A 132,193-nucleotide genomic window follows, 5' to 3' on the forward strand; every position below is an offset into this window, starting at 1 on the left:
TAGAGTTTTTCCCTTATCGGATAATGTTTCTATATCACAATTTAATGCTTCGAGGCAATAATAACTGGTATTCGACACTCACACCTAAATTCGAGTAAAAGTACAATATCAAATTGATACTATTTAAAATTACATGTTGATATTGTACGAGAGCAATCTCGAGGCAATAATATTGTACTTTTACTCGGATTTAGGTGTGAATGTCGAAGTAATATATATTGATAAAGGGTAAACATGTAAAATTTAGGCCAAATTGATAATATTTTGGTAAGATCAATGTATCCTTTATTTTTATTTTATTATTTTATTTAGAAAGATTAATTTTTTATGGTCCGTGATTACTTCTCCTAACAATATCATTTCCAGAGTTCGAATGTAAGTTCTTTCTTCAAAAGTACAATGTGTTTTCTCATCGCATTAAATAATCCTTGATTCTTTATTGGATGTTTCATACAACATCCTTGGAAGCTATCTTTTTCATACATGCATTGAAATATTCATGTGGGTGGAATTGAAATCACAAGAAGCATTCATCAATGGAGGCCACTAGCATATTTAGATTGCTAACTTGGGTGAATGTTGGGTGAAAGTTTTGGGTTTGGGTTGGTTGGAGTTTCATTTTCTAATGAAAATTATATTTCATAATGAAAAGATTCTAGGCATTTTATATGTGGAAATTGATGCAATGCTAAAGGTATGGTGATAATGCCATTTGAGCTGCTTTTTATGGCAAGCCATGGTCCTCAACCACCATTATGATTAGAGAGGAATATGTATATATAATATGTATATATCATTTGTCCACACTCTCTCATCTACCAAACATACAAAGTGAGGTATAATGAAAATATTTTATTTATCCAAAGGAAATTGATGTAGGTGGGGGAAGCTCTTAAAGATGAGGTTATTGGCCATTGGAAAGCTCAATTTATAATTAACCAAAATAATGGAAGTATGGGTTTAAAGTATAATCATGGTGGCTAAGGTTTGGCATGAAATTAGACAAAAATATCCAATAAAAACTGGGTATTATAGAGGCATTCATAAGGTTGGTGATTGAGTCAGATATGAGTTTTATATCTTTTAACTTTGAGCTAGTTTGATCTGTCTTGCTTTCCTGTGTAGAAATAATAAAAATATAAAAAAAAAATAGGTGGAATGATAAATTTAGCCCTTAATCTGATCATTAACCTTCTAATAAAAAGTAATATGATTTTTAAATGAAAATGTTAACTAAAATATTAATTTTTAATGCCACGTGTATTTTATGATAACATGTCATTATTTGTATTATATGTCGGTCAATAAATAATTTAAAATTATAAATATTCAAAAAATAAAAGTTCATAAACATTTAAAAAAATCATGAAATACACGTGGATTGCCATGTATCTTGCCATGTTTAAAAAATCAATGTTTAACTTGGTATTTTCATAAAAATAATAATTTAATTCTTTTTGAAAGCTTGATGGTCGAATTTGACTCTTTTAAACATATTTAGGGCCAAATTTAGCTAAAAAAAAATAAGGCCCAAATGAACAAAAAATATAAACTTTGAGGGTTAAATTTTTCACCAAAGTAATTTTACAGTAATATTTATTTATTTTTATAATTAAATTTAAATACATATTTTATTTTTTGAATAGTGAAACGAACCATTTGGTCAGGCCTAGATGAGTTGGAGTCGAGCTTAAATTTTTTTTTGAAATCGAATATAGATCTAGGCAATGAAAAAAAATAAACCATTGCTCGTGGCTCTTGGTTTTGTTGCACATTTATTGATTTTCATTTTTTTTTTAAATACACTATTGAATTTTTTAAGGGTAAATTACATTATAAGTCATTTAATTATGGATTATTTTTTATCATTCAATTATGAATTTTTTTAAAATTGATCATCTAATTAATCAAGATTCCTTTGTCTATTTTCGTTGTGACGTGACAATTAAAAAATTAGTATAATAATAAATATAGCCTTTAATTTTAACATATTATATCGATTTAGTCATAAATTTAAAAAGAAGAAGAGAGGGAATTATAAATCCATGTGTGGAAGACTAGAAGTAAGCCATAGGAAGATTTGGGCATGGCATAAAGATAGTTGATCCATTGGGCTTTTGAATGGTTTAAGATGGTAATAAATACACCATTGCATGTTTTTAAGGGTAAATTACACTATAGGTCATTCAATTATGAACTTTTTAAAATTGATCATCCAATCCCATGGTGTACCGTTTATTGAAATTGGGTAACTTCTTCGCATTCACTTGCATTTTTCCATCTTTTACGTTTTAGTCCTTTTAATTAATTAACTATCTAAACAATGAAATTTCTTAACCAAATTTTAATACGATACTTATGACACGGTAAATATTAAATAATTAATATTTACGGATTGATATATCTGAATTGTGGTCCGAAAACCACTGAAAAACGGGTTGTGACAAGAATTTTCTCTAATACGAGCAAAAGCATCTCTTGATTCATTCCTCATTCCCTGCGTTGAGAGATTTGAAAAAATAGGATGTGAGTGAAAAAAAATAAATTTAGGGGTATTTATATATTTAATGTTGCTTCATAAATTTTCTTTTTGAAAATAAATCTACATTCCATATTGTTAAAGAAAATTAGGTCAAGTTGTACTGATCTGGTATTCAACTCGAGGTGTATGTGCTTGGTTTTATTCTCGAGTTTTATCTATCTACAATTGAAAGCAGCTCTCCTAGAATCACCTGTACTGATTGAGTTACATTACTGGTCAAAGTTAGAGCCTATCTACAATTGAGAGTCCTAAGAGATTTAAATTTTATGCAATATTATCCATTTAGAATTTACACTATTTACCCTGGTACGTAACTAGAGTATTTTATTAGGCCATCAAGACTTCAAGTAGATTGGTTTCTCCACGAGTTCTATTCTTTTAATTTTTGCACTAATAATGATGCCAATTGAATTACGAGTCAATCGAAATTAATAATATGGGATTAAATTAGTAATAGCAGCATTTTAAGTTGCTTACTCTTCGAACAATCATCACTTCAACTTCATTCTCTTATTAATTAATTTGCTTCTACATTCAGCCAAAGATATTGAAACCCATTCACAAATATTCTAGTGTTATATATAGTTTGATGTCAGCATCTCAACAATTACCAGTCTTCTAAGTGTAGGTTTAACTTCAGATTTTTGTTGAAAATGAATTTACATATTAATATCTGAGCAAATTATGGAGTGTGTCTCGCATTTTATTAAAATATATATGATGCGGTCGTTGAAAGCACCAAAAATATCGTATCCCTAATAAATAATGAAAAGAATAGTAAAAGAGAAGTAGGGTCAAATCCTCAGGGACTGGACTTGCAAAATATCTTGTTTCGTGATATCCCAGGCAGAGTCTTGCCCAAGACAACCTGCGTTCCTAAAAAAAATAAAAACAATAGAAGAATTAAATTGTTGGATCTAGAAACGAAAAATAAAATAAAAACAGAATTAAGAATATTGAATTGAAAATTAGAAAAAAATAAAAAAAAGAGTTGAGAGAAAGAAAATTCTTATGGGAGATTCCAGCCTCCAGTTGTCTCGTTCCGCCTTGGGTTAAATCCTCGGCTTTTAGATGATCCTTCCCAAACCGAATAAGCCAGTTATAGTGGAAGAGGACGCCTACGACCACCAGCTCCAATGATTTAGACTTACAATTTGGTGGAACCTGACTCTAGCCAACAATCGCTTCTGTGGGATCGTCTTATGCTAGATCAACGCTTCTCAATGGCGAATCCCACGCCATTTTGTCTCTTGGGCTCGCCAACCTCTGACGCAGTAAGCTAACGAACCGACTGTGCAACCTTCCCAAAACATACAAAGCGGCCGCCTTTGCATACGTTGAAAAGCTTACTTCTTAAGGGACATGGACGGAAGCGTCAGCCCCGTAGTACGGAGAAACGATGAATTGTAACACCCCTTACCCGAGACCGTTTCTGGAGTCGAGCACGAGGCATTACTTAGCTTATCTTACCAATTCGGAGCATAAAAACTAGGTTTGAAAATTTATTTTCACTATTTACAGCAAAGCTGTCCAATTGCGCAGCGGTCACTAAATTAATTATAACTTGAGCTACGGAACTCAAAATTTAACTCCGTAAATTTTCCTTGAAACTAGACTCATATATCTTCCTACCATAAAATTTTTAGAATTTTTGGTTCAGCCAATTAGTACAGTTTATTAGTTAAAGTCTCCCCTGTTTCACCATTCGACTATTCTGCCCTCTTGTTACTAAAAATAACTTTTCTCATTATAGGATTTTCATATGCTATTCCCACTTGTTCCTACAGAAAATGGACTCATTAAGGAATCTAAGCATGTAAATTTCAACTCATAACCATTTTTTTACAATTTGTAATTATTTTCTAAACTCAGAACAGGGGACTCCAAAAACAGTTCTGACCCTATCTTACTAAAATTCACATATCTTAAAATATAAATTTCCTTTTGCTACACTGTTATTTTTCCATAAAAATAAACTCAACAAGATTTAATTCCATATATCATTCACCCTCTAATTCATTTTATATCATCCTAGGTGATTTTTCAAATTCACGTCACTGTGCTGCCTGAATTCTGTTTCTTTGCCAAATTTTATCCTTTCATGATTTCCATGCATAATTTATCACCTAATCTTTCATAACAACAAACACCTTCATCCTTAACCATTTTAATGACCATACATCATCAAATACTTACACATCACTCATTAGCAAAATCATCATTACAAACATACAAAATAACTAAATCCCTATACATGCCATAACTCAAACGTGTTTTGACATAAAATACCGAGCAGTTGTGGTTGATAGTGTGGACGATCTCCGACTTCTTTAGGATCCTTGAAGTAGCTTTGCAATACTATAAGAGAAAGAGAAATAAAAGAAGTAAGCATAAAGCTTAGTAAGTTTACTAGCAAATAAATAACAACATTACACACAAATAATTAAACTCAAGTGACTATATCTCTAGTTTACTCTTTAGTTAATCTCATACTAGTTCTCTTACTTGTTTACTTAGAATACTTGTGTGCATAACTTACTCAACTCTTGCTGCATCGTTGAACATCAATTGATAGTATAATAAGTTCTTAAGTCTTACAACTTACCTGAGCTTGCCATTTATGCTTTAAACTGAACTTTCATGAACATAATTCGTTTACAAGCCCGTTGAGCTACATTGGAATAATAAGGATACTCGGGTCTCTTCTGATAATAACATGCCAAAGCCATGTCCCAGACATGGTCTTACATGGATGTTCTCATATCGGTGCCCATGCCATGTCCCGACATGGTCTTACTGGGACCTCTCATCTCGGTATAACGCCATGTCCTGACATGGTCTTACATGGGACCTCTCGTCTCGGTGCCCATGCCATGTCCCAGACATGGTCTTACAGGGGACCTCTTATGATCTTAAGGATGCCAATGCCATGTCCCAGACATGGTCTTACATGGGATCTCTTTACCCAAATGTCATGACATTCGTATCCAGTACCATCCTTATGTATCAACGGGACTTTTAAATTTTAATTCTCTATCATTTCATGCTTGGATCATCATCAAATAAATTCATAAAATAAATTCATAATTGTTGGAAATTAACAGCATTAATAATAAATATTGAAATATTGCATTTATTTACGTAAACTTACCTCGGTACCAATTATAGCCAAATTCACCAACTTAGTCTTCAACTTTATTCTTCCCTTTGTCTAACCTCGAGTTTCGTACTTCTTGATCTAAAATAGTAACTTTAACTTATTTAATAATCACATTCATCAAAACATCCTCGACTCTAACTTTTCAAAATTACAATTTTGCCCTAAACTTTACATAATTACATTTTTGCCCCAAGGCTCGGAAATTAAACTTCATCTCTTATTCTTATGTTTTATAACATTCTGAACATTTTCCTTCTATGGAAACATCAAATTCCCACTCTAACATGTACTTATGAACATTAGGTATTTTTACCGATTATGTCGTTTTACTCGTTTGCACTTAAAATCGCTTAGCAAAAGTTGTTTAACATAATTTATAGCTTCATATTCTATCATAAAACATCAAAATAAACACTTTTCACCTATGGGTATTTTTCCAAATATAAACCCTAGGCTAAATTATTGCTAGAATAAGCTAAATTAAGCTACTAGGGATCTCAAAACGTAAAGAATATTAAAAACGGGGCTTGGGATCACTTACTATGGAGCTTGGAAGCTTGAAAACCCTAACTATGGCTTCCCCCCTTGCTGATTTCGTTCATATGAAGAAGATGAGCATAATTTGTCATCTTTTTCCCTTTTAATTCATTTTAATTACTAGATTACCAAATTGCCCTAACTTAAAAATTTTCTATTTCACTTATCTCATGTCCATTTTGTCTACCAAGTTACCAATGGTATAATTACCATATAAGGACCTCTAATTTAAAGTTTCATAACAATTGGACACCTCTAACATGTAGAACTCAACTTTTGCACTTTTTACAATTTAGTCCTTTTGGCTAAATTGAGTGCCCAAACGTCGAAATTTTCAAACGAAATTTTCACGAAATCATTTTGTGAAATTGTAGACCATAAAATATAAAAAATAAAATTTTTCTCATCGGATTTGTGGTCCCGAAACCACTGTTCCGATAACCTCAAATTTGGGCCATTACAACTCTTCCCCCCTTTTTAGGATTTTCGTCCTCGAAAATCTTACCAAGAAAGAGATTCGGTATTGCTTCCTCATTGTCTCTTCCGGTTCCCATGTTGCTTCCTCAATCCGTGCTTTTGCCATAGCACTTTCACCAAATTTACCTTTTGTTTCTAAGCTCCTTTGTTTCTCGTGCTAATACTTTAACCGGTTCTTCATTATAAGTCATATCCGGATGAATTTCTACTTCTGTTGGAGTAATAACATGCGAAGGATCTGATCGATACCGTCGTAGCATAGATACATGAAATACATTATGAATTTTGTCGAGTTCCGGTGGTAAAGCCAATCGGTAAGCAACTGGTCCAATTTTTTCTATAATCTCACATGGTCCGATAAATCTTGGACTCAATTTACCCTTTCGACCGAACCGGAGAACTTTCTTCCAAGGAGACACTTTTAAGAATACTTTATCACCCACCTGAAATTCTCCCTTCGTTTAAGATCGGCGTATGACTTCTGACGATCGGAAGCTGCTTTTAGACTATCTCGAATCAGCCTTACTTTTTCTTTTGTTTCCCGGATCAAATCAACCCCGTGTATCTTCTTTTCACTAAGCTCTATCCAATATAATGGTGTTCTACATTTTCTACCATACAAAGCTTCATACGGAGCCATTTTAATACTGGACTGATAACTGCTATTATAAGCAAATTCAATCAAAGGTAGATACATTTCCCAATTACCTTGAAACTCTAATACACAACATCGATTTCTGAATTGATATGAAAAGTGCAAAAGTTTCTTTTGGACTCAACTTTTGCACTTTCTGAGCCTCACATATTTGTTGACGAAACATCGATTTAGCCTTCATTTCAGCTATGATTGAACCATCATCAGTCAGTGACAATCGTATTCATAGCTCGTAAAGCAAACAGAGATTTCCGGCTCAAAGCATCAGCTACCACATTAGCCTTACCCTGATGGTAATCAATAACCAAATCATAATCCTTTATCAGTTCAAGCCACCTGCGTTGTCTTAGATTCAAATCTTTCTGTGTCATCAAATATTTCAAGCTTTTGTGATCAGTATAAATATGACACTTTTCACCATACAAATAATGCCGCCATATTTTCAATGCAAATACAATAGCAGCTAACTCGAGATCATGTACCGGGTAGTTTATTTCATGTGGCTTAAGTTGTCTTGAAGCATAAGCTATTACTTTATCTTCTTGCATCAAGACACAACCCAAACCATTTAATGATGCATCACTATAAATAATAAATTCCTTACCCGATTCAGGCTGTACCAACACAGGTGCTTTCGTCAACAACTCCTTCAATCGGTCGAAACTTTGCTGGCATTTTTCTGTCCATTCAAATTTAACATCTTTCTGTAATAAACGGGTCATTGGAGAAGCTATCATAGAAAACCCTTGTACAAATCTCCGATAATAACCAGCTAAACCCAAGAAACTTCTAACTTCAGATACATTCTTCGGTGGACTCCAATTGACAATAGCTGAAATTTTACTCGGATCTACCCTGATGCCTTCTGCGGATACAATATGTCCGAGAAAACCTACCTCTCGAAGCCAAAATTCACATTTACTGAATTTAGCATAAAGTTTCTTTTCACGCAGAATTTGCAACACTATTTTCAAATGTTCTGCATGCTCAGTTTCATCCCGAGAATAAACTAAAATGTCATCAATAAAAACTACTACAAACCTATCTAGATACGGTCTGAATATCCGGTTCATCAAATCCATGAATACTGCAGGTGCATTAGTCAACCCAAACGGCATAACCAGAAACTCATAATGCCCATACCTGGTTCTGAAAGCTGTCTTTGGCACATCTGGCTCTTTTACCCGTAACTGATAATAACCCGATCGGAGATCAATCTTTGAAAATATTGTGGCACCTTTCAGTTGATCAAATAAGTCATCAATTCGAGGCAACGGGTACTTATTCTTTATAGTTACCTTATTAAGCTGCCGATAGTCAATACACAATCTCAAAGACCCGTCTTTCTTTTTCACAAACAGAACTGGAGCACCCCAATGTGAATGGCTCGGACGAACAAAACCTCTATCAACAAGTTCCTGTAACTGTGCCTTTAACTCTTTTAATTCTGTAGGAGCCATACGATACGGAGCTATGGAAATTGGGGCAGTTCCCGGAATCAAATCTATAGAAAATTCCACTTCTCTTTCTGGTGGCAACCCTGGTAATTCCTCTGGAAACACATCAGAAAATTCACATACAACTGGCACTGCCTGTATCTTTGACTCAGATACTTTAGTATCCAACACATACGCCAAATAAACATCATACCCTTTTCTAACACACCTCTGAGCTGACATCACTAAAATTACATCAGATAATTCATCTGTCTGATCAGATTTAACCCGAAGTAATTCTCCATTCTGGCACTTCAGTACAACATATTTCTGTCTACAGTTTACTACTGCGTCATGCTGAGTTAACCAATCCATGCCCAATATCACATCAAACTCATCAAAAGGCAATAACATCAAGTCAACCGGGAAACAAATACCTTTTATCATCAGTGGACAATTTTTACAAACTTTATCCACCATCACAAACTGGCCCAGGGGGTTAGAGACTTTAACCATAAATTCAGTAGGTTCAACAGACAAATTTTTAACAAATGCTAATTTCGTGCATATATATGAATGTGCAGAGCCAGGATCAATTAATGCAATAACATTAGTATCATAAAGAGAAAATGTACCCGTAATTATATCAGGAGAGGACGCCTCTTCACGAGCACGAATAGCATATGTTCTCGCGGGTGCTCTAACATCTGATCTCGCTGCTGAATCTCTGGATGCACTCCTATTACTCGCCCCCACTCCTGGGTTTCTCTGCGGTCTACCTCTGGTAGGAGCATTACCTGATCTCGCACTCGTTATTTCTTCTCTTTTAGTTGTTTCAGGACAATCCCGAATAAAGTGATCGGATGCTCCACATCTAAAACAAACATTTTCACCTGCTCTACACTCTCCGGGGTGGCGTCTCCCACATTGAGAACATTCAGGCCTAGGAGGTCGAGTACTGCCTGTACTTGCACTAACTGTAGTGGTTTGAGCTCTAAAACCCTCGAATCTTCTACTTACCTTGGCGAGAATATATCATGGAAAATGTGATCCGCTAGAGAGCTCCCTAGGCCTCTTAGATGTAGACTGAAATGATTTACTCATTTGCCTCTTCTTTGTATCCTGCGCTCCAGCTTCAGCTTTGCTCTTCTCTTTTTCTTTTAACAAGTCTTCTACTTTACAAGCTCTTTATACCAGAACAACAAACTCTCTGATTTCCAATACACCCACTGATAGTCGGATGTCATCATTAAGCCCATCTTCAAATCTCTTGCACATGTTGGCTTCGGTGGATACAAATTCCCGAGCATACTTACTAAGTCTGACAAATTCGCGTTCATATTCAGTCACAGACATTTTACCTTGTTTTAGTTTAAGAAACTCCTTCCTTTTCGATCTATAAATCTCGGTGATGTACTTCTTTGAACTCCTCTGAAAGAAATCCCATGTAACCCTCTCACTTGGTACTCCGACACGAGGGTCTTCCACCAATGGTAAGTGAATCTCAAGAAGTGAAACAACACACTTCATACATTCTTCGGTGTACAAGATAATTCTTCAAAACCCCGATTGTATTCTCAAGCCGAATTCGCTTTTCGCATCATCATCTTTGGTAGCGAAATTCTTCACCCTTGCTTCCTAATCTTATCAACAGGTGGTCTCTCACGATAACTATACTGCAGTTGGGGAAGCTACATGGGGAACCTGTGATTCTTGTGGGGTGGAGGTCTTATAGCCGGATTCGCATTTAACGAACTCGGCAAACCAATCATTCATGGCTTGGAAGAAGGCTTCTCTAGCTCCTCCTCCCTGTCTAACTGATGCAGGCCTTTCACTAACATTAACATCAAGTGGCGCCGTCCCTTCTGCGGAAGCAGGCGCATTACTTTCTACTTCATCTGTACTAGCTCGTTCAGGATCCATAACTATAAAAGAAAACATTTTAAAATCGTCAGGAGTCGTCACACTATCAAAATATATAAGTATGGCATGTATAGGTAGACTCTTATTCATATCTGCATATTTCCGAGAATCGACTAAACCTGCTCTGATACCAACAAAATGTAACACCCCTTACCCGAGACCGTTTCCGGAGTCGAGCACGAGGCATTACTTAGCTTATCTTACCAATTCGGAGCATAAAAACTAGGTTTGAAAATTTATTTTCACTATTTACAGCAAAGCTGTCCAATTGCGCAGCGGTCACTAAATTAATTATAACTTGAGCTACGGAACTCAAAATTTAACTCCGTAAATTTTCCTTGAAACTAGACTCATATATCTTCCTACCATAAAATTTTTAGAATTTTTGGTTCAGCCAATTAGTACAGTTTATTAGTTAAAGTCTCCCCTGTTTCACCATTCGACTATTCTGCCCTCTTGTTACTAAAAATAACTTTTCTCATTATAGGATTTTCATATGCTATTCCCACTTGTTCCTACAGAAAATGGACTCATTAAGGAATCTAAGCATGTAAATTTCAACTCATAACCATTTTTTACAATTTGTAATTATTTTCTAAACTCAGAACAGGGACTCCAAAACAGTTCTGACCCTATCTTACTAAAATTCACATATCTTAAAATATAAATTTCCTTTTGCTACACTGTTATTTTTCCATAAAAATAAACTCAACAAGATTTAATTCCATATATCATTCACCCTCTAATTCATTTTATATCATCCTAGGTGATTTTTCAAATTCACGTCACTGTGCTGCCTGAATTCTGTTTCTTTGCCAAATTTTATCCTTTCATGATTTCCATGCATAATTTATCACCTAATCTTTCATAACAACAAACACCTTCATCCTTAACCATTTTAATGACCATACATCATCAAATACTTACACATCACTCATTAGCAAAATCATCATTACAAACATACAAAATAACTAAATCCCTATACATGCCATAACTCAAACGTGTTTTGACATAAAATACCGAAAGCAGTTGTGGTTGATAGTGTGGACGATCTCCGACTTCTTTAGGATCCTTGAAGTAGCTTTGCAATACTATAAGAGAAAGAGAAATAAAAGAAGTAAGCATAAAGCTTAGTAAGTTTACTAGCAAATAAATAACAACATTACACACAAATAATTAAACTCAAGTGACTATATCTCTAGTTTACTCTTTAGTTAATCTCATACTAGTTCTCTTACTTGTTTACTTAGAATACTTGTGTGCATAACTTACTCAACTCTTGCTGCATCGTTGAACATCAATTGATAGTATAATAAGTTCTTAAGTCTTACAACTTACGAGCTTGCCATTTATGCTTTAAACCGAACTTTCATGAACATAATTCGTTTACAAGCCCGTTGAGCTACATTGGAATAATAAGGATACTCGGGTCTCTTCCGATAATAACATGCCAAAGCCATGTCCCAGACATGGTCTTACATGGGATGTTCTCATATCGGTGCCCATGCCATGTCCTGACATGGTCTTACTGGGACCTCTCATCTCGGTGCCAACGCCATGTCCTGACATGGTCTTACATGGGACCTCTCGTCTCGGTGCCCATGCCATGTCCCAGACATGGTCTTACAGGGGACCTCTTATGATCTTAAGGATGCCAATGCCATGTCCCAGACATGGTCTTACATGGGATCTCTTTACCCAAATGTCATGACATTCGTATCAATTACCATCCTTATGTATCAACGGGACTTTTAAATTTTAATTCTCTATCATTTCATGCTTGGATCATCATCAAATAAATTCATAAAATAAATTCATAATTGCTGGAAATTAACAGCATTAATAATAAATATTGAAATATTGCATTTATTTACCGTAAACTTACCTCGGTACCAATTATAGCCAAATTCACCAACTTAGTCTTCAACTTTATTCTTCCCTTTGTCTAACCTCGAGTTTCAGTACTTCTTGATCTAAAATAGTAAATTTAACTTATTTAATAATCACATTCATCAAAACATCCTCGACTCTAACTTTTCAAAATTACAATTTTGCCCCTAAACTTTTACATAATTACATTTTTGCCCCAAGGCTCGGAAATTAAACTTCATCTCTTATTCTTATGTTTTATAACATTCTGAACATTTTTCCCTTCTATGGAAACATCAAATTCCCACTCTAACATGTACTTATGAACATTAGGTATTTTTACCGATTATGTCGTTTTACTCGTTTGCACTTAAAATCGCTTAGCAAAAGTTGTTTAACATAATTTATAGCTTCATATTCTATCATAAAACATCAAAATAAACACTTTTCACCTATGGGTATTTTTCCAAATATAAACCCTAGGCTAAATTATTGCTAGAATAAGCTAAATTAAGCTACCGGGATCTCAAAAACGTAAAGAACATTAAAAACGGGGCTTGGGATCACTTACTATGGAGCTTGGAAGTTTGAAAACCCTAACTATGGCTTCCCTCCTTGCTGATTTCGTTCATATGAAGAAGATGAGCATAATTTGTCATCTTTTTCCCTTTTAATTCATTTTAATTACTAGATTACCAAATTGCCCCTAACTTAAAAATTTCCTATTTCACTTATCTCATGTCCATTTTTGTCTACCAAGTTACCAATGGTATAATTACCATATAAGGACCTCTAATTTAAAGTTTCATAACAATTGGACACCTCTAACATGTAGAACTCAACTTTTGCACTTTTTACAATTTAGTCCTTTTGGCTAAATTGAGTGCCCAAACGTCGAAATTTTCGAACGAAATTTTCACGAAATCATTTTGTGAAATTGTAGACCATAAAAATATAATAAAAATAAAATTTTTCTCATCAGATTTGTGGTCCCGAAACTACTGTTCCGATAACCTCAAATTTGGGCCATTACATGAATACTCGTTGAGAAGGCTAAGTACGGATTCTAAGCCTCAATAATAGGGGTGAGCAAAATTCGATTCGACTCGAAAAAATCAAAAAAAAATTTGAATTTCGAGTTAAACGAATCGAGTTATTCGAGTTAATCGAGTTATTCGAATCAACTCGAATTTTTTTTTCGAATTTCGAGTTCGAATCGAGTTGAGTTTTCGAATTCGAATAACTCGAATAATTCGAATAATTCGAATATCAAACTATAATATTTTACAGTTTTACCCTAAACTCCCAAACTTTTTTACTTTTCCCTCAAAACTTTTACTCCTTCCCACTTTTCCCCCAAAACTTTTACTCCCCTCCCCTCCCAACCCCCCAATCTACCCAAAATCCATTTCCCACCAAAATTTTACTCTTCCATTCATTTTTTTCAAAATTTTACTCTCAAAAACCCTCAAAACTTTTTATTTTCCCCCAAAATTTTTACTCCCTCCCACTTTTCCCCTCAAAACTTTTATATTATTAAATTAAATTTCACATTTTATATTATTTATATTATTGAATTGTTTAGTCATATTGAATAGTTATAATAAAATTGAATTCTTAATTATGCCATAAAATATTCGTGTTAAAATTTTATATTGGTATCAATTTCAAATTTTATTTTTAAAATAAATTTTATTAAAAAATCATATTTTTATATTTAATATATTTTTAATTCCAAAATACATAGTGACAAGAATCCGAAGATAATTGAAACAACTAAGCAAACAAATAAGCTAACCAGTATATAAAAAATTAATAAATAAATTATAAGGTGATGAAAGTTAATAAAAAATTTGATTAAGGTGGACAAATTTTATTACGATGGGTGACAATGGTTACAAGGACCCAAAATTATTTTTTAAAATTTAACTCGAACAAATATATTCGATTCGATTCGATTCGAATTCCATCTCACTCGACTCGATTCGAGAAAACTTCAAATAAAGTTAAGATGATAAAATGAGATTCGAAAACTCGATTAACTCGAAAATTTTCGATTCGATTCGATTCGATTCGATCGAATGCTCACCCCTACTCAATAACCCTTTTGGGGATTTTTGACAACCTTCCGCTAGATGGGTTTAGTGGCTCATGGTTGTGGTAGAAAAGAAAATAAATAAAATAAAAATAAAGATTTTATTGAAAAGAAATATGAAAAGAACAAAAGCCTAGACTTTTGGGGAGAGAGTGTTTACAGAAAAAGAAAAGATGGGCTCCCCTTTTGAGTCACTTCACCCCCTATTTATAGTGCTAGGGGAGATATTCTAATTCTACTTAAATTCCTAAAAGATAAATACATTTAATTGAAGATAAATAAAGATAAAATAAAATCCTAAAAATAATCCTTAATAATTATCTCAATATTAATTATCCTAATATAATTAAAATAGAGTTTAATAAAATAAAATCTCTTCTTTTTGCATTTCAACCCTTGTGTCCTCCATGCTTGCACTTTTGGCACCAACTTTTCCTTGTGTTGCACATTGGCCCATTTTATCTCTAAATTCACGCTTTTGGCCCTTAATTTTGCTTTTGCTTCAAATTTAGTCCCTATGAGATAAAAGATCATAAATAGCTCAAATTAGCAGGATCATACTCAGAATAAATACATAATTAATACATAAAAATACGTTATTCTAGAGTGTTATCAAATCCCCCCTACTTAGCCCATGCTTGCCCTCAAGTATGGTTCCTATCTACTGTGAAAGTTAGATTCTGCCATAAAAGAAATACAACTCCAAAGTTTTATAAAAATCAGTCAAAATGCATATGAAAAATAAAGAGAACCCTAGGCTTGCTTTAAGTAAAATAGAAAAAGTTTTCTAATTAATACACACAAAAATTAGAATCAACTTGAATTATTTAATGAAAATTAGATAAATTACCAAACCTACCAAGACACTCTATTTGTTTCCTCCTTTAGTCCCAAAATTTTTTCTTTTTCTTTTTGTTTTTTTCTCTCTTTTTTTTTATGCTTTAGGAATATACTGAACCTTTTGACGCGAAGAGAGATGACAGCCAAGCACCCCACCCCGGTTACTCAGCCCAACAAACTCCTAATTTATTATAATTTTTCTTAAGAACACATCAAACCTTTTGACGCGAAGAGAGATGACAGCCAAGCACCCCACCCCGGTTACTCAGCCCAACATGTTCTTAAAAATTAATTCCGGTTAGCGGAGTTTTATCTAACACGTCACACAACCTTTTGACGCGAAATAGGATGACAACCCAAGCACCCTACCCCGGTTACTCAGTCAGTCACGTTTTTAAGCTGCACTCATAACCACGGAACATTAAATGATATTAATAATAACTTTTTTTTATGAGGACTTTAGAGAAAAAATAATAATAATCAAGTGTCAAAAATAAGTTTCAGTAATTACCTTAATAGTCATCAATATATTTTAGCATGCAATCATATTAAGTGTCCACTTTGTATTTAAACTTGATGAATTTTACGAAAAGCAAGACAGAGTTAACTTTATGAGTCACAATTATTTTTACTCTAATAAAAATAAAACAGTGGAGATGGCATCAATTATGAAAAATTCGTAATTTTCTCAGAAAACAAGAATCATGCTTGTAGGACAAACAGTAGGCAATTCTTGGTAAAAATATTGGGCATGAAAATAATAACGAAGAGTACCTCCCCCTTACTGAAAGCACATTGTCCTCAATGTGGACGAAAAGAAATAAATAGATAGAAAAAGTTTAGAAAAACTCCCCGTGTGATCACAAATGATGGCAATGAGCTTGGTCAGTTGCTGGCCAAAGGTTTCAAGTCAGGCCTCAATGCGCTTTAAGTGTTGCTTAACGGTTTGCTTCATTTTTTTTCTAAGCAAAAGAAGAAAAATTGATTAATATCCAAATAAGTAATAAATAATAAAATAAAGTAATAAATAAAGTAAAGAAAAATAATAAATAAAAATAAAATTTGGGTTGCCTCCCAACAAGCGCTTGTTTAACGTCGTTAGCTCGACGCCGTTATTGGTTCTATGGTGGTTCCAAATGGATTTCCTCAACCGTGTGGGCTTGAAAATTCTCATAAAATGGCTTCAACCGCTGGCCATTGACTACGGAACGGCTTTCAGATTCTTCACTCTATTTCAACCGCTCCATGTGTGAACACTTTAGTAACAACGAAAGGTCCTTGCCATCGTGATCGAAGCTTACCTGGGAATAACTTTAACACAGAGTTATAAAGTAAAACTTTTTGTCCTACTGAAAAATGCTTCTGAGCTATTCTCTTATCGTGAAACAACTTTGTCTTGTCTTTATAAATGTGAGCATTTTCGTAGGCATCATTACGAATTTCTTCTAACTCTTGGATGTCTAATTTCCTTGCCTTTTCTGCAGGTTCTAACTCCAAGTTACACTGTCGAATGGCCCAATAGGCTTTATGTTCCAATTCAACTGGAAGGTGGCAGGCTTTACCAAAAACAAGTCGATACGGGGTCATACCAATCGGTCCCTTATACGCAGTCCTATAGGCCCAAAGTGCATCATTTAGCCGAAGGCTCCAATCCTTTCGATTAGGACGAACTGTTTTCTCCAAAATAGTCTTGATTTCCCTGTTTGAGACCTCGGCTTGACCGTTCGTTTAGGGATGGTAAGCCGTAGCTATAAGGTGGTGGACTCCATATTTTGCCAACAGTGCCTCCATGACCTTATTACAAAAGTGGGTGCCACGATCACTGATTAGGGCTCGAGGTGTGCCAAACCTGGAAAAGATAGTTTGTTTTAAAAACTCCATAGCAGTTTTGGCATTATCATTATGAGTAGGCTTTGCTTCTATCCACTTAGAAACATAGTCTACTGCAAGAATTATGTATACATTGCTAAATGAAGAAATAAATGGGCCCATGAAATCGATATCCCATACATCAAAGATTTTGCATACATGAATCGGGGAAAGGGGCATTTGATTTCGTTTAGTGATGTTACCTGTATGTTGGCACCTATCACAAGACTTACAGAAGTTATATGCATCTCGAAAAATTGTGGGCCAATATAGCCCACATTCTAACACCTTATGAGCGGTCCGCTTAGGGCCAAAGTGACCTCCACAAGCTTCAGCATGACAAAAATTAAGGATAGAAGTTACTTCAGTTTCTGGAACACATCTTCGTATTATCTGGTCTGAACAGTGTTTCCATAAGTATGGGTCATCCCAAATGTAATATCGAGCGTTGCGTCTAAGCTTGTCCCTCACGGAACGTGCTACCTTAGTGGGTAATAATCCTGTGGCTAGAAAGTTTACTAAATCTGCATACCATGGGAGACGTACCTCGGTCGAGAATAGGCTCTCATCAGGGAATTCTTCTTTAATAGGGATGTCGTCAAAATGTACTTTTATTCTGCTTAAGTGGTCAGCCACTAAATTCTCGCATCCTCTTTTGTCTCGAATCTCAATGTCAAATTCTTGGAGCAGTAAAATCCACCTAATGAGCTTCGGTTTTGCTTCTTTCTTCGCGATCAAATACCTGAGAGCTGCATGATCAGAAAAAATAATCACTTTAGTTCCCAATAAATAAGGTCGAAATTTATCTAAAGTAAATACAACGGCTAAGAGTTCTTTTTCCGTAGTGGTGTAGTTGCTCTGCGCAGCATCTAGGGTTTTCGAGGCATAACATATGACATGTGGTTCTTTGTCTATCCTTTGCCCCAACACGGCTCCTACACTCAAGCCGCTAGCGCCGCACATAATTTCAAATGGGTATTTTCAATCGGTGGTTGTACTATAGGAGCGGAGACTAACTTTTTCTTAAGTGTATCAAATGCCTCCTTACATTTTGGGCCAAACTCAAATTTCTTATCCTTCGCAACAACTCACACAAGTGGTTCAACTACCTTGAGAAGTTTTTATGAAGCGCTACCAGAAACCCTGCATGGCCAAGAAAAGAACAAATTTCCCTCACAGTGGAGGGATAAGGCAAAGAATTTATAATATCAATTTTGGCCTTATCGACCTCAATTCCTTTAGATGAAACAACATGACCTAGAATTAAACCCTTGTCTACCATAAAATGACACTTTTCATAATTCAAGACAAGATTAAATTCTATGCACCTACTTAAAATTATCGTTAGATTTTTAAGGCATTCATCAAAACAATTCCCATATACAGTAAAATCATCCATAAAAACTTCGATAATTTTTTCCACATATTCAGAAAATATACTCATCATACATCTTTGGAAGGTGGCCGGCGCATTGCAAAGACCGAATGGCATCCTTCTATATGCAAATGTACCGAATGGGCATGTAAAAGTGGTCTTTTCCCGGTCCTCCGGTGCATGACCGAATTTGAAAGAAACACGAGTATCCATCAAGACAACAAAATGAGTTTTTCCGCTAATCTTTCAAGCATTTGATCTATAAAAGGAAGAGGAAATGATCTTTTCTAGTGTATGAATTCAACTTCCTGTAATCAATGCAAACGCGCCACCCATTTTGTACTCGGGTAGGTACCAAGTCACCTTCAGCATCTTTTTTTACTGTCACGCCCGTTTTCTTGGGCACGACCTGAACCGGACTTACCCACCTACTGTCAGAAATAGGGTAAATTACGTCAGCATCTAAAAGCTTGATTATTTCATTTTTTACTACCTCCATCATATTCGGATTTAGCCGTCTTTGCGCCTCTCGCCTCGGCTTCGTGTCTTCCTCCAAGTAGATCCTGTGTGTGCACGTCAAAGGGCTTATCCCTTTTAAGTCTGCAATGGTCCCGCTAATCGCCTCCTTATGACTTTTTAGTATATGAACCAAACTTTCCTCTTCATGTGTGGAGAGTCTATTGGAGATTATGACTGGTAGGGTATTACCCTTCCCCAAAAATGCATATTTCAGATGCTCAGGAAGTGGTTTCAACTCCAACTCTGGCACCTGTATAACAGAAGGTAATAGTTTAGTATTTGGAGATAATAAATCATTAACAAATTCAATTTCATCAAGTTCAGAATTATCTCCATAAATTGACTCGAAATTCTCTTCCACCAAAGAATCAATTATGTCGATACGATTTACGCTCAATATTTCACTTGGATGGCTAATGGCGTCGTAGACATTAAACTTTACGATCTCTCCATCAAACTCCATCGTGAGAGTTCCACTTCGAACATCAATTTTAGTACTAGCTGTATTAAGGAACGGTCGACCTAGCAGGAGATCTGAAGATCCAAGAGTGCTATCCTCCTCCATTTTGATCACATAAAAATCTGCAGGGAAAATAAGATCGTTAACTTTTACCAGAACATCCTCGAGTACTCCTTCTGGATGCACAACAGACCTGTCCGCCAATTGAATGATAACACCTGTTTTTGTCAAAAAACCCGCGTTAAGTGATTCATAAATAGAATACGGCATTACATTTATAGAAGCCCCTAGATCACACATAGCCTTTTTAATTCCCAAATGGCCTATTTTGCATGGTATTGCAAACATGCCCCTATCCTTACATTTTGCCGGCATTTTTCGCTGTAACACTGCGGATACATTCTCACCAACATTCACCCTTTCATTACCTGTTAATTTTCGTTTGTTGGTGCAAAGCTCTTTAAGAAATTTAACATACCGCGGTATTTGCTTGATGGCATCCAACAGCGGAATATTGATCTCGACATTCCTAAATGTTTCAAGAATTTCTTTATCCTCTTTACCTCTTCGACACTGGTTGAATCGTTCTGGAAATGGAGGTTGAATTTTAGGCAATGAAGGCTTCGATCGGACCTGTTCGTCTTTTTCGGGTTTTTTCTGGGTAATTTCTTGGGCAAGATTCCTGTCAGGAATTGGTTCCGATACCTTTCCAACCATAACGCCTTTGCATTTGCATTTTGTATAGGGTTTGGTTCATTTGTGACAAGAGCTTCCCTTGAGAAGTCAATTTTTCAATCGATGTGGTCAACTCTCTTATGGACGCCTCGGTTTTCTGTTGGAAATCTTTCATCTCTTTTTGGAAATTAAGAGTTTGCTGTTGGAAATCAAGAACATTAGCTGCTAACTTATTGACCATGGTTTCTAGAAAATTACCGGACCTTGTGGTACATTGAAATCGATTTTGGTATGGTGGTTATTTCGTGGATTGGTCCTATAGCTTAAGTTAGGATGGTCCCTCCACCCTGGGTTGTAGGTATTAGCGTAGGGGTCGTACTGCCTTTGTGGTGGCCCAGGGAAATTTCCCAGACACCCAGATGGGCCGTGGTATCATCATACAAACTGGGACATGCATCAGTTGCATGATCTGGTGTAGCACATATTCCACATAACCGAGCTGTCTTTGTTTTTTCTGCAATAAGAGAGTTCATCATATTAGTAAGTCTATCAACTTTATCCTCTAAGGTTGGATTACTTAGCTGATGAACCCTTCTAGGGGGTTCAGTATTGGTTCGGAACTGCTGAGAATTTGCAGCCATCGTGGAGATCAAGTCTCTCGCTTGTTGGGGAGTCATGTTGACCAATGCTCCTCCACTAGCAGCGTCTACCATATTCATCTCCATGGGCTTCAAACCTTCGTAAAAGTATTGGAGGAGAGATTGCTCTGTTATACCATGTTGTGGACAGCTTGCACACAACTTTTTAAATCGCTCCCAATAATCGTAAAGGGACTCAGCTTCTTTTTGTCTTATTCCAACGATCTCTCTTCTTAGCTCAGCTGCTCGAGATGCTGGAAAAAACCTGTTCAGAAACAAACGAGATAGATCAACCCAAGTTGTAATAGATCCAGGGGGTAAATAAAATAACCATTCCTTAGCGGAATCTGCTAGGGAGAAAGGGAAAGCACGCAATTTAATCTGATCCTCAGTTACCCCCTGAGGTTTCATGCTAAGACAAACCATATGAAATTCTTTCAGATGCTTGTGGGGATTTTCATTTTGTAACCCACGAAAAGTTGGCAATAACTGGATTAAACCTGACTTCAATTCAAAATTAGTATCCATAGTAGGATACGCGATGCATAATGGCGGTTATTACATTGGAGCTTGACGATTCTTCGAATCGTTTGAGCCATTGGATCGTGTGCTAAATTTGGGTTTTCGTTAACCCTAGCATTAAGCACTTCTTCTGGTGAGTCGACTTCTACTTTTTCACTTTCAATTGTTTGAGTAGGGTTTTCGTTAACCCTAGACTCACTTCGTCGTCGACTTCTATTTGTGGCGGTGGGTTACTTTGAGTTCCAACCACCGATTGCTTTTTCGTAACTTTGTCTCCTTGCGATTGGCTCTAGCAGATCTTCTCAATTTCGAATCGAACGCAAGAGTACCGGAGCGAGATCTTGTCATAAGAAACAAAAAAACAAGATTAATCGTTGCGTACCCCCAAGAACGGCGCCAAAATTTGATGCGGTCGTTGAAAGCACCAAAATATCCTATCCCTAATAAATAATGAAAAAATAGTAAAAGAGAAGTAGGGTCAAATCCTCGTGGAATTGGACTTGCAAAATATCTTGTTTCGTGATATCCCAAAGAGTCTTGCCCAAGACAACTGCGTTCCTAAAAAATAAAAACAATAGAAGAATTAAATTGTTGGATCTAGAAACGAAAAATAAAATAAAAAGCAAATTAAGAATATTGAATTGAAAATTAGAAAAAAATAAAAAAAAGAGTTGAGAGAAAGAAAATTCTTATGGGAGATTCCACCTCCAGTTGTCTCGTTCGCCTTGGGTTAAATCCTCGGCTTTTAGATGATCCTTCCCAAACCGAATAAGCCAGTTATAGTGGAAGAGGACGCTACGACCACCAGCTCAATGATTTAGACTTACAATTTGGTAGAACGACTCTAGCCAACAATCGCTTCGTGGGATCGTCTTATGCTAGATCAACGCTTCTCAATGGCGAATCCCCGCCATTTTGTCTCTTGGGCTCGCCAACCTCGACACGATAAGCTAACGAACGATTGTGCAACCTTCCCAAAACATACAAAGTGGCCGCCTTTGCATACGTTGAAAAGCTTACTTAAGGGACATGGACGGAAGCGTCGGCCAGTAAAAGTCGGAGAAACGATGAATACTCGTTGAGAAGGCTAAGTACGGATTCTAAGCCTCAATAACCCTTTTAGGATTTTTGACAACCTTCGCTAGATGGGTTTAGTGGCTCATGGTTGTGGTAGAAAAGAAAATAAATAAAATAAAAATAAAGATTTTATTGAAAAGAAATATGAAAAAACAAAAGCCTAGACTTTTGGGGAGAGAGTGTTCTGAGAAAAAGAAAAGATGGGCTCCCTTTGAGTCACTTCACCCCTATTTATAGTGCTAGGGAGATATTCTAATTCTACTTAAATTCCTAAAAGATAAATACATTTAATTGAAGATAAATAAAGATAAAATAAAATCCTAAAACAATCCTTAATAATTATCTCAATATTAATTATCCTAATATAATTAAAATAGAGTTTAATAAAATAAAATCTCTTCTTTTTGCATTTCAACCCTTGTGTCCTCCATGCTTGCACTTTTGGCACCAACTTTTCCTTGTGTCGCACATTGGCCCATTTTATCTCTAAATTCACGCTTTTGGCCCTTAATTTTGCTTTTGCTTCAAATTTAGTCCCTATGAGATAAAAGATCATAAATAGCTCAAATTAGCAGGATCATACTCAGAATAAATACATAATTAATACATAAAAATACGTTATTCTAGAGTGTTATCAATATATCTGTGCAAGAATTATTCAACTCAATGTGTATGTGCTCCGTTTTGTCTTCAGGTTTTACTTATCTTACCAATAAATGCTAGGGCATGGGTTTAAATCTGGCCAAGATTAAATTGTGAATTTCCTTGGTAGGTGAAGACGCTACCATTTGGTGAACCCCCTCCCCCTTCCTCGAAGTTCTAGATGAAGTTGAATAGACAAAACCCAAGAGTAAAACCAAGCACAAACACCCTGAGCTTAGTACCGGATCTGTTAAGGGGTTCGTCAGTTCTTAACGAATGACTTCCAAAACTTCTCCCTGAACATGCGTATAGAAAATATTTGATACACCCATCAATAAACAATGTTATATATATATATATATATATATATATATATATATATATGAATGTATGATATAATTATATTATAATTTAAAAGGATTAATATACTATTTGGCACATAAGGTTTGTTTTGTGCCAATTTAAAAAAGATTAATATTATAATTTTAATGCAAAAAATCAACCCGAATTGAGGTATTTAGACGGTTTATGGAATACAAGTTCAAAAATCGCGGTTATCCGAAACCGAACTAAATTTTATTTTTTATTTAATATATAATTAATTTTACTTTTTATGATATAAAATAAATTTTATATTTAAAATAGTGAAAATAATTTAAAAGTTCTTGAAAACTTATTGTTTTTTTGGAAATATTTAAGAAAAGATTTTGAAATTTTGTCAATTAATATTAAAAAGCCATACAACAGAGCTCATTTTATCAAAATAGGTCTAAAAAATAAAAAAAATAGAACATTAATATGGAAAAATCGAGAACTGAATCGAGTCGAACCAAATTAAGATGGATGGTTCAAAAAAATATAAAAAACCTGACCGAACTGAATTGATATCACCCCTACAATTCAGCACCTGAGTTTAGCTTCAATATTCCACTCAATTAAGCACCCGAGTTTGGCTTTAATGTTGATCAATTTGATACCTCAGTTTGGCTTCGATATTCAAATTAGTACATGAATTTTTTCAATTTGATACTTAATTGTTTTCTCCAATTAATCACTTGAGTTTGGCTTCAATATTCAATTTGGTGCTTAATTTTTGTTTATCCCAATTCGGTACCTTATTTCCACATAAATATTCAAATTGGTACCTGTTTTTTCTTTCTTTCCAATTTGATGCACTAGTTCTTTTGTTCCAATTAATCCCCCAAGTTTAGATTCAATGTTTGATTTGATACTTAATTTTTTTTTGTCCCAAGTAAAGTTTCTATGTTTTTTTTAGTAGAGCACGTGAAAAATATTCATTAAACCACATGACGCCTTTTGGTCAAGATACCAAATTGAAAATTGAAACCACACTTAGCTATCAAAATGAGAAAAAAAAAGAGCTCAAGTACCAAATTGAATATTAAAAAGAAATTTAAGTACAAAATTGTATATTAACCCTTTAAAATTATCAAATTTAACTAATCACATTTGCAGATTCGTACATAGATTTTTATGTTTACGTAAAACAGAGTTTGGAATTTATCAAAGTTAGGTCCACTTGTTCATTATTATTTTTAACATAATTTATAATTATTTATTTTTCGTTCCCATGTAAATATTAAAATATAAATTAGTATAAATATTAATATAAAAATTAGATATAATGATAAATTTGTCCATTAACGTCTATATCTTTTATTAAATTGGTCATTATTCTTTTTTTAATCTAAATTTATTTAAATTTTATAATTTTTTAGAAATTTAATTTTTTAGAAATTTGAGTTGTCCGTTAAACATAGTTAACCGTTAAACATAACAAAACAAAACTACTAACGATGTTTTGCAACGAAATCAACTATGCCACGTGGATGGCTACCATTTGTCTATAGCTCACTTATGCGAATACCAACAGTTTATTCAATATAAAAATAAATTAAAATTCTGGAAAATTCCACGTGTTCACCTGATAGAATAAGACAAAGATGCCCTTAACCGGTCCCCTTAAAAACACCAAGTAAATCTTTTCCCCTCCAGAAAAAAAAAAACGTTGAGTACTGAGTTTAAAAGTTTTAAACTCGGTTTTGTGAACTCAGTACTCAACAGTTTTTCAGGGTTCAGACAACAATGGCGGAGACCGGAGATCGTTCTAGCACTAGCAACGACTTGTCAGAGATTTCATCGGAGATGGCGTTGTTAGGGAAGTACGAGGTCGGGAAATTGTTGGGGTACGGCGCGTTCGCTAAGGTTTACCAAGCGCGTAACATGCAGACGGGGGAGACGGTGGCGATCAAGGCGGTGAGTAAAAAGAAAGTCCTCCGTGGTAAGATGATGGCGCAAGTTAAAAGAGAGATTGCTATCATGCGCCGGCTGAACCATCCCAACATCGTGAAACTCATCGAAGTTTTAGCAACGAAGAGCAAGGTTTACTTCGTAATGGAATACGCTAAAGGCGGCGAGTTTTTAACAAGGATAAATAAAGGCCGGTTCAGTGAAGAACTCTGCCGCCGGTATTTCCAACAATTAATCTCCGCCGTCGGATTTTGCCACTCTAGAGGCGTTTTCCACCGTGATTTGAAACCGGAGAACCTCTTATTCGACGAGAATTGGAATTTAAAAGTGACCGATTTCGGACTCAGCACCATGACGGAACAAGTCCGACAAGACGGTCTCCTCCATACGTTTTGCGGTACCCCAGCTTACGTAGCGCCGGAGATTTTATCTAAAAAAGGATACGACGGTGCTAAAGCTGATATTTGGTCATGCGGCATCGTTTTGTACGTTCTTCATGCTGGTTATCTTCCTTTTAATGATGCAAATATGACGGTAATGTATCGTAACATTTACAGAGGTGAATATAAATTCCCGAAATGGACATCACCGGAGCTCCGGCGTTTGATTTCCCGCCTTTTAGATACAAACCCAGAAACAAGAATCACCATTGATGAAATCATCAATGACCCATGGTTTAAAAACGGGTATAAAGAAGTTAAAGTTCAGCCGGTTGATTTTGATTTAAAAGAAGAAACTCAAAGCAATGTTCGATTCAATGCTTTTGATTTAATTTCTTTTTCGACCGGTTTTGATCTTTCCGGTTTATTTAATGATACTGAATTTTCCGTTCAACGGGAACGGTTTGTATCGGCGGAGAAGCCGTGGAGGATTATAGAGAGAATTAAAGAAGAGGTGGCGAAAATGGAGAATGTGGAGGTTATAAGTATGAGAGAAAGTGGGATACGGCTAGAACACCTGGGGAATAATTTGGTTATTGCTATTGATATTAACCAGTTGACGGAGGAGCTCGTGGTGGTTGAAGCCGGTCGCCGGGAACTCACCGCCGGGTCAAGTGATGAAATCTGGAATGAAAAATTGAAACCCAGACTTTCCGATTTGGTATATAATTCTGAAAGTGAACTTTGATGGACGGATTTGATGGGGTAATTCTGAAAGAACCCAACAGGAAATGAAGGGCTGTCAGCGCCGCCGTACCAGTCGCCGCGGGAAATGGGAGCAAAGCTAATTTTTTTAAAAACCGGGTTTTTATATTATTATTTCATTTTTGGCCAATATGTATTATGTAGGGTTCATAACTGGCCTTAGGAGATTCTTTTTATCAGATGAAGAAATGAAATATTTTTATTTCTTTAATTATTTTAAAATTTTATTTGAGAATTATATGAACATTTTCGCAAGAGGAATTTTGGGTTTAAATGAAATAAATAAAGTGATTTTTTTTAAAAAAAAAATTAACATTATTTTTGGATTGGAATAAGGGGAGGAAAATGAAAGTGAAATTTGAGAAAAAGGGAGAACCTTTTATTTATTTGCATAATTTTTGTTTAAGTAAAAAAAAAATGAAAGGAGATTTATTTTATCAACATTGAAAAGTTAGGGTAATTTACCAAAAAAATCTTTTTTTTCAAAATTTACCGAAATGGGCCAACTATTTAATTATTTACCGAAATGGTCCATTTTCCGCGAAATTGCGTCCACGTCAGCGCGATGTCAGGGTACGTGCCAGGAAATCACGTCCACATCAGCGCGACTTGCTGACGTGGACGGAAATCGCGCCCTAGAGGACGCGATTTGTTGACGTGGCATGAACAATTTATGTTTTTTAGCTTGAAAAACTTTGAAATGCCATAACTTTCGGCTCGGTTGTTCGATTGAGACGATTTTTTTTATTTCGAATAAATTTTCGAGATCTACGCGCTGAAAAACTTCTTAGAGATGAATAGGGACTAATTTGTAAAGTATAATTTGTTAGTTACGAGTATAGGGACTAAAGTGTAATTATTTCAAAATTAGCATGAAATTTTTGTATTTAAGAATATTTGAATGTTATGGAAGGATGAAATTGAATTGAAAAACAAAGCTTAGATTTGAAAATATGACTATTTAGGTTTTAGGGACTAAATTGAATAAAATGGAAAATTTTAGGGAAATTTTCAAAAGTGGAATGAGCTGACTTATACCTATAAAAGGATGATATAAGACAATTTTGTAAAAAAAGATCCGGTGTTTACTTCATATAAATAAGGAAAATAATGATTTGAATGTTTCAAAATTCAATTTTAAACCGAAAAAATCAAAATTTAGGGGAAAAAAGGGATCTTTTTCGATAAAAACTGTGGCAAACAACCTTCGGCGGTTTTTCAGTGCGTAGATCTCGAAAAGTTATTCGAAATCAAAAAAAATTGTCTCAATCGGACAACCGAGCGAAAAGTTATGGCCTTTCAAAGTTTTCCAAGCTTAAAAACATAAACTGTTCATCCACGTTAGCAAATCGCGTCCTCGTAGGCGCGATTTGTTTCCACGTAAGCAAATCGCGCTGACGTGGACGCGATGTCCTGACACATACCCTGATATCGAGCTGACGTGGATGCGATTTCGCGGAAAATGGCCCATTCCGGTAAATAATAAAAAAATCGGTCCATTTCGGTAAATTTTGAAAAAAAACGGCTTTTATTAGTAAATTACCCGAAAATTTAGTCCCTTTACTCTTTGTGAGAATTTGTATTTTTCTTTATTATAAATATTTTTTTAACATTAATCTCGTTATAAGTTCTTATCTTATCTGCTCTTTTTGATATAATGCTTAGAAATACCCATAGTTCCTCCAACCCTTGAATAGGAGGATAATGCGCTTCAGATCATTCAAACCCACATCCTCTTGCACTAACAACAATGTCAATATTAATCGAGCTAAGACTCAATCGACTGTTATAAATATTTTTAAAATAATTACTAAATCAAGAATCTAAAATTCTATTAGTGACCCCACTAAATATTATCTTTATCTAATCCACCTTGAAATAAACTGTGCAATAAACTGTGCAAAATGCCTTGATGCCATGAGGTTCTGATACACAAAATCATCCTTTACAATGTTAACAATCAAAGATGTCATAATATTTTTAATATAAAAGAATATTCAGTTAAAATTGTTACAAGTTTTTGTACTATTCGTACATTTGAAATTTAGTCGTTCTATTTATATTTTTTGGAATTTAGTCATTCTATTTTTGATTTAAAATAAAGTCCAATTGTTAATCTTGTCAAAATTCTTCTATTAATTTTAGTTCATTACATCATCAAATTTAATAGAATAATTTTAACAATTTTAACAATTGAATCTACATTCTTGAATATGAAAATAGAAGGACCAAATTCCTAGAAATATAAGTAATGAGAGGATTAAATTTAAAATGCACAAAAGTACAGAGACTTGAAGAATATTTGAACTTTTCCTTATTGCTATCTAGTCACATAGATAAAATCTAGTCAACCATATTAAATTAATAATAAATTTATATGTTAACATAATACTATTTTTTCATCATCACTTTAAAAAAACTTACGATTCAATATAGACAAATTAACACAACATAAATATATAAAAAGGTAAATTACACCCGAGGTCACTAAACTATTATATGTTTTGGTCATTCAACTGATCTAAAAAGTTACAAAATAGTTATTCAACTATTCGGAAGTTTTCATTTATATCACTGAATTATGCAAAAGTTTTTATTTAAGTCATTGGGCTATTAATTGTTTTTTTTTTAAGTCCAACTAGTAATCTCCAAGCAACGATTCGACGATTGGTACAAAAGATCAGTCAATACCTATAAATAAGTAAAGGGACATAGATCCAAGTGATCTATCAGTTAGAGTTAGAGATCAAAGAAGAAAACTGTTTGGATTTTGGTTCGCAGATCCATGACGTTCAAAGTTGTTTCATAAAAAAATTGAATTATAAAAGGGAAGGGGAAGAAGAGCTTTTGATTGGTGCAAGCTGTACGAACAGAGAATGCCAACAATTTAAAAAAAAAGATATGAAGTATACTTGGATTGTCTTACGGGTATTTCTATTAAAAAATAATTCGATTATTTTTAAAAAGTTAATACTCAAAGATGATTTTTTTTAAGAAAAAAGTTGAGCGTCAAATTTAACTAAAAAAAATAAGGGTCAAATTAATAAAAATATATTCTTTTCAAATAATTAATTAATTCAAACAAATATAAAATTATAAAAATATTATAATATTAATATACACAACAATTTGTGCATCTAATTCTTAAATTATAATAATATAAAAACATTTAAACATAATAAGACAGCCTTTGGCCCACCTTTTTATGCTATGATTCAAAGCTTCTGCCTCCATATCCTTGCCAATGCTATCCCTTTTTCTCATACCGCCGATTTGATTCTCCCTAAAATAGATTAAGTCGTAATTTGATTGACATAGTATTGTTATTAATGTAAGAGAATGTGGGTTCGAGTATGCTGAAATGCATTATTCTCCTATTTATGAATCGGGAAGGGGTATGGGTAGTTCTAAGACATTGTGTAAAAAAGAACAGACATTATCAGAACCTATAATGAAATTGTTCAAAAAATTTAACCATTTTAATAAGTTTTTATAACTTTTAAATATTATTTGATAAAATTTTAAATTTTTTATAAATCTTTATAAGAAATTAATTTCTCAAATAAATAGAAAATACTTAATAATTCTTATTTCTTTAAAATTTTTTTATATAAATATTTAAGTCATTGTAAAAATTAAACTAATTATAAACTAAACAAAAAAATAAAACGTGATTTAATTTAAGTAACCACGACTTGTCGCTTTGGTTCAGTTTGATTTTCGATTTTTCAGTTTTTTCTCAACCAATGGTAGAATGTGCCATTAAAAATTTTAAAATTTTCGAGGCACTAATTAAAATTTTCGAGGCGCTAATTAAAATTTTCAAATATTTGAGAGGCTTAATGAGATTTTTAAAAAATTCTAGTGGGTTTAATTAAAAACTTTTAAAATTTGAAGAGTTTATTAAAAAATTTCAAAGCTTTATGAAAACTTAATTAAAAATTTTAGAAAGAAATAAATATAATTTTTCAAATCATATTTAATTTGTATCTATCGAGCATATTTAAGATAATTTAAAATCTATATTTTAAATTTTTAATTTGAATTCTCATTTTGATCCAACCTAGGGTGGGTTTGGTTAGGCGATTAGGTACGGTGCGGTGCGTTTAGCTTACTTTTTGTCTCACGCTACAGTATCGCTATAGTATCTAATCTCACCGCCACCGCTGTTTTTATACTAACCGCAGGCAAACGCACCGCACATCCAAACCCACCCCTAATATGTTATCACCTCAATTAAGTTGATTAAAGCTAAAGTTATTTAAATCAAATCAGATGATCAGGTTTTGTTCGAAAAATAGGTATTGAGCCCATTGATTCGGAAATTAGTAGGAATCAATTAAATTAAAAACAATGGATTAAATCGATTCAACTGAGATAATCGAATTTACTGATCTCTTATTCAACCTGTTGATTAATTGACACCTTTCAATCGATTCCTAAACGAACCCAAAACCCCCCATAAATCTCTTCCTTGTCCGAAGCCAAATCCATAGCTCACGTTTTCTTACATTTTCCCATTCATTTCATCTTCACCAAATCACACTTACTTCAAGCTAAATCTTAACAAAAGATTTCGGATCCTGGGTTTCAATGGATGCTCCACCAGGATCCACAATCCATTCGATCCCAACCCGTTTAAATTCTTTCATAGCTAACACCAAAGTAGGCAAAAGATTCAAACTAACCGAAAGAAACACCAGTTTCACCACCGAGTTAAGAGCCGGCACCGCCACTTTCCTTACCATGGCATATATCTTAGCCGTAAACGCCAGCATATTAACGGATTCAGGCGGTTCATGCGGCGTCACCGACTGTCACAACCCGAGCGAAACCTGCAAGTTTCCACCACTTGACCCAGGCTATGCAGCTTGCCTCGAAAGGACCCGTAAGGACTTGATTGTAGCCACAGTAATATCGTCTTTTATTGGGTGTTTAATCATGGGTATATTCGCTAACCTTCCTTTAGCATTAGCTCCAGGGATGGGCACTAATGCTTATTTTGCTTATACAGTTGTGGGGTATCATGGTACTGGTAATTTACCTTACCAAAGTGCTTTAACAGCTATATTCATTGAAGGGTTACTTTTTTTCCTCGTTTCCGCCATTGGTTTACGAGCAAAGCTTGCTAAACTTGTTCCGAAACCGGTACGAATCTCTTCGTCGACCGGTATCGGACTGCTCCTCGCTTTCATCGGTTTACAAAGTAACCAAGGCATTGGTCTCGTTGGTTTTAGTCCTTCAACGTTGGTTACACTAGCTGCTTGTCCTAGATCTTCAAGGAAAGGTTTAGCTCCGGTTGTTACTGCGGCGAACAGTAGTTTAAGCTTTGTCGATGGCGGAACCGTGTCGAGTGACGTATTTTGTATGAACCACCGTATGGAAAGCCCAACGTTTTGGCTTGGCGTTGTTGGTTTTTGTATCATTGCCGTTTGTTTAGTGAAAAACATCAAAGGTGCAATGATATATGGTATCGTTTTTGTCACGGTTGTTTCATGGTTTCGGAACACTTCCGTCACGGCTTTCCCCAACACCGATGCCGGAAACTCCGCATATCGGTATTTCAGAAACATCGTCGACGTTCACGGCATAAAAACTACGGCGGGGGCATTGAATTTCAAGGGTATGAATAAAGGATACTTTTGGGAAGCATTGATAACGTTTCTATATGTGGACATATTAGATACCACGGCTACATTATACTCCATGGCTCGATTCGCCGGTTTCGTTGACGAAACCGGTGATTTCGAGGGCCAGTACTTTGCTTTCATGTCAGACGCGGCGTCCATCATGGTGGGATCGCTCCTCGGGACATCACCGGTGACCACATTCATCGAATCTTCAACAGGGATTCGAGAAGGGGGACGAACTGGCCTAACTGCCTTAACGGTTGCGGGGTATTTCCTTTTGGCATTCTTCTTTACACCGTTGTTGGCATCGATCCCGGCATGGGCCGTTGGGCCGCCGTTGATACTGGTTGGGGTGTTGATGATGAGATCGGCGGTGGAGGTGGAGTGGGAGGACATGAGGCAGGCCATCCCTGCATTTGTGACAATGATTTTGATGCCATTGACATATTCCATTGCATATGGTCTAATTGGAGGCATTGGGACTTATATTGTTTTGAATATTTGGGATTGGCCCAAAACAATTTGGTGAATCGAAGAACTAATGTAAATTTCAATAATTCTACTACTTCTCAAGGGGACGATGATGAGATACCTCAAGCTTAAGCTATTTGAAAGTTTTCATTTAAGTCATTGGGCAGTTAAAATCATTGTTGTATGGCTTTTTCTATTTGCATTACCTGCATCAATTAAAATCATGGAACAGTTTTAAATGTCACAAATCTATGAACTAAAATCCAAACAACTTTTTTTCTTCGATTTCCAACACTGATTATCAGATTGACTTAAATCTTTGATATATTTTCTACTCGGCAATGGGTACTAATCTATTGTATTGATCATCAAATCGTTACTTAAAACTAATAAAATGTAATAGGATTGAAGATAAATACAATGCATTGTATGTCAAACCAAAGCGTGCAATGATTGGAGTTCTAAAAGATACTTTTTAAAGATTATGATATTTGATAGACCATTTTTACTATGGCATGGGTCACATGAAATTGCAACATTTTTGTTAGGTTCTTCTACCCTTATTATTATTGTTAGGAATAATACTAAAATTAGTCCTAATGTTTACTTAGTTTTAGTTCTTTTTTATTTAGATGATTTTGACTCTCAATCTTTAAATTTTAGGCAATTGAGTCTTAGCTCGATTGATATGGTATTGTTACCAGTGCAGGACAGTGTGGGTTTGAGTGCGTTGAAGTGCATCATCTTCCTATTTAAGGTTTGAGAATGAGCTATAAGTAGTTCTAAGCATTGTATCAAAAAGAGCAGATATGATAAGAACCATATATAAATCAATTCGAAATTTATTAGACAAGCTGGAGTAAGATTTTTTTTAGTAAAATGTCCAAATTTTATAATCATTGATTGCATATTTGAAGTGAAAACTCCATTAATAAAAGTTGTTTGGAGTTTAGTATTGAAATGAAAAGAAAAAGAACAATGGCTTTGCACTGCTCATTTTCATGTTTTCTTCAGATATTCCTCTTATTTTTTTATTAAAAAAATCATAATTTAAAATCAAAATAAATTATAAATATAAATATTAAAACCCAAATTATAAATTTATGGAATAATTAAATTAATTAACTATTTTTAGAGTTTACCCAAAAATTTATGAAATATGCCTAAAAACTGCTTTAATTTTACAATATTCCATATATTTAAGATTATCAAAGCATCAAACTTAGGCTGGGTTTGGATGGGCGATTGGGTGCGATGCGGTGCGTTTAGCTTACTTTTTGTCTCACGCTACAGTATCTAACCTCACCGCCGCCGCTGTTTTTACACTAATCGCAGGTAAACGGACTGCCCATCCAAATTCACCCTTAGTGCATGAACTTAAAAGTTAAAAGATCTTAAGTTGTCAATGAGTCTTTAATGTTGTTGGCAACGATCGAGGTTTTGAGTCTTTTGATACTCAAGTTTAAGTCTCATCATGTGTAATTATTATATTTTAATCTCTAGCCTTGTCATGTGCTATTGTCATGCATAGATTTTAATTTGAATAATTTCGGGTTTTAACCTATATTTTATATTGATTTGGTTCTAAATATAATCGTGCTGTATTTATATTAGTATACCCTTAATATATTATAGATTAATATATTTTGGGATAAAGTAATGTTTAATGTTAAATTTTAATCTTTTGAAGACCCTATGTGCCCTCATTCCACAATACAAACATTTGACAATCCCATCCATTTTGGACTGCCATCACCATCGTTCAAAAAACTATGGCTTAGGACCCTATATGCACTAGCACACAATCATTCAGTTGCTCTTAGGGGGGGGGTGATGTTAAACCCCCATTTTTTGAGGTTAAGATCTTCACTTGTATATTTGTCTAAATATGTCCCTTGTTGATGTTGTTTGAGTCGGACAAAAGAAGGATAAAAAGGGATATGGGATATGGTGAGTGATGGAAGGTTTGCATCGAGAAATGTCAAGTTTAAGGGATCAAAAGTGAGTTCTCTTTTACTCTATATATACATATTTCTAGATAAGTGTCTTTTTTGTACTCGTGAGATGAATCATGTGGTCTTGATGACGTTTATACTAATATACATCTTTTAAGCCATACACCAATTCGTCAAGCCCTTATAATCTAGATGATGACAAGTTGACAAGCCTTACATAATGTCAGGGTTTTTGTCGTTGATAAGACGGTGGACCAAAAATAGTAATTTGAAGTTTTAGTCGTATGGGGTTTTGACAGTTTCGAGTAGTCAATTTTGACATACTAAAAATCTATATTTTGGTTTTCATTTGTTTTGAAATTTAGATGTTTTTCTTAGTATGAAGTTTTTACTTTCATTTGGTATTTCTATCTCTGTAATATGAGTCACGTGTTAAAAGATATGAGACCCCAAAGTAAGCTAGTCAAAACTGTTAACTGAAAAAATCTAAGCAGATTGTGATGATTTTTTATGTTTTGGTTTTCGAAACTTAATTTTTTGGTTACTGATTTTGACGAAACAAGTTTTTAAGTTTTAGTATTATATTTGTTCTTTAAATCGTGTTTTTTTGTTATTGAAATACCAAGTAAATTTTGAGTTTGAATGGCTTCAAGTAAGCCAAATGATCATGAAGTTTAGAATTTCAGAATTTCGATTTTTAATTTTTTTATAAATATTTTCAATCCAAATACATATTATTTGGTTGAAAACCATACTAAACTGATTTTTAGTGATTTATTAAGTTTTCTTATAAAATGTATGTATTTTATTAAATTTGATTTACTTATTTTGAGGTAAAATATAGTTTTATTAAAATGTATAATTATGTCTTAATTTGCTAGGGGCTTATCACATAACTGAAATGTTTTAAGATTATCACGAAAATACGTAACTTTGTAAGCTTCTAATTTATTGATCGAATTTTGATTTTCAAGTTCGGTTTCTAAAATTTTAGACAACTTGAAGATTTGCGAAAATCGTTATTCAAGTGTCGATTGAATAGATCAGGTAAATAACTCGACATTCCTTTAACGTTTAATTCCCCAAAATCAACCTTCAATGTTTTGTTATATATGTGATATACAATATTTTTGTGCATGTTTTATGAAAAATGAGTTGAGAATGCTAACATTGTATAATTTTGAAATATCTAAGTGCTATTCTTTTTTATACTTAAATTGGATTATTTGATTATTTTTTGAGAAATATGTTATTGAGTTATTTCCTTGTATGCTATGTTCCAACCTTGTAATGGGGGTTAAATATTGGTTATATCGACATGTATTTTGTGCTTAGAAATCAGTTTCAATTGTGCCACCGATTTAGAATAATGGCTTTTTATTCATTGGCATCGCGGTGAATTGTAATTTTTGTTCCAACCCACTACCACTACAATCAATTGTGATTTTTTTTTACCTTCGTTAAGGTTAAAGGTGACCATAACCATAAAAAGAGTTAATTTTTATTTAATGGTATTTTACTTATTTTTGAATTTTAAAAAAAAATTTATTAATTCGTCTTTATTATACGTTTTGATATGAAATATGCTTTGAATCATTTGTTATATATTATTCACAAATTTAATATTTTGTCATCCCTTGGCTGACAAATTTGTGTATTTTCATGTAATGATATTTGAACCGTGTCGAACCGGTTGGATCGGGGTATTAATTTGAAGAAAGTTATTAGACTGATTGACTTGAGAATCATTATGAATTGGTTGAACCGAGTAAAAAATTTAGTTGAGCTTTTTTTTCAAATATTTTTAATGATTTATTTAATCGAACTGGATGCATTGATTGGATTGACAAACCAGAGACCTAACCGATTTAACCAATAGTCCAATTTTGAAATCCTTATTTTTATGCCTTGGCATATTATTCCATGTTTAGGTTTAATTCGCTTGAAACTCTGTTCAAACTCGAACTAGTATCATATATATATATATATTGAATGTGTTGTGGTACTCATCGTAAAGACTGAACTCAAATGTGTAGTGTGCAACAATTAGTTCAAGCTCATCTATTTCAAGCTCCAAATGATTCGAACTCGAAATATTCTGAATTTAAAATTATCTTAATCTTTTGAAACTACTTAAACCCGAAATGATATTGACCTTATAAAGTCTCAACACAAGAAATCGAATATCAAATCCAAATAATCTAAACTCATAATGATTCGATCTCAAAATGAACTAAATCGGACACAGATTTAAAATTAACTCAATTCAAACTCAAACCAAAGATGTGATTTAATTTTAGTACTTGTACAAACCTAACAAGAACCAATCCAAACACAACTCACAAGTCTAGTTTTATTACACGAACAATGCATACATGCATATGTATATATAGGTTATAAGGAAGAAGATAGTTTAAAGTGACTTAACATGGTGATGATCATTATGAACTCTGAGTTGAAACTACATGAAATGGATGCGACTCGTGATGTTGCTCCTCCGTAGGTGGTGGTGGCGGCAGTTGTTGCGGCAGCGGCTCGCCTTGCCAAGCCCAAACGATGTCACTCAAAGCCGGTCTTATATCTTGTTGCATTACCTTTTGATACTCCAATGTATCCCCATTGCTCTTCTTTACCTCAACCAGATGGAAAAACGGTGTGATTTCGAATATTTCGGCATCGATCCCCAATACACCTTTCCGTCCTTCTTGACACCCTTCCATTTTCATCAACCCTCCTCCTTTCTTCTTTATTTTCAGCCGTAAACGCTTAGCAACATCTTCCAGTTTCGAAATGATGGTCGAAGCTGTTTTGTTGGACGTGAATCGGACCTCTTTCTTTTGTTCTTGTTCCCTGAATAAACCGGATAAATCGAAGCCTGCAGACAAAGAGATTATATCAAAAGCATTCAAGTTGCAAGGAGTTCCAGTTTGGAGTCCAATAGCCGGTTCTTTGACTTCAGGATCGACAAGTTCAGGTTTCGGGTCTAGCCCCTTACGGAACCATGGATTCTCCATTATTTTTTCCATGGAGATCCTTGTTTTTGGATTCGGATCCAAGATTTTCGATACCAACCTGCGTACATCGGGAGCAAACCAGTTCGGGAACTTGAACTCACCTTTCCCGATCTTACGATACATCTCCATCAGATTTGAATCCTGGAACGGTAGATAACCAGCCAGTAAGACATATAAGATTACCCCACAAGACCAGATATCAGCTTTGCACCCATCGTAGCCTCGTCTGTTGATCACTTCGGGTGCAACATAAGCAGGTGTCCCGCACGTCGTGTGGAGCAACCCATCTTGCTGTTTCGATTCAGCAAGAGCACTCAACCCGAAATCTGTAACCTTAAGGTTACAATTCTCGTCCAACAACAAGTTTTCCGGTTTAAGATCTCGATGACACACGCCTCGGCTATGACAAAAATCAACAGCACTGATTAACTGTTGAAAGTACTTTCTTGCAGCATCCTCTTTCAATTTCCCTTTCACTACCTTATTGAACAATTCACCACCTTTAGCATATTCCATAACGAAATAAATCTTCGTCTTAGTAGCCATCACCTCGTAAAGCTCGATGACATTCGGGTGTCTAACCAATCTCATAACCGAGATTTCTCGTTTAATCTGATCAATCATCCCAACTTTCAATACCTTCTCTTTGTCAACTATCTTAATAGCCACGTTCATACCAGTTTCGAGATTCCTAGCACGGTGAACCTTAGCAAAGGTTCCTTGCCCTAATAACCTTCCTATTTCATACCTTCCCATCAACACAACCCCTTTCGGTTCCATGCCGAATATAGTCCAAAACAACACCAGTCTATACCTTAACTAGTACTATATATCTCACCTAGGTTACCGACTAACCAAAAACCAACCTGAAAACCAGGAAAAGTTCAACCATCTTCACAAACATCATGCTTTGACATAACATGTTCCCTTAAATTTCTAGTCAAAATACCATTGAAACACAGTTGACTATACAAAGTTAAATGTTGACTTTCATTAGATATAGATAATAAGGGCAGTTCAAATGAAGCAATATCTTCATTAATCTCAAACAAATGGTGCTCAACTTTGAACCTCATCTTTCAGCATTCCCTGGTTTCCCTTGTGAACCACGAACCGGTTTAGACCAGACCGGACCAGACCCGGGTTTCGGATTTGGCCTAAAAAAGATGGGATTTTTCACCTGAAAAAAAAAAGAAAGGGTTTCAAACAAAATCTAAAAGATTGGTGCTTAATTAAAGATCAAATTGCATATGAAACACACAATTAAAGGTATAATCTTTGAAAAATCTAAAGGGAAAAAAATGAATCTTTATCTTTCTCATTGAATTGTAGCAAAGGGGAAATTTTTATTTAACATAAAATTGAACCCTTTGTTTTCAATATTATTAATTGAGTGGATCAAAGTTTATTTAATCCCTAAGTGGCATAACTAGTTAGCAACCATGAAACTACAACCTCTAGTTTCTAATCTTCACAAAGTCTCAATTTTCCATAAAAAATAAAAAAAAAAGGAACAAAATTTAAAGATCTGACACAAAATTATGATACCCCAAAGTAATGAAAAAACTATAAACTCAAGGCTGAAAATTGTACCTTTAAATGGGTTTAGAATGTTTTCTTTCTTCACTTTATTTTCCTAGGAAACAAACAGAGGCTTGAGAAAATGAAAATGTGAACAAATGAACTTTTTTTTAAAAGGTTTATGAGGTAATGTGATGGGTTTTTATAGTTAAAAAAAAGGGAAGTCTACCAAACATGAATATTTTATTATGGAAGATTTTTTATTCGTCAACTTCAATCTACCTAAACCCTTTCTCTAACCCTAATCAATATCTACTCAATTAAATTTGATTATATGTGAATTTTATTGGGATTTATTTTAATATATGTTGGGTATGTTTTAGTGTAATTACTTGAAAATCAGTAAATTATTAATATGTTATATTTTAATCACTGAACTAAATTAATTTTTTGGTAAATTACACCCAAGATCACTAAACTATTATTAACTTTACATTTTGGTCACTCAACTTTAAAAAATTACAAAATGATCATTAAATTATTTAAAAATTTTCGTTTAAGTCACTAAACTATTTGATAATTTTTTTTTAAAATCACTGAGTTGTTAAGTTTTTTTTATAAAAGTTTGGCTAATAAGCTCCAAGCCACAATTCAATTATCAGTATGGTGAATTAGTACCCATCGACGAGTAGAAGAATATATCTTAGATCCTAGTCGATTTGATGACTAGTTTTGAATATAGGACAAGAAAGTTATTTGGATTTTAGTTCGCAAATCGTGACATTTAAAGTTGTTTCAAAAAAATTAAACTACAGAAGAGAAGATGAAAGAGAACATTCGATTTTAGCACGAACAAAGAATGACATATAACGATTTTAGCAACCCACTAAAAATTTTTAAATAATTTAGTGATTATTTTATTATTTTTAAAGTTAGTAACTAAAAAATAATGTTACTCATGATTTAGCAGCCATGTGAAAATTCGGTGTGACAACTGTGGGAATCCACAACCACCAACCATTGAACGACGCGTTGCATTTCCCTGGGTACACAGAACTCAGGTGTTACCTTCCTCGGGAAACTCGTTTGCGAGTTACAACTAGACGAGCTGTCATTAATCATGTTTGGGAGAGATGCATCAACGGCCAGTGGTTATCGCGCACGTGTCACTAATTCATTAGGATCATGACACGCAACGGGGATTTGAGTACTGGTGGGTCCCACATTGAGTGTTGTTGGTTTTTTGGTATCTGGCAATCTGCCCGTCGTTCAATGTTCAAATATTGTCGTCCAAGGAATGTTTGGTGTTTGATTTTCTTATTTCATTACAAATTATTATATCTCTCCTTTTACATGTCAAGTCCCTTTTGTCTGATTGATGTACATATTTTAATTGGAATAGAATCGAATCGTATTTTGTCTTTTTTATTTAAAAACGAATAAATTAATCTCTATATATTGTGTTAGATAAAAAATTATATTGGTCCTTTCTGTTAAAATTTTATTCATTTCTACTGTTAATCTCTATATATTGTGTTAGATAAAAAATCATGTTGATGTACAGAGACCAGATTTTAACAATAAAAATTGATGGAATTTTTAATAAAAGAATTAATGTACTATTTGATCTAACGTATAGAGATTAATTTGACTCTTAGTACAAGGGCCTCCGTGGTACTTTTACATTTAACTGGTTTTGAGTCAAGTTAATTTAGGTTAGGTCGGTTTGAATTTTTTTTTTTTTTGGTTCAGAGTAATTTTTGGTTTGGACCAATTTTGAGTTGAAGTTCAAGTTTGAGATTTTTAAGTCAGGGTATCAGCTCTCCTAAATTGGTAAAATTTCATCTAGGCTCTTAAATTTTGTAAAGATTTAGCTATTAAAATACATAATTGTAAAATATATATAAGGTTCGATTGGCATGGACATTGTTGTCAGTATAGGAGGATGTAAGGTCAAGTTCTTTGAACTGCATTTATCCTCCTATTTAAAGGTTGAGAAGGGATTATAAGTATCTTTAGGCATTTGTATAAAAAATGTATCACTAAAATTTACAATTAAATTTCGATCCCAATATAAATATATTTGGTTTTGCTAATGTTTTGTGTTCACGACATCTTTTGGTTTCAGATGTTTTAAATACGGATCATTAGAGTTTGAGTCCTGAGTTTTTTTAGTTGGACCACTAGGGTTTCGGATCCAGGTTTTAAGTTCAGATTATTAACTTTTATAATTCTTTAATGTTTGTATAACCTATATACTTATACTATTATTTAAGTTTTTTACTGAGTTGGTGTCACGAGTCAATCAGACATCAATTCGATTAGAGAAATTATGAATATATTCACTAAGCTTTCATTAGCTCTCTTCTCCAATTCTTTGACCCTTTTTTTATGTTTATAATGTTATTACATAATCTAAATTAATTACACTGTTAACTATTCCGTCAAAGTGCTGACATAGATTTTTTACACAACAATACGCAATCTTGTGAGCCTGCCTTGTGCCTATATGACCTTATAGGTCAATGCCTTTGATTAAGAATGGTCATATTATGAGTTGAAACACTTGTGAGCTCGAGAACCCACATATGCAAATCATTGGGACCACACACCTAACACGGACAGGATGTCTGTCGTCCACATGTCACACATATTCATTCCCTACACATGATAGTCCACACCTACAATGATAAGACATCAATTAACCGACTAAATTTTAAGGAGTCTAAAACCAATATATAAACGACATATGACTTCTCAGGAACTGTTAGAAACAGTTACTTTAAAAGCTTATTGACACAAGGAAAAGGGACCAAGACATCCCTCCTACTCTCGTGCCCTTTCTATTGAATAAATTGTTACAATCCCTTCCTTGTATCAACAAATTCATGTTTTAATAGTGCAAAACTGAAAACACCAAAGACTAGACATCCAAAGAACACACATACACAATCGTTTTGCAACGATCTGATTTTCGTCGGTGTCAAAAAACTTGATTCAGGGTCGAATTTCTTAAATCGGACCTTTCGGGAAAATTTTAATTGAGGAGTATACGTGTATGAGATTGGATGTTGAACCTTTTTATTTTTATTTTTATAAATTTATTTATGCAATAAACGATTTGAGTTAGTTTAAATTATTTTGACAATGTATTATCACACATTCGAGTTCAGCGATCGGAATGAGTAAAATGTCGTAAGTTATTTTTAAAACGGTAAGCTTGAAAGTTGAAATATGAATATGTGAACCACCAAAAAAAAATGAGAAAACCCAAATAGTATATTTTGTTTGTAGTGTTGTGTGATCCATTCTTTGATTATGATTGTAATATGTAAATATATACATGAAATTATTAGCATTGTATTGTGTTTGCAAATTTGGATACCTTTTATAAACGACGTGTGGCATAACCAGACAAAGAGTGTACGATGAAAATGTTTGTAGAAAGACAACTTTAGGTATAGGGTCTTTGCCTATCAAGTGTTCGATAATTTGTCGGTTTCAGTTTGCTGTTGTTTTTGTGATTGATTATGCTAGGTTGGGTCTTCTACACCTTCCATCTGTAATCTTTTGCGTGGATGTTATAACTGAAAACTGAAGACCAAATTCTCAAAACATTCCAAAAAAAATATCTGACACGTTTTTGTATTATAAAGATTGGATTAAATTAGTTTTTTTATTATTAATTGAATAAATTTAGTCCTCATATTTGTTGAGGGACTAGATTAGCGTCTTTAAGGATGACACTTCAAAAAATTTTTTTAGAGGAGTCGATCTCTTTAACAATAAAAGGCTAAATTAAAAATAAAGTTAACATTTATTATTTTAAAAATATTATTTAGGGTTTAACGAAGTTAATATTTTTAAAGTTTTATGGTTTTATAAATGAAATATTTTGTTTGGAATTGAACTGCCGCGATTGAAACAAATAATTTTCAAGACATTTTTTATACAACAAATGTTAACTTTGTTACAATTTAGAACTATTTAATTCTTTTTAATCGTGTTGTTGAGGGGGAATCGACTCCTCCTGGAGTAGTCTTCGAAGTGTCGTTCCCAAGACGCCAACCTAGTTCCTCAACAATGAAAGGTATTGTCCCCCAAATGAGGGTTTCGATCACCTACGGAGAGCCGATGTGAGCATCTTACCCTTGGTGGGATTCGAACCGTTAACCCATACCATATATGTTAATTGTTGGGGTATATGATCCCCCGAGGGACAATATCTTCTGTTGTTGAGAGATCGGGTCGGCATTACCTAGGACAACATTTCAAAGACTTCTCCGGGAGGAGTCGATCCCCCTTCAACAACATGATTAAAAAGAATTAAATAAGTCTAAGTTGTAACAAAGTTAATTTTTATTGTATAAAAAATGTCTTGAAATTATCTGTTTTAATTGCAGTTCAATTCCAAACAAAATATTTTATTTATAGAACCATAAAAATTTTAAAAACATTAGCTTTGTTAAATGGTAACTCTATTTCAATTTAGCCTTAGTTGATTCTTTTTAATAATACAATAACTAAATTTATCCATTTAATAGTAGAGGGACTATTTTAATCGTCCCGTAATAGAGGAACCTTTCAAGTACATGCATCCATTTTGTTGTTTATTTTGTCTAAATAAGGCTAAAACATACGCATCACATCGTGTAAATCAAATTATTCTATTAACTGTCAACTAGAGAGATTAATATTGGATAATATGGATGTCATATATATAATAAGAATAATTGCATATTATTATTATTAACTATTATAAAAGGTTCGCTAAATTAAAAGCACTCTAATCGAATAAAGTTTATTGAATTTCAATTACCAAATAAAGTATGGGTCATATATATATATATATATATATAGATATATAGATATATATAGATATTTTAGAAACTAATCTATTATGAGCTAATAGAAATTAATGTTAATCTGCAAAATATTAGGGTTATGGTCTTTTTTTTTACATACTATCTTTAGAAAAAAGATAGTCGTGTTCTCTAAAATATTTGTGTATTAATTTGTAATATTAAAACCATAATATTTTAATATATCGATGGATTCAAGTACACTCTCGCATCTAGTCTTTTATATCAGACTTTTACAATTCTAACAAGTGGCATTCGAGTCATGCTATGTCAAATAACTGAGAATACATTAGTTTTCAATTATTTTAGATCCAAATTTACATATCCAACAACATAAATTGGCAGAAGAAATGATTTTTTAAAGTGAGGTTGAAGGACTTCTGCTAATATATAAGTAAAAATCCTATGAAGGCCATTGTATTAAGAGTCATATTACATTTTACTCCCTTTACTCGGAAAATAGGTAAATTAGTCCCCATACATTGGATCAAAGAACAAAATGGTCATTATGTTAAAAATTTCATCCATTTCTATTGTTAAAAACTGGTAATTGTAAGTTAGAATGGGCGTACATGACATTCCATGTGTAAGCAACATTATTCCGTCAGCCATATTAGTTTTTAACAGTAAAAATGGATGAACTTTTTAACAGAAAAGACTAGCTTACTCTTTGATCTACTATATAAGGTCTAGTTTACTTATTTTTTGAATAAAGAGGACAAATTACAATTTAATTTCTAATGATACATTTACCGAAGTAGATATAACTCAAACAAAGAGTAAGCATTAAATTCATATTCTAACCATGCAAAACATGAAAGAAACACACAAACAGGGGACGTCCTGTTTGAAAACTGAAGTTGAAATATTGAATGTCTAAAAACCACACAAAAACATGGGGAATCTCGTACATTTTATTTGTAGTGTCGTGTGATCCATGATGATGAAGCTAATATGTGTATATCTACATGAAATTTATTACAGAAAAGAAAACTGAGACACGTGTTGCAATGTATTGTGGTTGCTAAATTGGAGATCTTTTATTGCACACACAGACAAAGAGTGTAGGATGAAAATCTTTGTAGCAGGACAAAGTTGGATATGGAGGTTTTCGCTTGATCGAATTCAACTATTTTTAATTGAATTAATCGATTTTTTTAAATCTTTAACTGTTAATTGAATTGAATTTTTTTTCAAAAAAAATTGACCTAACCGAAATATTTCGGTTAATTCGATCGGTTAACCGAATTAACCGAAGTTTTTATGTTTTTTTTGTTAAACATAAAATTACCTATTTGCTTTGCTAAATATTTAGTAAAAAAAAACCTGGTGGAATATCGTGCCCTTGTACCCAAAAAATCGCATAGATTAGTGGTACATTCATCGAATCATCACCATCTTCCAATGAATCATCAAAAGATGATTATTAAAAGCCCATGGAGCCCAATGTAGTACCCGATCCATATCCATTTTGTGAAAAAATCGAAACAAAAATCTCTTCTTCTCCAGATCCGAGATTTGGACCTCTCTAACAGAATGCCATAAATTTGTCATCGTGCTCCTCATCGCTGGGAAGTGAATTACACTTGCCGTAAGAAAGCATCCTACTAGCTTTTATAAACTAAATTAGATTTCCTCTTACAATATCTCTCTACACACGTGTTTGTTGTTTTTTTCTTCAATACACAATGAAAGATGTTTTTTTATTATGTATTAAAAATTTGTTATAAAAATTAAAATTTTAATAATTATTTAGGGAGTGGCAGAGCCACGTTAAGGCCCAAGGGGGCCATGGCCCCCAAAGTTTAATTTTTTATCACAGCTTTATTGACAACGCAGATATTTAAAATTATAAATATGCAATGATGTATTTCAAAAAGAGGTAAACTACACCACAGGTCACCGAACTATGGACTATTTTCTTTTTTGATCATCCAGTTATGGATTTTTTTTATCCATTTTCGTTAATTGCATTAACGGGAGGGTGGCGTGGTAGTTGAAAAAGCGATATAATGATAAATTTAACTTTTAACTTCTACATATTATATTGATTTAGTCATAATTTTAAAACTTAACCCTCAATTTACAAATCGTCTCAACTTCCTGTAATGACTCCGGTCGCCTTCTCATTTTCTTAGTTGCTCTTGCAATGACTGTACTAGAACTATCACTAGGATCGTCCACCAATCATCCAATCAAATCCACTCACTTCTCCATTCCCCATTTTATTGGTGAATTTATATTGTGACCCAACAAGTACCTATTTATTTCACAAGGTTTTAATGTGGAAAAAGTCTATATACCACTACTTTAGTGCTCAACATGCATGTAAGACTAATAGATTCACCCCTCTGGATGCATCTTTTCATATTCAAATTATTTCTTCTTTTCTTTTTATTAATTTTGTTGAAAGCAAATACAACTTTTAGATAAAAACTATATTTATCTCTTAAATATATATATATATATAAAATTGATAATTCAAAGCTTTCACCCGAAACACTAAAAAACTAAAGTTGGTCTGAGTTATCAAAGTGATCGAAGAAGTTTGGGAATAGGGTAACATTAGATTACCCAAGTATTACTACTTTAAACGCACACTTTGGAAGAGCTCATAAGAAGTTAACAAGATTCACTATAAAACTCACCATCAGATCTGAGACTATAGCAGAAGCTTTATCTCGTTGCTTTTCAAAGGAAGAGGTAAAGAGCAAAGAAATGAAAAGAGTTTCTAGTTACACAAGGAAGGATCGTGCTATGGGATAAGGATTTGACTATTTTAAAGGACTGTCACCTACACCTGTCTATATGTCTCTAAAGCCCTAAGTGGACCGTAATATCCCAAGTTACAAGCAGGGGTGAAGCCAGAACAAATTTTTAGTGGGGCCGAATAAAATTTTAATTTTTTATAGTTTATATCTTTATAATTTTTAAAGGATTAAATTAAATTTTTATAATTTTAGGGAGGCCAAAGTGCAATTTTATCTTTAATAATTTAAAATTTTAAAAAAAAGTTCATGGGCCTAAATTGAAAATTTCCATTTTAGCAGCCTCTGGCAACAAGCCCAAATCCCCTTGAATATAGTCATTTCAAAAACTTGCCTATATAAACCCTAATTCTAGGGCTTTTATCATCCCCTTACTCTGAAATTCACAAGCAGCAGCCGCTACCGTGTCGTTGGCCTCGTACTTAGCCAAATTTAAGGTCCGTTTTATCTATTCCGGATCAGCTTTTTTGTAGTTTCCTTTAGTTGCATTTAAGGTCAGATCTATTGTTGTTTCGCTGTTTATAAATTTCTTTGGCATCTCTTTTTTTTTTTCTTTGTTTATGGAAGAAATAAGTTGTTTTTTTATTAAGATTAATCAGCAATAGATTATCTGTTGAGCCATGCTGCCAATATGTGATGAAAGTGTATGAATCTTAATGAACCGTTGCCGATTCTGCTGAAGCGTTTTTCTGTCAAATTCGGTGAAATGAGTTTTCTAATTCATGATCAATAATCTTTTTTTGAGGTCCCTTTTCAAGTGTTTCATTAAATAAATTCAGCAGTAGTACTGTTTAATTTGTTTTTAAGAGTAGATCACTTGATTATCTCATGAAGCATGCTGTTAATTTGCAAAGTAGAAAGTGTATTGATCTCAATGAACCATGCTGCTTTGCCGAAGCTTTTTTTTTATCAAATTTGGCATAACGGGGTTAAATTGAATCTGCAATGGTCGTGTTAAATCTGTTTTGAAGAGTAGATTACTTGGTTATCTGTTGAAGTCTGCTGTTAATTTGCAAAACTGTAAGTGGAAGGATCTTCATGAACTTATGCTGCTTTGCTGGTGCATTATCTATCCAATTTGGTGTAATGGGTTTTCAATTTTACAACAAATAATGTTGTTGTTAAGTATGACTCCTATTTTCAGTCAAATTTGAGAAATAATCTTCTAGTTAAACTCTGTTTATTTGTTTCAATCAAACACTGATTAGTTTAGATTATTTTATTATTATTTGACAATGCTGCATGGTTGTTTGCAGGATGGATTCACAAATTAAGTTTGCCGTGGTGGTGAAAATTATGGGAAGGACGGGATCGAGAGGTCAAGTGACTCAAGTGAGAGTCAAGTTTTTGGATGATCAGAACCGTTTTATTATGAGGAACGTGAAGGGACCGGTCAGGGAGGGAGATATTCTCACCTTGCTCGAGTCTGAGAGGGAAGCTAGGAGGCTTCGTTGATCACTTCCTCTTATCTCCGTTTTGTTACTTTATTAATGTTTATGTTGAGCAAGTAGCTAGCTGTTTATTATTTCTGAAAGGTATCCAAATTTTCAAATCTAGACTTGGATTTTGGGAGACTGATCTTAAATGGATGAGTTGTTTTTAAAGCATAATCATTATGTTTAAATGAACTAAGCTGGTTTTTGACATTATGATTTTCATGTCCCTTTAATTTAATGTTAATTCATTTCTAAAAGTTGCTTGAACGTGACCGGAACCTTTTTCATTTATTTTTTTAACAATTTCATTATATCAATTTTTTATACAATATCTAGAACTACTTATGGCTCTCAATCCATAAATAATACGTTTTAAAGTCTAATAATGATGTTCATACCAATTGATCCATTTTAATTAGTTCCATTACTTTCAATTAATTTCTTCAGTTTAATTTGGTTTAGTCATAATCATATTATAAAAATATATAATATATTACATTTTCTCATTTACAATTAACTCAGCTAGACACCCTAAACATTCAGAATATTATCCATCAACCTAGTTGGGGCAAATATCTGGGATCAGGTTGATCATTAGGATCGAAAATTTTTTCGAATAACAAATAATTTCAAGTCAAGCTCAAATTCGAGCAAATACATAACATTTTCAATATTTATAATTCGTTCAACACACAATTTGCAAACCTGGGATTAAAATGTTTTACGTTTATATATATACACTATATTACAACAAAATATCCTTTGTGGTTTTCATAAAATAAAATCAAGAATCTGCCACTGATTCTTGCTTTCCACCATCACAGGCATGAAGTATGGTGCAAACATCGGTAGTTTCCAAGAAGTGCTCGGCATTTGCGAGGATCAATGGCCCATACTCGAAAACCAACCGCTTACACTGAAAAAAAGAACACCACAACGGCAGGTTTAAGTGTTTAGCAGAACAAAACCAATAAAAAAGAAAAAAGCAAAAGCTCGATGAGTCGAAGTCTGAAACTGATTACACTCACCTTTTGCACATAGTTCTGCACTGAATTACATCCTTTCAAAAGAAGCTCGAGTATCTCCAACTGGCACCGATGAACAAAAGGAGACAACTCACATTAAAACAAGAACTTTTTCAATAAAAAGTGTGTATGAATTAGTCTCGAGCTAATCATACATTATACGGTTAAAGTATTATGAATTAGTCTCGAGCTAATTGTCAGATTGCATTTTGGCCTCTTTACTAAAAAATGGACAAATTAATCCCTGAACGTTAAATCAAACAGCAAATTGATCTTTTCTGCTGAAAATTTCATTTATTTTTACTAATAAAAAACTAGCATGACTCGTGTACCTCAAGAACCAGTTTTTAACAGTAAAAATAGATGAAATTTTCACAGAAAAGATCAATTTGCTCTTTGATTTAATATACAGAGACTAATTTGCCCATTTTTTAGTAAAAAGGCCACAATACAATTTGACTCTTAGTATAGAGACATTCATGGTACTTTTACCTACACTATACTAATTCAACCAAAAGGAAAAACTACTTGCATGTATGTTCATATCAAATACGTATTAAGATCACACCTTTGTATCGGGATCTTGCAACTTCATTAGTACTTCGGAAATAGCACGGTGGCACATGCTACAACTATCTTCGCGGAATTGTGAAGATATAAGTGCAACTTTTTGACAAAGGTTGAACTTTGTACAGAAATCTTGAGGTTGTACCGAAGATATTTCCAAGAAGAAGAGAGGTGCATAGTAGTCCACAAGTGTAATGCACTGTGCAGTATAAATCGGGTAGTGATTAATTTAGTATTTCTCGAATTTAGGAAGAGAATAGAAGAGAACGGAAGGAAGAACAAGAATACCATAATGTTTTATGCTTTTACCTGGGGCTCAACAGCTCGTAAACGGGAGCAACTTTTGTGAAGAATCTCAATTATCTCAGTCTGCGTTTTATTCTGTGAAAGGTAATCAACTGCCTCAGTAGTAAATTGCTCACACAAGGTGCACACGTTGTCGTTCCGAGCAACCGTTTCTATCACTTTTTCATCTTGCCTCCAGTTTACCTGGACAACTGAACCGAGAATTCCGGGTCATTAAACTATCAATTTTGTCCTCTAAACTATACCCCAATTCCTAGATTGGTCATTAAAGTTCTTTCTTTTCCCAAAGTGGTCCTAAACTATCAATTTTGTCCTGTTTTACCAAAATATGTACAACATCCAATAAGAATGTACCATGTGTCACATTCTTATTGGTTGATATTGCTTTTATGTAAACTGGGGCAAAATTAAACTTTATGGATCACTTCTCACGAATTGTGATATAGTTTAAGGGCTAATTTACTATTAAAGCCTCCCCCGCAGCATAAAAATCCACCCTCCCCTGCTACTAGGAAAAAGAAATTAAGAGAATTTACCTGATGGATCCGAGATTTCTATCTCAACAACTTCTAGTTGTCGGGCGTTACATGCCCAAGTAGCACCCAACATGAAGAGGAACAAAAGCCCAAATCTCGCATCCATAATGCCTGGAGTTTTTCATTAAATAGCATGAGTTTCCCATAATGCTAAAGAAAGGAAAAGTCGATGTCTTCTATACTAGCATAAAAGAAGCTAAGAGATTATATAATAACAACACTCGATATCCTTAAAACTAATACATAAAATCACTCGATAGTTGGGGCCAAAACAACCAAAACTCTAACAAGCTATGTACAACCGAGGCCAAACACCAAAATAAGATTGTTGGGCCTAACACCAAGAAAGCTCGAAAACCACCACGCTTCACCTAATCACTTTGCCTAAGAGATAGTCCTAGCACATCAGGATCACCCAACAACTACACCCGAAAGAAATCTCTTAGCCAAACACATGGAGATCAAACTACTAAAAGAAAGTCTAATCATATATGAACACACATGGGGACAGCAGACCTCCCAATCACTTCCAAGCACACATGTTAAGACCCTCCATCACTCAGCTATTAACTTCCCATTGGTCCAACACCTATATTATGATGGATTGATCCAGGATGATATACATATATATAGTTTGACTCAACCATCCAAAACCTAACAACGTCAATTAGGTTCTCGACACCAGCATGTGAACCTCCTCCCTCTTCCGTAACTAGAATTTTGTATCAACAAATATGAAACTAATCAAACCATCCAAAAACAGAACCTTACAAGCATAGCACACGGAACTTCACCAATCACATTTGAACCCACGTGGGGACAGAAACCTCCCAACCACTTCCAAGGTTAAGACCCTCCATGACTCTGCTAATAACTTCCCATCGGTTCAACACCTATACGGTCAAGGAAGATATAGCTTGACTCAACCACCCAAAACCTATCAACTCTACTTCGGTTCTCTACACCACCGTGTGAACCACCTTCCGCTTCCATAACTTGAATTTTATATCAACAATGATTAAACTAATCAAACTATTCAAAAACAGATAATATCCAACACCAATTCTTAATAATTAATCTTATAACAATAGCATATTCTGATTTGGTTCTTCAAATTGCACATGATGAACCCTAAACATAAGATGAAACAGAAACCAAAAGCTAATCAACAAAGAAAAAGAAGAAAAACCCGTGAAAGCATGAAATTAAACAAGCAATTAGAAAATAATTGTCAAAATAAAAGAAACCCAGATTAAGATAATAAAAGATCTACGGAAGTTGAACGGAAATAAAGGAAATAATTGAAGAAAAAAGTGATCTTTTACCCTCGGGAAAGAATGGTCAGCGGCAGAAAGATTGAATGGATACGAAAATTATTCCCTTTTTTGAGTGTTGAATTGGGCAAAGCCTCCAAATTGTCTTCGCCTATTCTTAAAGCTCATCCTTTCTCGAGGTTTTGATACCCTGCGGTCGATATCATCTTTAGTATTTGAATTTGATAATATCTCTAATCCCTAAAGTTTTTTTTGTTTGTATTGGTCCTAAAACTTGGTAATTTTTTCACTTTGATCCTTAGGCTTGGATTTCGTTAAGGTATGATGAAATGATACTCTAGCATTATGTCACGTCGTTAGCTGGAAATTTTAAAAAATTATATATAAAATCTAAAAAATTCCAAAAATTATTTAAATATATATATGATTAGTATTTAGTATATTGATAATGTACTTTTTTTTATTTCACAAGTAGCTTTAAAAAATTACCATGTGTTTATTTTTTTTAATATTTTACTTTATCCCTATAAAATATTTGTCAACCCCGTAGCCCTGCTTGTGGAGTTTAAAACGCCACTAGCGGTATAGTGTTAGAGTGTCATGTCATTGTACCTTAACGAAATCTAAGTTTGTGGATCAAATAAAAAAAAGTTGTCAAGCTCCGAGACTAATGTGAAAGAAAAGTTTAGGGATCAATGTGAAAAAATTTGTCAAGTTCAAGGACTAAATATTGATAATATTTAAACATACCGACATCTATGCAAACAAACTCAAACTTTTTTAAATAACGTAAATTTGAAATGACTCAAGATAAAGGGCCTGTCTGATTGGCTGAAAATAGCTTCGAAAAATGATTTTTGGAAAATGGAATAGTTTTTTGAAAAATGTTATATTTTTTGGTGTTTGATTGACTTCGTGTAAAATATTTTTCGTTATTGGACAAAATTTTCAAAACTTTTGACATTTCTCACTTTTGGTAAAATTGTAAGTTAGTCACTCTTATTTTGGTAAAATTTCAATTTGGTAAAATATATTCACTTTTGTTTCATTTCTCCTTTTGTAAAATTGTAATTTAATCCTCTTATTTTTTCACTTATGCAATTTAGTCTCTCATTCTCCAATTTATTTTACCCTTTAGTCCTTCCCTCCTTTTGGCTATTTTCTTTTTTGGTCCTTCAATTTTTTCATATTTATATTGACTCAATGAATTTTGAATATTTACACTAAGGCCTTTCACATTTTTACGATTTAGTCCCTACCTTAAATTAATATGTCATGTCATACTTCTTGATTCAACTTCTTTTGACATCCAACATTTGTAATGCTTAAAGAAATTTTATGGAAAAAAAATGATCCCCTTGTACTAGGAGTTAGATTGTTTTTACTCCATTTACTCAAAAATAATAAATTAATCTCCGCACATTAGATAAAAGAGTAAACTGATCATTTTTATTCAAAAATTCATCAATTTCTACAGTAGAAATATGGTGTAGCTGATAAAATAACTAAAGAGTACGTATACCCCATTCTAACATGAAATGACCAATTTTTAACAATATAAATAAATGAAATATTTAACAGGAAAATCAAATTACAGACAGAAACCTTCACGATATTTTACCGTTTACCCAATCAACCACTTTTAGTAAAAAAAAAAAAACCTTATCAACTAATTCAATGGGGTTATTGGATATCATGCAAGCAAGTGATGTTTGTTGCAAGAAGTCCAATAATGGAGAGCCATGGAAGATCCTTCAACGGCCATTTTCATTCCAGCTTTATAGCGACAAACCCACTGTCAGAAATATAGAAGGCTTTTCCAATTTTTAATGCTTGCATGGGGCTAACAAATATGATACGAGAAAATATTACTCGACATTTTTCGGTAAAAAATTTTCAAAATGTCATTCCTACCTAAATAGGTTGTAGAGTGAGAGCCACTCATGCACATGGATTATAACATGCAAGTCATTTACTAAGTGAACCCATAGCCTGCTCAAGTTCAAACAACACATTTTTAGAGTCAGGATTGCTTGTAACACTCGACACCACTATTCAACTGTCTCCATTAGATTTGTTCACGAGTCAAGTTATTTGTCTAAGTCTGAAGGATGGCTAGAATTTTAGGAAAGTTTGAGTAAAAATATTAAGCTCGAAAAATAAGTTTAGATAAAAGAATTAAGTTAATTTAAAATATGGTATGGGTTCAAGCTTGAATATTCAAGACCCATGCCCAACCCGATCTTTTTTATAAGTCTGTAATGTTTTATATTTATATAATTTATAATACAAAATTAAAGTTAAAAAAATGTTAAGAGGACTATATATAAAATAGGTAAACTATCAAACTAGTCACTTTTGTTTCCCTCAAGTTATGTTTTAGTCACTTATATTTGAAATATTGTGTTTTAGTCACTTATGTTATCATATTGTAACATTTTAGTAATTGAGTGTTAATTGTCATTAATGGTGTAATGGTAGTGATGTGGCACGTTAAATCATTATTTCAATGAAAATTTTAGGTTAAATTATGCAATTGATCCTATATTTTTTTTTGTTTTGAGCAATTTAATTTTTTTCTTTGAAGTTAAAAAGATGGAGAAAGAAGGGAAATAAAAGGAGAAGCAGAAGAGAATAAAGAAAAAAGAAGTTAAAAGAACATAAAAAATTGCTTAAAACGAAAAAAAATATGGGGACCACTTGTATAATTTAACCTAAATTTTTGTTTAAAATTATGATTTAACGTGCCATATCAGCTTACTGTTACACCGTTAATGGCAATTAATGGCTTAGTGACTAAAATGACTAAAATGTTACCCGAGGGAAATAAAAGTGACTATTGTGGTAGTTTACCCATATAAAATTTTAATAGTAAACTACACCTAATGTCACTAAACTATTTACATTTTGGTCACTTAACTTCAAAAGTTCCAAAATGACCACTGAACTATTCGAAAGTTTTTATTTAAGTCATAAGTTTGTTATTTAAAAAAAAAAAAAGAGGCTTGGCTATTGAGCTCCAAGCGACGATTCGACGATTAGTACCAGGGATTAGTATCCATCAACGAGTAGAAGAACAAAACTTAAATTTAAGTCAATCTGACGATCAGTGTCGGAGATTAAAGAAGAAAGCTGTTTGGATTTTGGCTTGCAAATTCATGATGTTCAAAGTTATTTTATGAAAAAAATGAACGGTAAACAAAGGGGAAGAACTTTCGAATAAAAACTTAAATAAAAAATTTCGAATAGTTCAGTGACCATTTTGTAACCTTTTGAAGTGAACAAAACTTAAATTTATTAATAAATTAGTGATCTTGGTTGTAGTTCATCCAAAATTTTAATAAATAAAAAATATTAAATTAAAAACAATATAAATATATTTTTATTTTTTAAAAAATAAAATGAGTCGAATTTAAAATAAATTTAAATTAACCATTTATAAGTATTAATTAACTTGAGCTTAATTTAAAATGTGTTAATATCATAATTAACCCGTATTAATGTCGTACCTAACCCCGACCCCGCCTATAAACTCCTCTACTCTTCACCAACAGTCCCGGGACCATTTTTCAACAACATACATATTTATTTATTTAGGGCCACTGTTGCTAGTCAGTGCTGCTGAGCAAAGCTTTTGTGTACTTATTCAGAAATTCGTACCTTATTTGTAGGTATTTGTATTTGTTTTCTTTATCCTAAATCCAAATAAACAAAAATGGGGTTGCTTTATTAAATGTTATTAGTTCAAGACGCCATAAATTTTTGGAGTGCTGGTTTTGCTTTGTACTTATCTATACGACAGCTTCCTTGGATTGATTTGATTCCCCATACCGACACGCACACACTCATATACATATGTATGTGTGTAGATTACATGTTTGTTATCACTTATGTTCATCATGATCAACATAATCATATCCTTGTTCATCATTCTGGTCATAGTTCATCTACTAAAACCCAAAAAACCTGTGAAAAAGTTACCTCCAGGGCCATGGAAGCTACCTTTGATAGGTAACATGCACCAACTGGTTGGTTCATTGCCTCACCAAACATTAGCAAACATGGCTAAAACATATGGTTCTTTGATCCATCTCAAAACCGGGTCCATTTCGTATATCGTAATATCGTCACCGGAATTAGCCGAAGAGGCTTTGAAAACCAACGATATCAGCTTTGCTTCAAGGCCTACCATATTAGCTTCTAAGATCATGTCTTACGATTCAACCAACATCGTTTTCTCGCCTTACGGTAGTTATTGGAGACACCTACGGAAAATCTGCGTTACTGAGCTTTTAAGCCCGAAACGTGTCGAATCATTCCGGAAAGTTCGAGAAGAGGAGGTGTCGAGTTTTATCAACTCGATCGCTTTATGGGGGAGTAGTTCAGGTATCAATCTTAGTAAAAAGATTTTCTCATTGACATATGGGGTAACATCAAGAGCGGCTTTCAGTGAGAAATGCAAAGATCAAGAAGCTTTCATATCGATCATCACTCGAGTTAGTAAGTTATCGGGAAGGTTCACTATTGCCGATATGTTCCCATCTCTTAAACTGCTAGAATTACTTAGCGGGAGAATCGAATTCGAGAAGCTGCATAAGGAAGCCGATAGGATACTCGAGGACATCATTGCCGAGCACCAAGAGAGAAGGAAAATATACGGTGGCGACAGTGAAGAAATGAAAGATTTGGTTGATATTCTTTTAGACCTTCAAGAAAACAGTGAGCTCGAGTTTCCTCTATCGGTTGACAACATCAAATCAATTATCTTGGTCAGTTTTCGAGTTTCTGTTTTTCATTTGTAGCATAGTATGCATAATTGCTTAGTAAGACTCCATTCTCCACTTTCAGGACATGTTCAGTGCCGGGAGCGAAACATCGTCGATAACTGTGGAATGGACAATGGCAGAACTGCTGAAAAACCCCGGGATTATGGAAAAGGCAAAGAACGAGGTAAGACGGGTATTTACCGGCAAAGGATATGTAGATGAAGGAAGCATTCATGAGCTGAAGTACGTGAAAGCAGTCATCAAAGAATCCATAAGGCTACATCCTGCTGTGCCTCTAGTACTAAGAGAATGCCGCGAGGATTGTTGGCTCGACGGTTACGATATACCCACCAAATTTAAAGTCCTCGTTAATGCAGGAGCGATTGGAAAAGATCCTAAGCATTGGGATAATGCCGAGACATTTTGTCCTGAAAGGTTCCTTGATAATTCAATTGATTTTAAAGGAACGGATTTCAAATACATACCGTTCGGTGCCGGAAGAAGGATATGTCCCGGTATTTCATTTGCTTTGAGCAACATTGAGTTGCCAATTGCAAACTTGTTGTATCACTTTGATTGGAAACTTCCAAATGGAATGAAGCCTGAAGATTTGGACATGACAGAGGCTCTTGGTTTGTCAATAAGAAGAAAACATGAACTGTTTGCAATCCCCATTGCTTATCATCCTCATGTAGAATAAGGTACGGTAAAAGTAGCATAAAAAATCCTTGTACTAAGAGTTGGATTGTACTAAAAAAATAAGTAAATTAGTATCAGTCCGTTAAATTAAAGAGCAAACTGGTCTTTCTGTTAAAAATTTCATCCATTTTTACGGTTAAAAACTAATCCATATACGTTACCATAAGGAACACGTGCATTAACCATGCTAGTTTTTAACAGTAGGAAATGATAAAATTTTTAATAGAAATGATAAATTTGCTCTTTGTTCTAACATAAAGAGAGCCAATTGCAATCAAATTCTTAGTGCAATGATCTCCATGGTATTTTTACCTTTGAAGTACTTGATGTTAATGAGCTTAATCCTTTTGCAGTCCATAAAGATTAATCCTTTTGAGGTTTGTGATTATTAACAATATCATCTCTAAAATTCTTAACAGTAGGAAATGATAAAATTTTTAATAGAAATGATAAATTTGCTCTTTGTTCTAACATAAAGAGAGCCAATTGCAATCAAATTCTTAGTGCAATGATCTCCATGGTATTTTTACCTTTGAAGTACTTGATGTTAATGAGCTTAATCCTTTTGCAGTCCATAAAGATTAATCCTTTTGAGGTTTGTGATTATTAACAATATCATCTCTAAAATTCCTAACCTGTATTCACTCTTCCAAGATCCAACACTAGTTGATATGCTTAATCGATTTACACGGTTATCATGACATCAAACATGTCTAAGATTCAAATCTCAACATTTACGAAACTATGGCAAAGTAAACAGATGCATAAAATGGCACAACATTCAAGTCATATTTCATTTAAGTTGGGCAAACATGATATTCAAACATGGCGGACATGGCCTAGAGAAGAACCTAAACAAACATAACATAAAAAGCATGAAGCTTTGAAGAGAAATGAGGTCAAACAATACAAGTAATTAATAGAGTTAGTGCTTCACTTATATAATATATATATATATATCTCACAGCATCTACCTCAAGTTGAGAGTTGGCTTCTTCTTTTTCTTATTTTGTTTAGCTAAAAGGAGGGAAAACCGAGCAAACCCGAACTTCTTCCTTTTTCCTGAGAACTGTTTGTGACCGGTTTCTCTCTCGGTTTTCTGAGAGTTGATTACGTAATCACCGTTTTGTTTGCCGAGCATTTGACCCAATGACACTTTTCTTTTCACAGTGCCTTTCTCTGCTAGCATCTCAGTTTCAAAGTCTTCAGGAAGAAGCAACTTTCGGCTAAGTATTTGACCTATGGATAGGGTTGGTTTCAAAACCGGGGTTGGACCGTCGTTAACCAGATTCAATCCATTCACGTCGAATAAACGAGAATCTTTTCGATTGTGAGATGGGTACGAATTCTTGAACTTGGTAGGGTTGTGTAAGGATCGTCGTTTCTGACCATGCTCAGATCTCCATTTGCGAAGAGCTTCCTCGACTTCCAGCTTGCCTTTGTTCGCAGCTTCTACCCGGTTTAATGCTTCTTCCAAGGCTTTCTTACTCGTTTTAATTTCCTCCGTGGCCTCTTCTACTTTCTTCAAGATTTCCATTTTCGAAACATTTGCTTCATCAACTTGGACCATAGCATCGACTACTTTCTTATTAGAAAGTTCCTCGGCGTTTTGTGCCTTGGACATCAAGGCAGAGTACTCCTCATATGAAATAGTCACCCCTTCGGCTTTTTGCACAGGATTTCCAGACAAGCTCTCCTTGCGCGAAAGGTTTTTTATCTCAGCAAGAGCCAAAGCTTCAGCGGCTCGGGCAGCTTCCTTCATTTTCTTAGCAGCAAGTATCCTCATCTCAGTCGTTTTTATTCTCGTTTTAGTCTGTTCAATCTCGGATACTGCTCTTGAAACCTCCGATTTCGCTGCTTGTCCTATTTTCTTGAATTGCTCAGCTTCAGAACTTAGTCTTTGAAGTTCCCTTGATATATCCAAAGGATTATCAACCCCGGTTTTGATTTCAGCCTCTTTTGCTACTTGCAGTTTCAGTCTTGTTTGAGTTAACTCTTCTTCGAGCGACGATATCTTTGAAGAATTCTGACTTAACCTCTCTCGAGTCCTTTCGAGAGAATTCCTTTCCTTCTCTAATTTCTTGTTTAGTGATTCCACCGAACCTCGAATATCAGCAAGATCATTAGTTGTCCTCGAAAGGTTCAGTTTCGCCTGTTTCAACTCCATCAAGATTAAACCTGGAGCTGCCGAAGGACAGGGGCTTAAACTTCCCACCAAGTTCGGATGGTCACCACAACGATTCTCTTTCTCAGCATCCGTGTTCTTCACATCCACTTCGGATGCTTCTTTCTTCAGCTTTAATTTTAGTTCTTCGACTGTTAATTTCGTTGTTTCGAGTTCTTTCAGCACATCCAATGTTTCTCTTTCTTTAACAATGAGATCTTTCTCCAGTTTCGCCGCTTGTTCCTCCAATTTCGCAATGTCAACTTCTTCCCCATCATGCTGCGAAACATTCAATGAACATGAAAAAAGTTTAAAATCGAAACATCAATCAATTGAAACTAGAGGGCCTTCGAGACAATTCATATTATAAAAGCTGTTGCATTAACAAGAAGACTACAGCAACAAGCTTCAAAGTTACAGTAATAAAGAAGCCATGAGGAAACCTAGTAAACAATGATACATATGTATGTTTGCATGCATGTATATATGTATATATATAGGTCTTTATAAGACAGCAAAATCCATATATATGTATCATTGCACTAACAAGAAGACTACAACAACAAACTTCGAAGTTACAGTAATAAGAAGTCATGATGAAACATGATACATACATATATATGTATGTACGAATGTATACATGTATATATACGTGTTTATAAGACAGCAAAATCCATCTATATGTATCATTGAACTAACAAGAAGACTACAACAACAACTTCAAAGTTATAGAATAAAGAAGCCATAATGAAACCTAGTAAACAATGATACATACATACATTCAAACATACATACATAATGTATTTATGTATAAGACAGCAAAATCCATACAAAACAACCCTAAAAGATTTAATTTAACAATGAAAAGCTTAATTTTTTAGCTGCATTAAGCAAAATACAGTGGACTATTCGTTTCTAAACACTTATTATTCTGATTTTCCACCATTTATTTTACCTCAAAGCAAGAATTTAAGCAAAAATATGAAAAAAAAAAACACAAATTTGACAGCCAGATAGTGCATTAAAATTTTCAAAGTTAAGAACTTTATGAACCCACATTGAAATTTTAAACAAAAAAAAAAACATGAAACCCAGTAACATTTTCCTTAAAAAGAACCAAAAATAAAAACCAAGATTTTATTTTTACCTCAGTTTCAGACATGAGCTTAGGTTGAGAGGGTTTCCAATAACCGATTCCACCAAATCGAGAAGCAGCCTCTTTAACCGATTCAAACGGTGCCGAAGTATCGATCTCAGCTCTTACACCACCGCACAAACCACCGGTTTTGGTGGCTGAAACACCACCACCACCAATTTCACAGCTTTCCACTTCCATTACAAAAAATAAACAAAACCCAGAATCCTAAATAAAAAAGAACACTAAAACACCTTAAAATCTGCGAAGAACTTAATAATGTTTGGTTTTTGTGGGGGGTTTCGTTTTTTGCTACTGTATGGAAAATACAAAGCGACAGTGCTATAAAAGAGGGAACGGTAATGAACTATGAGACTGAAGAAGAAAAAGGGGAGATTTTGAGTTTTTTCTTTTATTGACAGAAATGTCCTCGATGTTTGGAGAAAATTGCGATGGGTTAAGTGGAGTTGTGAGGTAAAAAAAGCGGGGATTTTGGTTTTTGGTGGGTGCCCTTTATGGGGAATGGGAAATTTAAAGCGTGTGTGGGGGCAATATGGGGGGACACAGTGCTTTCAACGGCAATAAATCTTAACGGACTTTAAAAGGACAAGAACCTTATTTTTTGAGTGTTGGACGGTTGAGATTTTCTTTTTCTTTATTTTATTTTTAAAAATTGTCGTTAATTTCTTAAATTTTAGAGATAAAGTAAACTTGACAATTTTTTCATTTTGGTCCTTGATTGTTTTGTCTGCATTGGTCTTGAAACTCGACAGGTTTTTTCAATTTAGTCCCAAAACTTGAATTATATTAAGGTATAATAACGTGGCAATCTAAGATTGTGCCGCATCATCACTACACCTTAACAAAAATGTAAGTTTAGGGATCAAATTGAGAAAATTTACCAAGTTTCGAGGCTAATATGGACCAAAAAAAATTTAAGGATCAAATTGAAAATTCTTTTCAAGTTCAAGGATTGAATATTGCTTTATCCCAATATAGTAAAAGACTCAAGTAAATTCAATTAAAATATTTTTTAAAATTTAGGATAAAACAATATTAAAATGGTTGAAATTATAAACCATAATTCCATACATTTAATACTATTAACAAAATGGTTTATAATTTCTTAATCCAATTTTTTTTGGTAAGAAAAAAATTATTAAACTAAAATGAACAAAAGTCCCAGAAACTTTATCTCATCCAAAAGTATCAAATAACTCCCTAAGGACGTTTTCAATTATTTACATACCCTCTTTCTCGCCAGAAGACGGTTTAATAATAAAATCAGCGACTTGATTATTTTCTCTAAGCACGTGTTTTATCACCCAATAATTCTTACTCTGTAATAACTATTTAATTCATAGAAGTAAAGCTGAATTTGAAACTCTATTTTTAATTTAAACTAATTAGTTTAGAAAAAATGATAGTTTAAAGAGGACAAGAAACGCTCCTTAATGTATAATTAAAGGAAGAAATTATGGTAATTTAATAACTGGTTGGTCAACTTAAAGTTTCAAACACAATCAATGCTTTATGTTTATTTTCTTTTAGCTTTAGGAAAAGTAAAAAAAAAATTCAAAATTGTATGAAATAAAGAATAAAAATTATTCATCGTATTTGTTTTTTAGTCCCTCCCCAATCTATAAATAGAAAGATAATGTCTTTCAGTACACTTAAATTCACGTTATTCTGCACTGACAATCATACAGATATCAATCGAGTAAAACTCAATCAGCTAAAATGATTGATAATTTGATATTTGATGTTAATCTTCTTTTTTATTCAAATTTATTGTGTTGAAATCAAAGAAGCTTTTTACTTTTAACTGTTGCATGCGTTGTGTTTTTTTTTTTTTTTTTTACCAGCGTAAATTTAATTATTACTCGACCGTTACAATATATATTATTAAAGTGGAGTGTATGAAGATAGGGTAAAAAGTAAAAAATAATCGGTCCATCCAAATTGGACTCAACTTATGTGGTACCTTAAACTAAACATTAAAACGAATTCATAAGCTTGGGCTTGGCGAGTTGTGCTCATGTTCTATGAATGCGTCATCTCTTGAGGTAGCTAACAACATTTGAGCTCTCTATAGAGTTGCAGATAAAACCTCAATCGGGAACAATATCAACTCATTAAGGGGTCTGTTGATTTTAGAAGGCCAACTCTTCGAAGGCTTCTTAGTAAGGAGTTGGGCTCCCTTTAACAAAAAAGAGCTAGACCAAGTGATACTAAAGTTTTTAAAACTGGACCAAAGGTAGAATCAGTTAGACCACCAGTTTTTAATTCTATTAGTTCGATCGTTCAATTTAGTTTTAATTAAATAGATTATCAAATATTCATAGAAATTAAAAACTATATTTAAAATATAGAGACGACCGATTCAACCGGTACCAAGTGTTTCACTCAAAATCCAATTAAAAGCTTTGTTCAGACTGATATGCTAGTCAATTATTGATCCAACCGGCCAATCCAGTCTGATTCCAACAACCTTAAGTGGTACCATGCTCAGCTCAATATGACCTATAAGTTATGGGTTGGGAGACTCAAACCCTCTCATAGGGAAATGCTCACATTTCATTTGCTAGATGAGTGTGCACCTTGCGTGTCCCTTATCGACAAGGCGTTTGCTTTTTGTTGAGGGGAGACCGACTCCATTTGGAGAAGTCTACAAAATGTTGGCCATTCGGAGTCAACGAACCTCTCAATAAATCGATGTTGTCTTTTGTTTGAATTTTGTCTCTCGGACTCTATAGAAAGCTTGAGTGCCAATAATGTCATAGATTCCTATTGTTGCCATTTAAGGGATATAGGTTCAAACCCTATCAAGTGCAAATGCTCACGTTTCCGTAGTAGGTGGTTGGGCGCCACATGCGGTCCAATCTAACGGGACACTCCTACTTTGTTAAACCCTCCACCTCCTCAAGCACTCAAATTTTCCGTAAAATCAAGAGACAAAACCCTAATCTAAAACAATATCATTCTATCGAGACATCCATCAACTTCAAACCGACAACACATTAACCAACTCTCCAAAAAAAAAAAAAAAACAGCCTCCTCTCAGAATTGAGTATAAATAACAATTCGAGTAATGTAACTATCATAATATAAAATCATAATCATTGGACCAAAATGGCTTTTTCTCATATCAGCATCGGTCGGTCCACAAGCTTCAATGGGTGAAGAAGATGCCCAAAACCCACAACTTCACATAAACTATAATATCTACGTTTTAAAGTATTCTTATTTAAATTTAATTAATATTAATTAATTATAAAGATTATTAATTATTAATTAATTATTTTTAAATAAAATTATTAATATTTATTTATAAATCTTCGACTATTGTTTTGTTTATCCAATGATGATATCGTACTATTATTTATGTGTATGAAACTTATACACTAACGACCCATCAAATATTTTTTAGTACTATTATTTATGTGTATGAAACTTATACACTAACGACCCATCAAATATTTTTTCATATGATTAGACTTCTCAAGAGCTTTCATAAAAGGTAAAAAGAAATAATGCAATTATTGTCTCCGTAAATACTGTTTTCGTCAAAATTTGATATTAATACATTCATAAAATTAGGGTGAGTAAAACTCTATGTAATTGAATAAATTTAATTTATTAGAATTTCAAGTAAATAAATTTAGTTGTCCGATTTCTTGAATCAACTCAAATAAGTAATTTGATTTTTCAAATTTGAATTGATCTGAATTGTTAATATTATTAAAAATTTAAATTAATTTTTAATTGATCTTATGAAGGGGTGTCGTGGGTTATTCTCGAGACATCATTTGTCATTTTTGTATTAATTCTATCTTTTTAAAATCTAATCAATCTATTAGTATTCTTTTTTCCGACGTATAATGTTAGGGGTGGTAAGTACCTTAGGGATATTGTCCCACAAGATCAATAGGGCATGGAGTCAGCTCATAATTTAAACTTCCATCCATTTACATATCCAGTCTGCCATTTTACAATCAAAGCTAACATTAGCTTGGTGGAATGACTTGATAGATTCGATCTTAAAAGGTTAAAAACCAAATTAAATTTAGATCATAATTTAAGGACGTTCAGTGCAATTAACCCCTTAATATTATGAAACCTGTATAAAGCCTGAAGCTTTCATCAATCGTCATCTAGCTCCTCATATCGTCATTGAACCCCCCCCCAAAAAAAAAAAAAACACCACCACCGTCCAAAAAGTCCGATTAAAACATAATGTTCATCAACACGAGCACTGATCTTCCCCTTCCCCAAAACAAGACCACCCTCGAAATCAAGCATGAAGACGATAGCAAGTTCTTTGCCAAGCTTTTATCTAAACAAAACTCAATGGGAAGAAACCCTTCTTTCAGGGTCTACTATGGCGGAGCCTCCGGTTCCGTCCCTTTCACGTGGGAATCTCGGCCTGGTACACCAAAACATGCATTCGCCCGTACATCTTTAGTTCCTCCACTAACTCCTCCACCGTCGTACTACACCAAGTCTAATACAAAACCCGTAAAAAAAAACTCGAGATCTGGTCTTTTGCACGCTTTGTTTTGGAAAATGGTATTGAGGTTGAAGAAAGCTTATGTTGTGCCTTCATCGTCGTCGACCACAAGTTCCGGGAAGTATCAGAGGAGACGGTTATCGACCCCGAGTTCCTCATTCGATTCAAGGATGGATGATGAAGGGATTGCTGCCGTTGGATCAGGAACTTCGACTCGGTGTTTCTCCGTACATTGGTAGGGGGAGGAGTACCATCGGTAAATGTAGTGGATGCTATTGCTGCTAATTACAATATACGCCAAGGTCAAATTGTGATTTTCATCCCTCTATTATGATCTTGTTTGAGATTTAATCTCAATAAAATATTTCATCTTTCTATTTTTTATGATGTTATTAAGTAATACAAATAGCTAAGAAACACCATTTTCAACTAGATTTTTTTTTCCAAAAAGAGTGCTTTCTTTTAGAAATTTAACACCTATAATTGTAATAATTTTTTTTCTAATTAGTCGATATAAAAACGACAAAGATAGAAAGACGTTAGAAAATACCAACCTCTTTCAAAGACAAAAACATTACAAAAACTCCTAGAGTAATATTTCGCTTTGAAATATACTCAACTTGAGACGATCAACATCAACTCAAACCAAAACTAATATGCAGCCCACAATAATCACCTCCCGACTTTCAAAAAACAAAGGACTCCTTATACCTGCTATTGCCAGAGCATCAGCCATACTATTTCATTGCCATTAAACAACTACAAAATAAACTCAACACAGCTAGATTACATACTAACGGGGCTTTCACATGCTAACCATACCACTAATCAACGCCGATGCAATCAGTACAGATAACAGAGCACAAGCCACTTCTTATGTCTCTCAATGGCATAATGTCAAATTTAGCCTTTAATGTTTATGTCTTTTGTCAATTTGGTCATAATTCTTCTTCTGTTCTTCTTTTCTTTAAGCAAATTTAGTCTTCAACCTTTTAGAAATAGTGAAATTTAATCACCAATCTTTTAAAAAAGAGTCAAATTAACTTTTTTATCTAAAATATTGACTAAAATGTTAAGTTATTAAATTTTATGCTATTTTTATGCAATTTTTATATTTTGTTTCAATTTTTATTTTATTTTTTCATAAATTTTAAATTATTTATTGACATAACATATAAGACAAATAGAGCCATAATAACTTGAAGTGTATGTCGACTCTTACACGCAAGTTACCACGCCAATATCACTAAAAAGTTAAAGTTTTAATCGAATTTCCATTAAAAGAACAATTTGACTCTTTTAAAAGGTAAGAACCAAATTTAGTTAAAAAGAAGAAGATCAAATTAATAAAAATATAAACGTTAAGCGTTAAATTTATTATCATGCCAATTTATATGCATAATCTAATTACTTCGTACGTTGTTATCCGTAACCTACTCAATTTATCAGTAGTTCAATGTAGCGGGAGCCATGATTTTCTAAAATTATTAGAACTTAATCAGATTCTTCAAAATTTGTGAAAATTTTAAACAGAACTTATTAAACAAATTCGAATCAAACTAAACTTAAGTAAATATTATGATACTGCAATATATAATCCCGACCCAATTCTTAAACGCTAATATTTTTAGAATCGAATCGATAATCAAATTAGTCAAGTCATTCATCAATCTTACCGATTTGATAAAAAATAAAAAAAATCATAAAAAAAGGATATTTAAAAACCTGATTTAGCCGATTCGCAATTCAACCAATTCTTTATCCTTCTTCAAACTGATATCTCGATCCGACCTGTCCATTCCGAATCAAACAACCTTAATTAATTGGGGCATATTCTTTCCTTTTCTCTCTCATATAATTTGTGACTTATTTAATGCTCCATGGGAAGATAGATAGAAGTTCCTATCTTGGTATTTATTGGGGTTTTTTCTTTTGTTTTTCAGTTCAATGTTTTAATTTTTGGGGAGTCCTCTCAGCCACACTGCCATTTTCTTACCAAAGTATACAAATCTTGTCCTCACTTGGAAAGGAGCACATTGGTTTATAATTTAGTTTAGAATTAAGGACATAAATTTCCCCACCTACTCCAACCTTTTCATCAATATTGCCAAGTTTATTTTGTGTAGAGTCACTATCCATTGTTTCCATTCTTTCATGCTTAAAGCATGGTTGTTAAAACCGAACAAAATTCATTGGTTGAATCAAGAATCGGTGATTTAATTGATATTAAAAATTGGAAAAAGTTGGAATCAATTCAAACCAAGAATTTATGGTTCCATTTTGGTTTTATTTATGGATTCTTAAAATCTTTTAGATTTTATTTTTATTTCGTAACTGTTGAACATCCGATTGATTGAACTGGTCAAACCAAGAATTTATGGTTTGAGCAGTTCAATCACCGGCCCAATTCTTAAAGCATTAATTTAAAATAATGTTACTAGTCGTCAAACCATAGGTATGAGTCAAATGATAAAAAGCTCGGCATTTATTAAGGCCCAAAGTTCATTCTTAGTGTATATAAAAAGATAATGCTGGAAGAACTTACCCCTTTTAAAGGGATTCAACTCAGCTCGACTATAAATTAATTGGGATCCAATGTAATTTCTTAAAAATCACAACAAGATTAGAAAACCCTAACTTTTACCTTCACTAAAATACTACCATAACCTGCCAAAAAACCCCTAATTTATGGACAGTGTTTCAAAGATAATGATAGTTTATAGACAAAAAGCTCTTACATGAACATGAAAAACAATGAATAATGTACTAAAAACAACTATCATGTGAACATTCTTTTAACTTTCATTCGAATGTGAAAAAGGTTGGTAATAAAAACAAGGATAAATTACACTGTTACTCACTCAATTATTAGTATGTTTCTTTTTTGGTTACTTAACTATGAAAAATTACAAAATATTCGTCCAACTATTTGACTTTTTTTGGTCACTAGCGGTTAAATGGATAATAAAAAGATGATGTGGCAGTTTTAAAATTGGCATAATAACAAGTTTGACCCTCAACGTTTATATATTGTATCAATTTAGTTTTGATTCTAAAAAATTTAACCCTCGACATTTACACATAGTATAATTTGATCTTCTTTTTTTGTGGTTTTAAAAGAATGAGAAGATATGAAAATTATTATCTTGGTTTTTTAGACGTTTTCATTGTTGTTTTTTTTAATCAGATTTAGCTGATAAATTTGATTTTGTTTAGCTTGTCTTTGTGGAACTAAGGGTGTTTCCATTGTTGGTATTTTTTTTATTCAGTACTTTAGGTGAAAGGGTTACAAAGAAAAAGTAAAATTGAAAAAAAAAAAGAGAGACTAAATTACACAATGTGTAAATGTTGAGGGTTATAATTTTTAGAATCGAAACTAAACTGGCACAATATATGACTGTAGAGGGTTAAGGTAACTATTATGCCAATTTTAAAAGCTATCACGTCATCTTTTTATTAGTCATTTAACTACAAGTGGCCAAAAAAACAATCGAATGATTAAGTAACTGGTTTGTAACTTTTCATAATTGAATGAACAAAAAAAATAGTTGAGTGACTACTAACGTAATTTACCGTAAAATAATTAAAATGACCAAGTACTTAGTTGTGGCAGTTTTGTAGCCTGGGCCTCTTCAGTTGTCCTCATCAGATCCATGCATGAGAATCGAGGATGGGCCATTTTTTCTCTATGTGATATTTTATACCTAAAAAAAGAAACAGCTTTAACTGGCCATAGTTTCAAATTAAGACAAACCATATCATATGTCCCTTTTTCTTAATTAAGATGTTCAATTTGTACCTATCTTCACCCATATCATCAATGTTGTCAGTAAAGAAAATTAGTTTCTGTACGTTAGATTAAAGAGTAAATTAGTTTTTTCAATTAAAATTTTCATATATTTTTACTGTTAAAAACTAACATGTGATTGATGAAATAACCATATACCTCATGTCGACATACATGAACTGGTTTTTTACAATATAAATAGATGAAAATCTTAACAGAAGGGCTAGTTTGCTCTTTAATCTAACATACAATGACTAATTTGCTCATTTTTTTTAGTAGATCAGCAAGTAAAATGCAATCCGACTTCTATTACAAGACCTCCATGATACTTTTACCTTTGATATTGATATGCTCGTATGTGAAAAGATTGTACCCTTATTTTCATTTTGAAATAGGGCTCAAATACCAACACTTCAAATGATCTAAATATCATATACGAAAATGTGATAACTTTGACTAGGCTTATCATAACATCAAATCTTATATCAAAACCCCAACGTTCAAGGACAAAGGTTAATGATGAATTATAGCTTATTGGAGGGGTCAAAGGGTAACTTTATAAAAATTTAAGGGGTTAAATGAAAAATCTAGTATTTGGGGGCCAAGACCCCTTTTACCTCATGTTCTCCTATGATCCGATGCAATGTATATGTTGAGATTCAAATTCTTAATCTATTGAATATTGATTTTTAAAGTGTTTGTATGGATCAACTTAACGAATCTCGTTAAAACGTAAATCTTTTAGAATTTCTTCGATATTTTTAATATTATTAATTATATATATTGCTATAAAATGAAGGTTTTAGAAAGTCGAAACTTTTATCGGTAAAAGATAAAAGATGTTACATTGTAAATTTTGCTACTAATCCGAAGGAATCGACGAAGATATCATATTCATATCTGAAAACACTGCACTTCGTCATGGAAATGGCGTTTAAAAAAAAAAACGCCGTCGTGAGCCACCGCTAAAACCGAGAAAGCAGTCCTACTCCTGGTGGCTATTTTCACCCCATTTCCTTATAGCTTGCATCACTGCTTGCTTCACCATTTGAGCATCAATGCATTCAACATTACCTTCATTCTGAAATTTTGTAATACATACATACATATTTATATATATATAAGATAAATCCCCAATCAAATGTAACAGTTAAGCAATAAAAAAATGTTAATATACTATTTGATATCCGAGTTCTTTTCTTTTTTCGATTTCGTATTTCCGATGAGTATTGGATATGTGTGCTCTGGTAAAAAAAAGTATAGGTATTTAATTGGGATAAAAGAAAAGTATTAGTATCAGATTAAACATTGAATCTAAACTCAGATACTTAAGTGGGACCAAAAGATAAGTACTAAATTAAATATTAAAGCTAAATTCATGTATCAAATAATATATTAACCCTAGAAAAACATAACTAATGTGTGGTTGAAACTCATGCTGTACAATTTTCATGTGAGATTTCTTCTGTCTTCATCTAAATCTTCTTTTGAAAGTACCTAGGAGATCCTTACATTGTAGGAATGTATCAAATTTGTCCCTCTATCATTAAATAGACCAAATTTAATAGAGTTAACTTTGACTATTTAAAAGATATCATTTATTGTTTAACCGAGTTAATATTTTTTTAAATTTCTTTTATGGTTTTGTAAATGAAATCTTTTGTTTGGAATCGAATTGCAATTGAAAAATATATAATTTTTAAGATATTATTGCAACTATTAACTTGTTACAGTTTGGCTTATTTGAATTTTTTATAGTACAAGAATTAAATTGATTCATTTAGTGATAGAGGGACTGATTTGATACAATTCCTATAATACGAGATCTCCTAAGTACTTTACCCTATATATTGCTCAAAAATAAGTTAATATTACTAAAACTAATTACAACAGTATACTCCATAACTCAGAATATAACAAATTCATAAACAAGCAAATAATCCATAATCGGTTAAAGTGCTTAGGAGGTCCCTGTGTTCTAGGGACTAGATTAAATTAGTTATTCTATTATTAAATGGATCAATCTAATTTATGTAGTATGAAAATAGTTAAATAAGTCCAAATTGCGACCATAGCTAACATTTACCATATAAAAATATCTTGAAAATTATTTTCTCAATTATAGTTCAATTCTAAATAAAAGATTTCATTTACGAACCATAAAAACTTTAAAATGATATTTTTAAAACAGTAAATGTTAACTCTATTCTAATTCAGCCTTATTTGATTCTAATAGAGTGACTAATTTGATCAAATCCCTGTAATAAAGGGTCCTCCCAAGTGTATTCACCCAAATAAAGAAATTCGAAATCTTGGGTCTTTTAAATTGTATTTCACTTTGGGGTTTATGAGAAATCACCAGAAATATAAAGTAGGGTTCACATACACATTCACACATATACATATATACATGTATATGTATAGACTTACTTCTCCTCCAATGGCTTCTAGTTTGAAACTTTCTTCACAGGAAACCCTAGCTTCAAGCACGTCAAGGCCAAGCTCTTCAAAGGTTTCCAATATGGAAACAAGCAAACCAGGGCAATTCTTCTCTAAAAACACATTTATAAGGAAACCCTTCTCTAGGGTTTCCACTGTAACCTAGTTAAATAAAAAGAAAATCCATTAAAATACTGTTTATACACACACACACACATATATGTGTGTATATATATATATATTTACCATAGGAAGAGGATTCTGGGATGAAGTTGAAGCATGTGAAGAAGTTGCAGTTTCTTGGCTCATTTTATCAACTTTATCTTTCAACTCCTCTATGTATCTCGAAGCATCTACAATAATTGAGGTCTTGTTCACCTGCAAAACATGCAATCAACAAGATTTAGAGTGTTTTTAAGGCAATATATATATGATATGCATGTATTTACTGCAGTGGAGTTGGTGAGAGATCGAAGCTGTTGAAGCTGTTCATGAACTGATGATGATGATGATGCTTTTTTCCGACCACCTTTGGGAGACATGGATTTTGAGCTTCTAATTCCTTAAAATATTGTCTGATTTTTTTGGGGGTGGGATTAATTTTTTTGAAGGGGAGTATTTAAAGAAGCAGCTTTCTTTTTCATTTCATCTTTTTCTATAATACCACCTACATATATTATTGTCGTTTGTTTCCTGCATGAGAGGGCCTCTTTTCTTCCCCACTTGAAATTATTATTCATTTATGGTTGGGATAAATCAAGTACTTAAACTCAATAATTTTTTCGATTTTTAAAATTTTTCTTCTCTACATTAGTTTCGAAATTTGACAGCTTTCTTCAATTTGATCCTTAAATTTGAATTTCATTAAAGTTTGATGATATCATCACCTAAAATTAAAAATAAATACTTTTTCTTTAATTTTTAGATTTTTATATGTTTTAAAAATTTAGATCATGTGATACTCTGAGAGAGTATGTGTCACATAATTGTACCTTAAAGGAATCCAAATCCAGGGCTAAATTGAGAAAAAATTATCAAGTTTCTAAATTAATGTGGAACAAAAAGGTCAGGGACTAAGTTGAGAAAAATTATCAAATTCAATGATTAAATGTTATTTTATCCCTCATTTATACTAAATTTCTGAAATTGGCATAATTAATTTACATTTTTTTAAATAAAGGAAACGAATAAAGGTTGTTTTGAGATTAAATGTCAACTGGAAACTTGAATACAAATATTTTGCTACTCCATTAGTGACTAACTTACAACAATTTTGATCCTTCGAATTTTTATAATAAAAACATAAAAAATTTATATTCTAGAAGACACATAAATGGATAAAACAACAAAATTACATTAAATTAATTGTTCATTAGGAACAGCATCAAAGATGCTTGACTTTCATGTTAAACCCAGTTTAGCCAAATGATCCATAGTAATTGTATTGTCTTCTCTAAGTATATACCTAATCTACCATATAATTACTGAATTTCTTTGCTTGCAATCATATTTATGTGGAATTAATGCTTATAAAATAGAAATTAAGGTTAATTGTCAATTCAATTGACTATGAATATAAACACTCTAATTGAGTAAGCAAGATGTGTGTCATTATATAAAATAAGACACGTAGTTGAATTGGTCAAATTATTTATATTAGTTTAATCAAAAATTCATAAATCAGTTCAATCAATTTACTTATCGATTTTTTCGTTTTAATCTTTAATTTTTATCGCTTCACGATAATATTCGACCAATTAAACAATCAATTTTATATCACTATATATTGAATGATGAATTTGCATCACAAATCCATATATTAACAAAAAAATATAAAGAAATTTCCAAGAAAAGGACCTTTAAACCATAAATATTATAATTCTATATATATATATATATGCACAACACAAGCTTGTATGACGTACCATTATTATTTTAATTAATCTCTAGAAGGTGTTGCAATCAATTTAATTTGTATTGATATTGGTGCTTTAAATTTGGGGGGTTTCAATTAGAAGTTTCCTTAACTTAGGGTTTTTGGAAATCTAAGTCATCCACTTTGAGTCCATTTAATTAATCCTATTAACTATATAAAAAAAATTCATTACCAATATCTATAATTTTTACTAGTATGTTTTAAAAAAAAAAAATCTTTTTATAGTCTAAATTCATTTATGAATGGTCTCGACCGAAACCCAAAATTGTATTTCATGGTTGTGTGCTGGCTTAATGGTTAAGATGGTCATTGCCTTAAGTGTGGCTTGGGTTCGAGTCGTGCTAGTTGCATTGCTGTTAGGCCTTAAAGTGTAATTTATATTGGGTCAATTTGGAACAAATTATAAAAAGATTTTATCTAAAACCCAAGTACAATAAATCTAATTTTTTTTTAACTTTTTTCAAATTACAACCTCCTTTAATATTTACATTTTTATTTTTTTTCTTTTAAAATTGAATTTTTAATATTCTCATTGAAAGAAAAAAAAAAGAAACTCTATATAAACTATTAGTCAATTTGTTTTAAATTATAGGCTTAAACATAAACACATTCAAAATATTCCATTCATCAATATTATCTTCAACACATTGTTCACACACACATTCATACATACTAATATTGAATGAAATTTTAATATTAAAAGAAAAAAGATAGGCCATCTCCCTTTTCAAAATCCTAACAAAATTTGTCATTCATATATTTTATGGTAATAAAAACTAATTTGAATAATTACTAAAATTGTTAGTTAATTATAACTTAATATAGCTTATTTCAACTATATATATAAGTTGTCGGTTGAGTCTTAGCTCGATTGGTATGGATATTATTGTTAATATAGAAGAATGTGGGTTCAAGTGCGTTGAAGCGCATCATCCTCTTATTTATGGGTTAGGAAGGAGCTATGGGTAGTTCTAGGCATTGTGTCAAAAAAGTGTTGATATAATCAGAACCTATAATGAGATTACTAAAAAAAACAGAATACATAGATTGCCCTTAATATTTTTTTCTTCATTATTCTATCTAGTGATCCTTTAATTCTTTGCTTATATTATTATATACATAAAAGAGAGATTAGGTTCATAATTAATTAAATTGAATTATATTATACTTTATGCATGCATAGATTAATATTTTTCATAATCCATGTCAAAAGTTCTTGTGAATATAATAACTCACATGAATATAATCTCTCAAACCGCGTCAATATTTTGGTGTTAGGTAATAACAAAAAAAAATCAATCAATAATTATACATATTTATATATATATATATATATCTTGAGTGAATTTGATTAAGTCTTAACTGAATTGACATGGATATTGTTGTCAATGCGGGATGACGTGGATTTAATATGGGTTGGGGAGGGGCTATGGGTAGTTCTAGGCATTATGTCAAAAAGAGCAGATATAATCAGAACATATAATGAGATTGTTTAAAAAAAAATTCATGACTGAAAAGGTAAAAGACCTATTTGCTCTTTAATCTAATATATAAGGACTAATTTATTTATTTTTTCAATAGGGGAGGTAGAACGCAATCTAAATCCTAATAGATGGGCTACTTTTATCAATGACATATATTTAATGACATCATTTGATATCTAGTAATCACATTGGGTCTCAATTAATTTTAAAGTTAAGTCAACTCAGGTCCTTAATATTGGACACAGGATCTTCCATTGTTTTCTTTACTCGTAACCTTTCATAATTGTTATCCAATTTCTTACCACTTGATTCAACATGACTTTTGACTGAATTTGGAGTTGAGTCAAATTAGATCCTTAAAATAGTAGATAAACTCTTTAACTATTGTTTTCTTTATCCAAACTCTTTCATAACAATTATCGAACTTCTTATCACTTGACTCAACAGATGAGTTTCGAGAGTGAATGACATATATCTATATGGATGAGAGAGGAATAAAATGATGGAGCGGAAGAGAGAGAGGATGATAATTGGTCCCCGTGAGGGTAGGGATTTGGAGGGATTCACAGCTAAACAAAACAAAGGCTTTGACGCTTCTTCCTTTTCCTTCGCTGCTTTCGATGTATATATATAAATTATTGTTTGTTCCTTCGATCACGAGCGGATTCCTTTATATGAAACGCGTACGTAGCATCCCCCACAATAGCCCCCACACTCTTTTGCACGTGCATCAGTCTTTCTCCTCTCGTTTCTAATAATTTTCTCTATTATTTTCAGCTGCACTTTGCTTTCTCTAGGATCTTGTGCCTACACGCTCTTGTAATCATTATTGTTGATACGGGTTATTATTTGGAAAGAGAGGATGGTGGAGAGAAGTATAGAGAAGTATTGGTTCATATACGCAAGATGAAGAGCCGGGGTATAGAGGAAGAAGGAGCAGGATAAGGAGATGCCTTGGTGAGTATAGAGGTGCGAAAGGGAAGGAGTTGATCCTTGGTTTTTCGTGCACACAGGTTTATATACAGGGTCATCCTTTATTTGGTAGTATTTTATAGTTGACAATCTAATGTTTTATATGGTTGTGCGAGTTGTTCAAGTGGTAATATTGTTATAAGATAGTTATCGCCATGGAATGTTCTATATGATCCTATTCTGACATTTTCATCCTTAGGATAGTCCCAGCAAGAGGTGCCTAACGGATTACCTCTAGATTCACTTAGACAAGGTATATAGAGAGGAGTCCACAGATCTTCCCATGTGAAGGGTCGTTTGTGGATTGTTCCGTACAAAGGGTTGTCCGTGGACTGTCCAATAACTTTCCACATGCCGTGCTCTAATAAGGATGTAACAATTACAATATTATCGAGCTAATAACCGAAATATAAATGACCTTCAATCGAAATAAATATAAAATCTCAAAGTTCTTTCATCCTTAATGCACAATCCCATCCATTGTGAAGGATGTTGTGCATAACCTTTCCAGCAATCCTTTGTTAATAGAGTTTGATTCAACTTTAGATGTATCACCCTTTGATGAAAATGAAGAGTCATAGGATGAAATGATAGGAAGTCTTTTAGGTGCAACCTTTCCAGCAATCCTACTTGTCACTGCCTTTCCTCCAACCCCATTATCGGCTTCAGTTAAAGCCCCAATTCGCACATCTTTTCTTGTCCAATGACAAACTCTCATCCAGAAACATGTCATAAATTTTAGTCAGCGAATATTTCTGAAGCATAATGAACCTCACATATTCACTGTTCATGTCTTGGATGATTCCTTTTACAAAATCTCTCACTTCATCCTTCAAGCCATTGAAATTCACTTTGCTAGTGTTGTAAAGAGTCTCTAACAAAAAATTATTTTTCGGTTTTTAATTGGTTTTTTCATTTCTCGATTTCTAATTATTTGTGATTATATGTCTTTAGTTAAATCGTCGATATTTGTTCAATTGATCAATTCAGTTCCAACAACATTCATATCAACAACAACTAAAAGAAATAATAAAACTCCAAGTAAGGATTAGCCACTACAATTAAAATCTCTAAAAATTCTCCATAGCAATCAAAACTGAAGGACATGAGCAAAAATCATGGAGAATTTGATAAAACGTGTTTGCATTATACGCAAGCTTTTGAACATATAAACATGTAAAAACAAAGCGAAAACGTACCCACCACCAACTCACATGCATGTTTGCTAATACCCAACCCTTTGTCCCTTGCCCTATCCCTTCCATTCATATTCTTACATTTATTTAGCTCTCTCTAGGGTTAGGTTATTTTACCCTGATTTTTTTTATTTTTTTATTGAATATATCTATTATACGTCGATAATGGCAGTAGAAATGATCACAAAGCAATAAGAAAGAAAAATAAGAACATATAGATTTTACGTGGAAAACTCTTATAAAAAAATCACAGACAAAGAAGAAAAAATTCACTAATGTTGAAAAACAACAATACAAGAGATTCTCTGCTACACACGTTTTAAGGGTTAAAAAACTCATTTTATAATCAACGTCTAATAGAAGAAGTATAGTCCTATACCGATTCAACTTGTGTGGTAATGTCCATAATTTTGCCTTTCTATTTTATTTCTTTAACAAGTGAGTTGTATCTCGAACTTTTTAAGCTGGGATTCGAGTCACACAACTCAAACAATATCTATATCCTAGACATATTCAGGCACAAATATGAAATATGATCAATTGATTGAAAATTAATTGATATGGCAACATCGATGCTTTTACAAACTGTTGGAGGTTATAAGTCTAAGTGTACTTATGCATGCAATGCTCACCTCATTCAAGTATAATCAGTTAGGGATTGAGAGTATTAAGGGTTGATTACGAAACGTATCCCCGTGAATAAGTGGTGGACTTCTTTCCTGAGCAATTAAATAGAGTTTGAATTCTAGAGTCACCCATATTGAAAAGGGATTACTTGAATATCACCCTGACCTGAACAAGATTAATCTCAAACCGTAAAACAGTTAAAGGCATTTGTGGCTAAACCCAAAAAATGAAGAGAAAGTATTCTAAAAAATGAGATGATTTGACATATTCCAAAGACAGATCTTTAATAACTTAGACCAACTCAGACTCAATCTCATAGACACTTCTACAAATAATCCTCGAAACTGAAAAGAAATTAAAAAAAATTTGAATATACCCATATCGAAAGCATGTTCCTATTGGATACTCTCTTTCAAATATTGGTGAAAGTAAACGTCAATACCTCTATTATAAACATCATATCAAATCGGATCATATTTTAACAGAGTTAATATTTTACTGTCTAAAAATTACATAAAATTATTATTTTCATTTACAGTTCAATTTTAAATAAAATATTTTATTTACAAAATCATAAATTTTTTAAAAATATATACTTTATCACACAATCCCTATAATCGAGTTTCACCTCTAGATTAGGGAGGTAAATAGGATGGAATTATTAGTTTTTTCTTGAAGTGGATTATTATTTACTTTACCATCACAATCTTGAGATTAACACTTAAATCATTATTCTATTGAACATTCCATTTCCTAAATTAATCATTAACTACAAAGCCAAGGCATAATAATAACCAAAATTTGGATATTTCCTTTACTACTTTTACAAGCAATCAAAACAAAATAAAAATGGGGTCCCATCAATTTGCATCATACAATGGAATTATGTGGAAATTAATTAAAATAATAAATAAAAACAAGAATTCTTCTTTCTTGACTGATTGTGTACTGAGTTGTTGATGTAACTTGATTTGTCTTGCTTTGAACAAATTCCAATCACTTAGTACAACACTAGTGAATGAAGTGGTTCATAATTGCACAGCTTTGATGTTTGAAAATTTTGACAACAATTTTTGGTGGATAATGAGGGTGACTTAGTACTTATCAATATGAATCATAAACTATATATGCATTACAATTGATACCATTTATTAAATAGTACGAGATTATAAATAATGGTTGAATTTGTCGATTAAATTTTAGTTCGACTGACATGAATATTGTTATCAATGTAACAGAATGTGGGTTCGAGTGTGCTAAAGCGTATTATCTTCCAATTTATGGGTTAGGGAGGAGCTATAGGTAGTTCTAAACTTTGTATCAAAAAGAGCAAATATGATCAGAATCTATAATAAAATTGTCAAAAAATAATAATAATGATTGACCTTTAAAATTATAAGTCAATACATCACAAAAGTATAAAATTATAATTTTTTTTTTGGAGGGACATAAGGAGCTGAATAAGAAGGTGAAAATCTCATGTATAATTTTATAGAGTGACAATAAGGATTAGTTATCTGTCAAATTTTCCATTATCATCCCTAAAACCCCTAATTTTGCTTTATGTAAAGTTGTTAGAGTATGATTAAATTTTAATTTTGAAATCATTGCTTATATTTACAACCACTGATGAAGGATTGCTCGAAAAATTAAGAATCAATAATCTGTTTTAAAAATCGAATGGGTTTAATCTTATACATACGCGAGGAAGGTAATTAAAAGAAAGAAAGAAAATAAGTTCTTCTATGGATCCGATTGGGATTGGCCCCAATTTGATTCTAAATAATTTTCTAGTCTCGAGTTTAGGCCCAGCTCGACCAACCAAAATATCCCTTTTTATTTTTTTAAAAAATTAAATATTTAAAGAATAATAATATTATAATAATATTTATTATGTTTATAATTAAATTTAAATAATATTTAAAAATATTCAATTTAAATGGTTTTCAAATGGCGGTCACCCAAACGAGAATCTACACATTTATATATGGTAGGACTCAAACCTAAAACCTCAAAGTTCTCAAGACTTTAATCTTGCCATTGAGTTAAAGTCATATACTTAAAAAGTAAATTTCTTACTACAAGATATAGAATTATACACTTTCAGTACACCAAATATTAACCATTTATTAAAATATTAATAGGTTAAAATATGTTGTTAGTCCCTATACTTTGACAATATTTGAGATTTAGTCCTTGTACTTTAAATGTTAAAATTAAGTCTTACTTTATTAATTTAAAATTCCAGTCCAGTCATTAAAATTGCGAGTATTTTCTGTCAAAATTCATCAATTTGGCATGTTGATTTGACTATCTTCATATGACGTGGCATATAATTGAAAATTTTTAACTGAAACTACTAACTGCATTAATGATTGGACTAGGATTCTTAAATTGAAAAAAAAAATAAGAGGATTGAAATTTTTAATTTTAAAGTACAAGAACTAAATCTCAAAATTTGTCAAAGTACATGGACTAATAACATCTTTAACTGAATTAATATTTGATGCACTGATATACTATCACTGAACCGGATAATGACACATCCAAAATGAAATTAAGTGGATTTAGTTTTAAAATTTTTGGATGATATACCATCATCTAGTTTACTAAGAGTTATACGTAGTTAATGCATCAAATATTAATTACTCTATTATCAAGTATTTTCCATTAAAATATTTCATCAATTACCATATTTTTTTAATCTTTCATTTCCGTGTTTGGGGTTTCAAGTTGCCTCTTCCACGAGTGTCATCTTTAATGTTTGAACCCGAATTTCCCTTTAAGGGTATAATTAGGGGTGAGCAAAATTCGATTCGACTCGAAAAAATCGAAAAAAATTCGAATTTCGAGTTAAACGAATCGAGTTATTCGAGTTAATCGATTTATTCGAATCAACTCGAATTTTTTTTCGAATTTCGAGTTCGAATCGAGTTGAGTTTTCGAATTCGAATAACTCGAATAATTCGAATAATTCGAATATCAAACTATAATATTTTACAGTTTTACCCTAAACTCCCAAACTTTTTTACTTTTCCCTCAAAACTTTTACTCCTTCTCACTTTTTCCCCAAAACTTTTACTCCCCTCCCCTCCCAACCCCCAATCTACCCAAAATCCATTTCCCACCAAAATTTTACTCTTCCATTCATTTTTTTTCAAAATTTTACTCTCAAAAACCCTCAAAACTTTTTATTTTCCCCCAAAATTTTTACTCCCTCCCACTTTTCCTCTAAAACTTTTATTCTCTTCCCATCCCACCTCCCATCTACCCCAAACCCTCCCCCTCCAATTTTTTTTTTAATATTTTCCCTCCAAAATTTTACTCTCCCTATTTACTTTCCCTCAAACTTTTATTCCCCAAAACTTTTTATTTTCCCCCTAAACTTTTACTTCTCACCCTTTACTCTCAAATAAAAAATCAAAATTATCCAAAAAAATCACTAAACATAAATAGTAATAATTTTATTTATATATACTATTTATATTATTAAATTAAATTTCACATTTTATATTATTTATATTATTGACTTGTTTAGTCATATTGAATATTTATATTAAAATTGAATTCTTAATTATGCCATAAAATATTCGTGTTAAAATTTTATATTGGTATCAATTTCAAATTTTATTTTTAAAATAAATTTTATTAAAAATCATATTTTTATATTTAATATATTTTTAATTCCAAAATACATAGTGACAAGAATCAAGATAATTGAAACAACTAAGCAAACAAATAAGCTAACCAAGTATATAAAAATTAATAAATAAATTATGAGGTGATGAAAGTTAATAAAAATTTGATTAAGGTGGACAAATTTTATTACGATGGGTGACAATGGTTACAAGGACCCAAAATTATTTTTTAAAATTTAACTCGAACAAATATATTCGATTCGATTCGATTCGAATTCCATCTCACTCGACTCGATTCGAGAAAACTTCAAATAAAGTTAGGATGATAAAATGAGATTCGAAAACTCGATTAACTTGAAAATTTTCAATTCGATTCGATCGAATGCTCACCCCTAGGTATAATATATTTTATCATTACACTAAACACTATAATTAACGAGTAGTAAACATATGTAACAGGAAAAAGATACCAACCACATATCTTGAGGTTAATTATTTTTTAAAAGATATTGCATAAATAGTTTATATTTTATATATATTTTTTGAACAATCTCATTATAAGTTTTGATCATATCTTACTTTTTTTGACACAATGCTTAGAACTACCTATAATCCCTCTCCAACCCATAAATAAGAGGATAATACGTTTCAGCACATTCGAACCCCTGTCCTATTATATTGACAGCAATACCTATATCAATCGAGTTAATATTCAATCAGCTTTATTTTATAATTAAATTAGCTCAAATCAATCCAGATAAAACATGAAAAATTCAAAAATTGACATCTAAATTATATATATTATAGTTTTGACTTATTAAAGAATGCTAATTTCAGTATTTTGGAGAATAAACATGCATGTCCCTAAGTGAGTGAAGAAGAATATTATGATCTGTAAACCATTTATAAATTAAATAATGTAACACTATAAAACACACATATATATAATATATATATATATATATATATATTTGTGTGTGGTTTATTGTCCAATCAGACAATTCGAATAATTATGTAAATAGTACTAAATTTGGAAAAGTGTCTCGTGACAAAACCTTTGTTTTTCTAGACATATGTATGTTTTCTAGCATTTTAGATTCCAATACATAGAAACAAGACAATAGTATTCCATGAGGGCATGCATTTAATTCAAATATTATGGAAATTAATCCATTAATATTAATGGATTGTTTGATGTATTGATAATGTATAAATTTAATTATCGAAATATGTTGCTTCATTAACTTTTATTCGTGCATACATACTAGAACGTGTTTGTAAAAATATGATGGGGTTTTTATATTACGAGTTAAATTGTATTTTGTCTCATTTAATTAAAAAATGAATAAATTAGTCATTATATGTTAAATCAAAGAGCAAATTGGTCATCGTTTCTGTTAAAAATTGAAGTGGCTGACAGAATAACCCATGTGTACCTCATTCTGATATACATGAACTAGTTTTTAACAGTCGAAATGGATGAAATTTTTAGCAGAAGAGTTAGTTTGCTCATTGATCTAACATACAGTGACTAATTTCTTATTTTTCTAAAGTAAAGAGGACGAAATACAATTCTACTCCTAATATAAAAATCTCTATAATACTTTTACCAACCGTGTCATGAGAGTATAATTCAAAATGACTTTAAAATTTTATCAAGACATTTAAATGTGTCTCTATATATTCAAACTCGAAATAGTCATTCATGATGGGCTAGGTCAAGTTGTGTTGATTGCCTAATAAAAAGCGAAATTATCTATCTTTAATTTTAAAACATTTTAATAATATGGTATATTTAATTGACGATATGAATGTATTTAACATAAACTTTATTACTAAAATAACTCTAATTAAACTCTTAAAATGGTGGTTCGGATGGTAAAGTTAAGATTTTGAAGTGATATTTTTAAACTGTATTGATATCCGATTAACCACGTTGATATATGTATGCATATATATATATATATATATACATAATTCTTTTCTCCCCGAATCCCAAAATGAATATAGTATATGCAAAGATGATCATATCCGAAGGGATTTTATTGTAATGAAGAAGCCAAATTCTTACATTTATGTAAAGTAAGATATATATGTATTATATATAATACAGACAAAGGCAGCCATGGCTTGCAAACAAAATAAGCTCCACAATATCTCTTGACAGCTATATCTATTTGTCAACATTGAATTTTACAATGCCAAATTTCGGCACTCAAACACCCCAAAATACCCTCTCTAACACCCATTATTTTTTTCTTAAAATCGAATTTGAGTAATTAATTCTGCTCGGAATAAGGAACTCAAACATGGGATCTCAAAATTTTTAAGATTTCAATCTTGCCATCAAGTCAACGTATCATCAACCAAACAAGCATCATCATGTTCATATCAAAGAGTAAACTCGTCTTTTTGTTAAAAATTGGTCCATGTACATCATAATGAGGTATATGTATATCAGTTTTTAACAGAAGGGGTCAATTTATTTTTTGATGGATATGGGACAAAATACAATATAGCTCTTAATACAAGATCATTCATTGTATTTTTACCAACAATGGGCATATATATGAAAGAAGAATAAGATAGCTTGCCTACCATAGACAAGCAGATTAGACTAAATGATGAAATGAGTTAATAATGGAGCAAAACGAATTCAATTCCAAATTTGTCTGATGATGGTGAAGACGATGGGGTCTTTCCTTGTAAGCATGACAAGTGATGTTTTAAAGTCACATTAAGGGTCCCCAGACAAAGCCAAACTATGTTTCTGTGGTGTGACGTCGGGTAAATATTGTTTATGAAATTTAAGGGTTCACGGGGCAATTTAGTTCTTAGCATTGAAACACAAACCAAAAAAACATATATAGTATATGAAGCTCATATGTTGTCCCATGTCCCTATCTCCTCACATGTGGGATCCTCCATCTAAATCAAGACTTCAAAAGTTGAAGCCAAACATGTACAACAAGCTAATTGATGATAGGGAACGAGGCTCAGAAATTAGAAATTTATATATACACACTAGCTAGGGACACTACCCCTACTAGGCATCATCATTATTACTTTTGAACTTTGATGTTTAAATCCCCCCACAAAATAGGAAACTTTTGAGGTTTAGCTCAATATTGTTTCAATAGAATAGGATCAGTTAGAGTATCGGTCCAGAAAAGAGTTTTGAACCGGTTTAATTCTCTAAAAATAGTAAAATTATAAAGACCTTTAAAAATAATAAAATTTTGACTGAATTGATTTTAGCAAGGGGAGGCGCTAATAGTAGTTTGGTGGAATTAAGATTACTACATCAATTGCTGCATAAGAAATAGAAAGCAAGAGATCGTAATATTTCGAGGAATCAAAATGGTGTTGCAGATATTGTGTTTTTTCTCTCTCTCTCTATATATATATAACTCAATCTTGATCCAGTTTAGTTTATGTTTTTGGGTTGTGTTTTTCTTTTGGTGGAATTAAGGAGGGGTGTCTTATTCCTATGGATAAAATCATAAAGCCCAATACTATTGTCTCAAGCTGTTTTCTTTTTGGGTTAAAACATAAATGTAAACTGTTTATAGTGTTGAGTGAAGTTTAACTGTTAAAGCCAACGTGGAATATTTGATCAAATTCATCAATGTGTTCATATTCTCTTCATTTCGAGTTTTTTCTCTTAATTTTGTCGAGAGCTCAAGTGTTAGTATATTTATCCAATAATAACTTATATGCTATAAAGTATGGATTCAAATACATGTGTAAATATGATATTTCTTTAGTAAGTATATTCTTGTATATCGGATGAATTCTTGAACCCATCTCCTCTTCATGCCGAATCTTCAACCCCTTGGGAACAAAGACAAGAGGGCAAGCAGTGCCCTTAGCCCCTAATAATGGTAGATTTGTCATTTAATCCCTTAAAATTTTATGAAATTACATGTTAATATAATGGTAAACTTGTACTTTCTATATATCAACATCATTCCAAAAAAAATAAAAATTAATTATTCAAAACACGAGTACTTTCATATCTGTGTCAGACACATACGAATCCGTATAAAGAACAAAAATGAATCACATGGTAATCATCAAGTATCATTGTTAGTACCTTGTAAGTTGTTTCTTCTTTTATGAACCAAATAATAAACAAGGCCACCCAAGACCAATATGATAATCAAGCCATCAACCACTCCCACAACAATCAACACCCATTTCTTAACACTAGGATTGTTATGATGGTAACTTGTCCCTTTTGGAACCTTCACCATGTAACTCAACCCTAACCCTTTTTCAACTTGTTTGATACCTGCAACAAGCTGGAAAAGCGAGCATTGTTCGGAGCTTGGGTCACCGTAATCTCCGTAGGAATGTAACGCAGCAACGCATTTGCAGTCGTTCAAGCACAGATTCGCACATGTTGTCTTGGTAACATTGATCCTTTTAGGAGCATCTTTGAGTACTGTAACAACATCGTTCAATTCAAGCATCTCGACTTGAGTTGTTCCTCCGCCGCAGAAACGGCTTGGAACCCTTTGGTTGCAATCGGAAACCTCATGGTTTTTCTTTGTTAAAAGCCTTATGCATGAACAAGAATTGGAGAATGTACATATACCATAAGGCTTACAAGCTAAAGGTAGGTCACAAGTGGTGTTAAGGGCTTGAAATGAAGCCTCGAATTTTCTGGTGGTTGGTGAATAAAAGTAAATCCCTAAATTCCCAGTTCTATTCCCCAGTGCTAAAAACCTCACTGGCTGAACCTTCCATGAAGCAATAATCTGTGCCATTTTTTTATGTTTATCATCGAATAACTCTAACCCTTTAGAACCCAATTCAACAAATGTGATGTTTCTATTCTTGGAAGGCTTAAATTCCCAATAAGAATACTTCAACCTACCAGAATTTAAAAAAAGAGCTACCTTGTTGTATAAGATTTCAAATGTGTAGAATGATGATGTGTTCCTTGGGAAAGAAGTTAACCAAGTAGATACATCTAATCTTTGTCCCCATAACATTACATCAGTTGGGAAATTGAAACTTTGCCATTTTATCTGGTTCAAAACATCAAGAAGTACCAAATTACCAGTCCTCAATATTTGTAATCTCTGCAATACAACACACACACAGACACACAGAGTTAATGTGTCCAACACATGTACTTTTACAAAAATAAAAGGGTAAATTGTACTAGTAGTCACCAAACTATTAGTAAATTTCTTTTTTGACCACCCGACTATTAGTAAATTTTGTCTTTTTTAGTCACCATCTAGATAACCTGACAACTTTTAAAATTGGCATAATAGCAACTTTAACCCTCAACATTTATACATTATGTCAATTTAGTCTTGATTATAAAAAATTCAACCCTCAACATTTACACATTATGTAATTTAGTCTCTTTTTTTTTGTAGTTTTTCTTGTGACCATTTCACCTAAAAAGTTTTAAAAAATTATCGACTAAATTGTAAGTATACAAGAAATGGAAACACCACAAAATCTAAGACAAAAATTTCATATTTTCTCATTCTTTTAAAATTAACCCTCAATATCATAAGAGAAAGAAAAACTACAAAAAAATATATCAAATTACATAATGTGTAAATGTTGAGGGTTAACTTTTAAAAAAATCAAGCCTAAATTGATATAATGTATAAACGTTGAAGGTTAAAATTGCTATTATACAAATTTTAAAAGCTGCCATTGCAACCAAAAAAATAAAGAAAAATACTAATAATTGAATGACTACTAGTAATTTACTCAAAATGAAAAGTCGAGTACTTGTTCTTTTACCTCTACACCTTGTCCCGAAGTACCAGTTCGCCAACCGATCCGATTTTTAGGACCCTTCAACTGTAAATCTCCATCTTCAGTAAGTTCAAGGAAGCATACATCAGAGGTATAAAACTTGGAGTAATGACCAGAATTCCATACCTTAACATCACCAAGAAAAACCTCTAAAGAACATGAATATTTCCCTTTGTTAGCTTCAGTGCTTAATGCAACTCTAAAACTTGGTTCTATTTGCTTAGTATCATCACCATAGTCCATTAGAAAAGCTCTACCAATGAACCCATCATTGTATTCCAAAGGGATTGCTAAGCTTACCCTATGACCAACATGAATGGTTGAATCACAGCTTCCATGGTTTATCATCACCAATATTAGAATCAAAATGGTATAAAGATAGAGCTTCATTTGTATGGAAATAAAAATCCCTTCTTTTTTCTTCTTTTCTTGATGGGATTGAAGCTAAGAAAGGAAGAGAAAGTGAAAGAAAAGGGTGGCATGAGAGAAAGTTTTGGTTTTTTTTTTTTTTTTTTGAAGTTGAAACCCACTTCCAAAAAGGCGAAGAGCTATCAATTTTTTGTTGTAATGTTATTTTAGGACATAAAAATGGTAGAAAATAAACCTTAAATTCAATTTGGTACAATTTAGTACGGTTTTTTTTTCTTGAAATTGGGTTTCGAAGTAGGGAGTGATTCGAGTTTTCTATTAAGATTTTCGAGGTTAGGTTTGGGTGAAATCTGTATTGTCCCTGATTATATTAAAATTTGAAATAAGTTGAATTCAAGTGTATAAAAATAAAAATCGAGATTGAAATTATAGCAATTGTTCGCCTATCCCGTTTCGCCTTGTTGTCATCCTTATTGATGGGTATAAGAAAACCCTAAATTTTTTTTCTTAAAATTGAGTTTCAAAATCAAAAGTGAATCGAGTTTTCTATTAAAAATTTTTAAATTAGATTCAGGTGAAATCCGTACCAAAATTTAAAATAGAATAAATTCAGATATATAAAAATCGAGATCGAAATTAAAACAGTCCTCCGCCTCACTCCATTGCCATCCCTATTGATTGCACATAAGGTGGAAAGGAAAGGATTGTTAATTACCAAGTTTTTATTTTGTCTAATTAAAGTTGGAACCAAAAGAGTAAAGCAGCAGATGGTGGTTGTGCACAGCCTGGCTGTCCCATGTGAAGCAATTTATGAAGCACACAAAACTAATCTAATTATTTTTTTAAGTATTATTATATGTTTTATTATAAGTTCGATAATATAATGCATAAAATTATTTATCGATTCTTATCAACTCATAAATAAGAGAATAATACGTTTTAGCATACTCGAACTTACATCATTTTATATTGATAACAATGTTCGTGTGAATCGAGTTAAGATTCAATTAATTTTTTATTTTAAAATTATTGATATTATAGATATAAAAAATTATTGGTCAGTCCATTATCCACTACTGCTAAGAACCTGGTCCTCCACTATAGGAAGAAAGAGAATTTTGCCTAGAAAAGGAAAATGTTTTTGCAATATATATAAAATAATATCAAAATATATTAAAGACAAAAATGATTGGGTGAGGTAAGTTGAGTTTGAGTGCGCATGATGCAGGCCATCCCTCGCTTTCGGGTAAAATCATGAAACAAAAAGGAATTCGGTCGGGTTACTTCCACGTGTAGTTGAACCGTTTCGCCACGTGGAAAGTCCTTTTCATGCTGACTCTGTTCTCACGTTTGGGTGACGTGTTTAATTTGCCACGTCAGAGACCTGGAGATTTCCTTTGTTGGCCAGTTGGGCCGGGCATTCATAGCCCACAACCACCTGGAAATGTATTATTGCTTTTATTATTAATAAATGGTATAGCCAAAATATTTCATTAAAAGAAAATAAAATTTGAGGTTTAGTATTTATATTTATAAAATAATTTAATTCTTTTTAAAATTTAAAAATAGTAAATAAAATGTGTTAAATAAGTTTTGAAAATAAAAATAAATATATGTGAAAAATTAGAAAATAATAAAAATAGTTTTATTGTTTTCAATCATTTTTTGTAAATTTAAAATAATTAAAGTGAAAATAATGATTTTTTCACTTTAATTCAATTTTATATAAATATTAAAATATTATATTTTTAATAAATTTTTAAATATCAAATATATTATATTGGTTTTAGTTTAATTTTTTTATGTTTTTATGGAAAGAAAATGAAACAATTTAATTACATAAAACTAAGCCAGTTCCCCAAAGAGAGTCCTCAAACAACCGTAGTCCTTCCCTTCTATCTTAGACCATTTGGTCAGGTCATTAACATCATTATTACCCTCTCTAGATGTATGCCATAGACTCCAATACTTTACCTTTGTCAAAAGCTGATGAATTCTTCCGACCAAAGCAGAATTAGAACCACTTGAGGAACTGTCCTGAATGGCCTTAACTGCCTCGAGATTATCAATTTAAATTATCACACTATCATATCTTTGATCTAGTAAAAGTATCAAACCATCCAAGATGTCCCAAATATCTGTTGTAGTAAAAAATCCACCCTCCATTCCGGTTGCACACTATTCCCCCGACTGTAGCAAAATCGACAACAATCCTAATGGTACCATTAGTATTCAGATGAATCCAATTGTCTGCCAAGAATGGAAATGAATTTGGTCCTCGCGACTTGAGCGATGTTGCCCTAAAGGAGGCATATTGTTTTTATGTTTTTATTATAGTAAAATAAGCACCAAACATATTTTTATATTTTTATATTTTCATTATTTAACTATTTTTAATTTTTTTTAAATAATTTATTAATAATGGAGATGGAAAGTAAAAAAAAAGTCAAAGGTAGGATATTTACAATGGAAATGTATTGAATGAAGAAGACATAGTTAACATGTTTATTATTAACACTTTATTTTGTCTCCACTAATGGAAGACCAAGCCGACACAATAAGCAATGCTATATTACGTGAAGAACTTAGCTCCAAGAGAATAAAAAAGTCAAATATTATACCAAGTATTTGTACATAAATTGATATTTAATTTAACGTATATAATAGATTTATATTCGAGACTTGTTAACAGAGAAAGTTCTATCACAATCCTATTAAAATAATAAATCAAATGTGGGCTTTCGGTATAGAGTTTTAATCCAATCCAAACATCTATGTTGCAAGGGACTGTTTCGGGTGATTTAATTCGATTCAATTTTTCATGTGATTTTCCCGAGCAACATGACCTTCATTGTTGCGCTAAATATCCTCCAAATATTCGGTACAACCCATTCCAATCGTTCAATAAATTGTAAATATTCAACTATGAAAACTGTCACTCAACAGCTCCAATGCTCGAGAAATAGGTACTTCCCTTACACTCAATGGCTAGTTTCAGATTTTTCAACAACCACCATTTTCTAAACTTACTATTTTCACTTTTCCATCTATCTATCTGCCTCATTAATGTATACTTCAATGGCATTTACTAATTGAGATTTTTCATTAAGCAAATAAATATAACAATACCGTAAAAATCATCAATAAATGTGATAAAATATTTTTCTCCATTAAAAGATGGAACATCAAAAGGTTCATATATCAGTGTGTAATATAATTTTTCTTGGTAAAGTGAAAAGGATATTGAAAAATAGAAAATTGAAAGAATAGGGAAATAAAAAGATAGAAAATATAAATTTTCTTTCCATAGGTGTGCTCGGTAAGAAATACAGAAAAATTGAAAGTAATTTTCTTCTCATTCGTTAGTCAATAGAGTCTAAAAATTAGAGGAAAGAAGATGAAATTCTCTTGTTTTCTCTCGTCTTATCATTCCAAATTGGAAAGGTTTATTTTTATGCATTATGATAGAAAATGGTTATTCCTGCTATTTTCTTACCTCTCTTATTTCTTCTTTATCGAGTACACTCAAATTTTATTTTCTTTCAATTTTCTATTCTCCCATTCTGTTTTTCCACTTTTCCACTCAACCAAACACACTTTTAGTCTATTATATTACTTTTTGCTCATCACATTTGGCCTATTTATTTCTTTCATAACAATTTTATTATTTTGGTCAAATTTACTCTTAAACCATAACAACAAACATATTCTTTATATATTTTTTTTACAAATCTATTTTACGATCCATGTTCAAGGTTTGTGGTTGTTCCTTCCAACAATGTCATCTTCAAAGTTTGAACTTACGTTTTTTCCTTGGATGTATGATATAATTTATCACTACAACCAACATTTGTTGATAACAACTAACATGCTTTAATTATGAACAAAAAAAAAACCCATATTTTTCTTCTTTCTTTTGCCTACCACTTTGATTAGAAGAAAAATTTTACATTTCGGTCAAATGAACCAAACAAAGTAAATGTAACATACTCGATTATGTGCTAAATAACATTACATTCTAGTAATATTATCATCCGATAATTATTTTTGTTGAAAGACGAAAAAATCACAAGAGTTATAATTGGATAACAAAGACCCATCCAATCAAGAAAGCGAGAAGGGAGTCGGAGCATATAAGCTTAAATACGATTTAGAGATAGACCATTAGGGGTAGATCGTAATGGTGGCCAAGGGGGCTTTAGCCTTTAAATTTTTTGAAAACTTTTATTTCACCTAGAAACTTTTTGAAAGTTTTCATTACATCTTTTATTGTTTTTGAAATTCTTAATCAAAATTTTTGAAAATTCTTATTAATCTCAAAAAGTTTTTAAAAATTTCAATTAGACTCTTTAATTTATTTTAAAAGATTCATTAAACTTCTAAAATCATTTAATATTTTAATTAAATCCTGTAAAACTTAATCTTAAGATCTACCGCTGGTAAACGTTATTAGAAAAATACCCAAAAATACAATTTCCATTACAACAACACGTGTTTCATATTATCCTTTACGGCAAGTAATATATATAATATGAATATTATATATGAAACATGTCAAGAAGATAACTTACCAAAAACCAGACATGATCGTATGCCACGCAATGAAAACGCATAATTGGGCTGTGGCTACCAAACAAGATAAGATGCTCTGTTATCCCAATGTGCCTTCATTGTCTCTCTCCAAGCTGGCTGGTTTCCATTATTATTTATTTTAATAACATATCATTTATGGGTAAATTACACCCAAGTTCACTAAACTATTAGTAAGTTTATATTTTGGTCACAAAAAGTTACAAAATGATCATTAAACTATTCGAAAGTTTCATTTTAAGTCATTAGACTATTAAAACCGTTGTTGTATGGCCTTCTTTGTTCGCATCACATGCACCAATCAAAAGCTCTCCTTCTCTTTCTCTTCTACAGTTCAATCTTTTTATGAAACAACTTTGAACATTATGAATCTGCGAACTAAAATCCAAACAACTTTCTTCTCTAATCTTCGACATTGCCAGTCAGATTGACTTGAATATAAATTATGTTTTTCTACTCATCAACGAGTATTGATCCACTATATCAATCATTAAACTGTCGATTGGAGCTCATTAGCCAGAACTTAAAAAAAAAAACTTAACACCCAGTGATTTAAATAAATTTTTTGAATAGTTTAGTGACTTAAATGAAAATTTTTAAAAAGTTTAGTGACCATTTTATAACTATTTAAAGTTGAGTGATCAAAATGTAAACTTACTAATAGTTTAGTGACATTGACCGTAGTTTTTATTGTCTACATCTATACTAAGTTGTTGAGTTAGTATCTTAAATTTTTATCTGACGGTAGAGATTATTTTGATGACAATTTTATCTTTTCATATAAATTTTAGAAAATATTTAGACATGATGGATTCAAACAAAAATATTATTATGATTTTAATATCTCAATTTTATCGTTTAAATCAAAATCATATTTGACTTTTATATAATTTTTTTAATTTATGACATAAATTTTTCACACATAGCATAATCTAATAAACATTAAGCAGCATCCAAGTTAAAATTAATTCAAAATATATAGATAAAAATTAGGGTAAATTACACTTAAGGTTATTAAATTATTAATAAGTTTACATTTTGGTCACTCAACTTCAAAAAGTTACAAAATGATCATTGAACTATTCGAAAGTTTTCATTTAAGTCATTGAGCTATTAAAATTGCTACTATATGGCATTCTCTGTTTGCATCACTTTCACCAATCGAAAGCTTTCATTCTCCTTCTCTTCTACAATTTAACTTTTTTTTTTCATGAAATAGTTTTAAACGTCATAATTAGCGAACCAAATTCTAAATAGCTTTCTTCACCAATCTCTGACACTAACCGTCAGATTTACTTGGATTTAAAGTATGTTTTTCTACTCGTTGATGGGTACTAATCCATCATACTATTCATTGAATCGTCACTTGGAGTTGGAGCTCAATAGTCAAACTTTAAAAAAAAAAAAAACTTATCTGTCTAATGACTTAAAAAAAAACTTTCAAACAATTCAGTGACTTAAATGAAAAGTTTCAAATAGTTTAATAATGATTTTGTAACTTTTTAAAGTTCAGTAACCAATACGTAAAGTTATTAATAGTTTAGTGACCATGGATATATTTTACCCAAAAATTAATTAAAGTAGGAAAATAGATGAGCCTACCAGATGCATCACAAACTCGAAAAAGGCTTATCATATGACATTTGAAAGAGAAGAGTAACAAATAAAATATATCTTAATAATAATTGAAACCTAGAACTTTATATTATATTAAACAACATTCGATCAAAATAAATAAATTACAGATGAAAACACTCTATCTAAACTCAACTTAAACGCGTTCGAATCTACGTTCTTCTAATTATGATAAATTTACAATAACAATGATGTTAATTAAACTAATATTCAATTAATTATATTCGAGTATTTTTTATTATCGTATTTTTTAATGTATATTTTTCTCATAACTTTATTCTTTACATAATTCACAACACTTGTCTATATATATATATAATAGAAGAGGTAAGAAATGTGGAAATCCTACATGACAACACATAAAACAAAGTTGTCATATGTCTAAACAAAGAACTTTGATGTGGAAAGCCTCTCCCACATCGTCATCGTTATGGCCTAAACTCTAAACAATTATTCTTTTAAAAATAATTATTGCCTTGGTGACTAACAACTATGACCACAAACTTACTAAAATTAAAAAATATATTTAAAATTACCGATTAAGTCTTAATTCGATTAGTATCGGCATTGTTATCAGTAAAAACTATTAAGCTGGAGTACTGTAGAAACAAAAAAATTCAGTGGAGCGCTCAATATTTAATAATATATTATATTATTAATCACTGATAATGTATTTTATCGATACATCAAATATTATATATATATATATATATATATATATATATGCATTTCTTTAAAGATGAGTTCTTATATATTATACCCATAGTTTTATTGGTGGAATCTGATTAAACTGGCATTAGTAGAGTCACTGAAAGGGATTCTTTTCTTTTTTTCTATTTGAAAATGATTTGAGATTTAAAATTTTTTAATGTAGAAATTATATATCAATTATTGTACCTATAATTATATTTCAACCAAGTTGGTACACTGTTTATTATTGAGTTTGCATCACTTAATGCAACTAAAAAGTATATTCTTTGCTATTGCTTTCAAGTACTTGAGAAAGGGACGTAATTATAAAACCAATGAAGTGTGTGTTGAAAGAAAAAGATCCTTAATTTAATAATAAGTTCCCCATCTAACCTGAATTTTGAACTAGATACATTCAGCTTGAGGATGTGATTTTTGATGTTATCATTGTTTTTTTCTTTTCAAATTAGGTATCACTATCAGTAGTAGCAACTAATTCCCTCGTCGCAGGTATTCTTCAAAGAGGTAAATGGCTAGTTATGAAATGTGCATCATTCCCATAAATGGTGATCGAACCCTTGACCACATGATCAGATGATGAGGTGAGTAACCACTATACCATGCATCACGATTAATTTAGCATTGTTTATGGAATCGATAAAAGATGATGTTTTGTTGCCCTAATGATAAGATTAAGAGAAAGGCTCTAAGATGTCCAATGAGGCCTTTGTAGGTAGAAGTATCACAGAGGCTCTGTTTAGAGTAAGATTGCATTTTACTTTCTCTATTAGAAAAATAGGCAAATCAATCTTTGTATGTTAAATCAAAGAGCAAATCGGTTTTTTTTCATTAAAAATTTCATCTATTTATATATTGTTAAAAAATGTTGTGGCTGACAGAATAACCAGATAGTGACACCAGTGTGCCACATGTACCTCATGTTGATGTACAAATATCAATTTTTAACAATAAAAATAGATGAAATTTTTAACAGAAATGTCAATTTACTCTTTGATCTAATGTACATGGACTAATTAGTCAATTTTTTAATAGGGGACCAAATGCAATATGACTCCTTTTACAGAATCCTTCGTTGTACTTTTATCAACCTTTATATTGTTGGTTAAGACTAAGGTTTTAGATTATTGGGTATTTAGGTTTGAATCTCATCTTACACATTTGTGATATGTGATATGTAGGTCTCCAGCTCCACCATGCGCGTTTCCCATGAACGAGTTTTGTCCAATTCTTTTGATTATTTGTCTATTGTGCTTTCTACTGATTGGGTTTTACTTCATAGTTGTTCGAATTTCTATTTCTATTTGTATTGTGCTTGTGTTTGTGCTTTCTAATATTTTTAGGTCTCAATTTTCAATCTCACGATTGAACCATGATTTTGATCCCTTTACTATGTTTAAATTTGGGTTTCAATCCTTACATTTTAATTTGAACTAATTTGGTTGTTTTACTTTTATAATATTATTAGTTAGTATAAATTGTTAACGGTGAAAATTATATTGTTGGCATGAATTTTTCTTAAAATGCTCTTTTCCAACGAACACAATATATATGTATATATATGAAAATTTTTAATTAGAACTTTTATTATTTCTAAAAAATCTTATTAGGCCTCTCAAGCTTTAAAATTTTGAATTACACTCCCACAAAATTTTTAGAAAATTTTATTAAGCCCTTAATTATTTTAAAATTAATTATACCTCTAAAAATTTAAAAATTTAATTAAATTTCCAAAACTTAAATGATAAGATCTGCCATTGCTTGACAAAACCCAACCATAATAATTACGCATGAGACCCAAAATTAAAATATGGACGCTGATATCCAAAACTCAAGTATTAGTCCCTTATAAAATTGGAAAATTGTCACTTAAATCACTTAAAATTTTAATTAGGCCCCTCATAAATTTTAGAATTTCTCATCAGGTCTTTCAAAATTTTGTAAAATTGAATTAGTCTCTCCAATTATTTTAAAATTTTATTAAAAAATTTAATAAAACCCTCCAATATTTTAAAAAAATTTAATTAAGTTCACAAAACTTAAATAGCAAGATCTACGGCAAAATTCATCCATGACAACTGGCCCAAAATGATCCCTCAAAATTTTGGAAAATTATCATTGAACCCCTTTAAAATTTTAATTGTCCTCCTCATAAATTTTAAAAATTCTCAATAGACCACTCAAAATTTTAGAAAATTTAAATTACGCTCCCACAAAACTTTTAGAAATTTTTATTATGCCCCTTAATTATTTAAAAACTTTAATTATACCCTTCAAAATTTTTAAAAATTAAATTAAATTCTTAAAACTTAAATAGCAAGATCTACCATCATCAGACAAAATCCACTCGTAACAATTACGCAAAATGAAATTCAAAACTCACACATAAAATTTACGCATGATCCGAAAATCGGGTATTTTGATTAACATCCTTACCCGCCATAAAAAAAACAAACTCAATTACACGTCAGCAGGACTCCATTTTTGCTATATAAATAAACTTTCCCTCCTTAAATCCTCTCTTCCACGCATAAACCATCTTCGTTTACAGTTAAATCAATTTTCCCCTATATTTTCGGAAAAGATGCGGAGGTTCATTCCGGCGACGGCAGTATTGTCGGAAAAAACTAAATACTCTCTTCCATTGCGGCGATGGCGATGGCGGTGCTTCTCTCAGGTGGCTCAAAAGGAGTTTGATAACAAAGGTGGCGTTGTGGTTCCCAAAATGCCTTCCTTTGATTATGCTCCGCCGCCTTACACCGGTCCCTCCGCCGCGGAGATCCTCTCCAAAAGGAAGGAGTATCTTAGCCCCGCCATGTTCTACTTGTACAATAAACCCGTGAGTTTCCTTTCTTAAAAAAGATTAAAATATGCATATAGTCCCTGTAATTTTCAAAAATTTGGAATGTAGTCCTTGTACTTGTATTTTCAGGAATTTAATCCCTCTACTTTTCAGACTTCAAAATTCAGGTCCAACTGTTAATACCGTTAATTTTTTTGCTAAATTCCGGTTAATTACTACTATTTTTTTAAATTATATGACTATCAAATGAGTAGTTTTTATTTAAAATGTCACAACAATAATTTTAACAAAAAAAACAGTTTGGACCTGAATTTTACAATCTAAAAAGTAGAGGACTAAACTCTTAAAAATACAAGTATAGAGACTAAATTTCTAATTTTGAAAAGTACGGGACTATAGGCAAATTTTACCTTTAAAAATGGGCATAATCTCCTTAAAATCCCCAAACTATCGCCTAAATATTTATTAATCCTTAAACTTTAAAATATTTTTAATTTAGTCATTGAAGCATCAAATTATCAATTTATGTACTTCTATCAGTGTAGCCGTCAACTGAAACATGACGTGACACATTATTAAGTTGTAAACACTGTATATATTAAATAAACAACAGTGATTTACCTGTTTTAAATATATTACGCCTGGAATTTGAGCTGGAATTTAAAGTTAAAGATAACGGCTTGTTCTTGACTGGGGACCAAATTGAATTTAGGATCATAGTTTGGGACTACTAGTAGAATTAACCCAAAAAATTGAAGGATCTATGGAGTTTTGAGATACATTTCTTTAAGTTTTTGCTCTTGATGACTGGAGACTGTCCTTTAAAAACTGTTCTATGAGCTGTTTTTTTGTTCATACAAATGATTGAATTTAAAGGAGGTAAAAAAAATGGAAATTACAGAAGAATTTTATTCACTACTTCAATAATTTAGGATCAATTTGGCTGTTTTCTCAGATTCAATGAACTGTATAAAGTAGATTTTGTCCTTTATTTACAATTTTGTGAGTTTTTGTTTTGCTTTTGTTTTTTGGGTGCAGCTGAATGTAGTGGATGGGAGGATGCAGTATTTGTTCGATGAAAATGGGAGAAGATACTTGGATGCATTTGGAGGGATAGCTACGGTGTGTTGTGGCCATTGCCATCCTCATGTGGTGGACGCCATTGTTAACCAAACCAAGCGCTTGCAACACTCAACTATCCTTTACCTTAACCATGCCATCGCTGATCTTGCCGAAGCCCTTGCTAATAAGTTGTCCGGCAATCTCAAGGTTCTTTGCTCTCTTCTTAACTATTATATGCTCAATGGTTTTTGATAGGAAACATCATTCTATATTTGGATTCAACAAGGATCAAAACATATCTATAGGAATATCCCATATAGCTCAGGTGGTATATTTTTACACACTAATCTCGTATAAAAGCATGGTTTGAACCCTTTGCCGAGTCGAGTGACAAAACCCAAGAATCAGCATATATACTAGGGGATGGAAAAATTTACATTTAGACCCTTTTAAAATTGATAAAAATTTAAATTAGTAAAGGTAAAATTGCACTTTAGCCCCCTAAAAATGATAAAAGTTTGATTTAATCCTTTAAAAATTATAAAGATATAGATATTAAAATGGTAAAAATTACGTTTTTACTATCGTAAAAATATATTAAATTATACTTTTTGAGGGAGGTTAAAGTATAATCTTATCATCGTATTAACATATAATTTCATAATTTTTAAAGGGATTATAAAGAAATTTTACCATATTAGGGGCCAAGGTGTAACTTAACCATTGTATTAAATTAAAAATTCAAAATTTTCAAAGGGACTAATTTTTTTTTTTACCATTTTCCACCCTTGGTGCCGTCCTTGTATACACTCGAGACACAATATCTCCATCGTTGAAGGGCCGGTTGGCTTCCAACAGATGATACTTCGAAGACTTATCCTTATCCCAAGAGAGTCTAACCTTCCCTCAACAATATATATACACAAACGAACATCCCAATTTTTTTCATTGTTGTGTCGAGATATTTTCAACTTATTTTTGGAGTAAGTATCCAAAGTGTTGTTTCAATGGGAGTATTGTTTTTTTTTACTCTGCTGAAAGTCTTAGTGCTCGGTAGATCACAAAGCATGAGCATCGTGTCTGATGCTTGAGATGGTGAATCATGCGTAATTGTGTAGACTTCTCTTAAAAAAGTTAGCTTCTTTCAACAACTTTCAACGGCATTTGTTATGACAGCGCCTTGGTATGCTTAGATGTTACCTCTTAAAGATAGCCTATCATTACTGTTACAGTTGAAAAGTATTTAGTCCCCAACTTTATGGTTTTGCTAAAATGAAACAGTTTAAGAAAGTATTTTGAATGGAAAAAAACCCCTAGCTCAATTTTTCTTTTTTCTTTTTTGCATCTTAGATTGGGGGTTTTGTTTTTTTGGCTATGCAGGTTGTGTTCTTTACAAATTCAGGGACAGAAGCTAACGAATTGGCAATAATGATGGCAAGATTATATACTGGATGTCATGACATAATATCATTGAGGAATGCATATCATGGGAATGCAGCAGGGACTATGGGAGCCACTGCCCAAAGTAACTGGAAGTTCAATGTTATACAGGTATATATGCTGCAGCTTTCTTTTCTTTTCTTTTTTCCTTGAAACTTTAATGCTATACTATTCCTTCTTTGTACCATTATTGACATAGATATAACAATGGTAGGTGAAATAACAATGGTAGGTAGTGATTATGACTTGTATTCAACTTTATGTCAATCTTGCTTTATTTTTGTTTTGTACTTTCTGAAAATTATGGAATTTAAAATTTTAGTCCTCATCAAACGTTAATTACGTTAACTGTTAAATTCATTTAGTTAAGTTTTACTATTTTTAAAATTTGATGCGACAAATATATTATCATATGTGTAATATTATGTTATTTGGTTATTTTCATATATCACTCACTAAAAATTTGGTTAATGAATTAATTGTTACTATTTGGTTCAGGACTAAAATCTCAAAATTTAAAAAGTACAATAACTAAAATTGACCGATTCAAAAGTACAGGATTAAAACTGATCAAATTAAAATATAACTTTTGCAATGTATAAAGACTAATAGCAGAACTTAACAGTTATTGTTTGATCATGACCCCAAACATTATTTTGCTATCGATTGAACGTTTTAAGTGAAAGTTCCATCAAATCTGTTGGTTTCCATCTTTTTATCCTTACAAGGTTCGTAACTATCTTTTTTAATAATAACATACTTAAGGTTTGAATCTGAATTCTCTATGTCTAAGTATAATGTGCCGGTATGGACTCGTGTCTACTCGTGTCTTGATGTGTTATTGCATACATATCTGATATATATAAACCGTGTATGGACTTATATGCTTATCACAAATTTTAGAGACTTGATGTGTTACAAGTTCATCATAAGTATGGCTAACTCATATGTATGTTCATCAGAGTGGTGTTCATCATGCCATAAACCCGGATCCATACCGAGGTGTTTTCGGTTCCGAAGGAGAGAAGTACGCGAAAGATATCCAAGATCTTATCCAGTTCGGAACTTCGGGCAACATCGCCGGTTTCATTTCCGAAGCTATACAGGCATCCCCAATATTCACCGTCACCTTCGATTTTCATGTTCTATGTTGCTAGTGCCCGACATTTACACTTGAATCCAAATAGCATATCATGATTTTCATTGACAGGGAGTTGGTGGAATCATAGAATTAGCCCCAGGTTACTTACCTGCTGCTTATAACATTATAAAGAAAGCTGGAGGTCTTTGCATTGCTGATGAGGTTCAAGGGGGGTTCGGTCGCACCGGTAGCCATTTCTGGGGATTCGAGAATCACGGCGTTGTACCTGACATTGTCACAATGGCAAAGGTTAACTTTTCTCGATTTTCTTAGTTATAAAGTATTCTATCTACATCCCTTATCTATTCACTTGCAGCTAGCTTTTATGTATTGACAGGGGATCGGAAATGGCATCCCTCTAGGCGCTGTGATAACCACTCCCGAGATCGCGGAGGTCTTGACCCGACGAAATTACTTCAACACCTTTGGTGGGAACCCTGTATGTACGGCTGCAGGGTTAGCCGTTTTGAACGTAATCGAAAAAGAAAAGCTTCAAGACAATGCCTTCGTCGTAGGATCTTATTTGAAAGAGAGACTAATTGCACTAAAAGATAAACATGACCGTAAGCTTTAAGACTTTGTAAACATCATTCAATTCGGAACCGGCATTGCTGATTGCCTGATTGTACTATGTAAATGTTGCCTGATTGTACTATGTAAATGTAGTTATCGGGGATGTGAGAGGACGAGGATTGATGCTTGGAGTCGAACTTGTCACCGATCACGAGCTCAAGACACCGGCAAAGCTTGAAACACTTCATTTATTGGACCAAATGAAAGGTTAGGTTTCTTCACATTAAGCCTGCCATGGAATGTACTTTGTTTAAGTTACTAATGAACTGGTAATCTTATTGTAGAGATCGGTGTATTGGTTGGGAAAGGTGGATTTTATGGCAATGTATTTAGAATTACACCTCCACTTTGCTTTACTACGGAAGATGCAGGTGAGTTACTCCGTTTTGGATGTTATTCCGACACTATTTTTTGGGTAAATTACAGTAAAAGTCACCCAACTATGATTTTTTTTCTTTTTTGGCCATTCAATTATGAAAAGTTACAAAATAGTCACTCGACTATTCAATTTTGTCTTTCTTTGCCATCAGCTGACTAACATAAAAATGAAAACACCCAAAAATCCAAGATAGTTGGGTAACCAAAAGAGATAAAATTGAATAGTTGAGTGACAAAAAAAATAATAATTGGATGATCATTTTGTAACTTTTCATAGTTGGGTGGCTAAAAAAAGAAAAATAATAGTTGGATGACTACTAACATAGATTACCTTTTCTTTATTAAAAAAATAGTATAATATCAAATTTAACTCTTAATATTTACATTTTTTTCAATTTAACCCTTGTTCTTTTTCTTTTCTTTTTCTTTTTTGAGCTAGACTTGTTAAAAGAGTTAAATTTGGCCATCACATTTTGAAACAAAGTCGAAATGATGTTTTTTTAAACAAAAATACTAGCTAAAATGTTAATTATATAAACGTGATAGCCTCCATGGCAATTCACGTGTACTTCATATTAATTTTTGAATATTTATGAACTTTTTATACTTTTTGAATTTTGATTTATTTTTATTTTTACAATTTTTAAATAAGTTGTTGGTGTGACATATAAGAAAAATAAGTCATGTAATCATGAAGTGTATATGGACGCCATGTAAGTTGTTGACCGATAATGTTACACAATTAATGTTTTACTAAACATTTTGTTAAAGAAAATGATTTGACTCTTTTTTTTTAACGTTAAAAAGTCGAATTTAACTTAAAAAAATAAAGACCAAATTGATAAAAGTGTAAACATTGAGAGTTAACTTTATAATTTTATCTTTTTAAATACTCGTGTCCTACTCATTTCTGGATTCTCGACATGGATCTAGGAGGTAATATATATATTCATATGTAAAGCTCACATCCAAGTCCAAATAACGTAAGTTCATTTCCTTCTGAATTTCTTGTTGCAGATTTTCTTGTAGATGTTATGGATTACGCCATGTCAAAGATGTAACGCCTCCATTATTCTTTCGTGCAAACGAGGTTGTAGCTCAATAATATGAGGAAGGATAACAAAGAAATGATTACACGAATCAATTAAGTTAAGCCTCAAACAACTTACGAAGCGCTTTATTTAAATGTAGAAAAAAATAGATTATAATTAGACGTTAAGTTTGATATTATCAATACGTATCATAAACTGCCTTATATGTAAAAATCATCAATGCATCTATCTTCAATAAATTTAACAAATTGACCCCAAAAGATTTTGGGTCTCAAATTCCACATGGCTTAATTTATATCAACAATAAATTAAAGAGAAACCCAATTGTGTTATTTCATTCAAATTAAATTAAGAGTAAATTACATGGACAATTACTTAATTATTAATATTTTTGGTTATTAAATTATGAAAAATTAAAAAATATCACTAATTATTAGTAAATTTCTTTTTTGATCACACAACTATAATAAGTTACAAAATCATCACTCAACTATTCAATTTTATCTTTTTTGGTCACCTATTATCTTCAACGGAGTTTTGATTCTTAACTCTATCAAAAGCCTGAATGATTGAAGAAGCAATGGGTTTATAGAGCAATAACGCCTCATAAGTGCTTGAGAAGTCGAATCATGTGTGTTGTGCATGGATGAGCTCGAACCCTGTCTTATATACAATTATTGGATTTGAACCTATAATTTATGAATTCATTATCTTTTTAGTCATTTAAGCTTTTAATAAAAATTGTCGATTAAGTCTTAATTTGATTGACATAAATATGGTTGTCAATGAAGGAGGATTTGAGTTACAGTGCGTTAAAATACATTATCCTCTTATTTATGGGTTAGAAGCAACTATGTCTAATTCTAGATAAAAATCTTTATCGAAAATAACACTCAATGTATTAAGAATCCAATCTAAAGTTTTATCATTACTAAAATTGCTTCGACTCGTATAATTTTTTTTGGATTGAATCAACTCGGATTAATATTATTAATTTTTTAAAATTAAAATTAAAATTGAATCGGATTTAAATTCGGATAGAGAATATACAAATATAAAGCAAAACGCAGGCGCAAAAACAATACACAGTGGAAACGCATGACACTTTTTTCAACAAAAAGAAAACAAAAAAAAAAAACCTTATTTCAGCTTTGAGACTTAAGAGACACTTCCCCTCCCTTTCTCTCTTTCATTTTTATTTTTATTATTCAAAAATTAAAATTAAAATTTAATTTTAATACATCATTTTTTTTATTGTGCCGTCACTGTTCTATGCTCCACCACCACACCAGCATCGTCGTCGTCGCCGCCGCCGTCACCTAGGGTTTCAAATCCTTCAACTTTCCCCTTTCTCGGTTTCCTTCTACAAATTTCCGAGCTGGAGTATCTCTCTTTCTTCTGGCGAATCTCAATGCGCCGCTGGTTCAGCGGCTTCGTTGATCAAATCTCTTTCCTTCCCCATCTCTCTCTATATATGTGTATCAGTTTCTCTTGGTGATCAGTTTGGAGCAAAAAAAAAAAAAGGCTAGGTTTTGGTGAGATTAGTTTCTATTAATTAAAATTTTGAATCCGAGGGTTTTTGTATTTGTATTTGTTTTTTTTTTTTTGGTTTCGCGGGATTTGAATGGCATTGGGCGATCTGATGACGTCACGATTTTCTCAATTGTCGTTGGCGGTATCGAATCATGTCATCGACTGTAACGTCAGCAGTAGCGGCTACCATGAGGACGATGTTGCTTATGCTGACTTGATGTCTCAGAGGAGGGATTTAGATGCTGCATCAACTAGCAGTTACGCCAATGCCGTTACTTCCACGGCCAGTGTGCCTACGACCATGGCTTACTTGCCGCAAACTGTTGTTTTATGCGAGCTTCGGCATGCTGCTTTTGAAGCTTCCACGCCAACTGGACCCTCTCATAGTGGGCTTGTTTCCAAATGGCGCCCCAAGGACAGAGTAAGTCCTTTCCTTTCTAGCTTGGTTTCTTCTTTTTTTGCTTACCATTCGTTTGACTGATTATATCTAATAACGGGTTTAAGAAAAGAAATTATTTACACTGCAGTAGGAAAAGATGAGATTGTGCAAATAATTAGAATTTCCTATTGATATTCGGAAGTAAGAAAATTTGACTTCGTTTAGAGGTTATTAGAAATGTTGCTGAAATTGGTTCATATCTATGCCATTTTGGGTCTAAAACTAAAATTTTAATAGTGCTTTAGTACATTGGATAGAAGGGAGGGGGATTCTTACATGTGCTAGCATAACATTATGGAATTAGTACTGTCAATTAAGTTTGAAATCCTTGAATTTGATGTGGTCACCTAGCAATGGAAGACATGAAGACATTGTACTCCTCCGGATCAAAGCATTAGAGTCTGGAAGAGTTCAATACTTTGTACATTAAGTAATCTGCCGTTGTTTTTATCATCCCAGTATGTCATTTGCCTTTTGATGAACTACTGAATAAGAAATATATTTCGAATGGTTGGTTGTTTATGTATTTGCACACTAGAGCCTTCACAGTAGAAACTCATTCTTTTAATCCTTTTTAATTTCATCTGTAGTAAAGTAACAATTCCCATACCTTCTCCTGTAGCTTAGTGTTTTGAACATGCCATGGTGAAATGTATTCTATTTTTACCTTTTAGGTTTTGACATGAATTTTGAATCTAAAAGCAAAATAAGTAGAGAATATTGTGGAAGATTGTTATGTCTGCTTAAAGAGATTTATAAAGCCTAAACATGCAGAATACAAATAATTTGAAATAGAGTTATACTATACCAAATTTGTTTGCATTCTACTTCCTAAAGTGTGCATTAAAAAGATTGTTTTTATCTTTGAGCAGCCTCTTTGCTCGGGTTTCTTTGCAATACATTTAAGTAATATTTTCTTTCTTGGAACTGAATTTGATTCTTAGATAATAGTATGTTTCTTCTTGATAAATATTAGAAACCATCCCCGAAGAAATATTTTCCCTTTAATTTGTCTTGATATGGTGTGCTTGACCATATTCACTTGACTTACGACCTCATATGCAGATGAAGACAGGATGTGTGGCCCTAGTTTTATGTTTAAATATCAGTGTTGATCCACCTGATGTAATAAAAATATCTCCTTGCGCAAGAATGGAGTGCTGGACTGGTATGTTTTTTGAGTCAATTCTCTCTTATTTTTGCAGTTTTGCTATATTAGGTTATTGAAGCTTTAATGGTCATGATTATTCCTCATGAAATCTTTAATAAGTTTCGTGTTATTTTAATATGTGACCGAACTAAATGCTAGTTGATTCGTTGAGCATGTATGAATTTTTAAGTTTGCATATTGTTTGCCCTTGGCTCTAAACTGTATCTGCTCCTTAGTTGTCTTTATATTTGCATTGGAATGTTGAGAATTACTATAAATCCTGTCCAAGAGTGCTAATTATGATCATACTTCAAACTGAGCTCTTCTCTATATTTCTTTTTATCAGTTGGGAAACAAGTATCTCCTTTTATGTTAGGGTAAAAAAGGGAATATTTTGTAACTATTAGTAGTTTGGAACTTTTAACATATTGAACTTTTTCAAAGAGGAAGGTAAATTTTGGAGCTTCGAAGTACCTTCCTTTGAAGTATTGTTTTACTGTTTATGGTGTTTGAAGCAGTGGCAAACGGCCAACAGAAAATTGGATAGAAAATTGAAATAATTATCAAGTTCGGTGGTTAAGGAAGTGTCACTTTTTGTAGGGTTATTGCTGCACCAACATAGTATTTTGCATGCAGTCTCAGGAATGCTTATCTAATGTTCTTCATTGATATTAGTATGTTCCACTTTTTCTTTGTTTCATTGTTGCAGACCCTTTTTCTATGGCACCACAAAAAGCACTGGAAACTATTGGGAAAAGCTTGAGAGATCAATATGAGAGGTGGCAGCCCAAGGTTTGAACACCATCTTATACCATGTTTCATTACAGGCTATTCCATCAAGTTTAGAATCTAATTCTTTCTATTAAACATGGCCAGGCTCGCAGTAAGGTTGAACTTGATCCTACAGTGGATGAAGTGAAGAAACTTTGTAATACATGTCGCAGATATGCCAAGTCAGAGAGAGTTTTATTTCATTACAATGGACATGGTGTTCCAAAGCCAACTGCAAATGGTGAAATCTGGCTGTTTAATAAGGTGTCCACTTGTTTAACTGTTAGGATCCAATTCTTGTTGCTTTTCTTTTGCTCTATTTGGCAATTTTTCTCCTTGCTAAGCCTGAACATTTCCTGTGCAGAGTTATACACAGTATATTCCCTTGCCTATCAGCGATCTTGATTCTTGGTTAAAAACACCCTCTATATATGTTTTTGATTGCTCTGCTGCAGGAATGGTTGTTAATGCCTTCATTGAGGTACTTGCTTGCGTTCTATCCTCAATTTGTCACTAGTATATTTTCTGGCTGGCTCTATTCAAATAGACATCATTGTCTTCCTTCTCTAGCCTTATTTGATTTTCTTTTTTTTCTTTATTTGAATTTGATTGATAGCTTCTTGACTGTGGCACTTCTAACTACCCTGGATCTTCAAGAGACTGCATTCTTCTGGCTGCATGTGAAGCACATGAGACTCTTCCTCAAAGTGCTGAATTTCCTGCTGATGTGTTTACTTCTTGTCTTACTACACCTATCAAAATGGCATTGAGATGGTAAAAGTTCTCATTTGATATGCTTGATTAGGACTTAGTGCTACATTTAATACTCAAATAGTATTTGCCTATTTGCCAAGCTAAATATTATCTCCTTTGTATTTGCATCTTGAATTAACTTTTACTAAGTTTTTCTGTTTGCTTTTCATTGTTTCTGGATTTTTAAACATGGTATTCACCTTATTGAGCAGTTTTAATAATTTGCTCATCTGATTTTAATTTATTTAATTATTTTGTGTAAAATGAGCTTATTAATGTTCTGATGGTTGTTATCTCTTCCAGGTTTTGTACACGTTCATTGCTTCATGAGTCTCTTGACTCTTCACTTATTGATAAAATTCCTGGCCGTCAAAATGACCGTAAAACACTTCTAGGGGAATTGAACTGGATATTTACTGCAGTGACAGACACAATTGCTTGGAATGTTCTTCCTCATGGTAGTTCTTTCAGTGTATTGATCAGTTGTGTGCCTTCTTTTATTTAAGCGGTTCCTGTATTCTAATCTATTTAATCAACTCTTCCTTTTGTGATGCAGACCTTTTCCGAAGGTTGTTTAGACAGGATTTACTAGTTGCCAGTTTGTTCAGAAATTTTTTGCTTGCCGAGAGGATTATGCGCTCTGCAAATTGTTCTCCAATTTCTTACCCAATGTTGCCACCAACCCATCAGCACCATATGTGGTACTACAAGGGATATTGGCTTACTTTACAACTTGTTTCTCAGTTGTTTATTTTAAAATTTTCTTCGGTACATTCCAGGGATGCATGGGACATGGCTGCTGAAATTTGCCTTTCTCAGCTTCCGTCATTGGTTGAGGATCCTAATGCAGAGTTCCAGGTGTGGTTTTCTTCCAATTCCTTTGCTAATATTGATTTGTTATCCTGAATTTCGCTGACGTGTATTGGATCCAGACAAGAATTGAGTAGCAGAATGAGAGGGTGCCTATTTGCTGCTCATCATGTTCCCTCATACCTGAGTGTACTTTTGTTTTGTTTCAGCCAAGTTCATTTTTCACTGAACAGCTGATAGCCTTTGAGGTATGGCTTGACCATGGATCTGAGCATAAAAAGCCACCAGAGCAATTGCCTATTGTGCTTCAGGTGCTGTAATCTTTCCTTGTCATTCTAGCAGTGTCGGCCATTGTTTGGTTGCCCTTCTTTATGGTGATTTCATATTGGTCAGATTTATGTTAAACAATTTTACTCTATATCGAGTCCTCAGTGACCTAAGTTATTTTTTATTGTAAGGTGGGGAACTGGTCCTTCAGGATAATGGATGTCTATTGCCGTAGTTCCTAACCACTTGATTTTTGGATTGAAATCCCATTTACTATGAATTTGAGCTGATTTGTTCTCATGAAGAGTAGTCTATGTTGAAGTACATCCATTATAGGTCTGCCTGCTTTTTAGGGCCACTAACAGTGACGTCCAAACAGTTCATATTTACTGTGGCTTAGTTATACAAAAAATTTAAATGTAATATCTGACCAGCTCACTATTGATGTTTCAGGTTTTGCTTAGTCAATGTCATCGATTCCGTGCTCTAGTTCTTCTTGGAAGATTCCTTGATATGGGACCATGGGCTGTAGATCTGGTAGTTCTTTAGGGGTGTACTCTTCAGTATTTGCATTTCATTGTGTTTCATGCTGTTGTTTACTTACAGGGTGGATTCTGTTTTTAGGCCCTTTCTGTTGGAATATTTCCTTATGTTCTGAAGCTGTTGCAAACAACCACTCCAGAACTGCGTCAAATCCTTGTCTTCATTTGGACAAAAATTTTGGCACTTGATAAGGTGTTTTAGCTGATGCTTCATAAGTTTGGGATGAATATTTGTTTGCATATGTTAATGTAGCTCTTTATGCATACAATGTTACCTATGTACTGTGATAACATGCTGTAGCATGTCCATGCCTGTCTTTCATTCTAGCATTTAAGGAGTTGTTAAGTGCTCTTATGTTGTTGTAGCAGTCAAACTTCTGTGGTTTCACTTCTTCTTGGTACCTGAATAATTATCTATTGATAGTTTGCTGTTTTTGTTTATTTACACTTAGGAATTGATTCTGCTTCTCTTATTAGGAATTGATTCTGCTTCTCTTATTCTACTTGATGCTTTATTGCAGCACTATCATATTCCTTTTACCTACTACAATAGTAATTTTGAAATTCTGTCTTCCTTGTTTGCAGTCATGTCAGGTTGATCTTGTAAAGGATGGTGGTCATGTTTATTTCATTAGGTTTCTTAATAGTGCAGAGGCATATCCTGAACAGCGTGCAATGGCTGCATTTGTTCTGGCTGTCATTGTGGATGGTCATAGACGTGGCCAGGAAGCCTGTATTGAAGCAGGGTTAATCCAGGTGTGCTTGAAGCAGCTTCATGGTTTCACGCAAAATGAGGCCCAAACTGAACCCTTATTGCTTCAGTGGCTTTGCCTTTGTCTTGGAAAGCTGTGGGAGGATTTTACTGAGGCTCAGACAATAGGTCTGCAGGCAGATGTGCCTGCAATATGTGCTCCTCTACACTCTGAGCCTCAGCCAGAGGTATATCTTCTCTCTTATTTTATTTTTTTCCTTATAAATGGATAGTTTTCGGTTTTCTAAATATAGACATTTGCAAAATTATAGAAGCTGTTTTATTTCAGGTTAGAGCTTCAGCAGTTTATGCATTAGCTACCTTGCTTGATGTTGGGTTTGACTCGTTTAGAGATGGTATTGGAGGGGATGAAGAATGTGATGATGTTGAAAAGAATAGAGCTGAGATGATTATAATTAAAAGCCTTTTGAATGTTGTTTCTGATGGAAGCCCTCTTGTCCGGGCAGAAGTTGCTGTAGGTATGTGGTGGTTATGTTCATTCATATTTCATATGTCAGGATTGGTAATTGCTTAACAGTTTTCTTCAGAGTTCTCTTCCCAATTATTAACATTAACGTGACAGGGTTGAATGAACATGACACAAACATGGCACTTTGAAACACCTTGAAAAGTTTCTATTGCTTTTGTAATTGGCTGATGATTTTACCTGTAATATATTCCAAAATCTAGGTCACTGTGAGGCGTTAGCTTCCTAGAATTCTTAAGATGATTGTTTCTATATATAACATTTCTGTTCTATGGTGTGACGTAAATCATTAGAGCAACTTGCAATTATAATCCTAGAATACTCTTCTTTTTTATGCATATTTTTCTCAGCCTCTGAAATCATCATTAGAACCTACTATTTGCATGTTTTGTGCAAACATGATTCCTTGTCTTCAAATTGCTTTCTTTCCTGATTGGTGGTTGTGAGCGGGTGTTGTACAGATTCACTCTGTCCCTGAACTATGTTGGTGGATCAGTTTTGATGCTTTGTTTGTCTGTGCAGCTCTGGCACACTTTGCCTTTGGACATAAGCAGCACCTCAAGTCAATTGCTGCTGCATATTGGAAACCTCAGCCTAATTCCCTGTTGAATTCATTGCCTTCACTGGCTAATATAAAGGGCACAGGAAGTGGAAATATAGTTTCTTCTCAGATTGGTCCTTTAACAGCCATGGTTCGGGATGGAAGGGTATCCACCAGCAGTCCTCTTGCTACTGCTGGAATCATGCATGGATCTCCATTATCCGATGATTCATCTCAACTTTCTGATTCTGGAATACTGAATGATGGTGTCAGTAATGGGGAAGTTAATCATTCAAGGCCAAAACCTTTGGACAATGCAATGTATTCACAGTGTGTACTGGCCATGTTTACTTTAGCTAGGGATCCATCTCCACGTGTAGCAAGTCTAGGACGGCGGGTTCTTTCCATTATTGGAATTGAACAAGTAACAAAATCTGTGAAGCCTGCTGGTAATAGTGCCTGGCCTAGTGATCCTGCAAATTCCTCATCAACCCCTAGTATTTCTGGATTAGCTCGTTCTTCTTCCTGGTTGGACATTAATGGAGGTAACTCTTTTGTTCTTCGTTTGTTCCCTGATATCTGCTTGCTATGATGCTATATTTTATTCTGGTTAGATATTAAAGTTACAGGATTTAATTGGGAGATGATATTGACAGGTCATATGGCTTTAACATTTAGAACTCCTCCTGTTAGCCCTCCTCGACAAAATTACTTGGCAGGAATTCGTAGGGTTTGCTCTTTAGACTTCAGGCCTCACCTGATGAATTCTCCGGACTCAGGATTGGCTGACCCACTTCTAGGCTCTGCTTCTGGATCAGAGCGCAGTTTACTTCCTCAGTCAACAATATATAATTTTAGTTGTGGCCACTTCTGCAAGTCTCTGCTTACTGCATCAGATGACAGTGAAGAACTATTGGCCAAAAGAGAAGAGCAGGAGAGATTTGCACTGGAGCATATTGCTAAGTGCCAGCACTCATGTATTCCTTTTGATTTGTATTTTTGTTCTTTTCATTCTATTCAAATGCCAATTTTTTACTTTGGAACTAATAGGTTTCTGATTTCCTGTGCTAGCTGTTAGCAAACTTAACAATAATAGTCAAATTGCTAGCTGGGATACAAGATTCGAGACAGGTACAAGAACTGCCTTGCTGCAACCTTTCTCTCCTATTGTGATTGCGGCAGATGAGAATGAACGGATCAGGTATGTGATTTATGTTTTTATGGATTCCTAAAGCAAGTTAATTCCAATGTTACATGATTTGAGTTAACATGCCATAGCGAGTGGATTATTTTTACTCGTCTTAAACCTGTGGTTACGGGTTACAATGATGTGCCTTGATAATTTGCTTGCGTTGACCGGTTATGGTGTGTGGTAATTGATCCAGATATTAAGTTGTACACCATAAATGCATCAATTCGATATAGGTTCTAGAAAAGATCAACAAGGTGGCAAGTTCTGATTGGCATTCACTGGGCGTGCATCTGATATAAACTCTTAAGAAGTTCTATACTTTGTGTTTCCTAGAAGATCTGAAATGAGTTAAGACTTAAGCGAGTTTGGAACTTCTCGGCCATATTAATTTTTTGGATTTTTTTTTCAGGGTATGGAATTATGAGGAAGCCACCCTCCTCAATGGTTTTGATAATCATGATTTTCCGGAAAAGGGAATATCTAAACTTTGTCTTTTGAATGAGCTTGATGACAGCTTGTTGCTTGTTGCTTCAAGTAATATTCTTTACCACTTCTTTCTCCCAGTGTTTTTGCGAGGTTTTCTTTTTTCTAAAATTAGCTCGGGGCTGATCTTGTACAGGTGATGGAAATATACGGATTTGGAAAGATTATACACTGAGGGGGAAACAAAAACACGTTACCGCATTTTCTTCTATCCAAGGTCACAAACCTGGCATGCGGAGTTTGAATGCTGTTGTGGACTGGCAACAGCAGTCTGGATATCTCGTATGTATTTCTTCTAGACGGTTTTATCTCTAGGACATTATTGCCACTTACAATTTGATGCCTAATGTAGTTTTCTTCATTGCTCTGATGTTATGCTACTAGTATGCATCTGGAGAGATATCATCCATCATGCTTTGGGACTTGGATAAGGAGCAACTTGTTAATTCAATACCATCATCCTCGGATTGTAGTGTCTCGGCATTGGTGAGTCTTCAATCTCTTTCGCATATATTAATTTATGTTAAATGATTGGATTGAGCACGGTTATATACATGTTGGTTGCGACAGGTGCCTTATAAAAATTAGTCCTCTCTATTCAACCGGACAAATTAGTCCTTGTACATTAGATCAAATAGCAAATTGGTCCATCTGTTAAAAATTCCATCCATTTTTGCTATTAAAAATTGGTCCCTATACATCAGCATGAGGTATACATGGCACGCTACGTGTAACTATCTGGTTATTTCGTCAGTTACACCAGTTTTTAATAGTAGAAATGGATGAAAGTTTTAACAGAAATGACCAATTTCATTTTTGATTTAACGTATAGGGAGTAATTTGCTCATTTTTTGAGTGAAGGGGGCAAAATGCAATCTAACTCCTAGTGTAGGGGCTTCCTTGGTACTTTTACCATTCCTTATAAGAAAAAAGGAAAATTACGGCATATAACTATTGAGTTGGCATATACGAGGGTATGCTTTAACTGAGAACATGCTATGTTGGAAAGTTTGTTAAGTTTTATTAGTTTGGATGCTTTCCCAAATATTGAGTTAAATGAACCTAATGTTAAACAAAGTTCTCGTTGAAGAAATTGAAGTGCCTTTGTGATTCTTCTCGTTCTATTTTGTTTTAAGATTTAGCTCTTATATTTAATCTTGTCATCAGATTTGTTTTGGTCATCGTTTTTTTTTGGGTAGTTCATCTTGTGTTGCATATTTTCTTCACATTAACAGGCTTCTTCTCAAGTCCATGCTGGTCAATTTGCAGCTGGTTTTGTGGATGGTTCTGTTAGACTATATGACATCCGGACACCCGACATGTAAACATTCTGATCAATTTTTTATTTGTTGACAAGATAATGAAAGAATAATTTTTTTTGGGAATTTTTGCCTGTTTGTGATGTCATTTGAGCTTTTCTTCAGAGGACTCGACCACGTTTTTATAGTGCTTAAAATACACCTCTATTTATTATTCAATCCCATCTCTTTATTTTCAGAAGAAAATGCTATCTCGTGTTGGGTAAAAGTACCATGGAGGCTTTTATATTAAGAGTTGGATTGTATTTTGCCTTTACTAAAAAATAGGCAAATTAGTCATTGAACGTTAGATGAGTAAACTGGTCCTTCTGTTAAAAATTTCATCCATCTCTACTGTTAAAATTCGGTCTGTGTACGTTAGAATGAGGTACACATGGCATATCACGTGTAACTATCTAGTTATTTTATGAACAATGCCAATTGTTAACAGTAGAAATGGATTAAATTCTAACAGAAATTATTAGTTTGCTCTTTGATTTAATATATAAGGATTAATTTTCCCATTTTTTTAGTAAAGGGGGCAAAATGCAATTTGACTCATAATGTAGGTATCCTCATGATACTTTTACCTCTCATGCTATCCGTATTTATCTATCTGACCCGCATTTGTTCTTTTAATGTTTAGGCTGGTTCGCACAACCAGGCCGCATACCCAACAAGTGGCAAGAGTTGTGGGTATTGGCTTTCAACCCGGACTTGATCAAGGAAAGGTAAGGCAACTCACATTTCTTATGTCTGGTAAAAAAACGTGTATCGATGTTGTCAACATCCTTGTTCCTTGTTGAACATCTCATTCGAGATTTTGATCTAGGAAACGCAAAACATTGATGAACTTTCATGTTATTTTTCAGATTGTTAGTGCATCCCAGGCTGGTGATATTCAGTTCCTCGATATTAGAAGTCAAAGAGATACAGACCTTACAATTGATGCTCACCGAGGATCACTTACAGCTTTAGCCGTTCATAGACATGCCCCGATAATCGCCAGTGGTTCAGCAAAACAGCTAATCAAAGTTTTCAGTCTAAAAGGTGAACAACTCGGCACCATTAGATACCAACATACCTTCATGGCCCAGAAGATTGGTTCCGTAAGCTGCCTTACCTTCCATCCCTACCAAGTGTTACTCGCTGCCGGTGCCGCCGATGCCTGCGTTTCAATCTATGCTGATGACAACTCTCATACAAGATAAACGTATAAATCCTTCCACAGTATCACAAAACCCGGAGGCAGATCATGGTGAATGAAACCGTCTTAGGCACAAATTTCATGGAAGGTCAGTGATCCAAGTTAATAGTTGCAAAAATTTATTCGAGTTCGGATCATTGTTCGAGTGTTTCGGGATATGCTGCTGCCAGGTTTACAATTCCACTATGGGTGTTATTGGAAATTCAGGGGTATAAACAGATATATATATTGATTTCATTAGCCTCCGGTCACACGTTTATCTTTGCATATACATATACGGGGGGTTTGTGGGGGTGGCTTTGGCAAATAATATGTTATATATATAGGTGATGATGCATTGTAAATATTTTCCTTTGTTTTTTTGGTTCCCATTAATTCATGGTTTTCAATGTGTTGAAATTGTAAAGGCTGCAACATTTGCCATTGTCATAAATTTTAAGTATTGCAAGCAGATTGGTTTATGGTCAAGCCCCAAGTTGTTGCCACTCTAAAGCTATATTTTTGGAACCAGATCAATGGTAAAACCGATTAAGTTCCGATTTTGATTAAATAAATTCTTAAAAATTTTATAAAATCGAACCTAGTTCAATCGGTTCAATCAATTTGGATCTTTTTTCAGTAGTTTTGCAGAACTACCTATTAATTGTTGCCACAAATGGGATTGGATATTTAGGGTGTTTTTTGAATTATTTTGAGAGGAGATCAAATATTTGTATTTTTTAATTATTTTAATTCCATTTTATAGATTTGTAATCTGAATCCATTTATTATTTGAAATTAAATTAAATACTATTATCCATTTGAATTTTTCTTTTAAATCTCCCATCATCTTTTAAATATAAAAAATATTCGCAAAATTGAAATTTAAATAAACTAAACATCCACTCTGAATTCATATAAATCATCCTATCAAAATATTGATAGTTCTAACTTCATAAAATAATTCACAAATCATAAATGGTAATTTCAGTGAGAACCAAAACTATTGCATTGTAATTATTAATTTTGAAGGTGAGAATGGCAATGGTAATGGCAGAGGCTATAAATAAACATATTTAAAAGGCACCAAAAAACTATATACTAATATAACAACAATAATATTGAATCACAAATCAAATCTAAAAAGACAAATTCCACAGCAAATCAATCTAAAAAGAAAAACAAATCCATGTCTTAGATACTTTGATTTACACCAAAGATTCACAATGGACATATATATCCTTTTGCATAAACCTTAAAACTACAACACTCTTTTCTTACTTCCTTCCACCAACCATACTTTGTGTATTACTACCCGACAAGTTTGGTGATGTACTACTACGCCTTCCGTCACCATTTCCGAGCACGTTCAGATCTTCGAACAATAGGTATGACGGGATAAAAGGCTTTTGTCCTGATGTGGGAGCAGGGTTCCTGGGACCGGTACTCGTCCAAGAATCACCTCCGTTCATTGGTGCTCCGCCGTTGGTTCCTCTTATGGGGAATGAGCTATTATGCTGCAAGGGTCTGGGCCCTGTAATGGAATTTGATGCAGTGGTGTTCACTTGGGGAGTGGAGATCATGTTATTTGTAGAAGAGCGGTGGTTTTGGCTGTTGAAATAACCGGGAGTTGCAGCCCATGGTGGAGGGGGATATGCGGATGTGTATTGAGGCCGGAAATATGGTTGGTATTGAGGTTGTCCGAATGACTGGTGCGGTGACTGGGACTGGGATGGTGATTGGGGTTGGAGTCGGATTTGAGACTGTGTATTTAACTGATGAGGCTGGGATCGTGCTTGGAACTGATGTTGAGCCTGAGATGGTGAATTCGACTGATTTTGAGCTTGTGGCTCAGTTTGGAACTGGGTTGGTTGTAGCTGGACTTGGGGCTGAGACGGTTTTTGAGGTTGAGCCCAAGGAACCACATAACTATTATACGGCAGCTGCGCCTGACTTGCAGGGTATGTTTGGGAAGCATAAGGATATCCTTGGCTGCTAGGAGGAACAGGTACCTGATGTTGAGATGCAGATGGTGGTGTGGGAGGGGCATGCGGAGAGGAAGCCGTTGTTGTGGACAAGGTAAGGCTTAAAAGATCAATCAAGTCCTGTTCTTTCGAAGTTTTAACTGGTGCAGGTGGATCAGGCAAAGCTAAAGCATTGCTCGGAATAGAGGTTGAGGCGGTTGGTGTATACGATGTCGTCACATTGGCATTACTGACTGGCGCAGTAGCTTCACTTGTTCCAGGAGAAGCGTTCTGAGGAGATGTGAACTGTGCTCTGGAATGCCTGCACTCGGATCAAAAGGTGAACCAGTCAAGAACTGAGCTAAACCTATCATATTTACACAAGGTTTGATTATAGACAAGCAAGGTAAAAGCACCATGGAGGCCCTTGAACTGTGAGTCGAATTCCATTTTGCCCCTCTATTAAAAAAAGGGGCAAATTAATCTGTATACGCTGGATCAAAGAGCAAACTGGTTCTTTTATTAAAAAATTTCATCCATTTTATTGTTAAAAACTGGTCCTTGTAATCTGGTTATTTTGTCAACCACGTCAGTTTTTAGTAAAATTGGATGAATTTTTAATAAAAAAGACAAACTCTTTAATCTAAAATACAAAGACTAATTTGCCCATTTTTTGAATAAAAGAAGCAAAATGCAATCCGACTCCTATTACAGGGGCCTTAATGGTACTTACCAAACTAGCAAAGGAATTTTCCTAAGGACAAGCCATATACAACATAAAATTAGTCATTTGAAGGACTGCAACAGGTGAAATAAGGTGAATTAGAGGTTAGCATATGAAACCTTCTAGCTAGCTGTGCGAAGTCGTCTTCCTCTTCTTCCTCTTCATCGATATGGCTTTTTGTCACAGTGGCAACCGGTGTGGGTGGACTTATATTAGGTGCTGGGCTCTTCGCTTCACTTGATTTGTTGGAGGAACTTGCTTCATTATGCATCGGGCTTACAGCAGTAGCTTCAACTGGCAAGGGGGAACCTAAAGCTATAGCATCGTGTTTCGCAAGTAAGCTTTGCAGACCATCATTTAGTTCAAGACCTCGAGCTAAAAGTTCCTCATCCCTGCCACAGCCAATAAAAAGAAAAAGAAAAAAACACTTTTGACATCTGCACATAGGCCACGTATAAAAGAAAGAACTTCGACATTTTTACAAAACCGTTTCAACAATAAGTTCCAAGTCATTATAGAAAAACAAAATTCAGAGACAGACTAACCCGGTAGTTGTAAGCATCTGCATCAGCTTTTTTTGGTTGGAACGACATCGATTAACGAGATCAACTATCACTTCATCTTTCACTGCCTGTTAATACGAACCAAAAATCACAGTTAAACATTCCACCGACAATTTAAAAGAAAAGGTTTCATTATTATCGTTCATACCGCACTATGACTCGGGTTTACAGCTTGTAGCATGTCACTTAAGAGCTCCATAACATCCTTCATTGAGTCTAAGCTAGACAAACTAAGATTATCAATCCGAAAAAGGAGTGAGACACCAAAACACCTGTAAATAAACAAAGAAACTTAATAAACAAAACTTAAAAAGTGATTTTTTAGACCTTAAACTTTCGATCTCGGTAGCCATTGTTTCATCAAGCCTTCTAGAAGAATTGCTTGGCATTCCATAACCGGGATTCAAGGTTGGATGTGTAGCTGGTGGTGTAAAGATAGGAGCTGTATTTGATGAACGCTTGGGAAATTCTACTCCCGAACGCTGTCATTTATACATTTACAAAATTTTAGAATCACTATAGTTAAAGACAACGAGAGTTAGTTGATCTTAGAAGTGGACATCCTCGGATATCATATCCTTGATGCCAGTCCACTACCACATGTTATTTAAGGGTGCTAGGCTTACCCTTAGCTCATCATATGCCCAGTAGTACTGTGGATGTTTACCCCCTGGACCGCCAAATGCCTCTTGCCAAGAGTCCAACAAAGCCAAAATTTTATCCCTCACTAGCATATCCGCCTGCAGTATTCACGAAGCCAGGCTCGTTAAAACTGACAGATAGACTTGAGATGCTAATAAACAGTGTCATATGCTGGCAAAATAACATGAGAACAAGATCAAAATAGATAGAAACCAGATGCTGAATCCATGCATTGAAGTCAAAACACGCCACGTTTCAGGACGACCAATGACCATGTAAAAAAGTACCAGACAACCACTAACATTAACATTCATGACTAGTTCAATGATTTTCAGCAACTATCATCCCGTCTTTCTAGAACAACTCATGTCCTCCCGGTTAATAGTGAACCTAACTTAAATTTCAATAACGTGTATATGGCCACTAATCTGTATTACATAGGTATAGTATCACTAACATCAGTCATTAGTACCAAGCAGGATCGTGTTCTTTCATGGGATTTATGCAACAGCTTTTGTTTTCCTCCAACATATTCATACAATATATACAAATCGTCTCGCAACAACATTCGCAGTGTTTCTTGCATTTATTGTAAGCTTTTACTCCATTTAGCTAGCAACAATCCCTTGAAACCTAAGGGCCCCAAGCTAGTTCAATTCATTCTAAAGACCGTTGAATTAATATGCTTATTCGGGGGCAAGGCGACAAAAAATCCATTTTGGAAAGGCAATAAAGTAAGCATAGTCCAAAACAAATGAATATGACCAACAATTCGTGTAATAATCAAATTGTTAAAAACTCAAAGAATTACCTTCTTCTTCACAATTTTAACCATCTCCCCCAATATATTCCTCTCAGCAATCTGAAAATGAACATAATCACCACAATTCTTCACCATTGTTTCCAAAAGCTACAAAAGGGGAAAACAGAACTCGGTTAATCCGCAAACACAACAACACACAAAATCCCTAAATAACGAAGCCGGGAATTCAAGAAATTGTTTTTCCGTCTAAAATTTACCGTCAAAGCTAGTAATTGAACTTTAGAACTCTTGTGCTGCAACCTTCTCTTCACAGCTTTTACAACATCCTTTGCTGGCCTAAAATATCAACATACGAAGTTCAGCCTAATCAGTAAAACTAGCTAAATCTTACATTAATTTACAAAACATTAATCGACAAAACCCCGAAAAAAAGTAGTAAATCGAGCTCGTAGCTAAATATTCCATTAATTACAGAACATTAGTCGATCAAACCCCAGAAAAGTAGTAAATCGAGCTCCTAGCTAAATTTTACATTAATTTCCCAAACATTAATTGATAAACCCCCCCCAAAAAAACTACTAAATCAAGCCATCGAAATCGAATTAACAGAGAAATTATAAAGAAACTATAACCAAAATAATGTTTCTTTTCATTAGAAAGTCTCTTTATTTATTGCCTATCTTCATAAATACTTTAAAGTGATGGTTGAAAAATTATATCACCTTTTAATTCAATTATCTTCATATAATTCAACCTAAAAAGTAATTTAATTAAATCCTTGTACAAGAATCATATTTTTTCAATCAATCAATTTCATCCACAAAAGAAACATAAAAAATCCATAGTTCAATACCATATTAAATACTCAAACATGATGAGAAAATTAATGAAAAATATTCTACAACATAGAAAAAATTAAATTAAAATAAATACCAACATAAAAACATGCACGTAAAACCTAAGAAAATTTAAAAAAAAAAATCAAAGTCAACTCCTTTACAAAAGAAATTAACAAAATTAAAAAGAACAAAGATTAATTTTTTTTTACCAATGATTAGAATTAACAGAATCGCAAATATCGATATTCATAGTCCAATCAGGACCCATTAGAAGATCGCTCGTTGCCTTATCTACAGCTACTGTCGCTGCTGATGATGAAGCTGATGACATCATCATCATGTTTTCTTTTTTTGTTCTTCTCTTCTGTTCTTTTTCCTTTTCTTTACAGCAATTTTCTGCTTGTTTCCCGAGAAAATTCCACCTGAGGAACAAACGACGACGATGAAGATGATAATTTCAAGTTTTTTTTTTCTCTGCAAAAACCCACCACCTTTTTTCCTTATCTTCTGTTTGGATCCTAGGAAAAATAAAAAATAAAAAAAACCAAACCCCTAAGAGAAAATTATAAAAGGAAAATTCTTTCCTCAGCTTTCCTTTTTATAAAGAGGCTTTAAAGCAAGAAATTTTCATTTTTCTACGGGAAATTCGTTTCTATTTAGGGAGAATTTCAAAATGAGGCGGTGGACTAGAAATTATTTTAGTCAACCATCATATTGTAAAAGTATTTATTGGTATAGGAAAAAGAATGTCACCCTTATCTTCAAGTTATTGTAAGTACTACTTTACCCTCATCATTTAAACGGAAAAATTCCATTTAAAGTTTTAATAATAAATGTTTCAATTCGATGTTTAGTTTTGTTATACAATTATAATAAAATATATAATTATTCGACTCGGAATTCCATTCAAAATATCTAATTTAAATAGTCTCAAACACTCCATTTGAGGAGGGGGACGGAAAAAGACCCCATCTTGATTATCTTCTTCCTTCCTTCTCCTACATCATCAGGACTCTTCTTCTTTCTTGAACTACAATTTTTTTTAATTTCTTGCATATAATTTCCTAAATTTTTAAATTTTTAAAAAAAATTTAATCTCACAAAAGTTCTCATTAATTTCAAAAAAAATTAAAAATTTTAACTAGACCCTAATTATTTTAAATAAAATTATTATTAAACTTCTAAGATTTTTTAAAAAAATTACACGACCCCAAAATTTAGTCTCGATATCCACCAATGAATATTTTTTAATCATTCTAAGTAGAGTTAATCCTTACAAAATGTAAATCGAACATAGTTTGATAGAATGAGATTTAAGCCAAAATAAATTTAGATATAACTTCAACATAATTTACATAGACTAAAACACGAACCGAATTTAAACATATGATTTTTATAACTCGAGCATCTAAAATTCAACTCAATAATAAATAATCAAATTCGATTTTTTTTGTTCATATTAGTTTGAGGGCAAAAGGTAATTGCAAAAGCTTTATTTTAATTACTAAAATTGTCAAAATAGAGCCGGCTTATTCTACTTTTATTTAATGAATGGGAAAGTGTTGTGAAATGGGACAAAAGTTTCATAGAAATTTACGGATAATGCCAATTATTGTAACTATGCTTATGATATATGCTTTTGTCTGTGATTTTCTTAGTAAATGTCAGAAATTCTAATTCCCCTACATTTAATGCATTTATTCTTTTAAAATTTTTATTATCTTCTAGTTAATTATTATTATAACTCTTCGAACTACATGAAATCGTCTTTTTTTAGGTGAACTACAAGAAGAGGGCAAAGCCCTAATAGCAACACGACTAGAGCGACTTGAACTTAAGCTGCACGTGAACACTTTGACTATCAGGCCAACACATGGGGTTCATGTAGAGCCGATGTCTTTGGTTATGTTAATGTAATATCTTGCATAATTAATTCATATCATATAATATATTTTCTTATTTTATCTAATTTATTAGCATAATATCATATCATATTATATTTTTCCGTATCTAATTTCTATCATGAATAGGCTATGTAACCCAATGTAAATTAAGAAGTAATATTTTTCTTTCACATCAGAATTCATCCCTCTTTCTTTTTTTGTCTCCCAATTACGCGGAAAAGCACGAATGCCAAGAGATCTTACCTAAGGTAAAAGTTTTTTTAAAATTAGGAGTTAAATTTATTATCACTATTTGATTTGAAAGGGAAAAATGAAATATGATGAGGATGTCACCTTCTTAAATAATGTCAAATTGATTTGATGTATAAAGTTTATTCGATTTTTGGCTATATGGTATTTATCTATTTAAAGTATCATTTCATTGTAGCTTTTATTTAATCTTTTAACATTATCAAGAGAAATAGAGGTGCCAATTTTAGCTAATAAATACGTGTATGAGGACCTTCCTTTATTAAATATATATTTTCAAAAATTATAAAATAAAAATTGATTGAGTCTTAAGTCGATTAGGAAGCCGTGGTTTCGAATGTGTTGAAGCGCATTATCCTCTTATTTAATAGTCGAGGAGGGATTATAGGTAGTTTAAGGTATTGTATCAAAAAGAGAAAATATGAGCGATGTGGAAGTTGGATAGAGGAGGTGTTGCGATTGGGACGAGTTTAGGGTAGTTTTTAAAAAATATTTTATTAAATGAAAAGTTACGGACCAAATTGATGTATATTTAAGCACCAAAGTGGTAGATTAAATATATTTAAGAGATGAAATCGTAATTTAAGTCTTTAGATGATAATTTATATCTGTATTATAATTTAAAATTCTAATGAATTAAAACCTATTATTTTACGAAGTAACAAATATTAATATGATGGTATTTTTGTTATTTTAGATTCTTATAATATATTACTATAGTGGTATTTGAGCCTAAAGTACGATAATCTTTATAATTTCAACTTAACCATTTCAACCAAAGAGGAAAAACAAATACATGTCAGGGTTCAAATCATAAATTAAGCCTTTAAATAATAATCTATATCTAAAGCATTATTTAAGCTCCTGATTGAGTTGATGTTATAAGTCAACTAGACACTTGCATTGTTTATCTAATCACTTCAAAATGGATGAAAAAGTTAATGTTTAACTGTGTTGATGTGAAATCCACATGGTAGTGCACGTGTACGCCGCACGTAAGTAATTAATCAATTTTTAACAATTAAAAATACTAAAAATGTATATAAATATATTTTAAAAAATATATTTTTATAATATTTTTGAATTTTTTAAAATTTTAAATTTAATTAATTGTTGGCGGGATGTAATACGATAATTCATGTGCATGCCACGTGAGTAAAGTTAACAAACCTTAACTTTTCCATTCATTTTAGGGTGATTAGACAAATAGACCAAGTTCAATGACTAAAGAGGTAAAAAATTAAATAAAAGGCTAAAATGACTTATGTAGTTTCGTTAATTTTTTTTGAACAATCTCATTATAAGTTCTGATCATATCTGTTCTTTTTTAACACAATATTTAAAACTACCTAAAGCCTCTCTCTAATCCATAAGTAGGAGGATAATGCAATTCAGCGCACTTGCACCGACGTCCTCCTGAATTGACAACAATACCCATACTAATTGAGCTAAGACTCAATTAACAAAATTTGTTAATTTTAATGAATAGAAAATGATTGTGGCATGTAATTTTATATTTGTTGAAAGCGTAAATCTTTGACTTAAGCAATTAATATGAATTACACCCATAAATTCCTTCTAATTAATTTAGAGTGGTCATCATCCTACCCAAACTATGTATTTACCTTTTTTGTCTTTTGAGGAAAAAAATAGTAAAATTATAATTAATAAGAATGGAGTGTAGAGGTGGTAATTTATATTTATGCCCTCTAATATCATAAAAGAAAAAAAAATATTTAGGTTTGAATTTATTGAGATTAAAATGCCGACGTGTAAACTAACGAGACTCATCACTTGTCACACTATAAACTCCACCTAGAATTATTTCCTATTTTACATGAAAATTTTATTATTTGGTTAAGATGTGGATTTAGGGTGGGTTTGGATGGGCAGGGCGTTTACCTGCGGTTAGTGTAAAAACAACGGTGGCGGTGAGATTAGATACTGTAGCGTGAGACAAAAAGTAAGCTCAACGCACCGCACCCAATCGCCCATCCAAACCCACCCTTAGCTCTTGTACTCTAATTTAATCAATTTTGCTCTCTATCAAATTTCTATCATTAGTGTTATATTATGTGTAAGTTTTGAATTTAATCTCTTTTCTTCGATTTGATCATTTTTTGCCTCTATACTTTCTAAATTTTGAAATTTCAATACTATCCCAAACAACAACATTAAATCAATTAATTAAAATGACAATAATAAGTTGACATTATATTACACACATGATAATCTATATAAGAATTTAATAACTAACGTTTGAGATAAGAATAAATTTTCAAATTTTGAAACAAGATAACGTATCATACAAAGATTAATAGAAGAATTGATCTTCTTTTTTTTATGTACGTGTTCTATTTCTCTACATAATTAATCAAAATTTTTTAACAATCTCATTATAGGTTCTGATCATATCTGTTTTTTTTATACAATACCTAGAACTACCTATAGTTCCTCTCCAACTCATAAATAAAAAGATAATACGTTTCAGCGTACTCGAACCATAATAATCTATTGCAAGTTGATTGATTAGAGATAAGTATTCCAATCACTAAACCCACCAACAAAAAGAGAGCTAAAAAGGGAAACAAATACTTTTTAAAAGGTTTTCCTTTATATTCATGTATTTAGTTTTAACACGTGTATCTTTGCTTGTACCCTTTTAACAATAGCAATTGCCATATAACTTTTCACTTTTGTTTCTTTTAATAAAAATATGACAACAAATAAATCTAACATCACTTTTTTTAATTATTTTAATAAATGTTTTTACTTTTCCTATTTACTATATTTAAGTAAGTTCGTGTTTTTGCTAACTCGTATTGAAAGCGTGTCTAATCGGACGTGTTTTATATACTCTCTTTAAAAATAGCCTATTTGACCAGTTATTTTTTCCGAAATATTCAACTAATTTAATCATATTTTTCTATAATTTTTCATTCAAATTTTATTTTATATTTCTTTGATAAATGAATTTTCTTATAAAATATAAGATATAACTCTTTATTTATTTATTTTTAAAATAAAAGTTTAAAATTATTATCCATAATACCTAATCAACAGTGACCCATAGTGTTTTTCATGTTGAAGTGATGAGAAAGTGATATAATCATGAATATTGTATTGACTTTAAGTGTGTGTGTTTTTTAAATAAAAACTTTTTGAAAATGTTTAAATAATCGTTATGGTTTATCAAGAAATATTTTTAAAAAATTCGTGATTGTCTTTCTCCACAATAACATAAAATACATCAAATTTTACTAATAAAATGAAACTTTCAAACAATTTACTTAACAAATATCCAAAATTATATAATCCTTTTAAGGAATAGAGTTGATTGCAACTTGCAAGTTTCACAAAAGAATAAAGATTTCAAGATCTTTTAAGTAAAGATAAGCAAGTCTCATTAATTTTAATCTAACTTTAGATTAAAGTTATTTAATTATGGATTAAATTTTAATTGGTTTGGTTATTTAATATAGAGCCGAGATAAATCTCAAAATTACACATGAAATTTGATTTTATATGCAACGTGATATATAAACTTTGATTGTGGTTCAAATGTATAAATGAAACTTTTATTTTGATTCAATCGTATGCATTTAAAGAAACAAGTACATCGATTTATTTTTATATAGGATAAATATAAATATTTGTGTATGCGATATATAAACATAAAATGATGCTATATCGAAAGGGATAGTGAAACTAATTTAATAAAGAGGTGTTTATATAGACTATGTAAAGTAACTTATAATAGGCATTTAACTATCGACATAAACTGTGTTATTACATAACATTATGTTTACCGATGCTTAATTGCACTTTTTAAAATATTAATCTCATTATAAGTTCTTATCATATTTGCTCTTTTTGATATAATACCTAGAATTACTCATAGCCTCTCCCCAACCCTTAAATAGTAGGATAGGACGCTTCAGCACACTCGAACTCACGTCCCCCTACACTGGCAACAATGTCGATGCCATGATTTTCATCTTTCTTGAACTTAAGATAACTCAGATGATAAAAGCTTTATTTAAAATCACGATAGTTGTCAAAGATAACTAAGAGAAATTGTTATGCGAAAATTGTTACAACACAGAGACTATTCTTTTAAAGCAAAGGATTTTTAAATTGAACCAGTAGGAGGATTGAATTTTTAACTTTTTAAATATAAGGATTAAATATCAAATTCAGTAGAAATACAGGGACTAACACCTTATTTTAAGCTTTTTTCTTTGAAGTTTCTCCTCAATTATTATTGTAGTTGGGGGAGAGCAAAAAGCAAGTCAACGCTAATATAAGCCAATCATTCCCCATGCCACCGCCAATATGATTTCAGGTATACAATCATTCCCCATTTACTACAAATTGCAAAAAGCAGATTTTTTTTCTTTAATCATACAAATATAATTTAACCAATTAGTAATCTAAAATATATAGCATAAATTATTATATATATATAAATATATAATATCATGGGCCGGACCAATACAAAAATTTAGGCCCATTTTTTAGGCTCAGGCTTGGCCTAGTCCAAAATATGGGCCTAACATTTTGCCTAAGCTTAGTCCAGATTAAAAATGTTAAACTTGAGCGCGATTCAGCCCGTCTGTATTAAATTTTTTTAGATTTTTTATATAAAAAAATTTAAAAAATATAATATATCAAATACACTAAAAACTTTAAAAAAATCTTTATACTTAAATAACACTAAGATAGTTGCAATTTAGCAAGCAAATGCCCCTAAAAGTTTAGGTTGATTCAGGCTAAGTCAGACCCGGGCCAAAAAAATCTTACTCGAGACCGGTCTCGTTAACAGACCTTTTTTTTGTCCAATCTCATTTTTCGGGCCTATATTTTTACACAAATCCTCGTACTTTTAAGGCGGGCCTTTGGGATTAGATGGGTGGCTCGACCCATGATTAGGTTTAATATCAACACAATATAAATAGTATTTATTCATATATTCATAAATATTAAATTCATTATTTGTGGATTAGATATTGAAAATTTGGATTCTGATTAGAATCATAATGGATTCAAAATGGAAACAAATATTAATCATCAAATATCTATTTACTTACCTAAATAACAAATTTAGGATAATGTCTAAGATGAGATATCGTGGGAATCAACTACTATGGTTAAAAGACAGAAATTAAGAGACTATAATAATTTGATCAAGCTATATCAAGAACTAGAAAATTGTGCTAGTGACCTGGTAAATTGGTTACCGAATACATTGTTTTTCTCTCATTTAGTGTTGAAACTGGTTGCATTGATTAAAAAGTAAACTTACCAACGGTGAATTGATATTTTTTTCTCCCTTTTTATTTCAACTTTCGATTGAAAAGAATCTCGCATAAACTTATTATAATAAAATGTTTAAATGGATATCACTCAAATTTAGAATGGTAAATTTTTGAATATAGGAATTTGGTTATGCATGTGAATGTATGTTTAGTTGGCAATGATAACAAAGCCTAGGATACTCCTGCTTTCGAAACAGACCCCGACCGAAAAGTGAATTGCAGGCCTGCAATCGATGATCACCAACAATTATAAGCACCATCCCTGCACCTATATGCATAAACACTGTATATGATATATATTGCTGGTGCTGGGCCATGATCTAGCAAAAATTACAGCAGAGGGTCAATTCAAGGTTTTAATTACGAAGCTATGGAAGACTTTCAACATTATTGATCAGCTTTGGAAATCAATCGGAAATGTGTCTTTGACTAATGTGTTTCGTGAAGCTAATTCCGTGGCTGATGGCTTCGCGAAGGCTGGTGTGGAGCGCTCGTGCCTTTTTCCGGCTTGGTGGTAGTGTAGGCGTGACTTTGGGTGTTCTTGACTCTTTTGAATTGTTGCCACTTCTTTTTGTTGTAATTTCCAGGTTGTTGTTAATTATATGGTTTTGAAGTTGGAATCTTTTGAGTTGAATTATAGATGTTAATTTTGATTTGAATATGAAAATTCTATGCGGTCAATTTGAATTGGAATTTGAGTCAATTTGATTTCCCAATACAAGTTCAACAATCTAAGGGTGAGTTTGGATGGGCGATTGGGTGCGGTGCGGTGCGTTTAGCTTACTTTTTGTCTCACGCTACAGTATCGCTACAGTATCTAATCTCACTGCCACCGCTGTTTTTACACTAACCGCAGGTAAACGCACCGCCCATCCAAACTCACCCTAAATCTATGCAACTCAAACTCGAAACGATTAGAATTCAAAATGGTTTAACCCTGAATGGTTTTAACATGAAATTAACTCAAAAATTTTAAGGTAAATTACACCATTAGTCACTAAACTATGGGGTAAGTTTTTGTTTTGATCACTTAACTAAAAAAAGTTACAATTTGGTCATTGAACTATTCGAAAGTTTTCATTTAAGTTGCTGAACTATTCAAAAGTTTTTATTTAAGTCATTGGGTTATTAAGTTTTTTTTTTAAAGTTCACCCAATGAATTTTAAGTGACGATTCGACGACCGATACGGTGGATCAGTACTCATCGACGAGTAGAAGAACATACATTTAATCCAATTTGATTTCACGGTTAGTATCGAAGATCGGAGAAAAAAATTGTTTGAATTTTGGTTCGCAGATTTGTGACGTCTAATGATGTTTCGTGAAAAAAAAAATAAACTATAGAAAAGACGAGGAAAGAGAGCTTTCGATTGGTGCAAGTAGTGCGAACAGAGAAAGCCATACAATATCGATTTTAACAGTCTAGTGACTTAAAAGAAAACTTTAGATTAGTTTAATGACCAAATTATAACTTTTTTTAGTTAATTTAATGAAAACTTGTCCATAATTTAATGACTAATAGTTCACTTTACCCAAAATTTTAAAACTAGACCCAAATTGATTCCACCCAAAACCAATACCACTTACCAACATATAAAGGTTTAATTTGGGTTAATCCACTAGATATCCTTGAACCATGGCTTAGATTCTAGATTAGTCCATAAACATTAAAATGTTATAATTGAACCCTCAAATGATTACTGTTCTATCAATTAAGTCTTTTTTGTCAACTTAAACGTCAACCTGGGCATAATGATCTGAAACAATTCAAGGCATAATGATCTGAAACAATTCAAACCCTAACCTAAACTCGAAATAATCTGAAATTGAAGAGGACAGAACAAAATATAAAACAATATGAACTCAAAACTACTTGTGAGAAATTAGTCAATTACCCATGTCTGAAATTGACAAAAAGATTTTAAAATCAAAAGACCAAACTTAGATTAATACAATCGAAAATCAATTCAACTTGTATCTCGTCAAACATACACATACTGAGATTCAAATATCAACTTAAAACATGAGAGAAAGCTGATTCAATCGGTTCGGAGCAACTACTACAATAACTTATTTACCGACATTGTGACCATTAACAGTCTTCAGGGCCGTTCTCTAACCCTTCAACAATGTCTTCCACATACTTTACCTTCCCTTTTTTAATGTAAGGCAATATAAATCCAAGAGCCTCGAATACTGCTGACTCTAATCGGGTGTTATGAATCCTTCAATTCGAACTCTCTTATAAACAATTGTCACTAGATTGTGTACCCCTTCATGTCCATCATGACTGTATTGCAAGATCATCCCACAGACGGCAACACAATCGCGGAGTCTCATGTTGAGAAGCACAACATCCAACATTTTTGCCTCCGACGTTCTTGAAGTAGATATAGATTCCTTTGGGAAAATACCTGGAGATCATCATTGAAACTTATATAATAGTTGGATTCCTTTCTTATTAGTTAAAGATTTTTATATAATTGATAACTAAATTTATTGAGTTCTAGTCCTTATGATAGATTTTACACAATTAAAAAGCTTTTACAATAGTTTATCATACATAATAATCCTTTTTCACCATTAAAAAGCTATTGCAATCGAGTATGAGTAACATTCATTTTCATGTAAAGAAACATGTATGAATTTATTAAACAATCTTTAGCCAAGACCTGTTCGTTTTACGATTTATGTTCGGGGTTCGTGCCTATCCTTTCTAACAATATTATCTCCAAGATTTGAACCTACGTTCTCCTCCTGGGAGTCAATATGTCTTACCATTGCACCTAATCAATTGTTGGTTCTATTTTATTAGACTTGATTAAAATATAAATGTAATTAGCTTTTCCTAACTTTAATGGTTTCCTTAGCATTTATTTCATAAAATAGACAATTCTATTAATAATAAGCACACAATTCATTTAAGATTGATATAAAATAAAGTAGGTCTAATTAGGCTTTTACTCCGTATACTTTTCGCACATTTGAAATTTAATCATTCTACTTTTCATTCTAAAAGTTTAATTTTTTAAATTTTTATTTAATAACATTGTCAAACAATTTTATCTTATAATATCGGATACAAAATTGGAGACCTTACAACCCTAGATTTTTCATTTTATTTGCTTATCTAGGTTTCCACATGTGTACTTTAATTGAATTTCTTTGATGATGTTATCAATTGAAGTTTAATTATTAAATGAAAAAAAGTAGAGGGACTAAATTTATCCGATCCAAATAGAAGGACTAAATTTCAAATGTACGAAAAGTATAAGGACTGAAAGCATATAGACCAATAAAAATGAAGAAAAAATAATCATATAATAAAATAAATACCATAATTCTAACTTGAATAATCCAAGGGAGTAGTGGTAGGTCTTTATTTGGGCAAGTCCCTTTGGGCATAGAAATTGCGAGAGTGGTGTAGGAATGTTCTTATAATGAATGTCTAAGTGTCATGGGCCACGGATCAAAGCCTGTGACGATTGCGCAAAAAGTGTCCTATAAAGGTCAACTGATTAAATGGAGCTCATTTAATCCTATGGAACTAGCCCGACTCATGAAACCCATGGAGAAACTCATCTACTTGAAGCTTTGGTGGCCTAGTGAAACACTCTAGTAAACTAAAGTTACCACGGTAAATAGTATAAATCCTGAAGGGATAAGATTGTATAGAGTTTAAATCTCTTAGGACTCTCAATTGTAAATAGGCTCTAATCTTGACCGTCGATGCAACTCAATTGTATAAAGGCCTTCCCCCTCATTTGTTATTCCACTCATAGTTCTGAATATATTTGAGAGCATTTACTCAAACACTTGGCGTGCTATTTTGCTTTGGCTTTTTTGTTCTTCGATGCACTTTCGTTTCGAGTGTGCTTCCACTATATTTTCAGAATTCTCACTTTTGCGAGAGTTAAACTGACTTAGACAAATCCAAAGCAAAAATATCACCTAAGATCGTGCGATTTACGAGATTAAAATTCTAACCCCATACCATAAATACTAACCTTTTATTTACACATTACAAAAAAGAAAATC

The 132,193-nt window shown here is 32.7% G+C and overlaps 13 protein-coding genes and 1 long non-coding RNA gene across 16 annotated transcripts; 7 read left to right on the top strand and 7 right to left on the bottom strand.

Moving 5' to 3' along the window:
• Window positions 1-4,674: 4,674 nt before the first annotated feature.
• On the bottom strand, window positions 4,675-6,372 carry LOC128040004 (uncharacterized). The gene is made up of 3 exons (XR_008194657.1): window positions 6,244-6,372; window positions 5,694-5,780; window positions 4,675-4,900 (listed from the first exon to the last, which is right to left on the bottom strand). It is a non-coding gene; the product is annotated as an uncharacterized LOC128040004 (long non-coding RNA).
• Window positions 6,373-25,340: 18,968 nt separating this feature from the next.
• LOC105796297 (CBL-interacting serine/threonine-protein kinase 14) lies at window positions 25,341-26,938 on the top strand. The gene has a single exon (XM_012625913.2). It carries the CDS (start codon window positions 25,418-25,420, stop codon window positions 26,708-26,710), a length of 1,293 nt encoding a protein of 430 aa, XP_012481367.1. The 5' UTR covers window positions 25,341-25,417; the 3' UTR covers window positions 26,711-26,938.
• Window positions 26,939-31,249: 4,311 nt separating this feature from the next.
• Window positions 31,250-32,985, top strand: LOC105796062 (adenine/guanine permease AZG1). Its single transcript, XM_012625701.2, has one exon. The coding sequence runs from the start codon at window positions 31,321-31,323 to the stop codon at window positions 32,884-32,886; it is 1,566 nt and encodes a 521-aa protein (XP_012481155.1). The 5' UTR covers window positions 31,250-31,320; the 3' UTR covers window positions 32,887-32,985.
• A 4,047-nt stretch (window positions 32,986-37,032) lies between these two features.
• On the bottom strand, window positions 37,033-39,544 carry LOC105796298 (CBL-interacting protein kinase 2). Its single transcript, XM_012625914.2, has 2 exons — window positions 39,391-39,544; window positions 37,033-38,977 (listed from the first exon to the last, which is right to left on the bottom strand). Exon 2 carries the CDS (start codon window positions 38,575-38,577, stop codon window positions 37,225-37,227), a length of 1,353 nt encoding a protein of 450 aa, XP_012481368.1. The 5' UTR covers window positions 38,578-38,977; window positions 39,391-39,544; the 3' UTR covers window positions 37,033-37,224.
• Window positions 39,545-47,235: 7,691 nt separating this feature from the next.
• On the top strand, window positions 47,236-48,597 carry LOC105796299 (40S ribosomal protein S28). The gene is made up of 2 exons (XM_012625916.2): window positions 47,236-47,385; window positions 48,205-48,597. Exon 2 carries the CDS (start codon window positions 48,206-48,208, stop codon window positions 48,401-48,403), a length of 198 nt encoding a protein of 65 aa, XP_012481370.1. The 5' UTR covers window positions 47,236-47,385; window position 48,205; the 3' UTR covers window positions 48,404-48,597.
• A 414-nt stretch (window positions 48,598-49,011) lies between these two features.
• On the bottom strand, window positions 49,012-52,289 carry LOC105796303 (uncharacterized). The gene is made up of 6 exons (XM_012625919.2): window positions 52,144-52,289; window positions 50,819-50,929; window positions 50,286-50,473; window positions 49,978-50,175; window positions 49,413-49,472; window positions 49,012-49,300 (listed from the first exon to the last, which is right to left on the bottom strand). The coding sequence occupies exons 2-6, from the start codon at window positions 50,922-50,924 to the stop codon at window positions 49,169-49,171; spliced, it is 684 nt and encodes a 227-aa protein (XP_012481373.1). The 5' UTR covers window positions 50,925-50,929; window positions 52,144-52,289; the 3' UTR covers window positions 49,012-49,168.
• Window positions 52,290-55,826: 3,537 nt separating this feature from the next.
• On the top strand, window positions 55,827-57,723 carry LOC105796302 (cytochrome P450 71D10). The gene is made up of 2 exons (XM_012625918.2): window positions 55,827-56,861; window positions 56,941-57,723. The coding sequence occupies exons 1-2, from the start codon at window positions 55,983-55,985 to the stop codon at window positions 57,556-57,558; spliced, it is 1,497 nt and encodes a 498-aa protein (XP_012481372.1). The 5' UTR covers window positions 55,827-55,982; the 3' UTR covers window positions 57,559-57,723.
• Window positions 57,724-58,327: 604 nt separating this feature from the next.
• On the bottom strand, window positions 58,328-61,218 carry LOC105796301 (WEB family protein At2g38370). The gene is made up of 2 exons (XM_012625917.2): window positions 60,869-61,218; window positions 58,328-60,000 (listed from the first exon to the last, which is right to left on the bottom strand). Exons 1-2 carry the CDS (start codon window positions 61,055-61,057, stop codon window positions 58,528-58,530), a joined length of 1,662 nt encoding a protein of 553 aa, XP_012481371.1. The 5' UTR covers window positions 61,058-61,218; the 3' UTR covers window positions 58,328-58,527.
• Window positions 61,219-65,092: 3,874 nt separating this feature from the next.
• Window positions 65,093-65,605, top strand: LOC105796304 (uncharacterized). Its single transcript, XM_012625920.2, has one exon. It carries the CDS (start codon window positions 65,093-65,095, stop codon window positions 65,603-65,605), a length of 513 nt encoding a protein of 170 aa, XP_012481374.1.
• A 4,353-nt stretch (window positions 65,606-69,958) lies between these two features.
• Window positions 69,959-72,222, bottom strand: LOC105796063 (transcription factor SCREAM2). The gene is made up of 4 exons (XM_012625702.2): window positions 72,042-72,222; window positions 71,839-71,970; window positions 71,584-71,754; window positions 69,959-70,234 (listed from the first exon to the last, which is right to left on the bottom strand). Exons 1-4 carry the CDS (start codon window positions 72,132-72,134, stop codon window positions 70,139-70,141), a joined length of 492 nt encoding a protein of 163 aa, XP_012481156.1. The 5' UTR covers window positions 72,135-72,222; the 3' UTR covers window positions 69,959-70,138.
• A 13,193-nt stretch (window positions 72,223-85,415) lies between these two features.
• Window positions 85,416-87,785, bottom strand: LOC105796308 (G-type lectin S-receptor-like serine/threonine-protein kinase SD2-5). Of its 2 annotated transcripts, XM_012625940.2 has the most exons (3): window positions 87,362-87,785; window positions 87,221-87,280; window positions 85,416-86,535 (listed from the first exon to the last, which is right to left on the bottom strand). In XM_012625940.2, exons 1-3 carry the CDS (start codon window positions 87,623-87,625, stop codon window positions 85,522-85,524), a joined length of 1,338 nt encoding a protein of 445 aa, XP_012481394.1. In that variant the 5' UTR covers window positions 87,626-87,785; the 3' UTR covers window positions 85,416-85,521. The 2 variants fall into 2 exon arrangements, with proteins under 2 accessions (XP_012481394.1, XP_012481393.1); XM_012625939.2 differs by having other exon boundaries at window positions 87,221-87,783.
• Window positions 87,786-97,053: 9,268 nt separating this feature from the next.
• Window positions 97,054-103,262, top strand: LOC105796307 (alanine--glyoxylate aminotransferase 2 homolog 3, mitochondrial). The gene is made up of 9 exons (XM_012625937.2): window positions 97,054-97,376; window positions 98,379-98,609; window positions 99,783-99,953; window positions 100,805-100,948; window positions 101,053-101,232; window positions 101,321-101,546; window positions 101,650-101,763; window positions 101,841-101,927; window positions 102,952-103,262. Exons 1-9 carry the CDS (start codon window positions 97,122-97,124, stop codon window positions 102,993-102,995), a joined length of 1,452 nt encoding a protein of 483 aa, XP_012481391.1. The 5' UTR covers window positions 97,054-97,121; the 3' UTR covers window positions 102,996-103,262.
• Window positions 103,263-104,101: 839 nt separating this feature from the next.
• On the top strand, window positions 104,102-115,678 carry LOC105796305 (regulatory-associated protein of TOR 1). 2 transcript variants are annotated; one of them, XM_012625922.2, is made up of 23 exons: window positions 104,109-104,940; window positions 106,024-106,126; window positions 106,818-106,900; window positions 106,985-107,143; window positions 107,244-107,360; window positions 107,496-107,653; window positions 107,936-108,090; window positions 108,189-108,333; window positions 108,412-108,490; window positions 108,652-108,753; window positions 109,163-109,246; window positions 109,334-109,444; window positions 109,837-110,190; window positions 110,292-110,481; window positions 111,012-111,575; window positions 111,687-112,007; window positions 112,102-112,231; window positions 112,632-112,756; window positions 112,842-112,987; window positions 113,090-113,191; window positions 113,941-114,026; window positions 114,650-114,734; window positions 114,876-115,678. In XM_012625922.2, exons 1-23 carry the CDS (start codon window positions 104,611-104,613, stop codon window positions 115,212-115,214), a joined length of 4,068 nt encoding a protein of 1,355 aa, XP_012481376.1. In that variant the 5' UTR covers window positions 104,109-104,610; the 3' UTR covers window positions 115,215-115,678. The 2 variants fall into 2 exon arrangements, with proteins under 2 accessions (XP_052483793.1, XP_012481376.1); XM_052627833.1 differs by lacking the exon at window positions 113,941-114,026 and having other exon boundaries at window positions 104,102-104,940; window positions 114,876-115,025.
• A 606-nt stretch (window positions 115,679-116,284) lies between these two features.
• LOC105796306 (TOM1-like protein 6) lies at window positions 116,285-121,353 on the bottom strand. The gene is made up of 9 exons (XM_012625936.2): window positions 120,894-121,353; window positions 120,103-120,181; window positions 119,894-119,992; window positions 119,067-119,180; window positions 118,768-118,922; window positions 118,589-118,670; window positions 118,423-118,508; window positions 117,997-118,269; window positions 116,285-117,475 (listed from the first exon to the last, which is right to left on the bottom strand). The coding sequence occupies exons 1-9, from the start codon at window positions 121,022-121,024 to the stop codon at window positions 116,467-116,469; spliced, it is 2,028 nt and encodes a 675-aa protein (XP_012481390.1). The 5' UTR covers window positions 121,025-121,353; the 3' UTR covers window positions 116,285-116,466.
• Between the last annotated feature and the right edge of the window lie 10,840 nt (window positions 121,354-132,193).

The sequence above is a fragment of the Gossypium raimondii genome, chromosome 3 (genome assembly GCF_025698545.1).
Source record: "Gossypium raimondii isolate GPD5lz chromosome 3, ASM2569854v1, whole genome shotgun sequence".
NCBI classification, from domain to species: Eukaryota; Viridiplantae; Streptophyta; class Magnoliopsida; order Malvales; family Malvaceae; genus Gossypium; species Gossypium raimondii.

Bases quoted from the DNA above. Each gene is read 5' to 3' on its own strand.
- LOC105796304 (XM_012625920.2), top strand. From the start codon at position 65,093: ATGTTCATCAACACGAGCACTGATCTTCCCCTTCCCCAAAACAAGACC.
- LOC105796306 (XM_012625936.2), bottom strand. From the start codon at position 121,024: ATGATGATGATGTCATCAGCTTCATCATCAGCAGCGACAGTAGCTGTA. The intron at 118,923-119,066 runs GTAAGCCTAGCA...TATAAATGACAG, and splicing joins GGGCATATGATGAGCTAAGG to CGTTCGGGAGTAGAATTTCC. The intron at 118,509-118,588 runs GTATGAACGATA...TCGTATTAACAG, and splicing joins TAAACCCGAGTCATAGTGCG to GCAGTGAAAGATGAAGTGAT.
- LOC105796305 (XM_012625922.2), top strand. From the start codon at position 104,611: ATGGCATTGGGCGATCTGATGACGTCACGATTTTCTCAATTGTCGTTG. The intron at 110,191-110,291 runs GTATATCTTCTC...GTTTTATTTCAG, and splicing joins ACTCTGAGCCTCAGCCAGAG to GTTAGAGCTTCAGCAGTTTA. The intron at 114,735-114,875 runs GTAAGGCAACTC...GTTATTTTTCAG, and splicing joins CCGGACTTGATCAAGGAAAG to ATTGTTAGTGCATCCCAGGC.
- LOC105796298 (XM_012625914.2), bottom strand. From the start codon at position 38,577: ATGGAACCGAAAGGGGTTGTGTTGATGGGAAGGTATGAAATAGGAAGG.
- LOC105796308 (XM_012625939.2), bottom strand. From the start codon at position 87,625: ATGAAGCTCTATCTTTATACCATTTTGATTCTAATATTGGTGATGATA. The intron at 86,536-87,220 runs GTAAAAGAACAA...GTTGTATTGCAG, and splicing joins CTTCGGGACAAGGTGTAGAG to AGATTACAAATATTGAGGAC.
- LOC105796299 (XM_012625916.2), top strand. From the start codon at position 48,206: ATGGATTCACAAATTAAGTTTGCCGTGGTGGTGAAAATTATGGGAAGG.
- LOC105796063 (XM_012625702.2), bottom strand. From the start codon at position 72,134: ATGTCTCCCAAAGGTGGTCGGAAAAAAGCATCATCATCATCATCAGTT. The intron at 71,755-71,838 runs GTAAATATATAT...TTATTTAACTAG, and splicing joins CCCAGAATCCTCTTCCTATG to GTTACAGTGGAAACCCTAGA. The intron at 70,235-71,583 runs GTAAGTCTATAC...ACAAAATTTCAG, and splicing joins TAGAAGCCATTGGAGGAGAA to AATGAAGGTAATGTTGAATG.
- LOC105796297 (XM_012625913.2), top strand. From the start codon at position 25,418: ATGGCGGAGACCGGAGATCGTTCTAGCACTAGCAACGACTTGTCAGAG.
- LOC105796307 (XM_012625937.2), top strand. From the start codon at position 97,122: ATGCGGAGGTTCATTCCGGCGACGGCAGTATTGTCGGAAAAAACTAAA. The intron at 101,764-101,840 runs GTTAGGTTTCTT...ATCTTATTGTAG, and splicing joins TTTATTGGACCAAATGAAAG to AGATCGGTGTATTGGTTGGG. The intron at 101,928-102,951 runs GTGAGTTACTCC...TTCTTGTTGCAG, and splicing joins CTTTACTACGGAAGATGCAG to ATTTTCTTGTAGATGTTATG.
- LOC105796303 (XM_012625919.2), bottom strand. From the start codon at position 50,924: ATGGATGCGAGATTTGGGCTTTTGTTCCTCTTCATGTTGGGTGCTACT. The intron at 50,176-50,285 runs GTAAAAGCATAA...TATACTGCACAG, and splicing joins TACGAGCTGTTGAGCCCCAG to TGCATTACACTTGTGGACTA. The intron at 49,301-49,412 runs GTGAGTGTAATC...TCTTTTTTTCAG, and splicing joins TGCAGAACTATGTGCAAAAG to TGTAAGCGGTTGGTTTTCGA.
- LOC105796301 (XM_012625917.2), bottom strand. From the start codon at position 61,057: ATGGAAGTGGAAAGCTGTGAAATTGGTGGTGGTGGTGTTTCAGCCACC. The intron at 60,001-60,868 runs GTAAAAATAAAA...AATGTTTCGCAG, and splicing joins AGCTCATGTCTGAAACTGAG to CATGATGGGGAAGAAGTTGA.
- LOC105796302 (XM_012625918.2), top strand. From the start codon at position 55,983: ATGTTCATCATGATCAACATAATCATATCCTTGTTCATCATTCTGGTC. The intron at 56,862-56,940 runs GTCAGTTTTCGA...CTCCACTTTCAG, and splicing joins ACATCAAATCAATTATCTTG to GACATGTTCAGTGCCGGGAG.
- LOC105796062 (XM_012625701.2), top strand. From the start codon at position 31,321: ATGGATGCTCCACCAGGATCCACAATCCATTCGATCCCAACCCGTTTA.